Source organism: Zingiber officinale, chromosome 1B (assembly GCF_018446385.1).
Source record: "Zingiber officinale cultivar Zhangliang chromosome 1B, Zo_v1.1, whole genome shotgun sequence".
In the NCBI taxonomy this organism is placed as follows: domain Eukaryota; kingdom Viridiplantae; phylum Streptophyta; class Magnoliopsida; order Zingiberales; family Zingiberaceae; genus Zingiber; species Zingiber officinale.
Genome location: NC_055986.1, coordinates 6362954 through 6504843, shown reverse-complemented (window position 1 = coordinate 6504843; position 141890 = coordinate 6362954). Strand labels below are relative to the sequence as shown.

At 42.4% G+C, this 141890-nt stretch overlaps 10 protein-coding genes, 4 non-coding genes and 1 pseudogene across 20 annotated transcripts; 3 read left to right on the top strand and 12 right to left on the bottom strand.

Annotated features, from left to right (window-relative positions):
- Nucleotides 1-34278: 34278 nt before the first annotated feature.
- LOC122048302 (gibberellin 2-beta-dioxygenase 3-like) lies at nucleotides 34279-35808 on the top strand. Its single transcript, XM_042609892.1, has 3 exons — nucleotides 34279-34744; nucleotides 34834-35179; nucleotides 35264-35808. The coding sequence occupies exons 1-3, from the start codon at nucleotides 34299-34301 to the stop codon at nucleotides 35501-35503; spliced, it is 1032 nt and encodes a 343-aa protein (XP_042465826.1). The 5' UTR covers nucleotides 34279-34298; the 3' UTR covers nucleotides 35504-35808.
- An 895-nt stretch (nucleotides 35809-36703) lies between these two features.
- Nucleotides 36704-36841, top strand: LOC121995250 (annotated as a pseudogene).
- Nucleotides 36842-38717: 1876 nt separating this feature from the next.
- Nucleotides 38718-41309, bottom strand: LOC122048293 (calcyclin-binding protein-like). Its single transcript, XM_042609885.1, has 5 exons — nucleotides 41029-41309; nucleotides 40739-40882; nucleotides 39477-39716; nucleotides 39045-39104; nucleotides 38718-38960 (listed from the first exon to the last, which is right to left on the bottom strand). Exons 1-5 carry the CDS (start codon nucleotides 41146-41148, stop codon nucleotides 38856-38858), a joined length of 669 nt encoding a protein of 222 aa, XP_042465819.1. The 5' UTR covers nucleotides 41149-41309; the 3' UTR covers nucleotides 38718-38855.
- A 12164-nt stretch (nucleotides 41310-53473) lies between these two features.
- On the bottom strand, nucleotides 53474-58106 carry LOC122048279 (trihelix transcription factor ASIL2-like). Of its 2 annotated transcripts, none has more exons than XM_042609878.1 (2): nucleotides 56334-58106; nucleotides 53474-53774 (listed from the first exon to the last, which is right to left on the bottom strand). In XM_042609878.1, exon 1 carries the CDS (start codon nucleotides 57430-57432, stop codon nucleotides 56569-56571), a length of 864 nt encoding a protein of 287 aa, XP_042465812.1. In that variant the 5' UTR covers nucleotides 57433-58106; the 3' UTR covers nucleotides 53474-53774; nucleotides 56334-56568. The 2 variants fall into 2 exon arrangements, with proteins under 2 accessions (XP_042465812.1, XP_042465807.1); XM_042609873.1 differs by having other exon boundaries at nucleotides 56559-58105.
- Nucleotides 58107-58200: 94 nt separating this feature from the next.
- On the bottom strand, nucleotides 58201-60082 carry LOC122048272 (CBL-interacting protein kinase 19-like). The gene has a single exon (XM_042609864.1). The coding sequence runs from the start codon at nucleotides 59988-59990 to the stop codon at nucleotides 58560-58562; it is 1431 nt and encodes a 476-aa protein (XP_042465798.1). The 5' UTR covers nucleotides 59991-60082; the 3' UTR covers nucleotides 58201-58559.
- An 891-nt stretch (nucleotides 60083-60973) lies between these two features.
- TRNAV-AAC lies at nucleotides 60974-61047 on the bottom strand. Its single transcript has one exon. It is a non-coding gene; the product is annotated as a tRNA-Val (tRNA).
- A 250-nt stretch (nucleotides 61048-61297) lies between these two features.
- TRNAY-GUA lies at nucleotides 61298-61382 on the bottom strand. Its single transcript is given in 2 exon segments — nucleotides 61298-61333; nucleotides 61346-61382. It is a non-coding gene; the product is annotated as a tRNA-Tyr (tRNA).
- An 11268-nt stretch (nucleotides 61383-72650) lies between these two features.
- TRNAV-AAC lies at nucleotides 72651-72724 on the bottom strand. The gene has a single exon. It is a non-coding gene; the product is annotated as a tRNA-Val (tRNA).
- A 256-nt stretch (nucleotides 72725-72980) lies between these two features.
- TRNAY-GUA lies at nucleotides 72981-73065 on the bottom strand. The gene is given in 2 exon segments: nucleotides 72981-73016; nucleotides 73029-73065. It is a non-coding gene; the product is annotated as a tRNA-Tyr (tRNA).
- A 459-nt stretch (nucleotides 73066-73524) lies between these two features.
- Nucleotides 73525-75214, bottom strand: LOC122048239 (probable protein ABIL5). 2 transcript variants are annotated; one of them, XM_042609837.1, is made up of 6 exons: nucleotides 74771-75214; nucleotides 74619-74701; nucleotides 74372-74519; nucleotides 74144-74243; nucleotides 73902-73972; nucleotides 73525-73799 (listed from the first exon to the last, which is right to left on the bottom strand). In XM_042609837.1, the coding sequence occupies exons 1-6, from the start codon at nucleotides 74897-74899 to the stop codon at nucleotides 73704-73706; spliced, it is 627 nt and encodes a 208-aa protein (XP_042465771.1). In that variant the 5' UTR covers nucleotides 74900-75214; the 3' UTR covers nucleotides 73525-73703. The 2 variants fall into 2 exon arrangements, with proteins under 2 accessions (XP_042465771.1, XP_042465776.1); XM_042609842.1 differs by having other exon boundaries at nucleotides 73902-73966.
- A 115-nt stretch (nucleotides 75215-75329) lies between these two features.
- On the top strand, nucleotides 75330-77369 carry LOC122048252 (protein CURVATURE THYLAKOID 1C, chloroplastic-like). 3 transcript variants are annotated; one of them, XM_042609854.1, is made up of 6 exons: nucleotides 75330-75463; nucleotides 75528-75648; nucleotides 75793-75884; nucleotides 76541-76627; nucleotides 76755-76934; nucleotides 77177-77369. In XM_042609854.1, exons 2-5 carry the CDS (start codon nucleotides 75549-75551, stop codon nucleotides 76923-76925), a joined length of 450 nt encoding a protein of 149 aa, XP_042465788.1. In that variant the 5' UTR covers nucleotides 75330-75463; nucleotides 75528-75548; the 3' UTR covers nucleotides 76926-76934; nucleotides 77177-77369. The 3 variants fall into 3 exon arrangements, with proteins under 3 accessions (XP_042465788.1, XP_042465793.1, XP_042465783.1); XM_042609859.1 differs by having other exon boundaries at nucleotides 75410-75648; nucleotides 76755-76817; nucleotides 76897-76934; XM_042609849.1 differs by having other exon boundaries at nucleotides 75410-75648.
- LOC122048223 (protein tesmin/TSO1-like CXC 5) lies at nucleotides 77358-86380 on the bottom strand. Of its 3 annotated transcripts, none has more exons than XM_042609820.1 (9): nucleotides 85689-86380; nucleotides 84479-84604; nucleotides 82218-82395; nucleotides 80579-80935; nucleotides 80169-80260; nucleotides 79966-80060; nucleotides 78482-78943; nucleotides 78060-78301; nucleotides 77358-77700 (listed from the first exon to the last, which is right to left on the bottom strand). In XM_042609820.1, exons 1-8 carry the CDS (start codon nucleotides 85904-85906, stop codon nucleotides 78096-78098), a joined length of 1734 nt encoding a protein of 577 aa, XP_042465754.1. In that variant the 5' UTR covers nucleotides 85907-86380; the 3' UTR covers nucleotides 77358-77700; nucleotides 78060-78095. The 3 variants fall into 3 exon arrangements, with proteins under 3 accessions (XP_042465754.1, XP_042465759.1, XP_042465763.1); XM_042609825.1 differs by having other exon boundaries at nucleotides 78060-78295; nucleotides 85689-86378; XM_042609829.1 differs by having other exon boundaries at nucleotides 78482-78877; nucleotides 85689-86375.
- Nucleotides 86381-86647: 267 nt separating this feature from the next.
- Nucleotides 86648-89728, bottom strand: LOC122048215 (protein NRT1/ PTR FAMILY 1.2-like). The gene is made up of 3 exons (XM_042609810.1): nucleotides 89592-89728; nucleotides 89282-89499; nucleotides 86648-88213 (listed from the first exon to the last, which is right to left on the bottom strand). Exons 1-3 carry the CDS (start codon nucleotides 89689-89691, stop codon nucleotides 86747-86749), a joined length of 1785 nt encoding a protein of 594 aa, XP_042465744.1. The 5' UTR covers nucleotides 89692-89728; the 3' UTR covers nucleotides 86648-86746.
- A 6171-nt stretch (nucleotides 89729-95899) lies between these two features.
- LOC122023298 lies at nucleotides 95900-107104 on the bottom strand. Its single transcript, XM_042581382.1, has 3 exons — nucleotides 106378-107104; nucleotides 105157-105270; nucleotides 95900-96320 (listed from the first exon to the last, which is right to left on the bottom strand). Exons 1-3 carry the CDS (start codon nucleotides 106593-106595, stop codon nucleotides 95900-95902), a joined length of 753 nt encoding a protein of 250 aa, XP_042437316.1. The 5' UTR covers nucleotides 106596-107104.
- Nucleotides 107105-116052: 8948 nt separating this feature from the next.
- Nucleotides 116053-135618, bottom strand: LOC122023193 (protein NRT1/ PTR FAMILY 1.1-like). Its single transcript, XM_042581303.1, has 5 exons — nucleotides 135237-135618; nucleotides 134141-134227; nucleotides 130541-130557; nucleotides 128531-128731; nucleotides 116053-117516 (listed from the first exon to the last, which is right to left on the bottom strand). Exons 1-5 carry the CDS (start codon nucleotides 135616-135618, stop codon nucleotides 116053-116055), a joined length of 2151 nt encoding a protein of 716 aa, XP_042437237.1.
- Nucleotides 135619-141890: the final 6272 nt, after the last annotated feature.

The window sequence follows — 141890 nt, the reverse complement described above, 5'->3', positions numbered from 1 at the left end:
TGTGCCCCGGAATGTCGGACGACGGTCTCCCTCAGTCGACAGGCGACAGAGAACTCATGAAGCCGATCGGACATGAGCTGATAGGCCACGGCAACAGACTCCCGATCGGCATCGTTCTCCAAGGCAGGAGAATCGCCGAGCGTCCAGAGAACAGTCTCGACCGTCCGCTCGGGAAGAGGAAAATAGAAGCAATACTTCCCGAGGCGAGATCAACGTTATTGCTGGCGGGCCGACCGGAGGAGACTCCAACCGAGCTAGAAAGGCGAGCGTCTGGCAGCTCCAGATTCATGCGATCGGCTGTAGCCAAGAACGAGCGGCAGGGCCCGAAATTAGTTTTGGGCCCGGGGACTTGGAAGGAGTTGAAGTACCCCACGACGATGCTCTGCTCATCAAAGCGGTAATAGCCAATTACACTATTCACCGCGTATTTGTTGACACAGGGAGCTCAGTCAACATCATATTCAAGAAAGCGTTTGATCAGCTACAAATTGATCGAGCCAAGCTGCTACCCATGACAACTCCGCTCTACGGGTTTACGGGTAACGAAGTTCAGCCAGTCGGACAGATCCGGCTAGCTACCTCGCTGGGAGAAGAGCTGCTCAGGAGGACAAGGATAACAAACTTCGTAGTGGTCGACTCTCCCTCGTCCTACAACGTCATTTTGGGACGACCGGCTCTCAGCGAATTCCGAGCGGTCGTCTCAACCTTCCACCAGAAGATCAAGTTCCCCGTAGAGGACAAAGTGGGAGAAGTACGGGGAGATCAACTAGCAGCTCGGCGATGCTACATCGAGATGGTCCGAGCAGAAGCCAACTCCGCTCGGAAGGCGCCCCGGATCGAGGTAAATGCCATCACCGAAAAGCCACCCTCTTTAATCTATGAAGAAAAAGAGGAAGTGCAGTTACACCCAACCCGACCGGAAGCCACGACCTTCATCGCGTCCGATCTGGAGGCGAATCAGAAAAAGGAGGTGATCCAATGCCTCAGAAGAAACCATGATGTTTTCGTTTGGTCGACACACGAACTGCTTGGGATTTCACCAAGTATCGCGCAGCATGAGCTCCACGTCCGACCGGACGCACGGCCAGTAAAGCAAAGAAAAAGGGATTTCAGCGCTGAGCAGAATTCCATCATCCGATCGGAGGTGGAAAAACTTCTGGAGGCCGGCCATATACGCGAGGTGCAGTTCCCGAGCTGGTTGGCTAACGTAGTGTTAGTCTCCAAGCCGGGCAACAAGTGGAGAGTATGCATAGATTTTCGGGATCTCAATAAAGCTTGCCCGAAAGATTTTTATCCTCTGCCCCGACTAGATCAGCTAGTGGATTCTACGGCCGGCTGTGAATTAATTTGCATGCTCGACGCTTACCAGGGCTATCACCAAGTGTCGCTCGCCCGTGAAGATCAAGAAAAAGTCAGCTTCGTGACGGCCGACGACACCTATTGCTATAATGTGATGCCGTTCGGATTGAAGAATGCGGGGGCCACATATCAGCGCTTGATGAATAAAGTATTCAGAGAGCAGATCGGGCGGAATCTAGAAGTTTTTGTGGACGACATTCTCATTAAGTCTGTCCGAGCGGCGGATCTCTTCAAAGACATGGAGGAAACCTTCAGAACGCTGCGCAAATATGGAGTCAAGCTAAATCCCCAGAAGTGCCTGTTCGGAGCAAAAGGAGGGCGTTTTCTGGGATACATAGTGACCGAGCGGGGTATTGAAGCAAATCCTAGCAAGGTGAAAGCTCTGCAAGACATGCCGAGAAGCACGAGGGAAGTGCAGCGTTTGACCGGTCGGATAACGGCTCTCTCCAGGTTCATCTCCAAAACTGCCGACCGGAGCCTCCCTTTCTTCAAAATATTGCGCAAGGCCACTAAGTTTCACTGGGATGAAGAATGCGATCGGGCGTTCGAAGACTTGAAGGCCTATCTGAACTCTCTCCCAATATTGAGCCACTTTATATGTACTTATCTTCAACCGAGCATGCAATCGGCTCGGCTTTAGTGAGGACGAGCGGAGAGGAGCCGGTGTATTTCCTCAGTCATATTTTAAAAGATGCTGAATCTCGCTACACTGGGCTCGAAAAGTTGGCTTTTGCGCTGGTCCTCGCCGCTCGGCGCCTCCGCCCATACTTCCTAGCGCATACCATTATTGTCAAAACCAATAGCCCGCTCGAACGTGTGTTACTGAATCCAGAAGCATCCGGGCGGCTCATTAAATGGATGACGGAATTAAGTGAGTTCGATATCCAATATCAGCCCCGCTCGGCGATCAAAGCGCAATCCTTGGCCGATTTCTTGACGGAGGTGCAAAGGCCGGAGCCGGAAGCTATGTGGAGAATATATGTGGATGGGTCGTCCACTCGGCTCGGAAGCGGGATTGGAATATTGTTGCTCTCCCCTCAAGAAGAAAAGATGCACTTATCCGTCCGGCTGGATTATAAAGCTACCAACAATGAAGCAGAATATGAGGCCCTCATAGCTGGCTTGCAGGCTGCCCGGCATGTAGGAGCCGGTCGGGTAACGCTTCATTCGGATTCGTAGTTGGCCGCTCAGCAGCTCTCTGGTACCTGTGAAATTAATAATACTCGACTCAAGCTCTACGCTGAAGCCTTTGAGAAGTTATTGTTCAGAAGATACCCAGAGCAGAAAATCAAGCGGCCGATGAGTTAGCCAAGCTCGCGAGCTCAATAACGCCGATCGCCATTCAGCAGCCAATTGAAAAAGTATTGTTGGTGGCGCATGTCGACCGGATGGCAGGCCTCACGATTCCTAGCGACTGGAGAACACCCATCATAGAGTTCCTCCGCTCGGGCGCCACACCATCCAATGAGTATGAAGCTCAGCTGCTAAGGAGAAGAGCCGGTCGGTTCACACTCATCGACGATCAGCTTTACAAAAAGGCTTTCTCACGCCCGTTGTTGAAATGCGTGAGCTCGGAGGACTCGGCTTACATCCTCCAAGAAGTACATCAAGGATCGTGCGGAGGACATCCGGGCGGACGATCATTGGCCAAGAAGATCCTCCTGGCCGGGTAATTTTGGCCGACGCTACAAGCAGACGCCGCTCGGACCATGTCGACGTGCCTTTCATGCCAGAAGTACCATAACTTCTACCACCGACCGGCAGAGGAAATGAAGGCATCTACAGTCTCGTGTCCGTTCGACCAGTGGGGAATGGATATCGTCGGTCCATTTCCTATGGCGATCGGACAGCGGAAATTTCTACTAGTGGCGGTAGATTATTTTTCCAAGTGGGTGGAGGCCGAGCCGCTAGCCAGGATCACCGAACAAATGGTCAAAAAGTTCATATGGCAACACATCATTTGTCGGTTCGGCATCCCTCGCCGACTGATTTCCGACAACGGACGGCAATTCACAGGGAAGGTGCTGGAGGATTGGTGCAAGAGCTACGGCATCGAGCAACACTTCACGTCCGTGGCTTATCCCCAAAGCAACGGTCAAGCCGAAGTAGCCAATCGGGAAATTCTTCGCATTCTACGCGCTCGGCTCGATCACATGGGAGGAAGTTGGGTTGATGAAGTGCCGGGCGTCTTATGGGCCATCCGAACGACTCCTAAGGAAGGGACGGGCGTCACGCCTTTCCACTTGGTGTATGGCGGCGAAGCGGTCATCCCTGTTGAAGTCGGCGTCGAGTCCGCTCGGATCCAAAATTACGATGAGGACAACGCCGAGCGGAGGAACATGGAGCTAGATTTGGTCGAAGAAGAAAGAGCCAAGGCGTCCGTTCGGTTGATGGCTTACCGGCAGCGGATGAAGCAAAATTACAATCGCCGCGTAATCCCCAGATCATTCCAGGTCGGCGATCTTGTCTGGAAGAAAGTCAAGCCGGTCGACGACGTTGGCAAGCTAGAAGCACCGTGGGCGGGCCCCTTCAAGGTTATTGAAAAGCTTCGCTCGGGCGCTTACTATTTGGAGGATGAGGACGGGCGGTAGCTGGATCGACCGTGGAGTGCGAATCATCTCCAGCCTTATCGAGCCGGGTGAAAGGTGCACGAATGTAAATCATTTTTGTATATGTTAGTCGCCCGTGTCCCTGTAATGCAGGAAGCAAAATTAATTCAAAGGATTGCCAAGGGTTCTGCCGATCGGCAGTTTCGAAGTTAGCCTTACAAAGGCTGTCGAGCTCCAACATTAAATATCGAGAGACGAGCCGGCGTCTATAAACGTCCGAGCGGAAGACCGTCGAGCTCCGACGTTAAATATCGAGAGACGAGCCGGCGTCTATAAACGTCCGAGCGGAAGACCGTCGAGCTCCGACGTTAAATATCGAGAGACGAGCCGGCGTCTATAAATGTCCGAGCGGAAGATCGCCGAGCTCCGACGTTCAATGTCGAGACGAGCCGGCGTCTATAAACGTCCGAACGGAAGACCGCCGAGCCCGACGTTAAATATCGAGACGAGCCGGCGTCTATAAACGCCCGGCGGAAGACCGCCGAGCTCCGGCGTTAAATATCGAGAGACGAGCGGCGTCTATAAACGCCCGAGCGGAAGGCCGAGAGCGGTTAAATATCGAGACGAGCGGCGTCTATAAACGTCCGAGCGGAAGACCGTCGAGCTCCGGCGTTAAATATCGAGATGAGCCGGTGTCTATAAACGTCCGAGCGGAAGACCGCTTGAGCTCGGACGTTAAATATCGAGACGAGTGGCGTCTATAAGCCCGAGCGGAAGATCGCCGAGCTCGACGTTAAATATCGAGAGACGAGCGGCGTCTATAAACGTCCGAGCGGAAGACCGCCGAGCTCCGACGTTAAATATCGAGACGAGCCGACGCCTATAAACGCCCGAGCGGAAGACCGCCGAGCTCGACGTTAAATATCGAGACGAGCGGCGTTTATAAACGCTCCGAAGCGGAAGACCGCCGAGCCCGACGCGTTAAATATCGAGACGAGCGCGCCTATAAACATCCGGCGGAAGACCGCCGAGCTCGACGTTAAATATCGAGATGAGCCGGCGTTTATAAGCGTCCGAGCGGAAGGCCGCCGAGCTCCGGACGTTAAATATCGAGACGAGCCGTCTATAAACGCCGGCGAAGGCCGAGCTCGACGCTAAATATCGAGACGAGCCGCGTCTATAAACGTCCGAGCGGAAGACCGCCGACTCCGGCGTTAAATATCGAGACGAGCCGCTATAAAGCCCGGCGGAAGACCGTCGAGCCCGGCGTTAAATATCTAGAGACGAGCCGGCTATAAACGTCCGAGCGGAAGCCATTCACATGACACGATCAACGACAGCCTGGACGGCTGAGCGGCTCGCTTATCAAATGTGTACGGAAAACCTCTTTGGGGGTAAGGCATAGAGCAAAAGTTGGTCAGTAGAAGTTAAAAGATATCAGCGTGTAAACGCCGAGCGACTTCGTTAGAACGCCGAGCGGCTGCTCAGTCGCATGATAAAAGACATTAAAAACAATCGACTTGTCTGGTAGAGCGTGGTGCCAAGTGTGGTGCCGAGCGGGAGAGCTTTAAAGAACACTTAGTCGTGACGAGAGAAAAATTTCTTGCCAAACAGAAGTTGAAGGAACAGAAAAGATTATCTATTATACACTGAGTGAACCAGAAAAGATGGACCGATCGGCTGGAATACAAAAAAGTTCATACACAGAAAAAACGCTTATCACGCGTCAAAGTCAAAAAGAATGTCGGGGATGCCGCCCATCACGGTCGCGAGGTCCTCGGGGGGGGATGGCCAGCTTGGCGGGCAGGTGGCCCTTAGTCTTCAGGTAATCTACCGCCGCCTTGATCGCTTCTTCGAAAGTGAGGGATATTTTGTCAGTGAACTTCTCTCCGAAATCTTCCGAGCGGAGATACGCCTTTCTCACTTCGTCCAAACGGGCCGACTCCCCCTCTTGATATTCTTTGAGCGCGGCGTGGGCGGCGTCGCTGGCAACTTGGAGATCCTTCAACTCTCCATCAAACCTAAGGAGATCGGCCGAGCGGCTCTCTTTCTCGGTGGCCAGCAGAGCATCCAGATCCTTAATGCGTTGCTCCAGCCCTCTGATCTCCACCTTCATTCGGTCCATGTCTTCGATGACCTGGAGCTTCCGAGAGGTCGCCGTCTTGATATCTTTATCTCTTTGTTTGACCATCGCTTCGAGCCGAACTACCTTGCTTGCTAGATCAGTAGCTCGTTTCCGTTCGGCTTCCAGCGATTTTTTGGCCTTCTCCAGAGCGGCCGTCGACTGTCGGCTGTCTCCCGCGGCCTTGGCAATTTGCTCCACCCAGTTCTGCGAGCAACAGTAAACAGGTTCAAAAAACTTAACTCAAATACGCGAACAGAGAAAAAGAGCATACCCCCGTGGCCTGTTGAAGGTTACTGTCGCCGAGCTGTCCGGGAGTCATCGCTTTTATTCTGCGCCGAGCGTCCTCCCAAACTTGTGCAAGAGGACCTGTCAAGGTGATCTGCTGCTCGGGGACCACTGGCCGATCAACAGCGGCCATGTATTCCTCTGAGGGGAGGCGCAGGACAGTTTTAATTAAATTCTGGCCGCTCGGATCGCCCTGAGAAATATTGGCCTTACCGGACGGTCCACCGGTGGACGAGGAAGGAAGCTCGCCCAAGCGCCTGATACGGCGCAAAGTCCTGGAAGGGCTCGACGGCGGCACATCAGAGCTTGCCCTCGGAGAGCCATGTGGGTTCGGGGTACTCTCTAGGGAAACAGTCCCAGACAACACCGGAGCATCCGCGCCTAGCTCGGGCTGTGGCTCATCAAGTGGAGTTGAGACAGACGAGGATTCCGGTCGTCGGCGCTTCCAAGTGACTAGCGGAACATCATCGGCCGAACGGCCCTCCACCTCGGCTTGGGTAGAAGGTTCTGCGTCGCCCGCTGCCTCGTCATGAGAGGTGGTAGCGTCTAAGGCTTCGGGGACAGTTGGAGTCCCCTCACCTTCTTCGCCGGCCGGATCAGCTGGAGCAAGGCCCCGCTCGGCGACCTCTTTGTTCTTCACCGCCTCGATCTGAGCGGCTTTCAATTTGAGCTTTTCGGTTGCCTTGGCGCGCCACATGACTTTAGCTGCAGAAGAAAAAATTAAATCAGTTAGAACAAAACAAATGGGAGGATAAGGGAACTTACTCATGCTGCAGGGCAGATCGGCCGGGGTAGAAGACAAGCTAAATATGTACATTACTCCCGGGAGAAGTAGCTTGTCGATATGATATCGTTGGCCGACCAGCCGTTCGGCTGCATGAAGGTAGGCCGCGTCGCCTCTAAATTTGCCGAGCTCCGGCTGTGCTGGCATCGCCGTCTGTCACTTGGTACGAAAAGGTGGCCGCTCGGGAAAACGTATATAGAAAAAGTTCTCCTTCCAATGTTTGTTGGAGCTCGGCATGCCATCGAAGAGGACAAAACCTATCCTAGATTGAAAAACAAAAGTTCCCCACTCGGCCTGCTTGGGATAATAGAAGTAGTGAAAAATTTTTGGGTCTAAGGGGATGCCGTTCAGTTTAAACAAAACTATTGCTCCGCTCAGCAGCCTAATAGAGTTGGGAACTACCTGGCCGAGCGGAATGCGGAAGTAATTGCAGACTTGTAGGAAAAATTCATGGGGTGGGAAGCGTAGTCCGGCCAGAAATTGGTCTCGGAAAAAAAGAACTGTGTCGATCGGTGGTTCATGAGGCCGATCGGCTGGTGTGGCTAATACTATTTGGTGGTCGAAAGGAATGTCGTAAGTTTGAGCAAGACGCAACGCGTCCTCCTCGTCAAAACGACTTTCCATGTTCGAATACCAAAGACCCGGAGCACCGCCGGTTGACTGCGAAGTACTAGTCATGATCGAAAGACCGGAATGCGAAACAAAAGGGGAAGGTTCAAGCAAGAAATAGAGGAAAACCGACTGAAGGAAATGATTAACAGCAAGAAGAAAATGTTGGGAACGAGAAAGAGGGTCTTACGAGCAAGAAAGATGATCGACGGGGGCCTGGGGTTGCCGAAGAGTTGAGGGGCAAGGTCGCCGGAGAAAAAAAACGGGCAGAAGAGCGCCGGAGGAGGAGGAACCAACAATACGGCGGAAACGGAGTCGTGGACCTTATATCGCCGCCCGGGAGCAACCTCCACCGTCCGATCCAGGTCGTTGATAACGAGGTCATCATTCAGCCGTTCATTTCAAACGGCGGCTGTCCCATCCGAAGTGACGCCACCGCCATACGCTGACAAACGCACGATCGCCACGTGTCAGCGGGATATTGGTTGCATTTAATGAGCTCCCCTTACTGTGCACAGCGCACGTGATGAATAGTAGGGGAGAGCATCGGACATGGATTCCAAGACACAAGGCACGGACAAGATGCCGCCGAACGGACGAGCATCCTTATGCCTGGCCGAGCGGCCCAATGCAGCGATCATTGCTTAGTCAGATAGGCAGTCCAGTCAGTTGGATTTCGCCTCCTTCGACTAGACTTGAGGGGAAGGCAAGTGATCCGGTGGTAAGAGGCCGGGACCCCCTAACGAGGTGTCAACGCCACGTGGAGGTTAAATGCCCAAGTAGCCCGCCGGAGAAGGGTGAGCCGACCGGACTTGGAAGAAATGGATACGACCGATCTGCAGACCAAGGGACATTCGATCATAAAAGGCGCCCCGACCGGGTAGGGGTTCCGACGCTCTGTCGAAATAGTAGTTAAGAGCCGAGCGGAAGAACCAGGAGAAAATAACACTGCTAACAGTCTCTACATAGCGCCTACTGGAAATTTCCCCAGCACACCAATGTCAATGGCAGGCTGGACGTGAGGTGAGTGCCGTCCGGCCAGCGCGTAAAAGGAGGAGGGGCCGGCCGGACGGACTCCCTGTCCAGCCGGTCGGACGCCCCGGATTATGAGCAGTAAAGAAGGGGGAACATCTTCTGACAGCCGTCAAGTCATATGGCTAGGCCATACTCCTAGTCTGACCACGGGGTGTCCTGTTGTCCCATCGAAGGCGCAGTGGAACTGTTGCAGTATGGCATCAGGTAAGCTCTCTGACAGGTGCATACCGGGGTATGGGTTGCAGACACGTATGCACCTCGGTGGACGTGCATTAGTTCTTTCACCGCTCTATATAAATAACCTCTTACTTCGCCGGAGGTACGCACGCTACGAGTTTTGGAGCCCTTTTCTCTTTGTTGAGCTTTGCCTGACTTGAGCGTCGGAGGGTCGCCGCCGGGAACCCCTTCCCGGCCCGACTTCTGTGCAGGATCGCCAGAGCTTCGGAGGCCTGCGCCATCGACCAGGAAAGCGCCACGTGCCCAGTTTCCTTTGGTTCGGCGATTCGGACAGGATCAGTTATGAAGCGCCAAAGGAAACAAACGGAGAAGAAATTGAAAAACACCTTTGGACCAAAAAGTAGCGAGACGATTTCATGTCAAACTATAAGGATGAATATCATCTAATAAGTGTGCTACCAATGGAGGATCTCGACAGAATTAGCAACTATCAAAGTGCAAAAGAACTTTGGAAAAAGTTCTTGAAGCTTTATGAAGAACCAATTGAACCCGAATCCAACTCCTCGATTGACACCGTGTCATCATTAGAAGCTGAAAACGAGGAAATTGCCGGACAACCCTTATAGCCGAATTACTTCTTGGGGACACAGAAAGCTCATCCCAGATGAGCATCGATAAAGGAGGAGAATCTTCGGAAGAAAGTAGCTCTTCAGGGGGAGTATCATAAATCGACAAGGTAAGTCAGATACGGTCTCTATCTCCTGATCAATTGTTTAAATTTATAAAAATATTGTCGAAAGAGTCTTGCAAATTAGAAATAGAGAATAGAAAATTATTAAAATAAAATAAGAAATTAAAAAGTGCTCTAACAATAGTCTCTCAATTGGAAGATTTTGATAAAATCAAAATAGAAAATGACAAATTGAAATTAGAAAATGATCAATTGAAAATAGAAGTAGAAAATTTAAAAAATCATACATATTCAAAATTCTCTGCTTTGAATTTTAGAAATTATAAAGAACTACATTGGAAATTTAAATATCACAATGGGAAAATTAAAAAATTGTCAAGAAAAAATTTACCCGCAGAGGGAACAGCAGGCGTCGGGTCGACCTAGGATTTCCGGTTGGAAATCCAAAGTCAGACTCGGACAGTCCAGAGACTGTCAAACACCTTTCTTATCATATTTATGTGTGCTAACCTTGTCTTGCAGGGTATATGTGTATTTTGTGGACTAACACATTGTGCAAGGACAAAAGAGCACATTTCACCTCGGATGAACAATGTCCGAGGTGCCTCCATGGAGCTTAGAGGCGTCTAGGATGCAAGCCGAAGCTAGCTGTGCAGAGGAGCTGGAGGCGCCTTCATGGGGACTGAAGGCGCCTTGGACCACTGCTTGGAGGCGCCTTGGAGTGGCGTTGAAGGCGCCTTCAGGTGGATAACAAGCAGCCGTCAAAGCCTGATCGACAGCGGCTGAGTCAGGATAAAACCTTGGGTTGGAGGCGCCTTGGAGATCAATGGAGGCGCCTTGAACACCCTTTATAAGGATGTCTCGAGCAGTAGTCAAGAACAATTTAATTCTGAGCAACCCTTCTGTGACAAGCTACTAATGAGACGATCCCAAAGTGTTGCAACAACCTTCCGACAACCTAGAGCTTCGTTTATCATTTCTCTGTTGTCGGTATTAATTTAATTATTATTTTTCTCTGTACTTAGATTGTAATAATTCTTGCGATTATAGGTGTTGCCCAACGTAAACGCTCAACGAGCGTAGGCCTTGGAGTAGGAGTCGACATAGGCTCCGAACCAAGTAAACGACCTGTGTTCTTCTGTGTTTGCTTTTATTTTTTCCGCTACGTTTTTACTCAACACGTTTTAAATCGTAATGAAATAGCCACGAGTGTTATTCACCCCCCCCCCCCTCTAGCACTTCTCAATCCAACAATATTTTGGTGTTTGGGCAAAGGATTTAAGTTAGGTTTACCCTTGTATTTGATATGTGTATGTGTATGTGAGTGTGTAGGTTTATAGGATACACATATGACTCAGCTTGATGGCTTCGGATCCAGTGAAGGATAGAGCATCCAAGGGACCATAGACAAGGTAGCAAGGACAAAGGCCGAGGAAAGCAACTTCAAGGCATACGCGAAGGATGGCATTAGGGACAAACCACGGGCTTGAATGTATCCAAGGGACGAGAGTCAAAGGAAGTAAGCTTGAAGGCAAGAGGTCAAGGCTGCAACGAAGAAGAGTCAAGTGAGTCGTAAGGGTGAGGGTCCGAGTGTTGAGAGATTGTACTCAGGGTACTAGTCGACTGATGGAAATGTCAGTCGACTGGTATAGTCGATTAGAAGTGAACATAATGCTTCTGTTCACTCGGCCAGTGTGGAGCAGTCGACTGGTACTTTCACCAGTCGACTGTATCGAGCCGTTGGTTTGTAATGGTCGATTTTTCATAGAGGGCAGTCGACTGATGAAAATGGCAGTCGATTGGTTGGTGGAGGTTTCCAACCCATGGCCTATATAACTAAGGCTTGGAATCTTGGTTAAGGTTGATGAAATTAGTGGTGATTAACTCTAATTAATAGTCAACTAGTGCTCTAGCAATCTGAGTGCTCTTGGTCGAGTTGTGGCGAGGTTTCTCCACCGACAAGGAGGATTGTGCTAGCTGAAGTTTCCGGGGATTAATCCACTGACGGATTGAAGGATTGTCCACTTTACGGACAACCGTAGAGTAGGAGTAAGTTATCTCCGAACCACGTAAATGAGCATGTTAGCAGTTTGCATTTCTTTCTTAGTCTTGAGCTTGTTTGTTTTGTATTATTCTGCTACGCAAACTAACCTTCTTGTAGAGAAGCGATTGATTTGGGGGCATCGCCTATTCAACCCCTCTTCTAGACGGCCACAAGATCTCCAACAAGTGGTATCAGAGCGAGGGCGCTCTCCATTGGACTAACCGCCAAGGAATCAAAAGATGGCCAACTTGATAGCACCTCCAAAGTTTAAATGAGAAAGCCTAGGGGACATCACATTTTGGATGATGAAGATGGAGGTCTTCTTCGACACGGATTGGGACACCATGATGGTGATCAAGGAGCCATTCAAAATCCCAAAAGACAAGAAAAGAAAGAGACTCCGACCATGACATTGGACGGAAGAGAAAATCTCACGATCAGAGGTAAACTCAAAGGTAATATCAATCTTAATAGATATATTGTCGTCTAATGTGATATGTGGTGTACGTGAATATGAGAATGCCCATGATTTGTGGATCAAAGTGAAGAAAGTTCTAGGAGAAGAACTTTTACCTACACATAAAGAGGTAGAGCCCAAGGAGATGGGTTCAATTGCTTAAGAAGAGGATGAGCAACCGGAAGTTGAGTTATGCTCAACATCCGAGGCAAAGGAGGATGAAGAAATGTCATATACAAGTGTAGATGAGGAGGCATCCTCAAGGGTAGAAGAAGAGGTCTTGGAGGTCAACCTAATGAGCATCTCCATCGAAGTAAAGTCAAAGGACCACATTATGTGCTTCGATTGTAATGAAAAGGGACACTACAAGAGTATATGTCCATTGGGTAAGAAAAAGGTATCTCCTAAACTCAATTCAATTTCTTTAGAATCTAATTTGAGTTGTAGGAAGAAGAAAGATAAGAAGCACATTAGATGCTTTACCTGTGGAGAAATGGGGCACTACCACACCAAATGCCCTAAGAAGAGGGAAATCAAGAAGCTTGCACATCTAAAGAAATGGGAGAAGAAGAGAAGAAAAAGTCAAGGGGGAGCTTCAAGGGTAAGGGAGGTATATCCTAACTTAAAGGATAATTTAAATTTAAACTCCTCTATACATGCTAGAAATACTTTTCATTATTTACCCATGCAAAATTTTGGATTTAAATATCATGTTAGAAATAGGGTAAATGTAGATTATAACCATGGAGACCTATGCATGATAAATCAAGAAATGGTAGACCTAAGGAGAACCTAGTCAAAAAATCCCAAGAAGGAGAGACATATTCCTAGAAAAATTGGTAGGTTTAGGAATGCCCATGGTGGACATGTTGACTCTAGGTTTAGGAACTTAGAAATAGAAAATCAAGCTTTGAAGGAAAAGTTTGATAAGTTAGAAAATTTTCTTAAGAGATTCAATGTTGGATCTAAGGAATTAGGTATGGTGTCAGGTAGCTAAAGATCCAACAATGATAGATCGGGTTTGGGATACCGATCTAGTTCCTCCAAAGCCAAGGAGAGTTCATATGCTAGGGTGGCAAATGATCATGGCAAGAGAGAGTCATCCAATTCCAATAAGAAGAAATATGTTAGGGTTGCATATGATTATGGTAAGGATGAGGTGTCCAAGGTGCACCATTGTGGTTTAGCCACAATAGATGAGCCACCTAGGGAGATGGCTAAGGTTAAGAGTTCTAGGGAAGCTCAAAGAGTCAAGTTAGGACCCATGGCAAATGGATCTTAAGTGGATTTTACTTGGGAGTCTAGATTAGGTCATGGAGTGTGCCAAAAGGTTTGGAGATGGACTTGAGTCTCAAAACTATGGAATTGGCACAATTAGATTAGTTTTATGCATGGAAATATGACATTTGGGGTCATATAGCATGATAATTGATTTTGGATGTATGGATGCCATGTAAACCAATGCTAGGAATGCATTGTAGTTTAGTATAAGCAAATACATCAAGAGGACGCCAAAATTAGGACTTTAGGCCAAGGTTTAATTGAATCATTTAGCTAGTTTTGGATTTTGTGTCAATCTTGGGATTAGTGATAGATACATTTTGAATATATTTTTTCCAAGTAGACATGGATAAAACAGATCTCTTCATAAAATTTGAGGATTTTTGAATGTCTGTGGAATTATTGGTGCATTTATGAAGTTGGGTTCAGAATGCTGTTTGGGCTAAAAATAGTGTGTTAGTCGACTGGTGCAGTTACCAATCGACTAGTAACAGTGTATATCGAACACAGAGAGGCTTTGTATGTTGAATTCGATAGGAGCAATCGACTGATGCTTGTGGCAGTCGACTGATACTAGTTTAAAATTATTTTCAGCACTAGATTTTGACCAGGTCAGCTCGTATAGTTGTATGAGATCCTAGGGGGATAAATACACGAGTTTAGGGTCAGTTTGGATGATAAGTTCCAACAATTAGATATTGTTGGAGCCTTTTGATATTAGGCAAAGGGGGAGAAGTAAGGTTTTGTTGGGAAAACATGAAAATACCTTTGTGGTGGTGAAAATCCTAGCTCGGGAGCTTAGGTGTAGGGGGGCCTTGTGATAGGTTCTTAAATAGCCCTGTGGTAAAATTTCTAGCTCAATGGGGAGCTTAAGTGTAGGGAGAGCCTTGTGATAGGTTCTTAAATAGCCCTGTGGTAAAATTCCTAGCTCAATAGGGAGCATAGGTGCAGGGGAGCCTTATGATAGGTTCTAATGCATGTTGCATTATTTTTGTTTCGGCGGTGTAAGTCCAAGTGTGTAGCCTTGGCAACATAAGTTCATTCGGTGGTTTAAGTCCAAGTGTGTAGCCTTGGCAACGTAAGTCCATTTATTTTAGCATGTGTATTTGCTATTTGTTTTCCCTAACTTAAATGTATTGTCAAACATCAAAAAGGGGAAGATTGTTGGAGCAATCCCAATGGTCCGTGCGACCATGTTTTGGTGTTTGGGCAAAGGGTTTATGTTAGGTTCACCCTTGTATTTGATATGTGTATGTGAGTGTGCAGGTTTGTAGGATACACATATGACTCAGCTTGATGGCTTCGGGCCCGGTGAAGGATGGAGCATCCGAGAGACCGTGGACAAGGCAGCAAGGACAAGGGCCGAGGGAAGCAACTTCAAGGCATACGTGAAGGATGACATTGGGGACGAACCACGGGCTTGAATGCATCCGAGGGACAAGAGCCAAAGGAAGTAGGCTTGAAGGTAAGAGATCAACGCTGCAATGAAGAAGAGTCAAGTGAGTCGTAAAGGTGAGGGCCCGAGTGTTAAGAGACTGTACTCGAGGTACTAGTCGATTGATGGAAATGCCAATCGACTGGTATAGTCAACTGGGTAGTCGATTGGGAGCAAATAGAATACTTCTGTTCCCTCGGCCAGTGTGGAGCAGTCGACTGGTACTTTCACCAATCAACTGGTATTGAGCCGTTGGGTTGTAACGGTAGATTTTCCATAGAGGGTAGTGTTGGTGCTACTCGAAATTTCGTTCTATTTCCCCTGTACAAAAATTTATACAAGTACAGAACTTTTCCTAGCAACCCATGTGCTTTTCAGAAGTTAAACTTGGATTGCAAATGAAACTTAACATTATTAATTCAAGTTCAACCCATGTGTTCATTAGAAGTTAAACTATATTACAGAAGTTGATTAAATATCTATTTCAAGGATTGACTTCCAGGTCATTGGTGAGACACTCGGCCTTCTTGGGTATGAGATCATCCACCACTTCCTAGTCAAAGCCTTTCAAAGAAATTGAATATTTAAACTCCTTACAGTAAACCCTAGGTTAAACTACAGAGACCTTAATCAAAGCACAAGATCACTAGCCTCTTGTGTTGGTACTTTAGGATCTATAAAAAGGAAAAATAAACTAGTATACAGCAGAAACAAGTAACTAGTTATACCTTTCTTTGTAGCTTAAAGACCTCTTGATCTTCTGCTGTATTCCTCTCCTCCTCTTGGATGTTGTGTGGGCGACGATCTACCAAGACGCAAAAACTACCCAAGTCCTTCTTTCTTCCAAGACTTTCGGCCACCAAGGGATCAAAGCTAGGAACACCACTTCTTATTCTTCTTTCTTCCGTGCAACCCGCCAGCCACAAGATGGTTGAAGCCTCTTAATGTCGCCGGCCTTAGGTGAGAAAGCAAGGGGAGAATAAGAATAAAAGGGGGTCGGCCACAAGGAGAATAGAAGAGGAATAGAAATTATGTAGATAATTATTTCCTCTAAGGCACCATCTATCCTCTTTTATAATCCTTGGTAATGACTAAAAAGGAAAGATTTTAACAACAATTAAAATCTCTCTTTTAAATTTCCTATTGTGGATGGCTACAAAAGGAAAATTTTAAAATTAAAAATCCCTCTTTTAAACATTGTAGATGGCTACAGAAAGGAAAGATTTTTAAAATTAAAACCTCTCTTTTAAATCATGGTTACAAAAAATGAAAGTTTTAATAAAAAAATAAAATCTCTCTTTTAAACCATTGTAGATGGCTAAAAAAGAAAGATTTTTTAAATTTAAAATTCTCTTTTAAAACTATGTGGATGGCTTCAAAAAAAGAAAACTTTTTAAAATTTAAAATCTCTCTTTTAAAACATTGTAGATGGCTACAAAAGAAAGATTTGAAAAATTAAAACCCCACTTTTAAACTCATCTTGATCGGCCCCTTGCTTGGCCACCAAGCAAGGATGTGGTCGGCCATAAGGATGACTTGGGTGGATGCGAGACTTTATACATAAAGGCTACAACAGGGACCTAGAGGAGGAATTGGTTTTGGCATCCTGATGAGCTTAAGCTTCCTGTATTCGACCCGAACACCCAACTCAAGTTCATTAATAATAACTCATAACACTAAAGAGTTATTATTGAACTACCGCACCAATACCATATTACATTATGGGCTCCTTCTTATCATGAGTGCGTTAATCTCCCTATGTTTAAGATATCGAATGTTCATTAATTAAATGAGTGACTGAGAACTAACTTAATTAACATCTAGCTCCAAGAGTAGTACCACTTAACTTCATTGTCATGTCGGAACTAAGTCCACCTGCAGGGTTTACATGATAATTCTTATGAGCTCCTTAATGGGACATCATCATCCTAATAAATAGGACATAGCTTCCTTCTATAATCAACAACATGTCATATAAATAATATTATTTCCCAACTTATCAGGCCTATTAATTTAACGAATAAATCTCACCCTTTGATAAATTAAAGAAATAAATACTAAGTACATGTGCTTGTTATTATATCGGGATTCAGAGTATGTACATCCATAATAACAGAGGTTCTATTTTTTTATGTAGTCAGTATAAAAGGAACAACCTCAAATGGTCCCTCTCTATACACACATAGTGTACTAGTGTAATTTTATAGTCAAGATAAATTAGTACCAAATTACATTACAACCATTCCAATGGTTTGCCCCAATCCATCTTGGTTGTAACACCACACACCATGTTATCTACAATATAAATTAAATGGACAACTACATTTTGTTGGTGCAATTTCCAGTAGGTCAAGGTTGACTTAGTTGACCAAGCGTAAACCTTGGTCATGGTTTCGATGTTTGACAATACAGAAAGATATGCAGACATGGACAATGCAGGTGCAGTTGTCCATGCGGAGAGATACTGATCAGGGTCTGATCAGGTTGGATGAAGAAGAGTCAAGTAGGTCAAGGTTGACCGGATACTTGACTAGGAAGTCCTAACTGGGATGTTAGGCAGTTCGGAAAGTCCTGGTGAGTGAAGCCAGGCAGTCGGGAAGTCCTGGTGAGTGAAGCCAGACAGTTGGAGAAAGTCCTGGTGAGTGAAGCCAGGCAGGGGAAAGACCTAGTGAGTGAAGCTAGGCAGTTCGGAAGTCCTGGTGAGTGAAGCCAGGCAAGGGGAATCCAGATGGGTCAAGGTTGACCAGACATCTGGTGAAAAGTCCAAGTATGGAGACTTGGCACGGGTAAAGTCCGTATGGAGACTTGGCACGGAAAAGTCCAAGCAGGGAGCTTGGCATGGGAAAGTCCAAGCAGGGAGCTTGGCATGGGAAAAGTCCAAGTATGGAAGCTTGGCATGCGAAGTCGGAGAGGGCTCGGTAGCTCGTTCTCCGGACTAGGTCAGAGAGGGCTCGGTAGCTCGTTCTCTGGACCGGATGGAGTCGGAGAGGGCTCGGTAGCTCGTTCTCCCGACTAGGTCAGAGAGGGCTCGGTAGCTCGTTCTCTGGACCGGACGAAGTCGGAGAGGGCTCGGTAGCTCGTTCTCAGGACCAAGTAGGGTTTAGGGTTGGGAGCTCTAAACCTGGATCGGTCTGGTGACCGATCCAGTGATACGCTGGGTTATATGATCGGTCTGGTGACCGATCAGTAACCAAACAGAAGCATTCTGTTGCTTGTCTAAACGGTCAGCAGACCGATCAGTGATTGATCAGAAGGAGATCACCTTCGGGAGGGAAAGGTCCTGATCGGTCATGGGACCGATCAGGGAAGGACCTGATCGGTCCTCATGACCGATCAGGGAAGGGCCTGATCGGTCTTGTGACCGATCAGGACCCTTGTGGACCGATCAGGATGAAGCCTGATCGGTCCACGTCCTAGCCTTTGCGTAGCAACGGCTAGTCTCTTCTGTGTCTTCTTCGCAGGTTATAAAAGGGGTTGAGGAGCTACTGTTCCAGAGTGTTACTTCTTCCTTCTTGCCCCTGCTTTCTTGCTGCACTTGAGCTTTGTTGAGCTCTCTGATTCGTAAAGCTTCGTGTGAGCTTCCCCGGCTGGTCAGCTGCTGCTGTTCTTCCGTGAAGTTGCTGCTTCGACAACAGAAACCAGTCGAAGGCAAGCAAGGTGTTTTACATTCATATTGTTTGTAGTTCTTGTTGTATTTCTATCTTGTTGTTGCAAGTTATTGTGGCGAGGTTTCTCCACCCAGAAGGAGTTGTTATTAGCCGGTTTTCCGGGGTCTCATCCACCGACGGATTGATAGGATTCGTCCACCTTACGGACACGCCGAGGAGTAGGAGTATCATCTCCGAACCTCGTTACATCATCGTGTTTGAGGTTTGATTTCTCCATTTATGTTTCTGTTATTATTTTTTCGCTGCGCTAACCTTGATTTGTAGAAAGAAACGAACGATTTGGGGCGGCTATTCACACCCCCCTCTCTAGCCGCGACCATCGATCCTAACAAGTGGTATCAGAGCGAGATTGCTCTTCGCCGGATTAACACCCGAGGGAGCACAAGCTAGAGATGGATCAACTCGGAGAAGACATCACCATTCCACCTTTCTATGACCGCGACGACTTCGCGTATTGGAAGGTAAGAATGAGGTATTTTCTTATGACTAACCTTGAAAATTGGAGTTGTGTTCAATTAGGTTTCAAGCCTCCAATGGATAAGAAAGGAGAAACCCTAGAGAACAAGAAGTGGACGAAAGAACAAATCCACCAATCAACCATCAATGATGAGGTAACGAAAATCATTGAATTTTCTTTACCTAATGATGTTTTGTGTAGGATAGGTGGATATAACGATGCCAAGGAGTTGTGGAACAACTTGGCAAAGTTCCATGAGGGGAACTCCACTTCAAGCCATGAAGAGGAGTCAAGTGAGCCAAGTAGCTCACATCATGGAGGAGAGGAATTAGAAGTTGAGGGCTACTCAACATCTAAGGAAGAAGAGGAGGAGAGTTCTTCTTCAAGAATGGAGCAAGAGGAAGAAGCTTCTACATCCGGAAGGGATAAAGAAGAAAGTCTTCATCCATCCTCAACCCTAGGTAACTCAAGCATTTCAATTTCAAATAAATTACACATAATGTGCTTTGAGTGTAGGGAGTATGGATATTACAAGAGTAAGTGTCCAAAGAGGATTAGAAAGTCTCCACCGGTGCCAAAGGTCAAGAAAGCCGGAGTCCCGATATGCAAAGGCAAAGAGCACGTGGTGTGTTTTCAATACAAGCGAAGGGGACATTATCGGAGCCAATGTCTGAGGGGGAGGCAACCTCACAAGGACAAGAAGACGAGCACATCGATAGGGGGAGCTAAGGCAAACCCTAAGGTAATCTCTAAGGCTCATTTTTGCAATTCAAATAGAACACATGCTAGTAGCCTTATTGCTATTGTTAATAATGGTAAGCATGATAACATTAGAAATCAATACACATGCTTAGGTGCCAAACATGTGAGCCTAGATAAGGATAACACTAGGAAAGCCAACCCTAGGACTAACTCATCTAAGGCTAAGGAGAACCTAGGTAGAAATCCCAAATCAACTAGACACATGCCTAGGAATACCTCAAAGAAAAATGAAAAATTAAAAATTGAGGTATTAGAGAAGGAGAATCAAGTCTTGAGGTCAAGACTTGATACTTTGGAAAAGGCTCTTAAGAACTTGGAGAAGTCATCTCTAGGGTTTAAGGGTCAAAAACCAATGTCCAAGGACAAGAAAGGTTTGGGTCACAAACCTAAGTCCCAAGTGGTCAAGCCCACTTATCATAATGTTCCATTCGATTATGGAACAAAATCTAGGGCTAGAAAGACCATCACCAAGGTCACAAGGGGAGTCACCCCTAGAGTTGATCTTGATGAGTCCCAAATGACCAAGGCTTTAAAGCCTAGGAGGGTCATTAGAAGAGTTGCTAGGGAAGTCATCCCTAGTGAATATTTAGTGAACCCAATGAGCTCCAATAGGTATTGGGTTCCTAAGAGCGTGATTTCATCACGCTAGATGAGTTAGGGTGTGCCAATCTTACTTGAATAGGTAGTTAACCTAATCATGGAAAAAGGTGACACTTTAGGAATTTTCAAGGTGCAATCAAGCCTTGAAAATGAAATTGAAAATTATTCCTAAGGTGATTAGGATGTGCCAATCACATTTGAGGAGTTCTCTTAAGTCAATTTAATTGGCACATAGTGATCTAAACATCCTTGGTATGTGATTTTAGGTCTATTACACTTAGGAATATAGAATTTATGGCAAAATGATCAAAATTATCAAAAATGGCAACTAAGGCTAGAATTAGGTATTTTCTATACCTTGACATGTTATTTGCCATATATTGCTTGTCATATGCCATGTCATGACATCATATTTAATTCATGATCATTTAAAATGTCATGATAATGCTTAGGTTAGTTAAATGTCATGCTTTATTTAAGTTTCATACTTTATGCCATGACATCATGACATTGGCACATGTTTCCATTTATGATACAATTATATGTCATGTCATCATCTTGTGCATTAATGATCAATTAACTTGATTTAAGGATAAGAAACACAATTTGATATGGAGTTCAAATTGTTGTTTAGAAAAATGCATGAGAACTTAGACTAAGCTAACCTAAACCCATATCTCACATCAAAATTGACTTGAATGTGTTTGATACACCTTAGATGAGTGTGAGATATTAGGATTATGAGTTAGGATCAAGGTGCATAGTTCTTGTACCTAGATGAGCCTAATTCGAAATTGGGGATCATAGGGAAAGCTTATGTACAAGTCATGTACATTTAGCCCTAAGATTGTGGTCCTAAATTAAATGGTTTAAAATCATTTCAAAATTGATTTGAAAAACCTTGATGAAGCTTTTCTAGTAATAGCCTTCATCATTGAACAAGTTGATACAAAGATGACTTAACTTTGAGCTATCTCAAAGACTCATGAACTTTGTATCAAGATTGAAAAATGGAAGCTATTTTCATAGAAAACTATTTTTCCTTGATAATATATGTTATGAGGAATGTATCCTCAAAGTTTTACAATTTTTGGAATTTTCTGAAATTTTCTAGGAGTTTCTGAATTTCGGGAGGAAAATCAGAAATTCTGATATCAGACTTGTGGACCGATCAGAGAGGATTCTGATCGGTCCAGGTCTGTGTGGATCGGTCACTGGACCGAACCAGAGGAAGCCTGATCGGTCCGGTGACCGATCAGGGCGTGCCAACTTGCTGAAATTCGACTAGTTGTCTGAAATTTCAGCTCGGGAAGTGGTGTTTTAGGTTTCTAAAGGTTTGGAACTCTCCAAGATATTGTTGGTGCAATGGTCAAGGGGGAGTTGATCTTTAGGGGGAGTTTTACCTATTGGTCAAGGGGAGTTGACCTTTAGGGGGAGTTGTCATAAGTGATATGGGATTATCACTAAATTGACTATTTACATTAGTATCAAGGGGGAAATTAAGGGTTTCAATGAAAGGTATGGGACTTTCATTAGGAAGAAACTCTTGACCTTGATATTCACTCTTTTTGATGTGTGTCAAAAAGGGGAAGAATGTCTAGAGAATGTTCAAGGAAGAACATTGGAGTTAGTGGGAGAGTTTATTGATCACGACGAGTGAAGTTGTGAACAACGATAACTTACTCTTCAAGGGGAGAGTTTGTTGATGTGTGCCAATAGGGGGAGAATGAAGGGTTTAAGTTAGGCCTTCTTTGTCTAAGAAGGAGGTTGCCTTCTTAGAAGGAGAATGTGAGGTTGTAACTTATGTTTCATTACCTAGTGGCATGAGGAAAGTTGAGGCTATTGGATTAGCCTAACTTAAAGGTATTGTCAAACATCAAAAAGGGGGAGATTGTTGGTGCAATTTCCAGTAGGTCAAGGTTGACCTAGTTGACCAAGCGTAAACCTTGGTCATGGTTTCGATGTTTGACAATACAGAAAGATATGCAGACATGGACAATGCAGGTGCAGTTGTCCATGCGGAGAGATACTGATCAGGGTCTGATCAGGTTGGATGAAGAAGAGTCAAGTAGGTCAAGGTTGACCGGATACTTGACTGGAAAGTCCTAACTGGGATGTTAGGCAGTTCGGAAAGTCCTGGTGAGTGAAGCCAGACAGTCGGGAAGTCCTGGTGAGTGAAGCCAGACAGTTGGAAAAAGTCCTGGTGAGTGAAGCCAGGCAGGGGAAAGACCTAGTGAGTGAAGCTAGGCAGTTCGGAAGTCCTGGTGAGTGAAGCCAGGCAAGGGGAATCCAGATGGGTCAAGGTTGACCAGACATCTGGTGAAAAGTCCAAGTATGGAGACTTGGCACGGGTAAAGTCCGTATGGAGACTTGGCACGGAAAAGTCCAAGCAGGGAGCTTGGCACGGGAAAAGTCCAAGCAGGGAGCTTGGCACGGGAAAAGTCCAAGTATGGAAGCTTGGCATGCGAAGTCGGAGAGGGCTCGGTAGCTCGTTCTCCGGACTAGGTCAGAGAGGGCTCGGTAGCTCGTTCTCTGGACCGGATGGAGTCGGAGAGGGCTCGGTAGCTTGTTCTCCGGACTAGGTCAGAGAGGGCTCGGTAGCTCATTCTCTGGACCGGACGAAGTCGGAGAGGGCTCGGTAGCTCGTTCTCAGGACCAAGTAGGGTTTAGGGCTGGGAGCTCTAAACCTGGATCGGTTTGGTGACCGATCCAGTGATACGCTGGGTTATCTGATCGGTCTGGTGACCGATCAGTAACCAAACAGAAGTATTCTATTGCTTGTCTAAACGGTCAGCAGACCGATCAGTGATTGATCAGAAGGAGATCACCTTCGGGAGGGAAAGGTCCTGATCGGTCATGGGACCGATCAGGGAAGGGCCTGATCGGTCATGGGACCGATCAGGGAAGGGCCTGATCGGTCTTGTGACCGATCAGGATCCTTGTGGACCGATCAGGATGAAGCCTGATCGGTCCACGTCCTAGTCGTTGCGTAGCAACGGCTAGTCTCTTCTGTGTCTTCTTCGCAGGTTATAAAAGGGGTTGAGGAGCTACTGTTCCAGAGTGTTACTTCTTCCTTCTTGCCCCTGCTTTCTTGCTGCACTTGAGCTTTGCTGAGCTCTCTGATTCGTGAAGCTTCGTGTGAGCTTCCCCGGCTGGTCAGCTGCTGCTGTTCTTCCGTGAAGTTGCTGCTTCGACAACGGAAACCAGTCGAAGGCAAGCAAGGTGTTTTACATTCATATTGTTTGTAGTTCTTGCTGTATTTCTATCTTGTTGTTGCAAGTTATTGTGGCGAGGTTTCTCCACCCAGAAGGAGTTGTTATTAGCCGGTTTTCCGGGGTCTCATCCACCGACGGATTGATAGGATTCGTCCACCTTACGGACACGCCGAGGAGTAGGAGTATCAACGCCGAGGAGTAGGAGTATCATCTCCGAACCTCGTTACATCATCGTGTTTGAGGTTTGATTTCTCCATTTACGTTTCTGTTATTATTTTTCCGCTGCGCTAACCTTGATTTGTAGAAAGAAACGAACGATTTGGGGCGGCTATTCACACCCCCCTCTCTAGCCACGACCATCGATCCTAACACATTTAACTAAATGCAGACATTTGACCAATGTGATTCTCATTTCAAAATAAATATTTATACAAAATCTAAGCTTTTAGTATATATTCTAACAGGCAGTCGACTGATGAAAATAGCAGTCGACTGGTAGGCTGGTTTTTCAACCCGTGGCCTATATAACCAAGGCTTGGAAGCTTGGTTAAGGTGGACAAAATTAGTGGTGGTTAACCCTAATTAGTAGTCAACTAGTGCCCTAACAATCTGAGTGCTCTTGGTCAAGTTGTGCCGAGGTTTCTCCACTGACAAGGAGGATTATGCTAGCCAGAGTTTCTGGGAATTAATCCACTGACAGATTAAGGGATCATCCACCTTACGGACCGTCATGGAGTAGGAGCAAGTTATCTCTGAACCACATAAACGAGTATGTTAGCGGTTTACATTTCTTTCTTAGTCATGAGCTTATTTTTTGTATTATTCTACTGCGTAAACTAACCTTCTTGTAGAGAAGCGATCGATTTAGGGGCACTGCCTATTCAACTCCCCTTCTAGACGGCCACAAGATCTCCAACATGAACTTCAGTTTGTATTGCCTTAAAGTCTGGTAGGTTTCTTCCATATCAGTGCATAAGTCGGCCGCCCTGAGGGATTTTATAAGGATGTCGTCTGCATAAACATTTATATTTTGTCCAATCTATTTTCAGAAAACTTTGTTAATAAGTTATTGGTAGGTAGCACCTGTATTCTTTAGTCTGAAGGGCATAATATTATAGCAGTAAATAATTTCAGTGCTTATAAAGCTAACCTTCTCTTGGTCATCCTTGGTGAGCGATACTTGATGGTACCCTTGATAGGCGTCTAGTATGCAAATTAACTCGCAGTCAGAAGTTGAATCAATTACCTAATCAATTCTCAGCAAGGTGTAGTAGTCCTTAGGGCATTCTTTGTTGGGGTCCCGGAAGTCAATGCAGATCCTCCATTTATTTCCCAGCTTGGAAACTAGGACCACGTTGGCTAACCAACTTGGGAACTACACCTCTCAGATGTAGCAGTCTTCCAATAGCTTGTCTACTTCTGCACGGATGATCTTATTCTGATCTGCCGCAAAGTCTCTCTTTCTTTATTTGACCGGCGAGGCTTCAAGGAAGACATGGAGTACGTGCTCCATGACCGTGGGAGAGATGCTTGTGATCTCCTTAGGCTCCCAAGCAAAAACATCATTGTTACATGTTAAACACGGAACAAGTTCTTCTTTAAGTTCCGGAGGTACATCGGCATCTACTTTGATAGTGGCTTCTGACCGGCCTGGTCAAATTTGAACCTCCTCCTTCTCTTCATAGACTAAGGTAGGTGGTGCTTCTTGGATGGTGTTGACTTCCATTCGTTAGATCTTCCGGGTGGAGTTGACTTCTGTTTTAATTATATTAACATAGCACTTGCGTGCTACTAGTTGATCTCCTTTGACTTCCCCTACTTGATCATCCACGAGGAACTTTATTTTTTTGGCAGAAGGTTGAGATAACTACCCTGAATTTATTGAGGGACAATCGACACAAAATGACGTTGTAGGTCGAGGGTGCATCCGTGACTATAAAAGTCGATCAGCACATCCTCATTAGGGGCTCCTCCCATAAGGATATGACCAACTTTATTTGGTCGAGTAGCTGGACCTCATTGCCAGCAAACCTATACAAAGGAGTCACCATGGGTTAAGACTTGCTCGAGTCTATTTGCAGCTGCTCAAATGCTTATTTGAAGATGATGTTGACTGAGCTACCTGTATCAATAAAAGTACGATAAATATTATAATTGGCTATAATAATCTTAATTATTAAAGTGTCATCATGGGGTATTTTCACCCCTCCAAATCTTTAGGCCGAAAGATTATTTCAGGCCCGATCGCTTGTTCGGTACCACAACCGACCGCATGGATTTCAATCGACGAGCATGTGATTTCTTGCTCGGTTGGAGTCTCCAACAATTGGGCCCTCGTCTATCATGCTGATATTGCCTTGGGCGGTATTATTACGATTATCCTCTTGCTATATTGGGAGCTCTTGGTGAACCTAGGTGGGAGCCTGGGCTCGATCTGTTGGCAATGGGGGTGTTCTTTGGCGTCGCTCAACATCTCGCTGGTCTCTTCTAGATGAGTCATTTGGCCATTGATAGGGGTGACAATTGGGCAATGGGGTACGTTGGTAGAATCTTTGATTATTGTTCTAGTGATTTTCCAGATTATAACACTCTCGAGTGTCATGAGTGGCTGACCGGTGGTATGTGCACCACTATCTCGAGACACCCCAAGGGGGCTCGGGGTATCTCTCTCTCTCTCTCGGCCTCCATATGTTGCACGACCTGGTGCTGTGGTTCTTAATGATGAGGCTGAGGACCCGTCTGAGGTCCTCTATGTGGCGAAGCGAGTAATGCTTGGCGCTCTGGTGCTGAAACCACGGCCAATGTAGTGACTTCCTTCTTTCTGGCGGCCTGCACCTCCTCAACATTAATAAACTCGGTCACTAGGTCAAGTAGATGGTCAATGTTCCTTGGAAGTCTTCTAATTAAGGAGCAAAAGAAATCATTATCAGTGAGGCCTTGGGAGAAGGCGCTCACCAAAATTTCGGTGGTGGTTATGGGGACATCCATGGTCACTTGATTAAATTTTTTTATGTAGACCCTAAGTGTCTCCTTAGGGCCCTGTTTGAGCGAAAAATGGCTAGGAGGGTCTCCTAGTAACGTTGATTGATTGTGGAATGATGAAGGAAAATCTTACAGAAATCCTTGAAACAGTGAATGGAGTCGCTTGAACCATCTTTGTGTCGAGCCGACGAGTATGGTAAGAAACACTCAGCACTTTACACCGTCTATATATTGATACAGAAAGGCAACATTCTCAAATTTGAAAAGGTGATCCTCAGGGTCAGTTGAACCTGAGTATTCTCCTATCGTCAGTGGTTGATAATGTTTCAGCAACTTATCTTCTAGCACCCCCTAAGAGAACAGGGTACTAATATGCTTAGGAGAGCTGTAAGTTGCAAGGGCTTTTCCCTTGTGCATGTCTCAGACAAGTGCTTCTCCAAAAGATTCTTGGTGTGACACTTCTTGGCCCATATAATTAGGCGGCGTACGGAAGAGTGCTCGATGACACGGGATTGGAGAATGAGGCGGTAGATGGGCGGGGCCTTCCTCTCGAGCTCCTCTTTTCCTCTGATGGGCTATTGATGTGCATAGATTATATATGTTATTTCGCACTATTTTACGCACATCTACGTATATTGCATGTCTATGATCTATATGTTTTGGACCCTTTTCTATTATATTTTAGCATAATTACTATCTTGCATCCAGAGATTTTCTCGATACTTGTTTTAACTTTCAGGAGTAGTTTTGAGTAGAAAATGGCGTTTAAGACGCAAATGAAGATCAAATAAAGCAAGGATTGGAGTACCCAAGTCATTTCAGAACCCTGGTCATGCTGTAAGCCATGGCCAAGAGAAGCTCAAGGAAGGGGTCGTGACATTTGGCACAACCAAGGAATAAGGAAAAGACACGGGCCATGCCAAATGGCAAGACCAAGAAGTGAACTCAGTGCAAAGGAGGACTAGGTCGTGCTTTAGAGCACTGCTAGATGTTGTCCATGCCATTTTCCAGAGTCAAATTGGGCTTGGCCATGCCTTAAAGCATGACCATACACTTGAAGGCACAGTTTTGAAGAGCTGGTCGTGCCAATTTACATGGTCCAGAAGAAGCAAAGCAGAGTTGTTCTGCTTTGGCTATGCCAAACAGCACAGTATGGTCATGTGGACAGAGTCAAACTAGCTCTGGTAGTGCCTTATGGCACTATCAGGAAGCCAACAGTAGAAAGGGGGTCGTGCCATTTGGCATTGCCAAACAATTGTGGCCGAGTTTGATTGGCTCTGGTCGTGCCAAAAGGCACAGCCAGATGTCTGAGCCAAGTTTAAGTCGTGCCTAGAGGCACGGCCACCCCGTGCTTCACCTTTATTTAAGGGGCACTTCATCCCCTTGCTGTGAAAAAAGATCCAAGGGGGGAAGAAGACCATGTAGGTCGAATTCTCATATTTGGGGACATCATCTGGACGATCCAAGGCTATTCCACTACTCCATCCTCGTCGACATTCCAAGATCTACATCCAAACCCTTCACTCAATATCAAAGGATAAGTTTCTACTCCCTTTCCTTAGGATTTTAGAAATTTCTATGTTTTTGAGTGCTTGGGTTGTATTTCTTCCTATTATAGAGTAGATTCTTATTGTTCTACGATGTAGGAAGCAATTGTAATGTGTGGATGATGTAAACTCTATGGAATTGTCATTTTCCTAGTTTGATGAAACTTGTATGCACTTGTTCTGTTTGATGAAATGCTTACATAAAGGCTTAGCTTTCCCTTAGAAACATGAATTTATCTATCTTGATTGTATTTCTGTATGTGTAGATCTCATTTCTAAGTAAATACATTGTTGTGTGTCTAAATTGGGACTATGCGTGAACCTGAATTTTCGTTGATCAGATGCATAAATTGTCGTCTCTTTTGAGCAAGCAACAACCATTAAGGAACCAAATTTTACCTGGCCATACCTTGAAGCACGGCCCAGGGGAGATGGTCGTGCCATTAGGCACGACTAAGGAACAATAAAGGAAGGTTGTCGTGTCAAATGGCACGGGCAAGGAAAAGATCCAGAGCAGAAATGGCTCTGGTCGTGCCAAAAGGCATAGCCAGAGGGCTTGCCCGTGTCACAATCCAGAACCATATTGGGTTTAGCCGTGACTTGAGGCATAGCCATGCCTTCAAATTCCTAGTTTTGAATAACTGGTCGTGCCAATTGACACAGGCAAAGAAGACAAAGCAGAGCAAGCTCTGCTTGGGTCGTGCCAAATGGCACGGCCGTGTGCTTGAAGCCAGAGCCGATTTGCCTCTAGTTGTGCCAAAATGCACGTCCAAGAGCCCAAGGCACGGATTGGCCATGCCTAGAGGCGTGGTTTGGCTGTGCCTAGAGGCATGGCCAACCCGTGCCTCACATCTATAAAAGGGGAACTTCATCCCCTTTTAAAGGAGGAATTTTTGTGGATGGGAAGAGACCCTTGAGGTCAAATCCTTGCATCTGGAGTCGTTGTCTGGACAATTTAAGGCCGCATAGCTACTCCATTCTCATCGGCACATCAAGATCTGCATCAAAAGGGCTTCACTTGACTTCAAAGGGGAGTTTCTACCCTTCTTCTTCTAGGTTTTGGAAACTTCTATGTATTTGAGTCTTTTGATTGTAGTTCTTTCTATTATGGAGTATATTTCTATTGCTCTAGGACGTGGGGAGTAATTGTGATGTGTGGATGATGTAAACCCTATTGAATTACCAATGCCTTAGTTTGATGAAGCTTATATGCATTTGTTCTGTTTAATAAAATGCTTGCATAGAGGCTTTCCCTTATGATCACGACTTTTGTCTATCTAGATTGCATATCTTGTGCATAGATTGTATTCCTGAGTTAGATACATTGCTGTGTGTTTATAATTGGGACTATACGTGAACATGAATTTTCGTTGACAAGATGCATGAATCGTTGTCTCATTTGAGTGTACGTTCTGATATAGCTCGACATGGCCTTAAAATACTTGTTTAGAGTTGAGTATCTAAGGTAACTATCCTTCTATATGGAATGCAACCTCCTAAGGGAGAATGATTCTATGTATGGACGAGTCTATCACTCGACCTAATGAGCTTTTCCTAATCATACGTTATGCAAGTGACCTACGTAATCTAGAGACGTACACACGGAGGAGACCTTGTGACAAGAGGTACTCTACTGAAAATCCAGACTCTTTAAATTACTTCTTCACTTGATGGCGTACTTGGTTACTGGCAGGGAAAGCACTCCGATACACCGTCGCGGGATAATGTTCGGTAGTAACTTAGACTGCCCTATAAATGTATGAGTAGAGAACTAGGAATAGTCTAATTCGTAGCACGACATCCACCATTACAATGAAACCAACGGCCTAGAACACTTTCGAAATTAAGGACTTCCTCAAATTTACTTTTTGTTTAATCTTACTTTGCAGAAAAATACAAATCAAACCTTTATCGATTTTGTCTAGTCTAATTCGAAATGTAAAATAAACTAGAATTTAATTTTCAGTCCTCGTGGAATCAACTTATAAATTTTATTACTTGACGACGTCCGTACGTTTACGGGTACAATACATCAGTGAGAGAAGTTTGTTGGACATCATCTTATAAAAGTGATCAACCGAGAGAATAAAAAACTTGTGGGACAAAATAGTGAGATTGTCAGAGAGGTTACGAACTATGAAGGAACTATGATGTGAAAAACTTCTCAACTAATGTTGTATATTAAAATTGATAGTTCGTGGACTATATTAACTGAGTCATTCAAAACTATCAGAGCAATTATATTATTCTTAAATTTAATAGCTATATGAGCCTCATGCAATCAATAAATGATGTAACTTTTCACTAAAGTGTGAAGTAAAGTGAATATAGAAATGGATAATTGTGTGTTGATAAGCAAAAAACCCTATCTATAATATAACAAGGTCAGTGTATCAATATATTAGTGGGATAATAGAACAAACAACTTTCATGTGTATATTATGTTTCATTTGATACTTGTTGGTCCCTTTTCTCCCCATCTATACATTTTGTGTTGTATTCCTATGCTATTCAATTAGTGAACACAATTGTTCTTCTCTATTCTAACTTATTCATTTGAGATACTTAAATATACACGAACTAAGAAATTATAACGCTCCCAAGTCATAAAAAAGAGTCGTCAAACCAAACTGCATAAAGGTTATAAACGAGCACCAGTCATCACTCATTGCCTTATTATTTTATTGAAACTTGTTTCATTTCATGAAGCTTTGTGAGCAATTGCCTGGCTTGATCGGGCATATGGAGAGCCATCGTAGCTGACACCCTCCCTCGAAGACCCGCCACCCAATTGCGAATTCTGAAAAAGCTTCTTTTTTTTTTTCTATTTTCAAAACGGTTAGTTCAACTGTCCGTTTGCTCGTTCCCTTCTTCCACCATACACTCCTCGCCACGCGTCCTTTTTTTTCGGGTATCGGCTACTCTACTCAAACGGACAACCACGTGCTTCCCCCGGCGTTTCGAAACTTTTCGAACCTTTCCCAACGGCTAATTCTCTTCCCCCTCAACCTTTCTCTTTAAATACGCCTACTTCTCTCAATCACAACAGCCAATTCCTTGTTTCTCTCTCGATTTCTCCTTCTCTGTTTTCCGCCATGGCGGCATTGGCTAAGATGGGCTTGAAGCTGCTGCCTCTGCTGCTGCTTCTGCTCGCGTCGGTGGCCATCGTCGGCGCCCAAGAAGCTCCGGCTCCTGCGCCTGTCCCGGAGAGCGGCTCCTCAGAGGCGGCGCCAGATCTCTACATCTTGGTGCTCGCCGCCATGGCCTCTCTGCTCGCTGCCTTTTCTCACTGAGTTCATGCTCCGGGCCATCTACTCATGGCCCGTGGATCGATTTGGTATGTACCATAATAAATCTCTCGATTATCTTGGAGATCGTGTGAGATTGCGGCGACTTTGTTGCTGATTTGTGTTAATTGATTGTTGCTCTTAGGGATTAATCGATTCGTACTTGTGCCAGCCATTTGTTTTGATATAGACGAAGTTATTGAATAAATAAAAGCATTGACACAGTTGGTGAATCTGTTTGTGTTTATGGATTTCCTTTTGCCGATCAACATAGATAGATTTCTTTGAAAAAAAATTTACTGCGTGAAGGATTAAATCAACGTGGATAGGCTTATACTTGATTAATACAAACTCCAATTAAATGATCTAGTACTTGTAGCATGATTGGATTTTAAGATATTGGATGTGAATTTGATATGTAGATCTGTTAATCCGGTTCATTAACAGTAATGGACTTTGTTTGGGCATCTTAGCTCTTAAATCTTGAATCAAAAGATTTTTGGAGAGCTTTTTCTTCTTTGGACTCTTCCCCATTGAGACCAAGATCCAGTTGCCACCATTCCTATAGAAGACCATTTTGTGCTTGCCGGCGATAATTAATGTTCAATGACTATTGTGATGGATTCATATTAGCCCACTCATATGTCATTGCATTTAATTCCAATTTTAGTCTTGTAGTGATGATAACTAGATCCTTAGATGCATCATATAATTTTGGTTTATCTGTAATGTTTTCACTGCATTCCAAATGATATGATAATACATGAAACACCATTTCTATGAAATGATGCTTCCATGACAATAATAAGATATGCTAATCTTTCCATTACAGTAATAAGATAGTCCCAACACCCTTCTCAATCTCAAAGACGGAATCATGTATCAGAACCACTCTGTTCTTAATCTTCAACGGTTATCATTGCTGATTGTTGGCATGTTCTTACAATGAAATTAAAAATCTAAAAAAAAATCCTGTTCAAATCTATAGCTACTTCAGAAATTCTGTGTGGAAACCTATTCTGCATAACAGAAGTGGATTTGCTATCACACCAATAGTGTTAACCTACTCTACATAAATTGTTATCCTTTTCAATCGCCTAACCCTACTCTACATCAATAATGGCTTTGCTATCACATAAAAAGGATTCATTATTGCTAACCTTTTCAATCGTCTAAAAAACTTTGTCTGCATACATTCTGATTGGAAGCTCTCTAAACTAAACTAGTAGGGATGGAAGTCTAGCTGATCAGCTACAGTATACTGTATACATACTGTAAAGATGTGGTAATTTATATATATTCTTTGTCTAGATCTACAATGTTGTCAAGATCTCTTCCCCCCTCTCTTCTTTCCCTCCCCGATACAGGTAACTAGATTCGGGACACGTGAGTGCAGCTGCAAACGCGTAGTCGACGAAAGCCCGTGCAAGCGGCCGTGGGATTCGGTCAACAGAGCCCCAACGGCTGTCAAACGCGGACCACGTGGCATTTGTCTCTCCTGGAGATTCCTGGTCAAACATATATAGCCGTCGTCTTCCCTTCTTTTTTCTCAATCGCATCTGGTTCCCACTGTTGACTTTTGTGCACCATAAAGTCACGCACAAACTGCCCGGCAACGCGAGGAATAGAAGGAAAGGAAAGGAAAGGAAAGCAAAGCAAAGCAGTGACATTTGTATACTAATTAATAAACAAAAAAACATCGTCTCAAATCAATAAATAGATAAACAGGATCAAGACATGAACCATTCAAAACTGTGGGCCGTTGCTTTTGACTTTGCTATATCACCCTCGATGGCTAGTCTTATGAGACCTAAGAATTCTACTACAGTGCTTTAATCATTGATCCTTCCCCAGATTACGTGACCAGGGCCTACCCAGCAAAAGAACGGCTCCATGCACTTTATATATATATATGCCTGATCATGTTCTTGCATCGTGCATGTCAACATCCAGTTCTAATTTCTACACATCAAATACTATTTTTTTTTCTTTCTGCAGTTCAAATTGTATATATATATATATATATATATATATATATTTGATACCTATAACTTCATTTGACTAATTACTCATTGCGTGCATTAATTTGCGATTAGGAGTATGATTGTTGACATTTTGTGCATGACCAACGTCAGACATGGCAATTCTATAGTTTGTATGATTCATCCACACGTGAATAGTTGGTGAGTTTGGGCTTTGCCTAAGTGAACTAAATTATCATTAAGTAGACACTTAGTTCTCACCTATGGTCTTTCTTAATTATTGATTGACTTTGGAGCTGCCTTAACTACACCATTAAATCACACGTTTTACAAATTCTTTTAATTTCATTCTCTCTCTTTTTTTTCCTTTTGGTCAAAATAGAAAAAAATAAAAAGAGATTATTTCGACATCTACATGTTCTTTTGTCTATGGGGCCAATCCAGTGAATCCGGTCACACGTTGGATTTCCTTTCAAGCATTAAATTGCGGCCAAGCAACTAGCACTTCACTAATCGAATTAAGCCCATGCAAGATCGTTGTCAAAACATCTCTCCTCTCTTTTTGAAATGCAAATCACACTCATAAAGTTGTTGTTTTTTACTTTCTAAATGTTAAAATCGTTGTCATTAATTATTTGACACTACAGTTTTTAACGATAAATAAATAAGTAAAGATTGGTCTTTGATAGCTAAGTTCATTCCTAAATTAGTTTGAGGTTTAAAAAGTAAATAATTTAGGTAGTTTGAGTTTATAGGCAACCTTAGGAAAATATATCAGGATTTATTTTTATAATAAAAAAATCAACTGCACGTTTTATTACAAATTTTAAAGTTTGACTGTTTGAGGGATAAAATGGTAATTCTAAAAGTATAAAGTGTATTTCTAAATAAGTAAATAAAGCTTAGGGGCAAAGGTAAACTGTCTCTATAAATAAAACCCTCGCGGCTCTGCTTTCTTCTCCATCTCATGCACACACCTTTTCTCCTCTGTTCCACCTCGAACGCTTGGAGCACTGCTTCAGTCTCAGCCATGGTGGTCTTGGCCAACCCTGCGCTCGATGCCATCCCCATCCTCAGCTCTCCCAAGCCGTGCGCTTGCTTCTCCACCGTCCCCGTCGTGGACCTCTCTATGCCCGGCGCCGCGGAGGCCCTCGTGAGGGCCTGCGACGACTTCGGCTTCTTCAAGATCGCCGGCCACGGCATTCCCATGGAGCTCATGCAGAAGTTGGAGGCGGAGGCGCTCCGGTTCTTCCACTTTCCGCAGGCCGACAAGGAGAAGACCCGCCCGGCCGACCCTTTCGGCTACGGCAACAAGCAGATTGGACCCAATGGGGACATCGGCTGGGTGGAGTACCTTCTCTTTGCCGTCACGGCGGATCCCTCGGCTTACACTTATATGGACTGCTCTTTCCGGTGAGCTTCAGCACCTACTTGTACTCAAAATAGTTTAATCGTCATCGTGATTGGCATATTTATACCAACAATCTCATGCTCTGTTTCAGCTCTGCTTTGCTGGATTTCATGCTTTCTGTGAGGAAGCTGGCTCGTGAGGTTCTGGAATTAATGGCGGAGGGATTAAAGCTCGAGAAAAGAGAGTTTTTCAGTAATCTAGTGCTGGGAGACGGGAGTGATGGAATCTTCAGGCTGAACCACTACCCCAAGTTTCCTCTTCTGGAGAAGTTCAACTGCAGCTTGACGGGGTTCGGCGAGCACACGGATCCACAACTGATATCGATCTTGAGGTCGAACAACAGCGCCGGGCTACAGATTTCACTCAGGGACGGAAGCTGGGTCTCAGTGCCGCCGGACAGCGAGTCCTTCTTCATCAACGTCGGCGATACTCTTCAAGTAATCAATCAAAGTTAATGAGAAAATTAAAGCATGCAAGAGCGTTTACAAGTTTTCACGATTAATTAATGGATAATCCTGCAGGTGTTGACGAATGGGAGGTTCAAGAGCGTGAGACACAGAGTGTTGGCCAACGGGTCGAAGCCGAGGATATCGATGATCTACTTCTTTGGGGCTGCGCCTACTGAAAAGATTGCGCCATTGGAAGAGTTGATGGGGGAGGGAGAACGGAGCAAGTACAGGGAGTTCACGTGGAGCGAGTACAAGAAGGGTGCCTACAAGACAAGGCTAGGAGACTACAGGTTGGGCCAGTTCGAGAAGTAGGGAGGGGAAGGAGAAGGAGAGGAGGATTCTTTCATTGATGGGTGATTCCACAGATGAAGGGTCAACACTGCTCGACTTTTGGGGTGGTCAAAGACAACAATCTCTCTCTCTCTCTCTCTCTCTCTCTCGTAGTCTAGCTAGCTAGTCAGCTAAGTTGGAGAAGAATTGTTATTTGTAAGCAGTGTGTTTAATTAACAGGATCATTGTAGATATATAAATAGTTGCAACACCTCATAAATTAATCCGGGTGTTTAGTGTGATAGTAAATTTCCCTTTAACATGCATGTGATCAGAGCTGTTTAATCTGTTCTGTCCTCGATCGTGTATATGTTTTGTGATGTTTATTTATTTTGCCTATTTACTCTCCTCTGTTATCTTTGCACCCTGCTCTCGCCGACATCTCTTACTAGATACACCATCAAGCTCGATCTCTCCCACTAATCTAGTTACCTTGTCTAGGAAGCCTAAGGTATCTATCTCCCTTCTATTTGATTCAATGCACCCTCCTCCCCCTTTTCTCTCTCTCTCTCTCTCTCTCTCTCTCTCTCTCTCTACTTTGTTATGTCTTCTCATCTCTAATAGTCTAATGTTCTTGTCTCACCTTTAATTCTCCCTTTTTGCCTTTACTTGGTTGTCCCCTCTTTTTCGATTTTGTCATTTTTTTTCTCCTTTTGCCTTGACCTCATCTCAATAATTATTAGTGAGTCATCAATTTTCATGTGTTGTTGGTCGACTTAGAGACATTAATGTCCATTGCTACCTCTTTATATATATATATATATATATATATATATATATATATATATATATATATATATATATATATATATATATATATATATATAAAGAATTAGGTAACTAATTTTGATGAAATTTAAAATTAAATTAAGTTAATATATTTTTTTCTTTCCACTGAAAATAATTTTAAAGTTTATTAATAATTTTCAACACATCAATTAAGGATTTAGAGTTCAAAATTCAATTGCACTGTATTATTATGATTTTTTTTATTAATTAATCAATGATCGATTTAGAGTTTGAGATTCAACAGTGATGTATTATTAGAAATTTTTCTCATTAATCAATCGAGGATCTTAACTCAACTGCGATGTATTATTGAGAATTTTTCTCATTAATCAATTAAAAATTTAACTCTGTAAGAGCTTCTATAAATATCTTGGATCGTTGATGTTAAAAGACATATTTTCTCAGCTTTTTGACTAAGATCAAATATGATATTAAATTAATTTTTTATAAGGGAGAGTTTGTTACAATAACTTGCTACTGAGATTTTCAAACGTCACCCTAGCATTATTACATAGATCTAGCGTAGCTTTTAAAGTATAATATTTGTTCTTACAGTATAACTTAATTTTTTTTTGTAAATACCTCTAGAGATATATAAAATTAAAGTAATGATACACAGAGGGAAAAAATATGAGAAAAAAATTTAAGGATAGAGTCTATCATTTTTATTTTGATGGGTCTCATCATTTTACGTGTCTATTCCTGTTTTTTTTTAAAAAAAATTTCTCTGTATATTATTTTTCATAAAATTATAAAGCATAGAGTGGTCACGTTCCACACACACGTATAAATATATATAACATAAAGTTATCTTGGGCAACTTTTGTATGTTATAGGGTACATAAGTTGGATTATAATATTAAGTAAAAATAAATTTAAAACGAATTTTTTTTTCCAGATGCTTACCGAGTGTACGGTATAAGATGTGCGGATAAATATAAAGGTTGATATCTTATTAATACATAGATATCCACCATTTGGAAGTAAAGGTAAATACCGAGAAAACTTCGATTGTTCTTCGCCCTTATCATCTATGGAACTTCTATTTAGAAAGGGACATGTCACATCAATGGAATTATGAATTCTATGGGAGAAACCCCTGTGGTTTCTAATATAGGCTCCTTTATTATTGCCCACCTAATCTAACTTGAAATTAATGTCGACAATTAATAGACGATTATTATTTTTTTTCTATTTATAATTAATCTAAGAACTGATAGAGATGACTCGGGGAATACGACTACTAACGTTATCTTATCCTCGCGAGGAGGATCAGTTCAACATCTAATTTTCCTTACCGAATTAGGATATTTACTAGATTACGTGACGGCCTTGATATATATAGATCCCGAGTTGACTTGCCTCGCAACGTTGCGGCTCTAAAGATTAACCATTGTTATATGATCATTTTGTTTTACTAGATTGTCTGATATTTCAATCATCATGCGAAGATTAATAGAATTAGAATATTAGTGTTGATGTCTAAATATATTTATCTTCTTCGTTGCGCTATTTGTAGTCTCGTTTAAGGGTTGTGGATTGTGGGCACAAGACTAGAGAGGCAATCAATATTATCGAAGGTAATAGGTAGAAACATCTCACATCCAAACAGTACCGATTCTTGGCCATCCACATCGCAATAATTAGTGGTGGTCACGGTGGGCTTCACGCCATGCCGTGCACCGCCCTTTCACGCCGTCGTCGTCAGTACTGTTGTCGCTGCCCGTCGACGAATCCAAAGAGAGAAAGCAGGCATAACATTCAAAGTGCATACGTAGAAAACTTCAATCCCCAGCGGACTCACCGCGCCCGCACTCCACCCGTTCGACGAATTGACACAGCGGCCCCACCTTTTTTCCTTTCGACCGCCGCTGCTCGTGAACTAGCCAACAGCGACGGCTTCTTCGCTCTTCGACTGCACGTTCCTGTCGCTTTTGCTTGCTGCTTTTGATTTCTCACTTGTTGGTTGAAGAAACCACGAGGCCGGCGACGCCGCACAGAGGAATATGCACACCGAGATAGGGGTTATGGGACCCTCCTTGTGTGTCAAACATTCCTTCTTAATGATAATTACAAGCTTTTGGAAATGGAAAGGAACCGAGTGACACTGAAGTAAATGACTGCAACATCACAAGATTCGTGTGATGCTTCTTCTACTATCTTCTATTCTGACATCTACAAAATGTCTTTTTACTAGAAGGGCCAAGGTGGCTCCCGCGCCACTTTTTTTTTAATAGGCTAGATAAATTTGATCCAAATCATTAGCAATATCCCCATCGATCTAAGCAGAGGAGGAGATAACTCAAGTATTTGAATGAGATTATAAGGAGAGAATAGTGTTCAATTAGATTGGTTGCTTAAGCTGACAGAAATTCTTAACCTTGGAAAACAAATTAAGAATGCGAAATTAGAAAAGGTTAACTGGCGATTTATAGCACAATGAAAAAGCTAAAACGAGTTCAACAGTCAAAGTTCATGTTGTCAGCTGAATAAACAAAGATGTGCTGGAATGGTTAAAGATCAAACCACCCTCGTGCTCCTATTTTCATGGGTAATTTTTTAGTGGATCAGCCGTTTTTCCAGATCTTGCATCAGACCAGGCTTTGGCAATCGTCCGCTTCATCTCATCATCGCCTTCTTCATACATGTTCTGAAAATATATTAAAATCACTATCCGAGTTTGAATACAACAACTCAGAGGGCAATAGAGAAGCATAGAGGATAGATAGATCACCTTCATCAAATCCATAATTCCTGCCATCGGATCTTTCTCTTGGCCAAGATTTGGCTTAAGCTGCAAATAGTTCTTGATGTTCTAAGAGAACTATTGGCGAGATGAACAATGCAAACAAGAAAGAGCAAGTATGTAAAAGCCTACAGGTGGAGGGCGACACACTTAAATTTGCAAGATATAACAGAATTAGAATGCAGTATCATTCCATTTATTATCTGTTTGCTCAAGGCCAAATTCTACTACTCTTTTCCAAACATATTTATTTATGCCAACTTCAATATTATGTTCTTCATATAAGGTTTATTTGGCAAGACTACAAATGATACTAGAATGTAGAAACTAAGTTTAGGAAGAATGTAAGAAGCAGTGTACAATATTAATACGCATGAAATTTAACAAAGCAGAATCTATAATTTATGACACTATAAGTACCTTGTCTTCCTTAAAGTGCAGGTCCAGCCAGTTTCCCTTGGAAACTTTGACGAGGGTAACAATAACCTTGGTGGGTTTGACGACCAACTTACACTTGTCAGGCAATATCTCTTTGTTCAATTTTGGAATATAAAATCGATAGTTTTTCTCATGAATATCATGCAATTTGATGTCAACAGACATTGGCTTAAAAATAGCATCCACTTTCTCTTGGTCTGCACCTTCAATAGATATATAAATCTGATGCAAAGCAATTAAGAGAGCAAACTTAAGATTACTATAACCAAGATTTATCTTGAAACAAAAAATCAGTTTAAAGAAAACAAAAGAAAGGTAAAGGAGAAAATAAATAATATTAAACATATACTTCAGCTAGAAAATGTGTTGGGTTATTTATGTGAGAGCTAGTCTGGTGTTACCTTAATCCTGAGTTTCAATCCACGAACAACTTAAAAAATTAAGAATGTAGTCTGAAATAAATATATATAGCCAAATAAGAAATGACAAGAAATGTGAAAAGTTTCCTTCAAAGCTTGCTTACCTTCAGGTTAAGAAATTTGTTTATTTTTGCACATGTACTGCTCTCACAGCACTTTCACTATAAAGCATTGAAAATTTTTGTTCTATGGCGAAACTCAGATCGTTGCTAGAAATATTCAATTTCTCATCCACTAAATGTCTACCCTATAAATCTAGATATGCATACAAGTGGAAGGGGAAAATGTTTATTACTTTACTCCCCCATATCCCTCACTGTAAGAGTTCTTGATGTCTAATGAACAATTTTTCAGTCTATACAAACAGTATAATACACGTGATCAACATTCATGGTAGTTGCAAACTATCAATCAAACAATTGAAAACAAAATCTGAAGTATGTTTGATTTTGGTTTCTTTGTTCGAAGATGAAAATCCAGGTATCGAATCTACTGCCCATATTGAGTATGCTATCCTTTTCACTCCTTCGCTAATCTCAGAATTCAACATGTTATTAGGTTCATAAGTTGTGCCTGATAGTAATATACAAAGGTAGAGTTGCATTAGAAGGTTGTGGCCAGGTTCACACGATTCTGGGTAGAAAGTAGTCAATAGAATACCTACCATAATTCTTAGCAATGATATCGTCTCTGTGATCTAAAATGTTTTCTCTGACGCAATAATGGGATGCTAGTTCCCAACAATAATCTATTGTTTCAATTGAATAAACTTAATGCTAGTTCCTAACAACAATATAGGACTAAATTTCAAGGCTAAAAAGTTACCTTTATCTTGTCATTGTCTTGATCCCAGCTGAACGTTCCAAGAGTGGCATAGCTTCTGTTGACAGCACCAGAATCAAAAGGCGCCTTTTCCACAGAGACTGCAGCCCTCTGTGTTGCCGCAGCTGCAGCAGTCACCGTCGCAAACTACAAAGATAACCCATCGAATAAATGCAACTCAGCACGAAGAGAAAAACAAAAACAAGATGCCATGTCGATCGAACTATCTTGTCTACCTAACAGTAAATGAATACAGAAGTTTCATTTCTCTGTTCAAGAAAAGAAGAATGTACCTTGGCGTCTAGGTCGCGGATCTCGGAGGCGAGGAAGGAGATGACTCGAGGCCTCTTGGCGATGCTCTGGAGATGCCGCAATTCCTCCAAATCCAGCTTCAATTGCTGCTCCTCAGCCATCGTGCACACCTATACTACAGGTTAGACGTCGATCACCGGAGCTCCTATGGATTCTCGAATGCACAGAAGCAGAAAATGAAGGAAAAAGAGCTTGGTATATAGAAGCCGTGGAGGAGAAGGTATCTTCCAGATTTGAGAGTTGTCTTCCATTACTGGAGGAGGGAAGGTTCTCGAACAGGGGTGAAATGTAAGAAAATTTAATACCCATTAATAAATTACAATAGTTATCCATTAATTTTTTTTTTAAAAAAAAATTATCTTTGTGAATTTTGCAATAGATCTATTAAATTTTGTTAATATCACTTCCATATTTTTTTATATATTATTATTATTATTATTTGATAATTTAAATATTTAATTTTTGATTAATTTTAAAAGTAATTGATTCGGTTCCACATAAATTTTTAATTGATCATCAAGATAAATCAAAAAACACTTACAAAAATATATTCAAGCAGTCAAATTTCTTAGGTTTGTCGTCCTACTAGAAGAAAATTACTACCCAGCTCCGCTAGCTCGATCCACTTGGCTCCTCCAACTCAGTCGACCTAGCTCCTCTAGCCCGATCGCACTCAAACCTTTTGGCTTAGCTCCTCTAAACTCCCTCGGCTCGGCTCGGGCCATACACCTCAAAATGTGAGTGGGAAATGTGGAGGCCAAGATAAGTGGAAACTATGGGTCGACTGAGGGTATGGACAAGAAGTGAGGGTCTATGTGACGTGGCAGCCCCACAACTCGAACGTGGATTTTGTGCCTCCTCCTTAGAAAACGTATAAAAGGAGATCTGCTGTGGCGGGCATAGGTATGCACGCATATATTTATCTGAACTCTTCTTCAGCCTTTCATTTCATCTAGCTCTTGTGTTTTGAGTGTTAGAGTGGTCACGTCGAGTTTAACATCAGCGCTCATTTTAACCTCTTGGTAAGTGATGTAGAGACCTCATAGGTTTTCTTCATCACTGGATCGTCAAGAATTCTCACCACTATAGTTGCTCTACATTGACTCATCTGACGGTGATCTTAGACAGGAATAAATTGACATCGTTTGTAGGAAATGTCTGAGCTGGTTCACGAGCTTTTCGAGCGAGTTCAAATAATATTTGATTTGTATTCGATATTATCAAATTCAAGTCGAATTTGAACATGTTCGATAAGGCTTTGAGTGTAATTCCAATTTACAACATTTTGTTCGATTGTTCGTGAACCGTTCGCGAGCTTTTGTTTAATTTTATTATATATTTATTATTTTCTATTATATTATTCAATACATTTATTGTAATGGATTTGAAACTTTGAATCTGATGAGTAACGAGTGGTAATGCTTAATGGGTTAATGATTTATGGATTGGTTAATGGATAATATTTTATATTTATATTATAATTCAATCCTTTTACTAACCTAATCGTTCCACAAAACAAGTGTGAAGGAATTTGGATGACATGGGAAGGTAGCTAGGGGGGTTCTTGGTAGGACATGTGATTGTGCTTCAAGTGTGATTGCGAAGAGTGTTAATGTCACGTCCCGAGGGTATACTTGTTCGTCAAACTAGATAGTACCTCCTAGTGATAATATGAGAAATAACAAATATCAAACCAATAAAAGTCAACACAAACATCCATGTAATATAAAATCACAACTCATAACAAGTGATATGTATATGTATGTCTATACATGCGAACATAAAATTCGACTAAGAAGTACAATCATAAACAAAGGTAGCGGAAAATAAATCAAATGATTCAAAAAGAAATTTGAACTCGAGTAGGACTAGCAGCCAGGACTTCTAAGCGACACGACACATCTTCTATTCGCTAACCTCGAAGTAGAGGAAAAGCAAGGGGTAGCAAGTCCAACAACTCAATGGGTATAAGAAAATAGTGTATTAATAAAATAATGTAAGGAACTCAAAGGATGCAGTCTCAAGTAATAAATACTTACTACAAAAGTAAGAGTACTAACATAAAATCATCTACTAAACAAACCATAACCAACACCTTAACCCTTCACTGACTTGCTCCACCAGGTATAGCCAATAAATCGGGAGTATATATAGTATATCCAAAAACCACCTGTATAAACTCAACATATAACAAGTATATAACAAATATTAACTGTAGGGGAAACGCTCTACCACGAATGGTCCCATGGATAATCAAGGTAAATAACTAATCACTATCCATGAGAGAACGCTCTACCACGAATGGTCTCCTAGGAGGACAGGATGAGGTAGCTATCTAGCTCCCCTATCACTGATTACGAGAGAACGCTCTATCAAGAATGGTCCCGTGGTCAGTTAGTGTATGTAATTAACTAGACACTATCTGTGGAAAAACCTCTCTGCCATGAATGGTCTCGTAGGCAGACAGGATATATGCATGAGCCTAAATAACAACAAGGGTCTAATAAGATACTTGATATCCTATACTACGATATGATCGTCCCAACAATAAATACAACTCAAATCATCTACTAGGGGTCTAGCAGGGTATCCAACATCCTACACTATGGTATGGTAATATTATACATATATAACAAAATCAAACGTGAAGAATAATGAGATTGCATAAATATAAAATGAATAATCTCTAAGGTCAAGCAACAAGCTCAAGAAATAATATGAATAAAGTCAAGGTAAGCAGTAACTATTGTCTAATTAATAAATGACAATAAATAATCATATACTAAGATCAAAGAAACTAAATAGGTCAAAGTAGGAACTATTCACCTCTAATATTGTAGAGTGTCCAAATCATCTTCAAGTTCAATGTCGGCCTCGAGCTCAAGTCGTACAAGTATATGACACGAAGCTGATCTAAGGATCTATAAATCATTTAATCAACGTATTGATTATATTAATCTATTACTACCCAACTCTTTATCATCTAATTAATTAATTTATACAAATTAAGTATGAATATCAAATCAATTAAATTTCATTAATTGATTCATCTTAATTATCTTAATTTGATTAATAACTTTTAGAGTTGTCAGACAGACCAACCCATGGCGGGGCGGGTCGGCCCGTGGCGAGCCAACCATTTGGCGGGGTGGGGCGGGCCAACCCGTCAACTTGGCGGGTTAGAAAATTTTCAACCCAACCCAATCCAAGACAGGTCGCGGGTTTGGCGAGCCAACCCGCGGGCCTATCAATTTTTTTTAAAAAAATAAAAAATGTAGTTCATATCTTCAATGTTTTACTTCAAAAATGTTTCATCAATCAAATATATTCGGAAACATATATTTTAAATATAAATGGACACAAACAAGTACTTATGTTGGATCAAAAGTACTATTTTTATTTTAAAATTATAACAAAGAAAGATAATAAATTAGCATATAAAATTATGCAATGAAGAGGAATAGTAATTAGGACTCCTGGTTGTGCGTTGAGCAGTTTAGATCAGTGGTACCCTGGCTGTGCGTGCGTAAACGAATCAAATAAGAAGGTCATATACTTTTAAGGTCATCTAGTTTGGGTACGTACACCAAACTCTTCATTGTGCATAATGTATGTTTCAGATTTATCCCATAAACGAATCACATAAGAAGGTCATCTACTTTTAAGATTAATCAACTTTAAAGTGTGCATATATATTTCTATAACTTTCGTCTATCACACTCAACTTCACAAGTATGAGTTTTTCCTAATTAGTATTCCTCTCTACGAAGAAGATAATGAAATGCTACAATTTAACCTGTGGTAATCTCGCAGTTGCAACATTGACTACTGATCTAAACTGCTTACATGTGTTTCTCAACTCGCGGGCCAACTCAAGTCCATCGCGGGCCGACTCGCGCGGGTCGCGGGCTTAGACGGGTCGGCCCGCGGCGGATTTGGGTTGATAAAATTTCAACCCAACCCTCTTAAATTGTTTGGCGGAGCGGGCCAACCCGATAGACCCAACCCAAATTAACGGCTCTAATAACTTTAATCATTTAAAATAATCACATAGTTGATTTACAGTTATCAATAAAATTAACAAAGCTATTAATCCAATAAACTCATTATGCCTTAAATGATATTTATCCATTTAATAATGAGTATAATAAATTATTATTCAATTAACTAATCCAATATTAATCAATTTCATCGACTCCTAATTATCATTAACCATGTGATAAATTTAACCCAACTATTAATTTAATTAATCAAAATTAACTAACTAATCAGAACTTTAATTGTCAATTAATCAACCTAATTAAACTATTAATCGAATCGTTACCAAATCTTCTTCTCCGATGACTCAGGGCGGTGGGGGATGATCGACGATCGGCAGCATCGATGGAAGGGTGGACCTTCTTCTTCTCCGGCAGCACGACGACTCAAGACTGCTGGTGGTGGCTGCAACGGTGATGGATAGTGATCCTGCCCGAAAGTCGAGGAGACAGATGCTGGGGATGTGGAGCTCCTACTAACCTACGATGGACTTCGCTCTCGCCTGCAACACAAGCAGCGTCAGTGCCAAGCCAGGGAAGGGATCCCCGACGATGACCCTCCGACGCTCAAGTCAGTCTCAGGCGAGGCAAGAAGCAAAGAACTGCAGCACAACAGTAGAAATCGCGAGAAAAGCATACTTCCGTCGATGCCTGGACCTCCCTTTATATAGGGCTCTTGTAGTGTGTGTGCACGTTTCTCAAAGTGGCCACGCTATCCCAAGCTTTTCTTGAATGGACATGTCAGTAAAGTGTCCCTGACACAGTACCTTAACGGGTCGAGTATATCTCTGAAGTGACAGTAGAAGCTTCCGCCGTACGATCCTCTGTCTGACGATGCCACCCGTCTACGGCACTAACTCCCAAAAGGATGTCGAAGGATATCCTGCTGTGTCTGTTGCTTGACCAAACGAAATGGTCGCTCGACTGAAAGTCCCATGTTCAAGTGTTGTCCGTTGTTGGGCCGAGCGGGATGGTCACTCGGCCGGAAAACGCCGAGCGGTAGAGTCGCTCGGCTAATCAGCCTTGATCCATGTCATCCGTCGTCGCACTAAGCGAAAGAGCCGCTCGGCTTGGCTTCTACACGTCCCTTGAGCCTCGATTTAATTACTTCATGTCGGAGATGGTGGGTCGGTGTTTAACCCCCAGTCGGGCTATGTCCCACCCGACCGGCCAAGACCTTTCGTCTGTCAACCATCTTGACTCTGACCTTTGTTGACCCTCCACCGTGGCAGTGGGGCGGGGCCCCTCCTTATCACCGCATCACAAGCATCTCCTTCAAGTCTAGTCGAAGGAGGTTATAGTCCAACTGACTGGACCATCATGTGCGTAGATTCCCTCCCGATCGACCTTCATCACTGTATAGACTCCGATCAGGATGAACCCGATCGTCGTCGATCGGCCTTCTGAAGTTTGTCGCTCGGTCATAAGCATGCTCTCTCGATCCGATCGGGCGGACAAAGGCTTGTACTTGTAGAACTTTTTCTTCGGGCTATCTCGGGCGAGTGTGGGCTAAGCTGATGTCACTACGATTTCTTGGGAAGCGTGCAAATCCCCTCTCATTAAGGCAGAATAGGTTCTCATGCCTGCCTTAATTGCCGACCCATAGTAGCACGCCACGTGTCACGCCCACAGCCGCCACACGCCTGACGTGACAGGCATTAATTGCGACGTTTGGCGGTATGAATTCAATGGCGAGATCTTGTCCTAGGTTTCCGTGACCTAGATCGGACGGCTCCGGTTGGCCGAGCCTGGGGTATATGAGCCCGCTGCGTCACCGCCTTCTCCACGTTTTCGACGACCTTTGTGTTCCTGTGCATTGTGCTCTCCGGCGATTCCGTACATTGTCCTCCGGCAATCCTTCGTCTCTCCTTTTCCCAGTAAGCTCTCTTTGAGTCACCTTTTCTTCCGGGCATTCTGCTTTTCGCTGTCCCGACGATCTTCCGGTGAACTTTTCATATCTTTTTCAATCGTCTTTCCTCCCTTTTGTGTCTATTTTAGTGATGGTCAGCTCCTCCCAACCGTTGGCCTCCGGACCCTGGTATATCATCATGAAGTCTAGGTTTGACGAGGGCGATGCGGAGGGTCTTAGAAATGCCTTCGAAATTTCGCCTAACCACGAGATTGTTCTACCTTCCACATCCGATCGGTCAAATACCCCGCCGACTGAATGCATCTATCTATTCAGGGGTCATTTCTCCGCCAGTTTGCAGTTCGCTATCTATCCTTTCATTATCACAGTCTGTAAATACTTCTACATCTCCCTCCTTTGAAAATGATCGATCGATGAAAATGTCTCTCCGGCAAAACAACTAGATGAGATGTCCACCCATCTCATTGCTATCCTTAAATGGCCGAGACTGTCATGGTAATGACATCTTAAGATGATATTGTTAGTCATTATAGTTTCACCGTCGTTGATGACACAATTAATTGTCGGAAAGCTCTGCTATGAGCATCAACTAACTACAATAATCATGATGAACTAGAGTTTAATGAATTTAGATTCTTTTTTGATTTTTGACCATAACATCCCATATTATGTTGGATATAAGATTAATCTCCAAAACTAATTTCCAAATTGGTTTCATTATCTCCTGTAGTATTAAAATACTTGATGGAGGAAGAAGAAAGAATGAGGTGTCGAATGTGGATGGAATGCGTGTATTAGATCATTTTGAAAAAATTAGGGCTCCTGAGTTGGACCAACGTACATCAATATTTATTTTAATAGATTTTAAAATTAAATTTTGAAGGGCGTAAAAAATATTTCGTTGTGGTCTGATATTTCTCACGTGAATCCCGTCTAAAGTTGAGACGACATAACCATCCAAATAATATAGTTGGAATATTGGTTGAGTCACGTGAATCCAAATAATATAGAGGATATACTGAATTATCTTCTATATTGATAAAATTATTAGAAGATCTTTAGTCAATACTTAATATTATTTGCAGATAGCGATCAAATTTCTTTGATCCTTGGCATCTCGATGTTCGAAACAGATCTCACGAATATATAAATAGTAAGCTAAATAGTAGAATAATGAAATGAATGAAGAGTGAATATGGTAACGTACCCTGGCCCAAGAGGCGCTCTCCTGGTAGACTGGTTAGTTCGTACTGATGCTGATCGAGTCATCGTGACCCAGAAGAGTAGATGAATATGAACCGGATAAGGAGCAGGATCTGACAGCATGGAGCCGGTTGCGGCAGGGAACCGGAATACGACAGTGGCATACAGGCCGGAACACAATAGCAGTGTGGAGGTCGGAACACCACATATCGGCTCACAGGTCGGGTAGTAACAGTGGCGCGAAGGCCGGAACTGTTGGATCATGACGTTTTGATAGAGGGGGGGGTGAATATCGATTACGAAAAATTCGTCGAAGAGAGTTAAACGCAGCGGATAAATTAAGCAATGTTAACACAGACCAATTTTACTTGGTTCGGAGCCTGTGTCGACTCCTACTCCAAGACCCGCACTCGTTGAGTGCTTTCGGTGGGCAATCATTAGTAATTAGAAATTTATTACAAACTAAGTATAGAAATTGCTAATGAAAATAAATGCAATACCGACAAAGGAATAAATCAGAAAGGAAAAGTGTGTTGTCGGAGCTTCGTTAGCGTCGCAGGAGCGCAGAGTAGCAGAGCAAGCAGTAGAAGATCTTCTTGTCAGTTGTTGTATTGAGCTCCACCCCTGACCCTCCTTTTATATGAGGCTCGGGGCGCCCCGGATCCCTACCAGGCGCCCTGGTGCGACGTGGCAGGTTCAACCAGCGAGCTCCACGTGGCGACGACGCTTTCAGGATAAAATTGCCTCCCGGACGTCCGGACCTCAGAGCGCCCGGATCCCCTCCGGGCACCAAGTTGGGATAGTCTCAACATGCCACCTCTATAACATAATATATTTTATTTTTTTATATTTTAATTATAAAAAAATAATGTATTTATATAACTGCACAAAATGAGTTTTATGGATAATGAGATGAATGATCTTTCATAATTTAATTTTGTCTCATCCCCTAAATTCTTGAGTATATAATATTATTAAAAATCATATTTATGGTGTAGTTGCTCGATGTTATAGAATAAGAATATTATTGGTAAAGAATATAACTATTACTTTTTAAAAATTAAATGAATAAAAAAGTATCTCTTAATTTAGTTCATAGAATAGAAAACAATTTTTATATTAAAAAATAATTTCGACATAAAAAATAATAAATAATTTTGTTTGTCATATTAAAAAATAATAATGTTATATAAATAATTTTGTTCCGTTCATCTTACTTTAACATGCGAACAGAATAAAAAATAGGTTTTTTTATACTCATATTATTGATTTTATTTTAAAATATATTTGACATAAAAAACTGATTACTTTTTCCAAGTGTCTAAGACTATTTTTCGAATTATGCATATCTCAATTTTGATTTAAAAATGCTAGTGATTCAACCTTCTCACTGTCCGAGATTTATTATTATTACTATTATTAAATTTTTTTATTTATTAGCTATTAAGGATATATTAATCTTTTTCTTAGTATTTTAGTCTAATTATATAAACATTGTAGGTAACTTTTCATTAAGTTTGATGATAATAAAAAAACAAATCCTAGTTTTTTTTTCTTTAGATTTATATATGATATTAAAGCCTTCATGTTTTAACAGTTTGATTGAAAAATTATTAATCATATCCACAGCTTTTATGGATAATTTGATAGAAAGAAATGGTGTTTTGTCATGCTGTATTGAGTTTGGTAGATTATATTATTATTATTATTAAGTTTTTCTATTTATTAACTATTAAGGATATATTAGTCTTTTCAAGATATGTAACCTAACTATATAAAAAATTTTGGGTCAAGGTATCTGTACAATTTAATTATTTTGAGTATTATTTATTCTATTACTATACCTAATCGTACATATGCTTTATAAAAACTTAATCCGTATATGTTTAAATAGTTTCAACAGTTCCTTACTTCACAACTCTTTACCATACTAACTTACTCTCAAATAGGTTTATCAACGTCTGATATTTCAAGTATACCTTATCCTTATGGGTTTTGGACTCTGGTGTCTTCCATCATATGTCATCTAATTTATTATCTTTTATTTTTTTTCTCTCAATTTATCTATATCTAGTGTGATTGTTAATGGTACTCTTATACCATTAGTAGGTATTAGTTCAATTATTATGTCTTGTTTATCTTTAGCTGATGCCTATTACATTCAGAGTTTTACTTTAAATCTTGTTTCTATTAGTTAATTATGTGAATATGGATATCTAGTATCTTTTTCTTCATCCAATTCTTATGTTCATAACCCACGATCTCATAAGTTGATTGGGACAAGACGTAAGCAAAGAAGACTCTATGTTTTGGATCAACTCAAAATATCAGATGTTGTAGTTTCGAGTGTGAATTTATCATCTTTTCATTTGAGTCGTGATACTCTCATTTAGGTCATGTTTTAGCATCTTATTTACAGTTTTTATCTTTTACAGGAGTATTAGGACCTTTAAAAAGTTCTGATATTTCTGATTGTGGTGGTTGTAAATTGACCAAATTTTCTACCTTATCATTTTCTAAAAGTCTTTCTTTTTTTCTTTTGCTCCATTTGATCTTATTCATTCTAATGTGTGAGAACCCTCTCCTATTCCTACAAAAGGGAAGTCAAGGTATTATGTTTTATTTATTAATGATTGCACTTGTTACTCTTGGGTTTATTTTATGAAACACAGATCTGATTATCTTACCATTTTCAATAACTTTAGAGCTCTTGTGAAAACTCAGCATTCTAGTATCATAAAGTGATTTCTTTATGATTTGGAAGGTGAATACACTTCAAATCATTTTTCACGTTTACTTGCTTATGATGGTACTATTCATCAAACCTCGTATACAGATACTCCTGAACATAATGAGTGTGGCTGAACAGAAATATAGACATCTTGTTAAAATAACTCATTCATTTTTTATTATCTGTTAGTGTTCCTAGTGTCTTTTAGGAGGAAGCAATCCTTACCGCTACTCACGTAATTAATAAAATTCCAACCTCATACAATTCAAGTTTGTCACCTTTTGAAAAATTGTATAGACATGCTCCTGCCTATTCCTCTTTGCGTGTTTTTTTGTTGTACTTGCTTTGTCCTTCGTCCACATGTCGAGCATAATAAGTTAGTCCCTTGGTCTGCTCTGTGTGACTTTTTAGATTATGATGTTGGTCAAAAAGGATATCTTTGCTTTGATCCCATTAGTTAAAAATTGTATGTCTCTTATCATGATGTGTTTCTTGAGCATATCTCATTCTTTTCTATTCCAGCTAGTTCGCATGATATGAAGTTAGATCTATTTTATATTGATCCTTTTAATACTGACACTGAGAAAGCTTCACCCACGACCCCTACTGATAGCTCAACTGAATCTGGTACTTTGATTCCTGAGATACCCGCTTCACATGCTCCTCCTTCTGCCACTACCCAATCATCTCCTGAGATTGCAGAGAATCCTTCTCTCCACCTTCATCAGTCCACTCATGTTCGTAATCTACTAAACTACTAGATTTTGCTTACTCTTGTTATTCTCGTTCTTTTACTTTATTTGTTGCATCTGTTCATTGTCTTTATGAGTCTGTATCCTATAGAGAAGTTATTCGTAATACATTGGCAGGATGCTATGACTGAGGAACTAACCGCTCTGCATCATACTCATACATCGGATTTGGTATCGTTGCCATCCGAAAAATATATTATTGGTTCTAGTTGGGTATATAAGATCAAAATTAAATCTGATTGATCTATTGAACAATACAAAGCTCGTCTTGTTATTAAAGGTTATTCTTAAGAGTAAGACATGGATTATAAGAAAATATTTGCTCATCTTATAAAAATGACGACTATTAGTACTCTGATTGTTGGTGCTTCTGTTTGTCGATAGAGAATATTTCAGATGGAATATTTTTAAATGGTAATCTTCATGAAAAAGTTTATATGACACCTCTTCTTAGTGATTCACACCAACCTAGTGAAGTTTACAAACTTCATAAAGTGCTTTATGGTCTCAAACAAGCACCTCGCGCTTGGTTTAAGAAGTTCTCTACCATGATTATTTCGTTTGGTTTTCATCCTAGTAATCATGATTCGACATTGTTTGTCAGATGTACAAATACAGATTATATTCTTTTATCGTTATATGTTAATGACATGATTATTACTGATGATGATTTTAATGGAATTGCTTCTTTGAAGTTTGAGTTGACTCGTTGTTTTGCTATGAAAGACTTAGGTATACTATGCTACTTTCTGGGCATTGAGGTTGCATATTCCCTAAAAGATTACCTTTTATCTCAGTCAAAATATATATCTGATTTATTTGAGCGTGCACTTCTTACTGATAATAGAGTTGTTGATACTCCTATTGAGACTAATATTCAGTATTCTCCATCTGATAGTTCATCTTTGTCGGATCCTAGTCTGTACCAAATTATTGTTGAGAGCTTGGTTTATCTCACCATATCTCTTTCAAATATTGTGTATACTATTGATGTGATTAGTAAATTTGTCACTGTACCAACTACAGTTCATTGAGTTGTTGTTTTTCGTATGCTTAAGTATCATTGGCACTCAATTTCAAAACTTTTATTTCCTTCTACTTCATTTCTAGAGTTCCGTGCATACTCTGATACTGATTAGGTTGTTGATACCACGGATTGCAAGTCTACTACTGGCTTCTGTGTTTTTCTCGGTGATTCTCTCATTTCTTGAAAAAGTAAAAAATAAAATATTATTTCTAGATCTTCTACAAAAGTCGAGTATCGTATCATGGCCTCAACTATTTGTGAGACAATTTAGTTGCGTTGGCTGCTTGCGGATATTGATATCTCTTTTCAAACTTACTCTATTATATTACGATAATCAGAATACCATTCAAATTACGCGTAATTCAATTATTCATGAGCGAATAAAACATATTAAAATTAATTATCACATTACTCGTCATTATCTTTAAATTAACACCATCACATTCTTTCTAGTCTACAAATTACTAATATATTTACCAAGATATATTTCCTTTCATACTTTCATTTTTTGTCTGATAAATTTTCAATATTTTTAACTATAACATCATGAATTTGAAGGGCAATGTTAAATTATATTATTATTATCAAACTTTTCTATTTATTAACTATTAACGATAGATTAATCTTTTTCTTAATATTTTAACCTAACTATATAAACATTTTGTGTAACTTTTCATTAAGTTGGATAATAATAATAATAATAATAATAAAGCAGGCTCTAATTTTCTCTTTTTAGATTTATACATTTACATCCTAATTGTCATCTGTTTCCCCCTAATTGATGTTAGTATGATAGTGGACAAAAGTTAGGCAACAAAAAAGATACTATTGAAATCACGAAAAACTTTCACGAGACAGAATCTAGTTCAGCAAATTATGTTTAACAAAAGGAAAAGTCACTTCTACTGGGTGGTGCAGACAAACATCTGTCTCAAGTTAAATTACCAAACCAACTACAGCTATCTTATAATTCGATGGTTCTGATGATGATGCCGAACAATAAATAAATAAAAACAGAAACACCTCCACTCGGACGAGGGTAGGATAGATTGAACATGCATCCAAGTAGTGACGTAATTAATTGAGTTATTTCTACATGTAAACCACCTGCAGCAGAGCAGAATAAGCAAATATCAGAACAGTAGTTCAATACAAACAGAATCATATTAGTCACATACAAAAGAAAAGAAATGATCTGAATCACATGTAAAATATTTAATCATTTGCTATTCATTTATCAAGTTTCTTGTATTTTCTTCTTTTGAGATAACAATGTTTGCTACGATAGTTTTTTTTCTTTTCTTCACAAGTAAAGATAAGATATCCATGGTGTGCAGATAAATCCTGGATACGAATGAGAACGAATTATGAGATAACAGTCCAAGAGAATTCATACATAACTGCAATGGTCATGATATGGGCGATGCACATACACACACAGAGGATAACATGCTACACAGACTTAAAAGATTATCAAACTACCATAGTCCAGCAATAGGTAATCTCCATGTTCTTTTGCCGTCTTATCCAGAAATCTAGGGAATACATAGTGGACCATGCAGTTGATATTGGCAATCTAGAAAGGCTCCTTCTTACAAGTTATTTTCAACTGAGAATTTGGCACACGGGCAGGGCGTGATAAAATAACACACTGGGGAAAAAAAGCAAGGTTAAGGCTAATCCCCTCTGAGAAGACAGAAGATGCTTAGAGTGATCCAATTAAGTTAATCAATGATAATCATACGAGACTTGAATCTTTGTCAAATTTTGTTAACCAACATCATTATTCATAAAGATAAGGTTCTCTCATATGTTCTTTCTTAAGTCTAACCAACAACTACAAGCCATGAGTCCTAACTACTTGGATCACGGGCATGGATCTTATTCCAGCCATCAAGTGATGGTAACTAATCATGTTGCCATGCTGTCATTGTACCAAGTATTTAGTTTTAAAGGTAAATAAGAAACACTTTCTTAACCTACCATGGTAATAGTTAATGCGCCTTTATGCGACAAGTGAAGACCTAGAGACCTCATTCTCAATATCCTTAAACAATCTCAATAACAATGGCTAGATATCCCTCACTCATTCTAGGTGACCCGTAAATATATGACAAGAATAACATTAACATAGCAATCATGTTGTCACCAAACATGTAGACTTTAGATGCCTTCTATGACACTTCCAAGTCCTCAATTCGAGAAGGCCAAGCAAGTCGCTCAACTGCCTTGCTTGGGTCCAGCAGTGGTGGATATGAGTTTCCTGTACACTAGAGGAAATCAAACAAAGTCTGGTGGGCACAGCAAGGCTACAGCACAGAAATGAGTTGTGGCTTGTGGCAAGTAGCAATGGGAGTGGTGGATAGACCATGGACACCATATTGTACATAGGCAGGCTGCAGTGCAATGAAGATTGTGTGCGGAGAATAGAGGGCAGACAGGAGCGCACACACAAGACAAACTGCATGGGCAATCCATGCACTGAAATAGACATAAAACTTTGACACATGCTACCATGTCACACCACCCACAGCTAGGTCACTGTGCATGCAATGTGTGGGCAGATGTTTCAACCAAGTGAACAAGTAGACTTCAGGTGGTAATGATTGTCCTGGTGAATAGTTTCGCCAACTTGATAATAATTTTTAGTTTTTGGTCTTTGCCCTGGGATGTCATGGGTTGCCAACGGGTTGTTACCTTCAATTATGTCCTAAAGAGGGTTTTGTTCATTAGATAGAATTGTGCAGAAAGTGTGCCATGCAAACCCTATCAAGTACTATATTTGAAGTTACCTTAATAGAAGTGTGTTGTAATCGTGCAAATCATCCGCTTTCAGTGTTCATTTGATTCCATTTAATCATCTCATTGATTGTCTACGTTGTCTGTTGGGAGTTATCATCAGCTGCTCACTGCTAATAAATTGTGTTCATTTTGGTTGTTTTTGGTCATGCCCAAGGCACAACAAACATCAATTTAGGTCCCTGGAAAGATAACTAAGGACATAATGCCATCACAACTGAAACTCAAATAAGGATTTAGCCATGCGGCTGCCACATTTGCAATTAAAAATCTCATTAACCTATCATTCACATGGTCACACCAGTCTCCAATGTCTTAGAGAGCACTAACTATGATAGTGTCTTTGTTTGACCAGGGTTTCATGATTTCTCCAAAACCCATACGTTTTAGTGTTTTCTTCTTGTCCTGAAGTTGTAGCCCACTAAACAACACCAATAAAGAAAAACTGATAATGCATATTATTACTACAAAACAAATTGAACTTGCTTACTAGATGATACTCGATAATCAAGAGACTTAAAAGTGTGATTATCACAATCGGCTTATAGGAACCAAGGTAAAAGCTAGCCATCATGTGCTAATCCGATACAGTTAGCCTTCATTTTGTATGATAGTTTTGATTCCAGATCATTTGGTGGAAAATAAACAAAACTCGTGTTATGTGATTTTGTAGGTTTCTAAACTCTACAAGAGTGGGATTAAAACCCCATGTAACAGATGAGAACATAATTTTTCCATGATCCATTAGTTAAATACAACTAAATAAGATATCAAATTAAAATATTGATAATTGATTTAAGCTCGTGCCCTCTAAATTATCAAACACTTAAAAAAAGTAAATTTGTAGGTTCAGTTCTCAAAGGATACCTTTCCTAAAAGCATATTTGGCAGCATGAACACCTTGGTATGCATCAAATTGTCTCATTTCCATAACATATCAACATCAATCTTATCCGCAGCTCAACATATTTAAATGTAAAAAAATAAAAGGGAAATAACTTAATTGGAATGGAGGTAATATGTTCTTCATTGGTACTATCAATAATAACGGCATTTCAAAGCCACATAAAGAAAAGTGCGATTTTGGCTTACCAGTATCAGATCACTTGGTGCGCTTAATCTTGGCCAGCTGAACTTGTAAATCCACAAACATCTGCATCCTCTGGAACTCTAGCTCCTTGTCGAACTCCATTCTCTGCTTCTCCATTTCCATCATCTGCTGCTGCTTCGCCACCTCAACATTCTCGTATATATCAGAAAATCTCTCTATCGCCCTAGCAAGCTCACGGATCTCGTTTCCCTCCCTCTCCAAAGCCCTCTTGCATCTTCTTTCTGAAGACCCGGATGGCGACCCAACATCCTCCTCCGCTTCCTCTTCCTCCTCATCATCATCCTCCTCTGCCGCTGCCGCCGCCGCCGCCGCCCGCCAGAAGATTGAGTCATCGACAGCAAGGGCGGCGGCTGTTGGGCGTTTTTCCTTCCAATCAAACGGCAGTAAGGATGTCGCGACAGGCAAAGGCGCGCCCTTTCGGTGGTATGGGAGCGCCAAAGCAAGAGGGGGCGACAAAGCGCGCTTCTTCACCGAGTGTGCAGTGGGGACGGCGGCGACGGACGATCCGATGAGGGTATCAAGACGTGAGAAGAAAGGCCACTGGCTGACGGCCGCAACCGAGCCGGATGCGATCCTTCCCTTCTCGATCTTGTACTTTTTCTTGAGGGTATCGATGCGGTTCTTGCACTGGACGTCGGTGCGAGGCGGGCGGCGTCCGGCGGCTCCGCGGCGGGAGTTGACAGCATCGGCGACCTCCTGCCAGTGCTTCTGGCGGAGGTTGCCGCGGTTGAGGTCGAGGTAGCGGTCGCCCCAGGCGTCCACCAACGCCGACGTCTCCCCCTCGCTCCAGCAATCCTCCCGGTAGGGCAAGGCCGGGTTCGGCGGCCGATACGGCCCCCCTTCCTTCCTCTCCATCAGATCGATCTACCGCAAACTCCCAGAGATCCGTCTCCGATTCAATCGCCTCTCTCTCTCTCTCTCTCCTTGATGTTCGCCCTTCTTATTCGGTTGCCGTGTTGTTGACGGAAAGAGACAGAGAGAGAAAGAGGAATAAAAGAAGGTGGGGGAGCGGCGAGGAAGGGAGGGTCGCCGGCTGGCGAGGGAAGGGAGGCACGTGAAGAGCACGAGAGCGGAAGTCGCCGGTAGACGCGTGCGCCGACGTTCTCGCGCTGATTGGGGTGCGAAAAGGCGGGGTCCATGGGGGCGACGACGCATCACCGCCGTTGGTTCAGTGGGCGCGTTGTGGGTTGACGGGGAAGGCGGGACGGAGGGACGGGAGTGAATTTATTGGTGGTTAGGTCGAGGAGAGGATGGCGCGGGGCACCGGGAACAGCCGGTGACGGATGAGAATTTTACGGGAAGATAGGGAAGCGGGAAGGACGAAGGAGGAATCGATGAGGTGGGTAAGTTTGTCGGGTAGGAACGGGTCGCCGTCGGCTTGTTTTGGGGGACACGGAGAGGAAGGAAGGAAGGACGGACGGAAGGTAAAGGCGTCAGAGCAGAAGCGAGAGACAAGCAATGAGAGAGGGAGACGGCCGCGAGAGAAAGGTGAGGACCACCACCAGGCGCTGTCCCTATTTCCTATTCGAATTGGATTGACTTTTATAATTTCATTTTTTTTCTTAATTATATTTCTTTTTAATTTTGTATTATTTATGTCTCGGTTGATAAATATTGAAGGACGGTGAAGATGGTCTACACTCTGGTCATCAATGATGGGCTCATATCATGGATGTGGGCTTCGACGGTCCAGGAGAAGCCACGGCCATAGTGGTCAAAGTTGGGGATTGCTCCGAGGTGAAGTTTTCAGATTCAATGCCGGGTTGATTTTTTAAATTAAAAATAGATATAAAAAACATACTAATTTATCTGCAAACATACGTTTATGAAAAACTTAGTCGTTCTGTTCAATTTCAATGATATGTATAAGTAAAAAATTCAAATCGAACCTCAAGGCCAGAACTAAGATCATCGAGTTGTATATACAAAAAGTCCAGACGTTCCCTTTCCGAGTGATTACTAGTGCTGTTGAATTGCGCTCGCTAAGACAGAGTTTTGGCATTGTAATCTGGCTCCAAAACGAGGTGCCGCAGGCCGGGTTTGAGCTCCTTGTTGCAGAAGTCCTCGTAAGCTCCCCTGTCCCCTGATTTCTTCTTCACTTCGACCACTACGATCGATGGTGTGAGCTCAAATATCTCCGCTGCAATCGTCAATGGCCCCATTTCACCTCCTCCTCTCGTGCCTTCCAAGCTCACTCGACAATCCTTTCTCCTCGCCGTGAAGCTTACCGCCTTGGAGATCTCCTCTAGCTTCGTTATGATCGTGGAAACTGGCTCCTGGGAGAGAAACCTGGTCTCGTCTCCCGTCTCCTCGAACAACCCCGAGAGGTCGAACCCCCTCGAGAAGGAAATGATATCGAACGCATTGAGAGTCGACGGCCTCGACATCCGGGGCCTCTTCCTCTTCTCCTCCAACAGTATTGATGAGGCGCAAGAGATGATGGAACAATCGGATTCGGTTTCCCAGAGGGATGCCGCATCGCCTTGGGACATTTGGGAAGCGTCTTCTAGAGTATGCAACTGGTCGTCCTCCGTGTAGAATTGGACATGGCGGAAACCCTTCTTGAACCAATTGTCCTCCATGATCTCCGGAATGGTGATCCGGGTTCGGGGATTGGTGTCCAGGAGGCGGTGGAGGAGCCGTTTGAGATCCGGCGAGAACCACCGCGGGCACCGGAAATCCCCTTTGTAGATCTTTCGGTACATGGACACAATGTTGCAATCGCGGAACGGGAGGCAGCCGGCGGTCAAGACGAAGAGGATGACGCCGCAGGACCAAATGTCGACCTTGGCGCCGTCGTAGCCCCTTCTCGAAAGCACTTCCGGAGCCACGTACGCAGGCGTGCCGCAGAAGGTGTGGAGCAGGCCGTCCCCGCCGCGGCTCTGCTCCGCGACCGCGGAGAGCCCGAAGTCGGAGACCTTGAGGTCGCCATTCTCGTCGACGAGAAGGTTCTCTGGCTTCAAGTCCCGGTGGAAGACGCCGCGAGCGTGGCAAAAGGCGACGGCGGAGACGAGCTGCTGGAAGTATCGGCGGGCGGCGTCCTCGCGGAGCCGGCCCTTGGAGACGCGGGAGAAAAGCTCCCCGCCACGGACGTACTCCATGACGAAGTAGATCTTGGTCTTGGTGGCCATGACCTCGAAGAGCTGAACGATGTAGGGATGTCGGACGCGCCGGAGGATGGCGATCTCCCGCTTGATTTGGGAAACGAGCCCCCACTTGACGATCTTCTCCTTGTCCAGCGCCTTGATGGCCACGAGCTCGTCAGTGCGGACGTTGCGGGCGACGTAGACCTTGGCGAAGGTCCCGGCACCGAGAAGCTTCCCCACCTCGAAGCGGCCTAGAAGCAACTTCGGCTCCTTCTTCGCTCGCTTCTCCGCCCCGTTCCCTGACTTCACCGGCGCCGACGCTGCCATGGGAGATGCAACACTTAACGTAACCCTAAAATGCCACCTCCAAGCGATCGAAGCCACGGAGAAGGGAAGTGGCGTAATAGAAGAGAAACGGTGAGGGGATGTGCTGCTGTTTACCAGCCCCAAGGAAGTCAGTTATAGAAGAGGCAAAAGGGTATGCCACTTTTATTTATTTTCTTTTTTTAAAAAAAAAATGAAAGTCGTCGTTGTGTGGATATCACATATTTGCAATATTATATTTTAATATTAAATTTTATTTCTTTGAGTTTTATTTTATCCGTGTATGGATAAAAATATGGTTAATTTAATATTTCTTGGATTAGGAAGACAATATGTCTGTTGGCTCTGATTTGTTTGACCTTAAATTATATTCCAAGCTAGTTCAGACGTGCATATCCATTTGTACCAACAATGTAGAGGATGTGAAATACATTAATTTATGGAGTAGAATAATAATAAAGAAGCACTTATTTGTAAAAAAACAATTCTCTTGACATTTGGTGCTGACTTGGCATTATTTTTTGGATAAGATTTTAGAAATTTAATTGTAGAGTACGTGGAAGGGCACCGGAAGATTATTATTTAACTGTAGTTGGGATTTCTTTTAGACTTTTGTGGCAGTCCCCATCAATATATGTGAATTTAAACACTTAAATTATCAAAAACAAATAAAATAAAAATTATTAATTGGAAATAAACATTTTTGTGGATGGAATATATATTTGACTGAATGATCACGAATAAAATAACAGTATTAAAGTTCGTGTAATATATATTCACTAGTGGCTTTGAGATTCGCGCTGGTACAGATAAACGGCAAGGATTTATGCAATTCCATCGTGAAAGGTAGAACGGAATGGATCGATCTAATTCATACGCTTCTCGGAGCAATGTATTCCCAAATTCAACCGGCCCAAAAACAAAAAGAACAGTCCGGAATTGGCCCATGTAGGTTGATAAATAATAAATAAAATGGATAAAAGTAATGGCGTCGCCCGGACTCGAACCGGAGACCTTCAGTGTGTTAGACTGACGTGATAACCAACTACACCACGACACCGTGTTGTTTGTAGTTACCATAGAATTATTCTTATTCTTAGAATTATAAAGTTACTTTAAAAACAAATATCGAGATTTATTTTATAATATTATTAATATACGTTGTAATCACTTTCATTTTAAAAAAAAAAACAAATCGACAACTTCAGAATAATGAAATTATTGTTAGAAAATTTCGCCAATTTTAAGTTTTATTATTCGTCCAAAATTATTTAAACAAATCATTTTTCATTGACAAAAATTAAAACTCATCCGACCTGCCGGATTCGAACCAGCGACCTAAGGATCATCTGCAACAACTACAGTCCTCCGCTCTACCAACTGAGCTAAGGTCGGTACGCTTACATTTCATTCATTAGTCCTAAATATATAATTGTTAAATATATTTTTTTATAAAGCTAAATTGTATCCTAGTACTCACGTGACCCGTTTGACATGCCCACCCTTCAAATAACATTACATAATATTATATTTATATAATTTTCAATCTCTTTTCAAGTTATAAATTCGCAAATAGAATTTCGAGAGCTCTATTTCTTCTTCTGTCCTCGCCATTTTTACCAAACCTTTCCAATTTTCATTCCTCTTACTTTAAAAGTTTTGGAAAACATAATAAACACTATCTTGAAATGATAGTCCTCAATATGAGATTGTCAAGCTCTGTATGTGTAAAATATCAAAAAAGGATAATAACTATAAAAGAATTTTTCAGAATTTTTTAAAAAAAAATCGAGAAGCTTTCAGAGCTCGTATTACGAGTTTAAAGGGATCAAATATTGAGTCCTGGGAAAATCTGTTTAAGTTATCCCAATTTAACCCAGGAAAAGTTGAATTTTCCTTTTCCTTTTCTTTTCTTTTCTTTTTTCTTTTATTTTTCTCCCCTTTCCCCGCGTGCCCGAGCCATCCCCGACGTTGTTCGTTCCCTTTCGTAACCTGCGCCGCACGCGACAGTTTCCTCACCCTCGCGGATAAAAATCGGTGGTCATGGGAAGCCTCACCTCTGCCGATTTCCCTCCTCTGTCCATCGCCCCTTGCCCCTTGCCGTGGAGATCGCCTGAAACTGAGCCTCTCCCTCGTGTTCATAACTACCAGCCAAAGACAAGCCCTGAAACCCTATCTTTCTGCCCGAGCCTACTCTTCCTTGCTCCGACGCCAACACCTCCCGTTTCCCCTTCTTCATCGTGTCGCTGCCACCTACTCCCGAGCCTTCACCCCCTCACGATCTCTCCCTTGCCCTAATTTTTCTTCCCCGATCTTCTATCACATATTTGCAATATTATATTTTAATATTAAATTTTATTTCATTGAGTTTTATTTTATCCGTGTATGGATAAAAATATGGTTAATTTAATATTTCTGGATTAGGAAGACAATATGTCTGTTGGCTCTGATTTGTTTGACCTAAAATTATATTCGAAGCTAGTTCAGATGTACATATCCATTTGTACCAACAATGTAGAAGATGTGAAATACATTAATTTATGGAGTGGAATAAATATAAAGAAACACTTATTTGTAAAAAAAAAATAATTCTCTTGACCCTTGGTGCTGACTTGGCATTATTTTTTGGATAAGATTTTGAAAATTTAATTGTAGAGTACGTGGAAGGGCACAGGAAGATTATTATTTAATTGTAGTTGGGATTTCTTTTAGACTTTTGTGGCAGTCCCGAGGACGGTAAATAAGTCTAGTCGAATTTTGAGATGTTTAAATATTTGATGAGATAATCAAATCAAGTTGAGTCGAGCTTAAAATGAATTAAACTTTTGAAATAAGTATTCAAAGTTGGTTTGATTTATTTTTCATGAGCTAGAATTTGTTTGAAATTTGGCTTGAGCTTGATTCGTTTAGATGTTATCAAGCTCTCAATTCAAACTTGACTTGTGCTTAGTTCGAGCTTGATTCATTTAGATGTTATCAAGTTCTCAATTCAAACTTATTTAATTGTTTGAAACTTTTAATTTTTTGATTGGTTATTGAGTTTGATAATTTAAATTTATTTATTTTATTTTATTTTATTTAACATATTTGATCCGGTGGTAAGGACGGGGGACCCTCGTTGGCGGGAGGTCAACAACACGTGGAGGTCAATGGTCAAGAGGGTCAGCTCCAAAGTCGTGCCGAGCGGACAGAGGTCATGCCGAACGGACTGGCAGGCCGACCAAGCATCCGGCCAGGGGTCTCCCAGGCCGAACGAAAGACAGCCCGACCAGGGGTCGGGTTTCCGATGCTCAAGGTAAAAGAGTCTCTGGGCCGAGCGGACAGGCTGCTCGGCCGAGACACAGGACAATAAGGCGCAATCCCATCCGAGCACATGAGCAGGGCTTCCTCGCCCGGTCCGTGGTATGCGCATTCCCGGAGGCCATGAGCGTCGAGCGACCAGTCCGCTCGACCCGGGAACAGGCAAGAGTCGCAAAGGGACAGAAGGGACCGCTGGTAACATCCTCCTCGAGACACCTGCCGCCGACAAATAGCATGGTCGGCGGCAGGAGCGGACAGAGTATCGTACGGTGGAAGTTTCCTCCGTAACGTCAGGGATATGCTCGGACGATTGCGGAATGACGTCAGGCATGCTTTTCTGACACAACCCTACTGAGGTATGTTTGGGGAAGCGTGCACGCATCGAGAAGCGTGCCCGTGCCTCCCCGGGGTCCTATATAAGGACCCCAGACTTCGACGGAGTTATGCGATTCTCATCACTGTAGCCACAGTAGCGTTACTTTGCTCCTCTTCTTCTACATTGCCTGACTTGAGCGTTGGAGGGTCGTCGCCGGGAAACCCCTCCCGACTCGGCTTCTTTGCAGGTTCGCCTGAGGTCTACACCATCATCAGAGGATAACGGAGAGCGCCACGTCCCCAGCGTCCATCGACTCAGTGCTCGAACAGGATCAAATTGGCGCCGTCTGTGGGAAGACACCTGAATCCGAGCAGAGAAGATGGAAGAAGCTGGACGCCAACTCATGGTGACACTCTCCCTCGAAGAGCTCGACACACTCATCCAAGCGCGAGTTGCGAAGATTGTGGAGCAACAGCAGAAAGCTCAAATCGAGCGAATGACACAGCAGGCGACTTCCGCGTCGGGCGGCAAGGCATCCCCAGAGGACCGACCGGAACAACTCTCGATATGGGGGCAAAACAAAGGTCCGACTGACACTCAGGTGGAAGCACCGCCCCGCCCCTATACCTTTCCATAGGGCTCTGTTCCAAACGCCCTCGGAAGTCGCGCAAGCCAACCTCGACCGGGGCTCTTCGTCCGATGAGGCGCCTCTATGCGACGCAAGGAAGGGCAAGGCGCCACGGACAGACTCATCCCCCGAGCGGATCAATAGGTAACTCTCCGAGGTCATCCTGCGCGACCCACTACCAATGCATTACGCGCCCTCGCCGATCGGGGAATACAACGGGACCACCGACCCGGACTACCATCTGGGTAAGTTCGACAACACAGCCACTTTGCATCGATATACAGATGGTGTGAAGTGTCGGGTGTTCCTCACTACCCTTTCTGGATCGGCACAACGATGGTTCCGAAGGCTACCGAACGGATCCATCACGAACTTCAAAGAGTTCCGCACGACCTTCCTCCATCACTTCACGAACAACAGGCGCTACCAAAAGACCAGCGTTAGTCTGTTCGTCATCAAACAAGGCTCAAAGGAGTCGCTCCGAGTCTACATCCAGCGTTTCAACCAGGTGGCCATGGATATCCCAATGGTCACTTCAGAAACTATGATGAACGCGTTCACACAGGGGCTTGTGGACGGTGATTTCTTTCGTTCGCTCATCAGAAAGCCGCCTCACAGCTACGACCACATGTTGAACAAGGCCAACAAGTACATCAAAGTGGAGGAAGCTCAGATGGCGAGGAAAAAGGAAGCACCATCCGAGCCACCAGCTCATGCCGAGCGGAAGCCGCTTTCCAATTATCAACCACCGAGAGGACCCCGCGCAAAGGTAGCTCGTCCTCATCAGAGGTCGAACGCCGTCCAACAAGTAGCGGTCGATCGGCCTAAACCGAAAGGGAAGATATGGACTCCCATGTTTTGTTCGCTCCATTAGTCAGCAACTCACAACACCCGTGACTGTTCGAGCCCCCCCCCCCCCCCCCCCAATCGCTCATCCTACGCCAAGGAGCTATCGTCGTAGATCACCTTTGCCGAATTGACGACATCAACACCAAAGTCTTGGCCGACGTACAGAAAGGAGATCTCCCGAGCGGAAACATAAACGCATGAACGACCCCGACCATCCGCTCGGGAGGAGGAGAATATAGGCAATGCGTCGAGGGGTGAAATCAACATCATCGCCGGAGGGCCGACCGGAGGCGACTCCAACAGGGCAAGGAAGGCGCATGCAAGGCAGCTCGGGATCCACGCGGCCGGTTGCTGTCAGGAGCGGGCGAGCGGACCCGAGATCAGTTTTGGGCCTAGGGACCTCGAGGGAGTCGAAGTCCCGCATGATGACACCCTCATCATCCGAGCGGTAATAGCTAACTACACTATTCACCGCATCTTTATTGATACAGGCAACTCGGTCAACATAATCTTCCAGAAGGCCTTTGACCAATTGCAAATCGACCGAGCCGAGTTGCTGTCGATGACAATCCCCCTCTACGGGTTCACCGGTAATGAAGTTTTGCCGGTCGGACAGGTCCGGCTGGCTATCTCGCTGGGAGAGGAACCGCTCAGAAGAACGCGGGCTGCTAACTTCATTATAGTCGACGCTCCCTCCACGTACAATGTGATCTTGGGGCGACCGACTCTCAACGAGTTCCGAGCGGTCGTCTCCACATTTTGCCAAAAGGTCAAATTCCCCGTGGAAGATCAGGTGGGAGAAGTCCGAGGTGATCAGCTAGTCGCCCCGCGCTGTTATGTAGAGATGGTCCGATTCGAGGCCAAGGCCGCCCGGAAGGCACCACGCGTCGAGGTAAATGCTATAACCGAAAAGCCACCTTCTTTAGTTTACGAAGAAAAGGAGGAGGTAAAGATCCACCCTGTCCGACCGGATGCCACTACGTTCGTCGCATCCGACCTGGAGCCGAGCCAGAAGGAGAAGCTGATCAGATGTCTCCAGCAAAACTGCGACGTCTTCGCCTGGTCGACCCACGAGATGTCAGGGGTCTCACCGAGCGTAGCGCAGCATGAACTCCACATCCGACCGGACGCTCGACTGGTGAAGCAGAGGAAGAGGGACTTCAGCGCCGAACAGAATGTTATCATCCGAGCTGAAGTTGAGAAACTTCTGGAGGCCGACCACATACGGGAGGTGTAATTCCCGAGCTGGCTCGCCAATGTGGTGGTGGTCTCCAAGTCAGGCAGCAAATGAAGAGTCTGCATCGATTTCCGAGATTTAAATAAGGCATGCCCGAAGGATTTTTATCCACTACCCCGAATCGACCAACTGGTAGACTCTACTGCTGGATGGGAGCTGATATGCATGTTGGATGCATATCAGGGCTACCACCAAGTGCCACTCGCCCGGAAATATCAAGACAAAGTGAGCTTCGTTACTGCGGACGACACTTACTGTTACAACGTGATGTCGTTCGGACAAAAAAACACTGGATCCACATACCAGCGGCTAATGAACAAAGTGTTCCGGGAGCAGATTGGGCGCAACCTGGAAGTCTACGTAGATGATATACTAATCAAGTCACTTCGAGCGACGACGTTAAACTCTAGAGTCGAACCGGCGACTATAAAACCCCCCGATTGGAAGACCGTCGAGCGGCGACGTTAAACTCTAGGGTCAAAGCGGCGACCATAAATAGCCCGCTCAAAGACCGTCGAGTGGCGACGTTAAACTCTAGAGTCGAACCGGCGACTATAAACTCCCCGGTCGGAAGACTGTCGAGCGGCGATGTTAAACTCTAGAGTCGAACCGGTGACTATAAAACCCCCGGTCGGAAGACCGTCGAGCGGCGACGTTAAACTCTCGGGTCGAAGCGGCGACCATAAATAGCCCGCTCAAAGACAGTCGAGCGGCGACGTTAAACTCTAGAGTCGAACCGGCGACTATAAACCCCCCAGTCGGAAGACCGTCGAGCGGCGATGTTAAACCCTAGAGTCGAACCGGCGACTATAAATCCCCCGATTGGAAGACCGTCGAATGACGACGTTAAAATCTAGAGTCGAACCGGCGACTATAAACCCCCCGGTCGAAAGACCGTCGAGCGGCGACGTTAAACTCTAGGGTCAAAGCGGCGATCATAAATAACCCGCTCAAAGACCGTCGAGCGGCGACGTTAAACTCTAGAGTCAAACGGGCGACTATAAACCCCCCGGTCGGAAGACCGTCGAGCGGCGACGTTAAACTCTTGAGTCGAACTGGCGACTATAAACCCCCCGGTCGGAAGACCGTCGAGCGACGACGTTAAATTCTAGGGTTGAAGCGACGACCATAAATAGTACGCTCAAAGACCGTCGAGCGGCGACGTTAAACTCTAGAGTAGAACCGGCAACTATAAACCCCCGGATGGGACTGCGTCGCGCAAATATACTGAGGCCCAACGTCTAGGGTCGATGATCAGCAAGCCTTGATCCTAAGGACAAGGAGAAAACAATGGCGTGCGCCTACCAGCGCCGACCAGCGAAAAGCTAACGGAATGGAAGGTCGTTCGACCGAGCGGCGCAGTTAGGAAAAACACTTCAACGAAAAACTAACAGAAGTTCCATGCGGAATGAAGGTCGTTCGACCGAGTGGTGCAGTTACAAGAAACACTTCGCGGAAGGCTAACAGAGCAAAAATTGACATTCCAAAGTTACATTTATAAGTTCGCCGATCGGGAGAATTACAGAAAACACTTCATTCAAGATAATCGAAAACATGCTTCGGAATGGTGGTGAGAAGCGTCGCATGCATCGTAGCAGGGATGACCACGGATTCGGGAAGCTGACCCTTGGACTTCAGATAGTCCCCCGTGGCGGTGATGGCCAACTCGAAGGCAATGACCATCCGGTCGCAGACCTTCTCAGCAAATTCCGCCGAGCGGATGTACTTTTGCCTCAAGGTGGCGACATGGCCTGGCTCCGCCTCCTGGTACTCCTCGAAGGCGGCGCGGGAAGCGTCGAGAGCCTCTTGCATGGCCTTCAAATCGTCCTTGAGAGCCGTCGCCTCGACCGAACGACCCTTCTTCTCGCGGTCCAGAAGATCTGCCAACTCCTTTATCCGCTGTTCCAGGGCACGGGCCTCCACATTCTTCGCTTTCAGATCGGCGATAGCGATATTTTTCCGAGTGGTTGCGAGTTCTATCTTGCGGTCATAAGTTTTGACCTGCTGTTCGAGCTGGGCCAGCATGTATGCCTGGTCGGTCGTCTTCTTCCGCTCGGTCTCCAGCAGGTCCTTGGTCTTCGTAAGCTCCTTCTGCAGCTTGGCATATGACGGGCTTTGAGAAGAAGACGGGCCGCTCGGACTCTTCAGTCTCTTAAGCTCCTCCTCCACCATGGCCAAGCGGTTGGAGATAGCGATGTCTTCCACCCATCTCTGATGTACGCAGGAGTGTTAAAATGTCGACCGGGAAGACTACATAAAAGAGCAGAAATGAGGCTTACCCCTGTGGATTGCTGCATGTGGCTGTCAGCCAGTTTGTCGAGCGGTATCATGGCAACACGGGCCCGGGTGTCCGCCCACATCATAGCAAGGGGCCCCTTGATAGTGATCATGTGTTCAGGAGTCGTCGGCTGATCTGACTCGGCCATAAATGCCTCAGTGGGGAGGTGTAGGGTGGCCTTAATAGTGCGGCGTCGACCCGGAGTCGTGTGAGCGGACGCCGAGGGATCGGAGGCCGGGCTGGACATCGAGGACAGAATGCCCGAGCGGCGGACTCGGCGGGGTACAGGAGGAAGAGAGCTGACCGACACCGCTTCGATGGGGTCCGCAGGCGGATCCAGTTGGGAGGGGGTCCGGTCGGAGGAGAGCGCCTAGACCGATGGCTCTTTGCTGCGAGGAGATGCGGTGCCCGTCCGCTCGGACGCTTGCACTACGGAGGTGGCCGAACGGAGGGGCATCTCAACACGCCGTCGCTTCTGGTTGAGTGGGAGCTCGTCCTCCGGATCGGAGCCCACCTCCCGAACGGTCGGCTCCCGACTAGAAGTTGCACCACCCGTCGCTTCCGCAGGCGAAGCCTGAGTGGCCAACTCCCCTGCATTTGCCTTGCTCTCACCCTCGTGAGAGTCGACCGAGGCGAGGCCCAACTGCTCCATTTCCTTGGCAGCGACCGCCTCGAGCACCGCCGCTTTTCTCTTCAAGATCCCGAACATCACAGACTCCATTACGATGTTCGCTGCGAGGAAAGGGGAAGAAAATCAGTTAGAATTCAAGGCAAATGCACAAGTAAATTTCTTACCAAAGCTGCTCGGGAGGGGGGTCCGGCTCGGACTCAAGCCAAACATATACATCACGCCTTCAGGAAGAAACTTGTTGATGTCGAGCTTCAGACCGGCGAGCATATTGGCTGCCTGAATATAATCCGGTCGGGTTTTATACCTCTTCAGTTCGGGGGAGGTGGGCGGTTCGACCTGCCATTTGGTCCGGAAAAAGAAGCCGGCCGGGGATACGAAGAAAAAAGTAGTACTCTTTCCAATGTTTGTTGGAAGATGGCAGTTTATCAAAAAAGACTAAACTGGGCCGAGCCTGAAACAGATAAGTGTCCGGCTCGGACTGCTTGGGATAGTTGAAATAATAGAAGACCTCCGGCGCGGAGGGGAATTTTGTGTATCTTAAATAAGACCACAACTCCGCATAGAAGGCGAAAAGTGTTGGGAACCAACTGGGCGAGCGGAATGCCAAAGAAGTTGCAAACTTCAACGATGAAGGGGTGGAGAGGAAACCGCAGATCGGCTGTGAATTGGTCGCGGAAAAGACAAAAAGCGCCGCGCGGAGGTTTGTGCGGCCGAGCGGAAGGCGAGGGTAAAATCAGTTTGAAATCAGAAGGGATGTCAAAAGCGTTTATCAGGCTCTCAGCTTCATGTCGAACCGAAGCAGAGATCGGAAGAAAACGCAAAGGCTCAGGGAAGACGAACGGAACAGTGACCGAAAGGCAAGAACGCGGCAAGGAACGCAAAGAAAACACGAGAACCGAAGGGAGAAAGGCAGAGAACCTTACAGAAAAGATGAGGATCGAAAGAAGAGGGCAAGGGGTCGCCGGAGTGTTGAGGAACGAGGTCACCGGAGCAAGGAGCGCAGGAAAAGGCTTCTGAGCACGCGACGGCGAAAGTGCGGCGGAAGAAGGCGACAAGAGCTTTATAAGGATGGGCTCGATCCGCCCGAGCCATCGGATGCAGGTCACATAACCCGAGGCCCGCATCCAACCGTCCATTTCAAACCGATAAACGTCGCATCGGGCATAAGGCAGCGGTCGTACGATGACGTCAACAGTGCCACTTGGCACTCGGTCAGAGGCATTTAATGAGCCCCATCACGAGGCAGAACCCGCGTGCTCAACCATAATGGCGGAGATTTGCACGCATTCCGGAAAGATCCCGCGAACATCATCACAGGCCATTGACAGGCCAGTTGGGCAGCCCTCGGCAATTAGCCGACCAGCGCTATTCGACCCCATAGTGGTCGAGCGGAGGTACACTTTCAGGAGTAGCAGGATGACTATCGCTTGGCCAAACTCATAGTCCAGTTAGTCAGACTTAGCGCCTCCTTCGACTAGATTTGAGGGGGAGGCATGTGATCCGGTGGTAAGGACAGGGGACCCTCGTTGGCGGGAGGTCAACGACACTTGGAGGTCAATAGTCAAGAGGGTCAACCCCAAGGTCGTGCCGAGCAGACAGAGGTCATGCCGAGCGGACTGGCAGGCCGACCAAGCATCCGGCCGACCGAACATTCGGCCAGGGGTCTCCCAGGCCGGACGAAAGATAACCCGACCAGGGGTCGAGTTTCCGATGCTCAAGGTAAAAGAGTCTCTGGGCCGAGCGGACAAGCCGCTCGGCCGAGACACAGGACAATAAGGCGCAATCCCATCCGAGCACATGAGCAGGGCTTCCCCGCCCGGTCCGATGTATGCGCATTCCCGGAGGCCATGAGCGCCGAGCGACCGGTCCGCTCGGCCCGGGAACAGGCAAGAGTAGAGCCGTCAATTTGGGTTGGGCCCGCCCCGCTAAATAATTTAAGCGGGTTGGGTTGGAATTTTATCAACCCAAGTCCGCCGTGGGCCGACCCGCCTAGGCCCGCGACTCGCGCGGGTTGGCCCGCTCGGGCTTGGGTTAGCCCGTGGGTTGAAAAACACATGTAAGCTAAGTTTTAGGTCAATTTATTATCTTTCTTTGTTATAATTTTGAAATAAAAATAGTACTTTTCATCCAACATAAGTACTCGTTTGTATTCATTTATATTTAAAATACATGTTAATGTATATATTTAATTGTAGAAAACTTTTTCGAAGTAAAATGTTGAGGATATGAAATATTTTTTAATTTTTTTAAAAATTTTTGATAGGCCCGCGGGTTGGCCCGCCAAACCCGCAACCCGTCTTAGAATGGGTTGGGTTGGAAATTTCCCAACCCGCTAAGTTGGCAGGTTGGTCCGCCCCGCCCCGCCAAATGGTTAGCCCGCCACGGGCCGACCCGCCCCTCCACGGGTTGGCCCGTCTGACAGCTCTAGGCAAGAGGCACAAAGGGACAGAAGGGACCGCTGGTAACATCCTCCTTGAGAAACCTGCCGTCGACAAACAGCATGGTCAGCGGCCGGAGCGGACAGAGTATCGTACGGTGGAAGTTTCCACCGTCACGTCAGGGATATGCTCGGACGATTGCGGAATGACGTCAGGCATGCTTTTCTGACACAACCCTACTGAGGTATATTTGGGGAAGCGTGCCCGCGCCTCCCCGGGGTTCTATAAAGGACTCCCAGACTTCGACGGAGGTATGCGATTCTCATCACTGTAGCCACAGTAGCGTTACTTTGCTCCTCTTCTTCTTTATTTCCTGACTTGAGCGTCGGAGGGTCGTCGCCGGGAAACCCCTCCCGGCTCGGCTTCTTTGCAGGTTCACCGGAGGTCTACACCATCATCAGAGGATAGCGGAGAGCGCCACGCCCCCAGCGTCCATCGACTCAGCGCTCAGATAGGATCAATATTGAAAAATTTTTATTAATAAATATTATTCGTGAACATTGTTCATGAACGTTGTTCACAAACATTGTTCATGAACATTAACGAACTGAACACATATATGTTCAAACTTGTTTGTTTAGCTTAACGTTCTGTTCAAATTTATTTATTTAATTAATGTTATGTATATTGAACAAATATAAATAAGTTTTTACCAAACCGAATATTAAACTTATTCACAAACGCTTAATTCATTTACCGCCTTAGCAGTCCCATCAATATATGTGAATTTAAACACTTAAATTATCAAAGACAAATAAAATAAAAATTCTTAATGGGAAATAAACATTTTTGTGGATGGAATGTTGGACATAAATGAATTTGACTGAATGATCAGATAAACGAATAAAATGACAGTATTTAAAGTTCGTGTAATGATCACGAATACGTTTGATCATCAGCTTTGAGAGTCGCGCTGGTACAGATAAACGGCAAGGATTTATGCACTTCCATCGTTACAGGTAGAAATGTAGAATGGATAAAAATGTTGGCTTCGCCCGGACTCGAACCGGAGACCTTCAGTGTGTTAGACTGACGTGATAACCAACTACACCACGACACCATACTGTCTCTATATACCATCGTAAATTTCTTGTTCTTATAATCAGAAAGTTATTTTATGGACAAATATAGAGAGATTTATTTTATAATATTATTAATACACGTTGAAATCACTTTCATTTTTTTTTTAAAAAAATAAACAAATCGACAACTTCAGAATAATACAATTCTTGTTAGAAAATTTTGCCAATTTTAAGTTTTATTTGTCCAAAATTATTTAAACAAATCATTTTTTATTGACAAAAAATTAAAATTCGTCCGACCTGCCGGATTCGAACCAGCGACCTAAGGATCATCTGCAACCTCTACAGTCCTCCGCTCTACCAACTGAGCTAAGGTCGGTACATTTCTTTTTCGTTCAATTCTCTAAATATATAATTATAAAATATTTTTTTTTATAAACCTAGTATTCCCGTGACCCGTTTGATATGCCCACCCTTCAAATAACATTACATAATATTATATTTATATAATTTTCAATCTCTTTTCAAGTTATAAATTCGCAAATAGAATTTCAAGAGCTCTATTTCTTCTTCTTTCCTCCATTTTTACCAAACCTTTCCAATTTTCTTTCCTCTTCTTTAAAATTTTTGGAAAACTTAAAACAGTAGTATCTTGAAATGATAGCCCTCGGTATGAGATTTTCAAGCTCAAGATTAACGAAACATCACCAACCCTAGCAAACATAGGGCTCCTCTGCACTCCCATAGGACTGACTGATTATTCAATTTACCTAGCCAAGAACTATTGCTTCAGTATAACCTTACTGTAAGAATTAAGATTGATATGAATTAGGTCATATAAGAAAAGTGAACATGCTTTTCTATAAATGAAGACTTGATTTCTCTTTGCATGCTAATGAATTCACCAACCATCACTCAGAAAATACATTCAGCAGATGTTCTCCAAGTAGCTACAATACATTATACACAACTAGGCAGTGAAGCGAAGGCAACCCCAACAACATATGTAATTAATTCCTATATCTTTCTTTTACTCACTCCTATAAATGACAAGAAGTTGTTCACTTGCTTTGGCTTCTTCTTTTGATAGACACCGGCCAGCACATGCAGATCCTGCAGGTATTCAAAATTTGAAAACATATAAAACCTTTCAAAAGAAATGGAGAATGTCTTTATCGTCTTAAAGAAGAATTTGGCAGTCGGTTAGGTTCTTACCTCAGTCTTGCATCTGCATGCTGGTTTGCTAGGTTTTGCAAGAACTGGAATTGCCTTAGCAAAATCTGCTCCTGCATGTCATTAAGATTAGATCAAGTAATCTGTAAATTAACGAAGTAGGTCCTCATTTTGTGTCTGCAAGCTTCACCTAAATTATGATACTGAAAGGGCATCCTTTTCATTGTGCATATATATTTTAAGCGTTGCATGAAGAATCTAGTACTGGAAGAACAAACATGTACCTGGTGAGACATAATGCTGATGGTGTTGAGGGAATTTGATGTCCAGTTGCATGCTACACAGCTCAAGACACATGGCATATTGTTGGCAAGCAAGGATTCTCTGCGTATAAGTTTGAAATTCCAGTTTCTAATAAGCTATGAGAATATTATATCATTTGCGTTAATGGCAGGCACCATCATTGTTTACTGTGTTAAAATTAATGTCTGCCATTGAAGAAACTTCTTCACCTGCTTCAAGCAACCAATTCTTTGTTCAGTCTGCTTAACCACAGCATTTGCAAGGAGACTCTGCTCGAGTTTGGATGAGACAGTTCCTAAATGGTCGACTATTGCCACAACTGCTTCACATATGTAGCTCTTTGTCCCCTCCAAAATCCTAATTTTACACTAATGCACATCAACCTCCCGAAATTGTTTGTTGATACAGGGAAAAGAAAAGAAAAGAAAAGAAAGGAAGAAGAAATTAACAGCTCACATCTTCTTCTGCTGGGCTGTGGAAAATGCACGCTCACAATGTTCTGCCGCATGGTGAAGCTGAGACCGCAGGTCTTTCAGCTCCTGCAACGAGAAATTAGTAGCAGAAACAATTAATTTAGCAGGAAAAAAAAAATAGAGATGTTGTAAGACCAGCAAAGCGTTGTGGAAGCCCTCCTCCTCTCTCCCATTCTCTTCATACTGTGTGGATGGAGATTTAGGCAATGGCATTACGGAGCTGGCTGTTGCTCTGGAGTGCTCCACGTCTTTGCCTTCCTCCATAGATGTGCACAGAGGTGGAAGAAGAGTGGCTGCGTGGGGAACTGAGGATTTAGTGCTTTGAGAGTCGAGGGAGGCACGAGATGGAGGACGAGAAGAAGACAAAAATTGTAGAATCCCGTGAGGCCTATAACCTTAAATGAAGCCGGAGACAAGGAGCACTTTGTTAAAAAGCTCACAGTAATCCAGCAATGGCGAATCATTATGCAGTAATTAGACATGACGACCGAATTTTTAGGTCAATCAGTTGCACAACTAAAGTCGAAGTTAGGTCCACTGGCGCAGGTGTGACCATTAGCCGACTGATCGTTCTCTTGTGTCACTCATGGCTGTCAGTTGCTTCATATATAGCAGCTCTATCCTGTGAACTGTCTGCGACTGTCTGTGTCGAGAAGGAACAATTTCATCCGACACCATAACACGCGTGGCTCACGTGAACTAGATTCTCCAAAAACTTAGGGAGCAATCTGCAATATTTCGGATAAAAGAGCTAGTTTTCGCCACTAAAAAGGACAGGCACAAAAGCAGCGAGTTTTTCTGCTCGAGCTGCTAAAATTCAAAGACGAGGTACCAATTCAAGCCATCTTTTCCACCAATCTCTCATAGTCATAGATCCTTTTCATATCTCTAGATTCTCGCTTGTGGAGAAGTAATGGCTTTTGCTACTGCCGTGACGCCGCCATCTCTATTTCCGGTTCCAACTCGTCCCCTTTCCGCAATTTCTCGAAGGTTTCCATCCCCTACGTTCACTGGTACTCGAATCCTTGCTTCTTCTCCGAGTGCGCACGGCTTGAAATTGATTATTTCTGCTCAATTTTTGAAGTAGCTTACAAGCAGCAATCTGGGTTTTCTGCTCAATTTTTTGCATCTCTAGTGTTTGATTTAATTCCTATTAGGTGGAGGGAGGTGCACGTCTATTGTTGCCAAGGCTGTGGGAGATAACTCTGACACTTCTGACGGCAGCATTGTGAAATCTGTCCAAGATGCTGTGAGTCACAGTTTCAATTTGTATATTCATCTGAGCTAATTATGATTCCTTTGTCTAGAACATCCTAACCAGGATTGCAAAGTCACTGCATGATGGTAACTAAAATGAACATGATCCATGCCTATATTGACTCTGCAGATATTCTCTCTATATATCTATAGTTCAGAAACTAGTTTTCAAGGAAAGGAAATATAGATGTACTGGTTATCACTGAATTTTCTGGAAATCAACCAATTATGCTATAGTGTTCAGTATATCTATATTCTCTTACCTTGACAATGCTGAAACATATATAAGCCCTTTCTTATAAGCAATTGGAAGGGAAAATTCACCTTCACTCTGTGTCACACATGAAGGTTAGCTCCTCAGAACTGCCAAAAAGAATGAAGATATGAGAAATTATACACTAACAATGCAAAAGGGCAAACATCTATAGTTTAGTTCCTCATTGTCCAAATGGCTTTGAATGGTGGAAGTTGTTGCCAAGGTCCTACTTTTGCTTCATTGGGGCTTGCTTCCCCGTACAATATCAAAGAATAAGAGGCTTTGGAAATTAGTCTATTACAAGAATGAATTAGATTCATATGGTGATTCATGTATCTATGGCTCTGATGTTGTTGCTTTCTGAACTAAAACTTGCTGATTCCTTGACTCAGTGGAGCAGCTCGGAAAATCTAATTGGCGTTGCTGGTCTTGGGTTTGCAGCAATTGTTGCAGTTTGGGCCTCTAGTAATCTTGTTGGGGTAACTGCACCTAAATCATGTTGTAGTTAGAACAATATTCTAAGAGGTTTTCCACACCTTCTGCAGTAGTTAGTGTGCCCCTCTTGGATGATGTTTCTTTCTTTAATCTGGACTAGTAATCATGCAGGCTATCGACAAGCTTCCTGTGGTACCAATCGTCTTCGAAGTCATCGGCCTACTATTCACCTGGGTGAGTCTGCAAAGTCTGGGGCTAAAACTTTGGCTTCTTGAAACTTGTCTAACCATTTCGATTCTTCCAATGTTTACAGTGGTTCATCTATCGCTACCTTTTGTTTAGACCGGACAGGTGAGAAGGTTTCCAACCATGATTTTAACTCCTTGGTTAAAGAATCCCCAAGAGAAAATCCTTGGTAATAATGATAAACAACTGAAGCAATTCTAAGGCCACTCGAAGATAACTTTGCAAACTAGCCAGATTGACCAAGAGATATAATCTCTTGTATTTCTATCGCTTCTTGCTGGCACATCTTTTGAGTTACTGTGATTCATCTTCTTACATTGCTCATTTGTTGCATTGATCTTGTTCAGGGAAGAATTTTCAAAAATTGTTAAGGATGCAATTTCAAGTGTTCTTGGCAAGTGAGAGGCTGCAAAAGACATCTGCTGCAATTTAAAGTGGATTTGAGAATGTATATATAGCCCAGTCTGTAATATAAGTGAGATATCGTGTACTGAAAAACCAGAATAAGCACTTAATATTGATGTGAATTTTAAAAATGCATGACACAGAATCCATCAACAAGTACACTTGATGCTAACTAAAAAAAACTCTGTAAAAGTTCAACTTCATAAACCCAACTTGTTTTCTTATTCGTTATGAATAAATACCGGATTGTTTTTTTGAATTTAACTACATCTCATTGAATCTGTAATTCGTGATAAAAAAAAAATAACAATTCTAAAGATGCCAGTAAATGCATCACTGTCCTGATGCACTCCTTCAATACTCAGTGTGCCTCTTTTATCTTCAATATCAACTTTCATTTTCACGGCAAGTGCATCTGTTTTTCATGATCCACACCTAAGTTTTGTTCCAGGAGGCATGCGTTTATCTGCTATTAGAATTATCACATATTAATATACGACAACAAAAAAACCAATAAAATCTTATATCAACCAAAACAATGGGTTTGGTACACTGCTAGAATCAAACTATCCAGTTGCATGGCTCGATTACTAAATAGAGGAAGACTTATCAATATTCAACAAATAAGAGCAATCTGTAAGTGTTTAAGAAAAGAGTCTGTAATCTTTCTATGGAGAAGATGCAATTGGGCAGGTATGCCACAGCTGATGCTAAAATTGGATAAATATACTATGTAGAATAAGCATTGAATCTACCTAATCAACCAAATATAAGCTTCTAATAGCATGAATCTGCTGCATTAAAATTACAGGATTCAGTTATGACCTCTGAGAAATGCATTGTTTAGCTTTGCCCAATTGATTACATCTCAGCTTTTATGTCTCCATTTCCTATGATTTGCGATCCAACTGGTGGTGGATATTTAGAATAAGGAAGACCTACTTTTCTTGTCTGAGCTATCTCCACAGTTAGTGGAACTGAAGCTGTAGCAATGCCATTGAGAGCCGATTCCATATGGCAAGGCTTTTCATACTGAGAAGGCAAAGATGTGTATTTCTCTTCTGCAACTAGTCAAATGAAAGTATTAGTTACAAAGTTGGAATAGGCAAAATAAATTATGCTAACCATTCATTAGACATGACAAACTTCCAAATTATAATTAGTAAACAGTCTGATTGACCAATTGGAAGTATTTCTCAGATCACATTTTTCTGGTGATAATAGATCACTTTTTTCTAGATGTTTACCTTTCCTTCGTCCATAGGTGACTAACTTAAGGAGATATTCTCTGAACTCAATCAGTACAGCCCGCTCTTGCTCAGCATAAACCTCTGATGTACTCTGGTTGCTGGAGGATCTTGGATCTTTGGCAGTAGCTTGAGACGTTGCAAAAATCATGTCTTGCTCATCACACAATAGCGCTAATGTTCCAGGAGACATAACCCTTCCTCCCTTTTCTGCTTCCCCACATTCAGACCCAGTTTCTTCGGTGATAGGTTGGTTAATAGGAATTCCATTTGAACACTCGTCTGCCAAAGTGCTCTGCGTAGCTGAATCTTTCTGTCTTGTATCGCTGTCATTATCTGAGTGCTGGAAACTTTCAACATGACCTTCCTGCTCGGCCGACTCTTGAACTCGTCTCTCTGAAGAAGTTGATGGAGAGTGTATAAATAAAACAACCCTCTCAGAGGCTAATGATTTGCACATTTCTCAACACACGAAACAAAAATATTTAGAGAACAGAATCACCATCAATGGTTAGCAAAAATTATTTCTGACCAAATAGGAATTAATCAACTACCTAAACAGCCAAAGGAAAATTTTATAATAGAAGTAGCTTAATTTCTAATATTCATGGAATTCAGAATAATTAACCACATATATCTCAAGATAATTTTAAAAAAATCTAATTTTTATAGAGTTCAATTTTTTCACAAGAGGTAATTAACTTTACGTCCTATGTATTGTATATAATTATGAACCAACACTCCCTTTTGCAACTAGCAAGAGAAGTTAATTGAGAGCGAAGGAGAACAAACACAAGGTAGATCTGATGCCATGATTGAGGTTGGGCTATGGTACCATTTTACATGATGCAAGATAGATTCATGTGTCCCAATCAGAAAAGAGAATATACTAGGAAAAAGGTCTATTATTGCTTTAAGCCTCTAACGAATAGAACCATAGGGAGTTCATTTCTAAACGCTGTAGTTTACAATAACCTTGCCCCATAAATTGAGCAAAGTAAACAAGGTGCATTGAGAATTGTCGAAATAAGAATAAATAAGATTTTGTTCTAGACTGAGTAGAAACAAATACAATTGTAATTTTAGATCTGAACTGATTTACTTTATTGCACCAGTTTATTTCAAATATAGCCTGCTTTACTTTCATTATGTAAGGATTTTCATAGCGCAAATTTATGACAGGAGAACATTTAGAGAATACATGGTACGGAATGCTTTTCATAAATCTGTAAAAGAAATAAAGAAAGTTGCAAGTTGGGACCAATAGAGAATTATGCTGATCTAATGCCCCTGTAAATAGAAGCATTAAGCACATGAATGACCAGATTATTAGGAGTTAGGATTGTGAAGAACAAAAAGAATGAATCCTTATGTTGATTGCCTACTTAATTCATTTTAACAGATTAGTTAACACATCCTATGAAATTTATATGGCAGCACTAGATTACTTATCTAAGATTTTATCTGTATAGCATCAATCTTACCAGCAATCTTTTTGGCAACCTCTTCAGACATCACCACCAAAACCTTACACAGATCCCTAGCATGCTCTGGTTGGATTACATCTGCCAGAAGAGACCTGGGATGGCAAATCAAAACTAGATCTTAAAAGTTATTATACAACAATCACATATGTATATTGACAACATTAAAGAAAACTTTATACTATTGGAAAATAGTTCCATACCTATATGTAACCTTATTAGATGCCACTGGAGCAGCAACAGAACTAGCTACAGGAATGGAAGTAGAAGACTGAAGCTGTGCAGACCTCTTAGCCTGATAAGTAGAAAATAGATTCAGTGATATCAACATCAAGCATACAAATTCTCTTCTCCAGCACTCATTTGTCAAGTAGGCTATAGGCAAATATAAGTGTGATAATAATGATTTCATTTCTTTTTCAGTGCTTAAAAGAGGAAATTCAAAGTTCACAGATCCCTTGCAACAAAGAAACTGATATTGACCCTTCTACAGGCAACAACATACAGATACATGCAAAATGAGAATATTAAAACTTTGTCCCATTATTTAATCCAGATTTGATTTTACCCATGTAAAAGAACAATATGGACGTCTACAAAATCAGAAAATTACCTGTACCACGGGTGCAAGACTTTTAGCGGGCTGATCCTTTGATGATGTAGAAAATAATCGGTCCTGATTTTTCCTTTTCTTAGATGCTGAAGGAGAAAGTAATAAGGGAGCACCAATATCCTCATTTTGTCTATCATTGGTTGTCTGTTGCATGTAAAGTGCACTTCCATGATCACCACGAAATAGAGCTTTCCTCTCTCCACTTCCCTCAAAGTTCTTACAATCCATACATTTGCAATTATCAGAGCAGAGAATATTGGCTTGAAAACACTCACAATATCTCTTGAGGCACCCAGATTTCTTACAGTGACATCCTTTATTGTGCCGTCCTACCAAAGGAGGTTCTACTGATTCATCCTATCATATATCATGATATTAATGATGTTAGTATTTAACAAACAAGTGATAAAGAAAATCTTTGCTCAGAATGACAATTGTAGCTTCTCATTCCAAGTGTAGCTAATATGAATCTTATAATAAAATGTGATCATTACACAGGATAGCCAAGCACTAGTGTCATTATTTGATTGGCTCGGTCTCTTGTTCATTGAAACCGTGTCAGCCTGTCAGGAATGTAAAAGTTCAAAAGACAATGATTATGTGCATGCTATCATTGTCAAGCAGGTTAGTCCCAGCTATTTAGGGGTGATTACATGGATACTATCCCTCCATTGAACTTTATGGCCACATTACTAGTAACAAATCCATTAAATTTCTCTTTATGTAATCAACTAGAAACTGCTTTAGTCACTTTAATCCCTTATACCGTCAACCCTAATTGATTAGCTTCTGAAAGAGGAATATTTGTACAATAAATGGTCTCCTTTTGCCATTCAATTTGAATGGAAAAGGAAAATCCCATGAATCGGACAAATACACAAACTAGTAACAAATCTCAGTGGAAAACCTACATGAGAGGATTCATTTATTTGCCTGATGCAGTATAACCAAGTATCGTAGAAGCCTTATTCAAAAATTGGATGATCACTGGGAAAAAAATTACTCTCTATCCTCTCTCTCAATTAAGCTCATTATTGGATGGATTTAACTTTCACTAGTACAGTGCTTTGGCTAAATGGTACATATTTCTACTCCTACAAGTATGGAGTTTTATTTTAACAAATAATTGGGAGAGATGGCTATGAGCAATGTCATTGTGGCCTGATTTAAGTTTAGTATCTAACACAAACATGGACCATTATATTCTTCTCTACTTCAATGAAGTGAAGCATATGAGTCCAAACTGAGACCAACAAAGAGAAGGCGGTCCGTAGACCACACCTTCCTTTTTCACCTTGATTTTCTCCTGTTTTTTGTTTGTATATTATGACTCACTTCTTTGACCTCTTTTCTTGTCTTCATTTCATCTCATCCTGTGATTGATTTAGCATTGCAAATAAATTCATGCTGGGCCTTTGACTTACTATTTCATAATGCTGAGAAACGCACAACAATTGAATAAATAAAACATTTGACAATTGAATCAAAAGGAACTAATAACATTATAGACTGAATGTAGAACGATTTCCACGGTCATTACCAGAACTCTAGAAGGTCAATCACATATGAAGATCCCAAACCTCAAAACATCTCAGTTGAAGTATCTAAACTGAAATAATCGACATATCAAAGTACTTACCCTATTATCTCGAAGTGCATATGGGCTACTACCAATCTTAGGCCTAAAGGCATTAGGATTGCGCTCTAGAATAGCTTCAACAGCCTCATGCCTAACAGTTTCATTCTCAACATTATTACAGCAGTTTGTACAGTTGCAGCCATCACAATAAACTCCAGATGCAAAACACTCACAATACCTACACGAAATAGTGAACAATAAGAACAATGACAAATTTGGAAAAGAGATATTAGACCACAATTATATGATCAAGCAATTAATTACAAAATTAAGTTGAACTCTAAGAAAGACAACCTAGATTCTTCGAAGTAACTACTAATTTTTGCATATTCCTGCAACTGTCACTCCAACTGTTTAAGTGACTTAAAAAAGTTCCAGAAGACTTCTTAACACAGAAGACAAGTCAAAAAAAGTGGGAAAAAAACAAAGCTAAAATACCTATGACCTTTAAAATCTTCACACTAATACATGACTAGTGAGGCAACTCCAGCTAAGATGATGGTTTAGCTACTTTAGCTAATCCTCGTGAGGACAATGGCAAGAGGTTAAAAAAAAAAAAAACTGGCTCCAGTTAATGCCTATAATTGATCCAAAAAATTCATAGCTGTTGGTGCGGTTAGCACTAACGATTTAACCCAGGTTTTGATGAATGACAAATAGGTTAAGTTAGTTTTGTTGTTGTCTGACACTTTGATCGAGTGTGCAGGAGAAGTCCAGACAGGTCGACGGGCTGACCGGATGTCTGGCACGAAGTCCAGCTAGGTCGACGGGCTGACCGGATAGCTGGCGAGAAGTCCAAGCGGGTCGACGGGCTGACCGGACGCTTGGCGAGAAGTCCAGCTAGGTCGACGGGCTGACCGGATAGCTGACGAGAAGTCCAGACGGGTCGAAGGACTGACCGGACGTCTGGCAGGTAAGTAAGGTAAGTCACTGGAGGGGAGTGACTACGAGGACGCGTTCCCGGGAAGGGAACATTAGGCGTCGATCCGGCTTAGATCCATTTCGGATATCTAAGTCGAGATCGTGACTAGATTCCGGTCTCGGAAAGACGGAATCTAAGTCATACTATTTTTGCTAATTCATACTCACTTTGCTTTTGCTAACAATCTGTGTTGCAGGGTAAATTTGCCTCCGGACTAACGTTTGTCTTGCAGGACGGATTCTGCGGGAAAACAGGGTCCGGGCGCCCGGGAGGGAAATTTCATCCTGATCGCGCGTCGCCACGTGGAGCTCGCTGGTTGGACTTGCCACGTCTCACCAGGGCGCCCGGAAGGCATCCAGGGCGCCCCGAGCCTCATATAAAAGAAGGGTCAGAGGAGAGCTTCAGAACAACAACGAAAAGAAAAGTCTTCCACTGCTCTGCACTTCTGCGACGCTAACAAAGCTCCGACACTACGCTCCTTTCTTGTCTTTATTGTCGGTATTTGCTTTTCATTTTCATTAGCATTCATTGTACTGGTTTTTGTAATCATTATTTCGAACTGCTAGTGAATTGCCCAACGAAAGTACTCACGGAGTACGGGCCTTCGAGTAGGAGTCGTCACAGGCTCCGAACGAAGTAAAACCATTGTGTCTATTTTACTTTTCCGCTGCGTTTATACTCTTGTTTTTCGAATCGATATTCACCCCCCCTCTATCGAATCTAACGGTCCTACAATAGCCCCTTGCTGTCCTTCCAAAACACAATCTTATGCCATTTGACACCTGTTGTCTACAAATGCATAGCAATATGGAGTATGGACTACTAGAAGGAAATAATTATAATTATGCTAACCAAGAATTAGCATACAACAAATAGCAGATTTTCAATGTGAAGAAATCATGTAATATTAACAGCATAGGCTTCACGATACCAAGGCAAACCCATGGAAATACCCCTTTATCAACAAAAACAAAAAAACTAGACACTATGTCACTTTATTTTATCGTATTGGAATTGGAAAAGACTATACTATGTACCTAACTTCTCAGTAGATTTTGTATGAGAAAAGGTTAATATTTATTCCGTTTCATTGAAAATAAGGTAAAAATTCTGTTCGTAAGAACAAAGAGAAGCGGATCTATTCTATACCCGATAAGTACCAATACGCAATGGGAGGATTACTCCTACTTTCGGGAAACACCTTCCATATTGCCGCATGATAAGATCCATGTAACTGACCACAAATAGTTAGCATACATTTACTTATTGTTTTATAGGTCCCAAACATGACTAAGAAATAATTTGACAGGACTTGCATATCGATGAGAATTCAACTTACAGTTTCAAGCATTTTGAATGTTTGCAGTTGCAATTCCTCTTTCTAGTTGGTGTACCATCTTTAGTATTGTAGACTGGTTGCGTGTCTTGTCTTGACTTGGGTGATTGTGGCTTTCTGCAGAGATCCCTGATAAGATGATAAGAAAGGGTCTTTAAAATTTAAAAATATAAGAGAGGTCATGTATAGATAAAGCTTCAACACTGATAACCTTAAGGGAATGGTGATTGGTAAGTATCAAGAGTTGATATAATTTTAAAATTACATAGCAAACAGATCATTGGATGTTCAATTGATATATTTTGGTTTAGGAATTTACTCTTATAATCTTACTAAATGAGTCATTTTTCAATGATACAGTATAGGCTGTTAAAATTAGAACTGCTTGCCTAGACTCACTCTTAGTACCAATCCATAACCCTAGTATAAGAAATATCTATGTAACCACGATACCAGAATTTCTCAGAACTAAATTGTGACGCTTAAGAGAACTTTGCCAATGAGAAGAAATAGGTAGAGAAGAAATCACTGCACAAAATAAGTGCCAGAAATTATGACTTTCACAAGAACATAAAGGTTGAAACATAAAGACTAAAAAAAATTTATTTCAATCAATCACTTTAGAGTTTTGATCCCTAGTATTGAGCTTTCAGAGGTCATTGTGAGAGTCAACAATCATTTTAATCAAGCGCTTTAGAATTTAGAATCCTACTGAGCTTTCAAAGGTCACTGTGAGAGAATGCTCATGGATCTAGCCATCTTGGTTGTCATACAGAAATTAACCCAGTCCACTATTACTCAAAAATAGTCTATTATAGGTAATTCAATCAATAACTATAGGAAGAGTTTCTTATAAAAGATTCCCATATCTTTTACTTAAAATTCGTCCTTTTGATGTGATATTTCATGAACTTCTTTACTTCCAAGTGAAATAAAGCAACTATTCATTTTAAACATCTATTAACAAAAGTTGCTTTCTCCAAAATTTACATTAAAATAAAGGAGCCTGAGAGATTTTATTTTTCATTACGATGCAAAATCAAAGCAAAAGGCATAAGTCTTCTGTCCTGTGAAGTATGAAGCTAGAAAAAAACCTAGAAACTACGAAACGCTTAAAAAGTTAACGCAATGGAAAATAGCCTAAAATTTGAAGAAGCTATCAAATCCAGAAAATGATTCAAATATCAATACAATTAAGAAAAGAAAAACTCACGTGGATACAGAAATCGAAGAAATTGACGAAAGCGACATGGGCAGAGAAGCCGGCGGGTGCAGAGGTAGCCAGTGTGACTGCGACGGATCAAAGGCCACAGGTACTGTCGCCGAAGTGGAACCTCCACCATAGACCGAGGCCGTGAAATCCAGCTGGCGGACGAGTTTTCTAGGAGGGGCATCGGGCGACGTTGACGTAGGTTGATCAATTTGCTCCATTGGCGTTCGTAACGCCGATCTGAGGATCAATTCGTCAAGCCCTCCGAATAATTCCTTCCCAATTGTACTCCTTAGCGAAGTATCTAAAACCCTCCCCAAGTCGGGAAGAGCAAACACATCTTAGACCAAGAAGCCAAAGCTGGAAAGGGGGCAAAGAGGGGAGTTAGTCTCCGGGAATCTCCAGAGTCCGAGAGACAGTCGAGAGGAGGAGATCCGCCGCAAGAAGCGGCGGCGGGCCGGGGAGGCTAAATCGCAGGGAGATAAAGATGGGATTTTTATTGTTCGGATGCTGGAAATCTATAGAGCACGAGAGCGACGACGAAGACGCGAATGCCTTTCTCCTTCTTTCTCTCTCTCCCTCTCTACTTTTGAAATCAAATTCCAATATTGGACGGTCAGATCTCGAAGTAGGGACAGATCGTACGGTCAAAGATAGCGGTAGAGATCGAGCGGTCTAAATTCATAGGATTCGAGGTGTGGAGCTCGCTGCTGTCGGATCCGAATCATGATGACCTTAGCTATAAAAAAAGGCGATCAACTGCCACGTCATTTTATCCTGCAAGTTAAATTTCGTCGACATCATTTGTATAAATTCAAGCCCAGAATTCGACCAAAGCGGGACCGCCTGCGCTGGCAAATGGCAAGGAGTGCGGGTTAGCACGCCGGTTTATGCACATTTGCGACAGGAGTGCAAAGATCTGTGGGCGATTGTTTATGCTTGATATTGAAAGTTCTGAAACCTTTGGAAACAAGTTCTTTCTCCAGCTAATATTATCTGAAACCTTATAGTATAAGGGTAAGTACAAGTAATAGGATATATATAGAGATATAAATATATGATTAAGGCATCATCGACAACTCTTTGCTCGCTTGCTGATCTTCTTCCATCTCCTCCTTCTCCTCCTCCTCCTCCTCCTCCCAAATCTTACTCTTCCCTTCCTCCCCATAGATCTGACTACAGAGCACGAAGTAGAACACATTGGCCACCGACATCGCTGCCAGCATCCAGTAGTAGTAATCGTATCGCCCCTTGTTCAAGTTCCTGTCCAGCCAACTCACGCCCCCATTCGCCTCCGTCACCCTGTCCACCACCGCCACGATCACCGCCCCCACCAAGCTCCCCGTCCCAAACGTCAGCGACAGGAGCGACAACCCCACGCTGGTCATGCTGCGAGGGAACTCAGAGTAGTAGAACTCGATCTGTCCGATGATGTTGAACGCCTCCGCCAATCCCGTCAGGCAGTACTGCGGTATCAGCCACATGGCCGACATGTGCACTATTCCTTTGTCCATCAGTCCCTGATCGATCGCCCTTCGCCGACGGATGTGCTCTGTGATGGCCATGACGACGGTGGCGATGCTCGAGAGCACCAGCCCGAAGCCCATCCTCTGTTTCAGCCCCAGGCCGCGCGGGCGCCCGGTGAGCCGCGCGAGAGGAGCCACGAGGAGGCGGTCGTAAACGGCGACCCACAGCGAGAGGGCGACGATGGAGAAGACGACCACGGAGGCGGCTGGGATCTGGAAGTGGGGGCCTAGGTGGCGGTCCATGGACGATGCCTGCAGCACCGGGAAGCTCTGGGTGATGGTGATAGCCGCCATGATGCCGGTGGAGCAGATGGGAAGCACCCGGACCACAGCCTTTAGCACCTCCACCTGCTCCACCGTGCACAGCCGCCACGGGTCGACCGCAGTGCCGTCGGGGTTGAGGTCCTTCTCGGGATTCCGGATGACGCAAGCTTTGTTCAGGAATCTCAAGCTCTTGGAAGGCACCGTGAGCTTGGAGCCCTTCTTCTTGTGGTACCACGAGTCGGAGGAGTTGGGGGGGAGGATGATGTTGCGGTTCTTGATCGCTACCACGGCGACCTGAGCGAAGCCGGAGAGGACGCTCTTGTTGGGCTTCACCTTGATGTACATGTCGGAGCCGAGGAGGAAGAAAAGGGTGGAGACGGCCATGAGCGTGACGGGGACGCCTAAGCCGATGCGCCAGCCCGCATGGTCTTGGATGTAGATGATGACGGTGAGCGCGAGGACGAGGGAGACACCGACGGAGACGTAGTACCAGTTGAAGAAAGTCTGGAGGACGCGGACGTCGTCGCCGTCGGGTTGGGATTTGCGGCGGTCGAACTGGTCGGCGCCGAAGGCGAGGGAACAGGGGCGGACGCCGCCGGTGCCTATGGCCATGAATGCGAACGCGCCGAGGAGGAGGGCGAGCTGCGAGGAGGTGGCGCCGAGACAATGGCTGTTGGCACTGCAGGCGGGTGGCTGAGCTCCGGGAATCATGGCGGTTAGCCAAAGTAGCACCATCCCCTTAATCGAGAACACAAACGCAAATTTAATCACGATCAAATTCATAATTACAAATGATTTTGCATGACGATCGAAAGGAGATCGAAAACAATAATAAAAAAGTAAATAAATCTTGGATGAAAACATTTGCCATCACTTATTAAAATTGCTCTTTCACTCATTTGTGGTCTTACCAAATGATGTGATATACATGACACTAAGTTGACTTGATCAAAGCTTCACCATCTATCTTAAAGGACCCAACGACAAAAGTGGGCATGCTTCCTAATTGTGCTCACTAAATATCTAGTCAAGGACGACATGCCAACTAATTATTGCTTTTCTTCTCTTTGAACGAGTCTTCATAATAACTCAAACTTTTAACGCAACAAAAACGAGCCCTTATTAAGTTATTCGGTTCATGACTTGGTTTTCAATTTTTTTTTTCAGGGAAAAAAACTTCAAATTCTCAAAGAAAACCGAATAAACATTTTCATTGATTTTTTTTTTATAAATTTTGTTGTTTAGTTTTTTTTTTTCCTGGTAGACTGATTGGACAATTAAAAGAATCCGCGTTGATATATATTAATAGGCGGGTGTTCAAATGGTGTTATAATCAATATCAATGCATATTGTTATGACAATGACACATTAATTAACATCGTGCTAATGGATAGTTTTTATTAAAAAAAAAATTTAGTAGAACCCATAAATAATGAAAATTAATGTCAAAATGAATGTTGTGTATTGTATAAAAAAAAAATGTTAATATAATGAGTATATCTGATATGTGAATGGTATATTTTTAATAGGCACCAAAAAAAAAAACATTTAAAAATCAATTTCAAAATCCATGAAAAATTAAGAACCACACTTAAAATATGTGATAAAGCTTGATTTGATACAGTGGAGAGAGAGAGAGCTAGAGAAATTAAAGAAACAGATTTAATTACTAGAATTTGTTGAGAATTCATGTTGGTTATAAATGATCATTAATTTCCCGTAATGATTTCTTTTCCACACTGAAAGATTAATTAGTATTCTGCAGAAATTGAGGGTATATGCAGAGAGTGATGGAAGTCTACTCACAGTCAGGCTAAAGAAGGAGCCGGCTGCGATGACTCGGAACTTGCCGAGCCAGGAATCAGCCAGGAAGGCTCCGAAAATGGGGAGAAAATTGGAGGTGGCTCCCCAAAGGAGCAGCACCGCCGCCGCAGCCGCAGGCTTCATGTGGTACGTCGCCGTCAGGTAGATGATCATATTTGCAACCAGTCCAAAGCTCGCCACCTTCTCCAGGACTTCATTCGCTGTATGAACCGTCCACCCACTTCAACTGCTCATGATCCCATAAATATACAAGTGGAAATAATTAATTAAGAATTCGCCGCCGACGAGTTACCGATGATGCAGGGGATGGTCTTGAGGCCGCCCTTCTTCTGCTGCGGCCGCCAGCCGGCCATCTCCTGATGCAGCGCTGCCACCGGAGCTTCCATGCCCATATGATACAAAATAGTGAGCACCGACGGTGTTTTATAGGGAGAAGTGGGGATATATCCCCTAACTTTGTTATTTTATTATTAAATCGCCTCCAATATTTAATTGTATTATATCTCCTAACTTTGTTATTTTATTATTAAAATTGTATTATATCTTCTTAAATTTGTTATCTTATTATTTACTTGGATTGGGTAAGGCACATGCAGTAGAACAAATTTAATATATCATAGCCAATATATATATACCGAGTAAAGATATTTGTATAAATTTCTCCATTAGGATATTATCGATTTTAAAATATAGGATAAAGCAAATCATAACATTATTTATTTTTTATATAAAATAATTAGAGAAAATTATTAATAAAATTTAAAATAATTTTTAATATAAAAAGAACAAAATATTAATATAATTTAATTTTAGACTTCACTAAAATTAATTATTAAAGGTCATATTCATAATAAAATACTAAAATAGTGAGTGTTTTAGGATGACTAACTATTTAATCTTAGCTAATTAATTAATAAATAATTATAATTCTGAAATGTTTATTTTTATTGAATTTTAAAAATGACTATATGTACACATGTTGTTATGTGCATATATGTTATTATTATTATTTTATTTTAGCCTTTATATATTATGAACAAATAAAAGATATTAGACGGGGCTCATTGGGTTAAAATGATCAATTTAATTACCATCCTTACTTATTTATAAGTAGGGATAAATAAAATTTGATTAAATCAAGTTAAATAATTAAACAAATTGAATTTAAAACTTCCGTTCAATTATTTTAAAAATGTATTTATTGTACTAATAATTTAGCTAAATCGAATAAACTTATTTATTTTATTCCCCTTACAACTATCACAATTATTAGATATTTGAATGAGAGATAATATACAACCTGTGATTTTGCATGATCTCTAATGATACATTATTTTTAAAATTGTCGTTAGCAATAATAAACAAGCACAAATTCTCAAATTTGTCAACTCATGAGTTAAAATAAGATAGAAATTATTGTTAAAAAATTCAATTAATTCGGTAAAAATTAAATTAATTGATATTTTATTGATTCAATTTATTTAACTTTTAAAAAAATTTAATCGATTCAGTTATTTTAGAAAAAAAAAATATTTTTCTAATTTCAATTAAACTAGATTCGGTTAGTTTCATTTTGGTTAGTTTCATTTTGGACCAATTACTCTGCCTTATTTAGAGGGTGTTTGGCTAAACTTATTAAAAACAGCTTATAAGCTCGTACAATTTATAAGTTGTTTTAGGAGTTTATAAGTTGTTAGGTCTTATTTTAAAAATAAGTTGTTAAAGTGTTTGGGTGAACTTATTATAATCAACTTAAAAATATTGATGTGTTTGGTATTATAAGATCTTTTTATTAATAAAATTATAAAAAAGGGTATAAAACTATTAATAGAGGGTTTTGAGATTTTTATTAATAGAGGGTTTTAGGCGAATTCCTGCACCGGGGGAGAGAAAATTAGAAAGAGGTGTTGGCGGAGAAGATGACACAACGTTGAAAGAAAAGTCGGCTGAGATAAAAAGATATTAGGCTTATAAAAATTTATGGAGGATAAGATGGAGATTTATGAAATTATATAAGGTTGTTTTAGAGAAACAAATTATTAAAATAAGATCTTTTTAAAAAAGTATGGTCTTCCATACTTTTTTAAAAACAACTTATAAGCTCCAAAACAGCTTATTTTGACAGCTTATAAGCTGTTTGAAAAAAAATTTACCAAACAAATTTGAAGAGCTTATAAGCTCCAAAATAGCTTATAGTTGTTTTAGAGAGCTTATAAACTCAGTCAAACACCCTCTTAGATGAGTTAAACGTGTTGACCATAGGCCAAATCAATCAAACTAGTAATAATAGGTAAAAATTGGAATCCGTCATTTTAGTGATCCTACATGATCAATCCCACGACTATTAGTAAGAAGATAAATTGAGAATTTATAGTTGACTACCATAGAGAAAGTTATTCGTTCGACTTTATCAAAGATTAATTCTAGGGGTGTCAAAAATGAACCTGACCCGACGACCCAACCCGAGTCGATCTGAAAAAAATCGGGTTCGGGTTGGACATTTTCGGGTTCGGGTCGGGTTCGGGTTGGAGGGTTGGAGAGTAAATGAGTCTCGGGTTGGGTCGGGTTGGGTTCGGGTTGACCCGAGTTGACCCGGGTTGACTTAAATATAGGGTTTTGTGGGTTTTTTTGGGGTTAAATCAAATTTTATTTTAAAATTTTAGATGTTTTTATGTATATTAATATCATGTTTGTATGATAATGATGGAATATTGAGATAAAAGTGAAAAATTATAGGGAAAATAGCCCAAAAAAGTCATTTTGAATAGGATTTTCGGGTTATATGGGTCGGGTTCGGGTTGATCGGGTTGGTCGGGTTCGGGTTCGGGTTGAAGTGTTTTGGGTTGAACTCGGGTTCGGGTCGGGTTCAGGTTGGGTTAAAAAAAAAAAAAAAACTCAACCCGACCCAACCCGACCCGACCCATCCGAATTGATACCCCTAATTAATTCCCACCTATTATAACAAGTTTTGCCCCATATTAATTAACTAAAATTTAAGATATCAAGAATGCATCTTGAGTAGAAGTCAATGAATTAAATGTGTGAACCACATGCATTTTAATTTAATTTTGTTGATTATTTTTCATAAAAGTGACCGTCTAATTCATGTAGTGGTCAAGTATGATTCTATTATTTTTAGATCCAAATAATCGTTAGAAGATTATTAGTGTAATCTTTCTTGATAAACATTGACCTGTTTAATTAAGCTTAAATAAATTTAAACATGAGTTTTGATATTTGAATAATATGTAAGAAGAAATCAAGTATGTCAAGATTATACTTAACAATATGTGAGAGGAAAGTTTAACTGGATCAAGGAGGACTGTACATTGACAGAGAAAAGTTCTAACTGAGATTAAGTAAGGTGAAAGTCTACCAAGTGACTAGTTATAACTACAGTTAGATTAAGAAAAGTCCAAGTGGATCAAGAAGGATCATACGTTGACAAAGAAAAGTTCTAACTGCGGTTAGGTAAAGGAAAGCCATGAAAGTCTTCCGAGTGACTAGTTCTAACTTATGGGTTAGGCAAAAGAAAGTCCAAGTGAGTCAAGGAGGATTGCACATTGGTAAAGGAAAGTTCTAACTAATGTTAGACAAGAGAAAAATCCAAGTGGACCAAGGAAAATCACACTTGGTAATCGAAAGTCCAACGGAAAGTTGGCAAAAAGAAAGTCTGAGTAGGTCAAGGAGGATTGGACACTTGGTGAAGAAGTCTTAACAGGTCAACGTTAATCGGATGCTAGGCAACGGGAAGTTCTAACAAGTCACGATTAGCCAGATGTTGGGCGAGAGAACTTAAAAATTGGATCGAGTAAGTTAGGATTAGACAATCGATTAGGACAATCAATTGACTCTAAGCTAATAGATTAGGGTTGGCTCGAATCGATTAGGATGGATTCCTAATTAATTGGGAGTTTTGCAAAGGAAAATCACGAGAACAGTGCTAAATCGATTGACTCAATTGATTCATCCAATAATAATCGATTGGGTCAATTGGTTAGAAGTAGTTTGTCGTGAAGAGCCATAATCGATTAGGTTAATGGATTCTAACATTCCTAATTGATTGAGACAATCAATCAAGGGCTAGTTCATGAAACACTGAAGGTTGAGAATCGATTGAGGCAATCGATTCAGTATTTCTTAATCGACTGACCTAATCAATTAAGACATTTCATGAGAGAATAAAAATGTTAGGAATCAATTAGGTAATCGATTAAGGCCTTGTCTAATCGATTGGTAGGGCTCGTCAATCAATTAAGGTTTCGAAAAAGAACCATTCTACAAGTGAATGGTCCAATGATGACGTAGCAATCAACTAGAAGTAGGCTTAATCGGTTGGGAGGCATTGAAAAATCCTAGAAAAGAGTGTTTTGGACATTTTGAAGCATCTATCTCGCAATGTTTTTGGCCGATGATTCTTGGACAATTCAGAATAAAGTGCTGCCGAATCAACAAGAGACAATCTATAGCAATAAGAGATCTAGAGCAAGGACGTTCTTCATTATTGCATTTATTTTTTTGTTTTTATTATATTCTTGTTATATTTTCTCATGTTTTTTTGTATCTGAGTTTTAACGAGACTTCTCCGTCTTTGAGAATGAGATATTCATGATGGAACTGTGAGTGTGAGGAGCGGGCATTAGATTAATCAGCTCAAAAAAGTAAATATATTTATTAATCAGCTCAAAAAAGTAAATATCAAGTAAAATATAATGAGTTAGTATTACTTTGAGTTTCCACTATAATAAATGATGAAATGATTGAAGTTAATTATCCTCTTTAACTTTCAAAGTGTCCGAACAATAACGATAGCAAAGTTCCATAGGTACTTGTGATTCCGACTAATTTAGATGCACACGCTTGTTTACTAGTTAATTGTTTTCCCCCGTTTGAATTAACGCGTGCCTATGATTAGCAATCTTAGATTTCATTCTTTCTATTATTGATTATTTTTGCAATCATTTCAATCGATGGACATATGATTAAGAGAATTTGACTCATTGCGACTTTATTGTTTATTAAAATTTATTATCATGTTAAGATTCACCACATCTAGACCACTTGATTGAGGTCACAAATGAGACAAAAAGTAAAATTAGAAAAATAATAAAATATTTTTTTTTATCTATTGTTTTATCTCACATATAAAAAAAGTAGGGTAAAGTTGAAGATTTTTTAAAAAAAATTACACCCGCTAACCTACCCCACCATAATTGGTAGCAACAATGATTGGACTTTGTTGCTAGATGTGTCCAAAGGCTTCTATGTTGTCGGCCTCAATCCTTGAAATAATTAAATTATTAGAGGAGGAAAAAAAACCAAGATGGGCAATTTTTTTTTTTGGGAATTCGGATTTTTCATTCTAGTAAATAATTAATCTGGAATTTAATCTGGAATTAAAGAAAATATGTGCTCATTTGCTACGAGATTTGATTGATTAATTAATTAAAAAAATGGCTGTCCCATCTCGCAATTAATTGAAGTCATCATCAATTGGCAAGGACGAGATGACGTTTTAAAGCTTCGTTCCATTATTGAGTTGAGCTGGTGAGATTAAAGGATTCCCAAAACTCACAAATTCTCAACAATTACTTGAAGTTTAGGATTTCGAGAGAGCAATGTGACAAATAGATTGTTGAAAAATAGAGAGGAAAAAAACATAAATCATCAATGTCGTGATGGGAAGAATATTCTATTGGGACATGGTTAATCTACCGATGAAGACTTGGATTGCGACGCGAAAAGGAGTCAATTGTGGCTCAGTAAAGAATGATTAGTGCGGACTTAAGATGATATGCTTTCTAGATGGGATTATTTTCATGATATTTTTAATTTTTTCTATTCTCCTTTTATATTTTCACTAATTCATGATTTGCTCTGATTCTATTGACCTTAGCGAGTGCTATATATGGATCGATCATGTGGAACGAGGTTTTCGTTGGATGGATGGAAAAGTGAAAACAACTCCTCCATGTCCAACCCCAACTTGGTGGTCCAAATATCATTTTACTCAAAAGTCTTCTTGGATATCAAAATGCTCAGATCTACGCAATGAGTCAACTCGAAGGTACAGGCGTGGGTTGTCTCAGAGTCAGAACTCGTCGTCATCTTTGGCCCTCCAATCCACATTAGTTTCTGTTCCTCTTCTTTTTCTTCTTCTTCTTCTTCTTTACCTCGTGATTTGCTTAATGATAGTGGGCTTACTACTTGTGGACGACCAGTGTTGGTGGATGCTGCAGTTGGGTCATTATCTTATCACGTCATCAGCAATTGTCATAGATCATATTCAATTATCCACGTGGATAAGCGGAAAAAATACAAATACTAAGCGAGTTTTCCCATTTGTGTCGTGTAGGATTCTTAGAAATTAAATTATTATTAAAATTAAATTAATTGATTTTTACTAGGAAATGGCTGGGTGTGTACGCGCGCTGCTCGCATACATGATTCATGGCTGTGCGTCGCTCTGTCCTGGGTCGTGTGTACGCGCGCTCGCATACATGGTCGTGTGTCGCTGTCCTGGGTGTGTACGCGTGGGCTAGTGCATCTGTTTGTCGATTACTTTATGGTTAGAAAAACAAGTTAGATTTTTGTGTGATCTTAAGAGGTCGGAGGAGATACTTGAAGATATACCATTTGTGTATATCCATTGAAAACTGAAGTTTCAAATTTTGTTAGACCAAGCCTTTGGAACAAGCCGAACCTTCCATCTTCAATAATTGGATCTGAGGCACGGGCGGGGTCGTACCTTGTTTGATGAGTAAGTGAAGGACCAGCGACTGGTGGGAGTTCCCAGTAAACATCCAATACAGACTCCACGAACCTGCTGCTTTGAAAATGTTTTTCATAGGAGATTGCCTTGTTGCTATGGTTTAAATTGTCTCGCATATAACGCTGGACACCCCACCAATTTTCACCACTTCCACAAAGTTCATATCGGTCCACAGCTTTCTCCCAGAACTTTTTCCTTTTCATCCTAATCATCGCTTCATCGCTCTCTATAAAGCACTGTGTCCACCTCCTACATTAAACAAAGTGGATTGTAAAGGGTCAAGACTCTCGAAGCTATACTAGTTCAACATTAAGGCGATCAATGAAGAATAGATATCAATTTATTCAAAATTTGATGCAAATAAACAAAGTGCAGCGCCAATGCGCCATGCTCATATTGACTTTTAATATACCATCATAGATGACAGTGCCATAAGAGTCGTAGTATATTCACAATGAACTATTAGATTGCATCAAACTACCACTCAAGACAATAAAATTGATAGCATATGCAATTCAAGCAAGATCCGACATTAGTTTTAGGGTGTAAATTTGTCATTAGCATCAAGCATAAATAAGAAACTTAAATTAACTAATTCCATTCTCATTTTCATTATCCTTCTATAGGTAAAAATACAGAAGATGTGAGTTGCAGAGATGAGGATATTAATATTAGAGAGAAAGGCGAGCTTATCCTTATTGAGGAAAAATTCTAGAAGGTACATTTAAGATAATACAGACATATACTTAGATGATCACTAGATACTCTAGTTAGGGGTTGTAAAATTATGATAAATGTACACATTAAACGAGGAAGATAAAAAAAAACTTAGTTAGTAATAATAAAATAAGATAAAATTTATTTAAATATAAATATAATAGATGATAGCGCCCAATGATAAAAGAATCTATATAACTAACCCCACCTAGTGGATTAAGACTTGATTGCCATTATTGTTGTATAATATAATTATTAAAATGAATCTATTTAAATTGAACGCTTCATTCAATTCAACTAAACTCTCTCCTCTTCTTTTTTATGGAAGACTAATTTAATGAATTCATATAGCTCATGTAAAAATAGAATTGACCATCTAAAAATTTTATCCTATTGATTTAAATTGCAACAAAAAACAAAAGGGTTTATTTTTATTATTTTTTTTTTGTCACTGTCACTTTATATGTTACCTTTATATGTTACGCTAGTTGGAAGGAGACAAACTACATGCCAACATCAAAATGCATAAAAATCAAAGAACAAGCTTGCATTTTCTAAAGAAGAGAAACTAAAGAAATAAGATACCGCAAAAGAATTAAGAAACCAACGAAAATTGTAATTCAATAAGATCTCTACGAAGAGAATACTCATCCATGCTACTGGTGTATAGGAGAGATACTAAGGATGCAGAAGTAGCACTGACCTTTATAGAATGAAGGTTCTTGATATGGTGATAAAAGTGAACCCCTCAAAAGTGGGTTAAAGTAAAGAAGACCGACTAGCATGACAATCAAAGTCAAGAAGCCGTCAAAGTCACCAACAAGAGCATGTGCGTGCTTAGACCGACCACATGGCTGATCATGCCTTGGGATGGCCGATTGTGCGCGAGTGGCTGATCGGGCTTCCCGCTCAGCTGGATTTCATGACCCAACCTGAGACAAGCGGTCAAACCTCATTGCCAAGTGTTAAGTAACTCAATCGACTGCTTCAGCCGATCGACGATCGGCTATGGGCTGATCAGACATGCTACTCCTTTACGATAAATGGAGAAATCGAGTGAAGACCGAGTCGTTGACGACATTCCGTTAGGCCAAGCTGGTTGCCCCTCTGAATGACGGCTGGTTGGCCTAATGCGGGATCCATGGACCTGCGACTTCGTACTCTTTTTTGGAAGTTTGTAACATAAAGGACAGAGAATACCTCGCAAATAAATTGCACGTTCGAAACTTCCAACCTGTCAAATTACAAAGATTTGTGGGCTCATTTTTGGAAATGTGTCAGAGGCACTTTATGGCTTGCCCTTTCTTAGGAGTACTTTAGCATGCGTACATAGACATAACGATAATATTATAAAAAGGGGTCTCCATCTATAGGTGAAGATATGCGATACTCTATAATTTTTAGGGGTTTCAATAGCGGCGAATAGCATGCTACATAACACGTTATCGCGTGCTACGATCAACGAACACTCTAGTGATTGTCTCGAATAACCCACACTATTCGGGACAAAAGCGTCGATAACGCACATAGCGTGTGCTATCGTGACCTAGCGACACATAGCGGACGCTATAATTGTTTACAAAATAGCTAGGGCAAAGGCGAGGAGGCAAAGGCAGTGGAATCGTGACTGTCGAGAAGGTAGGGCAGAGGCGACTAGCGACGGGCGATCGACGACTTGTCAGCGGTAACCTGTGAGCGGCGGCGAGGGACAGCGATTGGAGGTCAGCTTTTCCTTCCTTTCGTTTTCTTCGTTTAGTTTTTCCTTTTCATTTTTTGTTTCTCGAAGCAGCAAAAGCAATTTCGCAATTTCCAGAAGTCGGACATCTGGATCGATTGAGTGATCGATTAAGATCCTTTTTGTTCGAACAGAAAGGATCTGGATCGATCACTGGATCAATCCAGGGCATCTGGATCGATCACTGGATCGATTCAGGCATTTGGATTGATCACTAGATTGCACTGAATCATGTTGACTCGTGTGCGGGTACGACTTGTGCGCGCCGAATGCCGGACCGGTCGGGGTAAAATTTGCCCAAGTGGAACAATCAACATTTTACCACATAAATCTTTTGCTGCTATGTAATGGATGCATTGGCGAGTAATGGTCATTAATCGAGGGACCAGAAATGGACAACCTCTGCATAGTGGTCTCAGAACTGAACCTGGTCGGTTCAAACCCACGATAATGGTGGATCGATACTGGAGCCACCAGACATGTGTGCTGCAACAAGGAGCTACTCCACAACTTCGAAGAAGTCACTAGGGACAAATTGTTCATGGGGAACTTAGCAACCTCGTACATCATGGGACAAGGAAAAGTGGTGCTGAAGATGACCTCGGGCAAGGACCTTGCTATGAACAATGTGTTGTATGTTTTGGAGATTCAGAAGAATCTAGTGTCCGGATCACTGTTAAGCAAGCATGACTTTCGCATTGTTTTTGAGTCGGACAGAGTTGTATTGTCCCATAATGGAATGTTTGTAGGAAGGGGCTATGTATGTGATGGACTATTCAAGTTCAATGTAATGGTCATTAGACCTAAGATAAATAAAAATGAAAGCTCTTCCACTTATATGCTTGAACCTTCATGTTTGTGGCATGGTAGACTAGGACATATTAACTACGATATGTTACGTAGATTAATAAATATGCAAAACATACTTACATTCCACCTTGACCCAAAACACAAGTGTGAGATTTGTGTTGAAGCGAAAATCACAAGGTCATTCTTTCAATATATTGAAAGAAGTAACGAATCACTTGACCTAATTAACACTGATGTGTGCGACCTAAAAGGTACGCCAACATGTGATGACAATAAATACTTCATCACTTTTGTAAATGATAACACAAAATACTGTTATGTGTATTTTCTCAAAAGTAAGGATGAAGGTATAGAGAAATTTGCTCTCTATAAAAATGAGATTGAAAACCAACTTAATAGAAAGATTAAGGTGGTTCGAAATGATCGAGCGGTGAATGTGTATCACCATTTATTGAGTTGTGTGTTGAACATGAGATCAGACACGAAATAATAACTCCTTATACTCCTCAGCAAAATGAAGTTGCTGAGCGAAAGAATCAAACTCTAAAGGAGATGATGAATGTTCTTTTATTGAGCTCTGGATTGTCAGAGTTTATGTGAGGGAAGCTGTGTTAACAACTAATTACCTTTTAAATAAGGTGTCCCGGAAGAAATAGATAAGAGTCCTTATAAGTTGTGGAATAGAAGACAGTCATCCTACAAATATTTACGAATGTGGGGGTACTAGCCAAAGTGTTGGTGTCTGATATGAAAAGGATTAAGATAGGACCAAAGACTGTTGATTGCATATTTATTGATTATGTACAGAACAACAGTGCGTATCGATTTGTTGTGTATGAATCACAAATACCGGAAATACACAAAAACTCGATAATAGAATCGAGAAATGCTTCGTTCTTCGAGCATGTGTTTCCATATAAGACCCGAGAGGATGCTAGCTCCTCAAAGCGGGCATATGAAACACAAGGTGAAGATGATGATGAGGAACCAGTAGAGGTTGAGCTTAGACGGAGCAAAAGAGCTCGGATAGAAAAACCCTATGGATCAGATTTTATCACTTTCATGTTGGAAAGTGAGCCCCGAAGTTACTTAGAATCTGTACGCTCTTCTGATGGACCTCACTAGCGAGAGACAATTGCATCTGAGATAGACTCTATCTTGCAAAATCACACTTGGGAACTTGTGGATTTTTCTCCTTAAAGTAAACCACTAGGTTGCAAGTGGATCTTCAAGAAGAAAATGAAGTACACAATTGATAAGTATAAGGCCAGATTGGTAATCAAAGGATACTGACAATGAGAAAGTCTCGATTACTTTGATACACATTCTCCGGTGTGAGAATAACTTTCATTAGAGTATTATTGGCTATTGCTGCTCTATGGAACCTCGAAATATATCAGATGTATGTAAAGACTGTCTTTCTAAACGGAGATTTAGAAGAGGAAATCTACATGGAGCAACCTGTAGGGTTTTCTATGTCAAGACAGAAAAACAAGGTATGTAGATTGGTGAAGTCATTATATGGCTTGAAACAAGCACCAAAGCAGTGATATGAAAATTTTGATAATGCCATGAAGGAATGTGGATTCAAGATTAATGAATGTGATAAATGTGTCTACATGAAAACCACAGAGAATGACTATGTCATCTTGTGCTTAGATAATATACTTATCATTGGGAGTAATGATAAGATAATCAAATCCACTAAAGATATGTTGAACTCAAGATTTGACATGAAAGACATGGACCTAGCTGATGTGATTCTAGGAATCAAAATTCTTAGAACAATAGAATGACTTGTTCTTAGTCAGTCTCATTACGTGGACAAGATTCTTGAGAAATTCATCAAGGGTGATACTGCGCTGGCACGAGCGCCGATAGATATGAGGCAACATCTATCGAAAAATCAAGGCAAAAATATCTCTCAGATAGAGTACTTTCGAGTGATTGGAAGTCTGATGTATCTGATGAGTTATACACGACCAAACTTGGCCTACGTAGTAAGTAAATTGAGTAGATACACGAGTAATCCCAGTGTTGAGCACTAGAAAGGGATAACAAGAGTACTAAGGTACTTAAGGTATACTCGTGAATATGGACTGCACTATACGAGATATACCGCTGTGATCGAAGGATACAACAATGCGAGTTGGATATCTACTATAACAGACTCTAAGTCTACGAGTGGATATGTATTAACTCTAGGAGGTGTAGTTATTTCCTGAGAATCTTCTAAGCAAACCGTAATAACCAGATCCACGATGAAGTCTGAGTTTGTAGCTCTTGACAAATGTGGTGAAGAGGCTGAATGACTACGATAATTCTTAGAAGATATTCCGAGATGGCCAAAATCGATGCCAGCAATTTGCATACATTATGATAATCTATCGGCAATCAGTCGGATACAGAGCCATCTATATAATGGTAAGTCTAAGCATATACGTTGTAGACATAATACTATTAGACAACTACTCTCAATGGGAGTTATCACGGTTGACTATGTGAAGTCAAAGGATAACCTAGCGGATCCGCTAACCAAAGGGTTAAATCGAGAGTTAGTTGCTAGCTCATCATGAGGAATGAGTTTGATGTCGTTGTCAACGATCAATGTAAAGGACACCCAACCTATGTTGACTAGAGATCCGAAGAACTAAGTTCAAAGAAACAACTAATATGTACTGACTAGACACACTGTGAGGGATAACCCAATGAAACAGTGACTAGACTAGGGTAAGTCGATGGACTTTTAATGACTAAAAAGAGTAGATGACAACTCTTGAGGGATCACCTATATGAGAAAGAAGTGGGACCGCTTCGAAGAGAATTGGAGGCACAATTCTTAGAGCTTCTCACAGAACTAGGCATTTTCATGGCCAAGAACGAACATACTCATGATAACTGAGTTGTATCAGGGAGAGTCTTGGATGAGATTTGTCACTGCTTACACAGACGGCAATATAATTCAAGGACATCGTGTCTACTATCAGCCAGTAAGCAACCAAATCTTCACAAAGGAAGGTTCAAAGGGTAAACCTACCTATCCTATACTTGACCCAACTGCTGAATGTTATCACATACCCTATCTACATTCATGTGGGAGATTGTTGAATATGCGTGAATGGAGAAGAGGTGGAAGAGAATAGAAGCTCCATTGTGAATGGAATTTTAGTCCCACATTGGGAGTTTCTTGGCATATTAGTTGGTTTATATTGATTCACATGCATTGAGAATGTGAACAAATGCATGGGGAGAGGCTCTCTCTCACGCATGGGTGCGCAGGGGGTGCGAATTCAGGGCCCGTATTGCACTGAACCATGTTGACTCGTATGCGGGTACTACCTGTGCGCATCGAATGCCGTACCGGTCAGGACAAAATTTACCCAAGTGGAACAACTAACATTTTGCCACGTAAACCTTTTGCTACTGTGTAACGGATGCATTAAATTTGAGATTAATGCAGAGTCAAAACGGTCGATTGATAACGAGTGAAACAGTGGGCGTTTCACTGCTCGGCGAGTAATGGTCATTAATTGACCATTAACGCTGTCGTTGATCTTAGCTCCTATATAAGGAGGCTGCGATCATAGGTTTACACACACTGAAAAAATAAGCAGAAACTCTTCGCCTTCATTCCCCTCTTCCTCTGTCGTGCAACTCCTGCTTGGCAGAGTACCCGTGATAGTAATCGGGTGCCACTCATTTTGCCGTGACCACCAGTGCTTGGTGGGAATCACGGTCAACCGTTGTATCCTGAGAAACAAACAACCCTAGTAAGCCTCGAAGCACAGCTGAAGGTGGGGCAAATCTGTTTCAAGGAAACTGCGACTCTCGCAAGCCTCGGTCAGTCTGCCCTTTTGGCAATACAGACCTGCTGCTCTGCCGCTCTACAACACAAACCTATAACTCAGTCGATCTGTTTGCATGGCAACACATACCTACTGTTCAGCCAATCTATCTCTCTGTAACACAGACCTGTAGCTTAGCTGATCTGCCGCTTGGCAATACAGACTTGCAGCTCAACCGGTCTGCTCGCTCGGCAATACAGATCTACTGCTTAGTCTGTCCAATCAGCAACACAGACCTGTTGCTCGGCTGATCTGCCCGCTCGGCGACTCAATCCGCTCTTCGGCACTTAGTAGAAACCAGCCTCTGCTGGCAGCCTGAGATTATCCGCTCAGGTCATTTCGACTGTAAGTTGAATTTAATTCAGTGTGATTTAGATTTAACTAATACCCCGTAAATCTCCGGCAACAGATTATTTTTTCCAACATGACTTTGTTAGCTAAAGCAAAAACAAAATTGAACGCTAGAATGAAATACAACACAAACTCTAACTCGAGGATGTAACATCGTTCAGAGATGAGAACTCCTACTCCATGACGTGTCCTTGAGGTGGACGATCTCACCATCCGTCAGTGGATCAATCTCTAGCACTCCGACTATCACATCTTTTTTGGTGGAGAAACCTTCACAACAAGAAGTTCCCTCTTCGTCATACAAGATGAAATTTTAGCTTAGGAAGAAGAGAGAATGAGAATTTGAGCTTTAGAATCAGTTTGAGAGCTTATCAGATGTATCAAATGAAAGTGTATGCTCTTCTCCAAGTTCTAAAGCTTTTATATTGAGATACACTAAATCTCGATCACCAATCGATTGATAAACATGTAGGTAATGGTTACTACTGTATTCAGGATTTGTGGATTCTATACGTCATCAACCCAGTGAGTCGACTGACCTTCATGGGCTAAGCGAACAGAACCTTCTATTCGCTCCCCAGTCGACTGGGCAATCGACAGATATACCAGTCGACTAATAACTGCACCAGTCAACTGGTAGAACCCAAACTTGCCTTTACAACTTTGACCTTGCCTTCTAGTCTCCTCTATTAGTCTTGTGTCCCTCGATGCTTTCCCATCCTTCACGCCTTGCCTTCAACAACTTTCTTTGGCCTTGTCCTTGTTGTCGGGTCTTTCTTTGCCAAGAGCCTCCTCACCTCCGGGACTTCACTTTTGCCAAGTCACACTTGGACTTTATTTTGCACCTGTCACCTACACACTCAATAACACATATCAAATACAAATACAAACCCTAATTTAAACTTTTTGTCTAAACATCAAAATCTAGAATATAACGATTGCTCCAACATTAATTACAAAAATAAGTTGAACTCTAAGAAAGACAACCTGGGTTCTTCGAAGTAACTACTAATTTTTGCATATTCCTGTAACTGTCACTTTCAAGTGTTTAAGTGACTTATAAAAGTTCCAGAAGACTTCTTAACATAGAAGACAAGTCAAAAAAAAGTGGGGAAAAACAACAAAGATAAAGTACATATGACCTTTAAAATCTTCACACGATTATATGACTAGTGAGAACTCCAGCTAAGATGATGCTTTAACTACTTTGGCTAATCCTTGTGAGGACGATGGCACGAGGTTAAAAAAAAACTGGGTCCAGTTAATGCTTATAATTGATCCAAAAAATTCATAGCCCCTTGCTGTCCTTCCAAAACACAATCTTATGGCATTTGACATTTGTTGTCTACAAATGCATAGCAATATGGAGTATGGACTACTAGAAGGAAATAATTATAATTATGCTAACCAAGAATTAGCATACAACAAATAGCAGATTTTCAATGTGAAGAAATCATGTAATATTAACGGCATTGGCTTCATGTATAACTATAAAATTACCAAGTGGTGTGACCTTCCATATTGCCAAATGCATGATAAGATCCATGTAACTGACCACAAGTAGTTCAGACACATTTACTAAGAAATGCTTTGACAGGACTTGCATATCAATGAGAATTCAACTTACAGCTTCAAGCATTTTGAATGTTTGCAGTTGCAATTCCTCTTTCTTGTTGGTGTATCATCTTTAGTATTGTAGACTGGTTGCGTGTCTTGTCTTGACTTGGGTGATTGTGGCTTTCTACAGAGATCCATGATAAGATGATAATTAAGAAGGGTCTTTAAAATTTAAAAATATAAGAGAGGCAGACATCATGTATGGATAAAGCTTCAACACTGATAACTTTAAGGGAATGGTGATTGGTAAGTATCAAGAGTTGATGTAATTTTAAAATTACATAGCAAACAGATCATTGGATGTTCAATTGATATATTTTGGTTTAGGAATTTACTCTTATAATCTTACTAAATGAGTCATTTTTCAATGATACAGTATAGGCTGTTAAAATTAGAACTGCTTGCCTAGACTCACTCTTAGAACCGATCCATAACCCTAGTATAAGAAATATCTATGTTACCACGATACCAGAATTTCTCAGAACTAAATTCTGACGCTTAAGAGAACTTTGCCAATGAGAAGAAATAGGTAGAGAAGAAATCACTGCACAAAATAAGTGCCAGAAATTATGACTTTCACAAGAACATAAAGGTTGAAACAAAAAGACTAAAAAAAAATTATTTCAATCAACCACTTTAGTTTTGATCCCTAGTATTGAGCTTTCAGAGGTCATTGTGAGAGTCAACAATCATTTTAATCAAGCGCTTTAGAATTTAGAATCCTACTGAGCTTTCAAAGGTCACTGTGAGAGAATGCTCATGGATCTAACCATCTTGGTTGTCATACAGAAATTAACCCAGTCCACTATTACTCAAAAATAGTCTATTATAGGTAATTCAATCAATAACTATAGGAAGAGTTTCTTATAAAAGATTCCCATATCTTTTATATAAAATTCGTCCTTTTGATGTGATATTTCATGAACTTCTTTACTTCCAATTGAAATAAAGCAACTATTCATTTTAAACATCTATTAACAAAAGTTGCTTTCTCCAAAATTTAAAATAAAATAAAGAAGGAGCCAGAGAGATTTTATTTTTCATTACGATGCAAAATTCAAAGCAAAAGGAATAAGTCTTCTGTCCTGTGAAGTATGAAACTAGAAAAAAACCTAGAAACTACGAAACGCTTGAAAAGTTAACGCAATGGAAAATAGCCTAAAATTTGAAGAAGTTATCAAATCCAGAAAATGATTTAAATATCAATACAATTAAGTAAAGTAAAACTCACGTGGCCACAGAAATCGAAGAAATTGACGAAAGCGACATGGGCAGAGAAGCCGGCGGGCGCAGAGGTAGCCACTGTGACTGCGACGGATCAAGGGCCACAGGTAGTGTCGCCGTAGTGGAACCTCCACCATAGACCGAGGCCGTGAAATCCAGCTGGCGAACGAGTTTTCTAGGAGGGACATCGGGCGACGTTGACGTAGGTTGAGCTATTTGCTCCATTGGCGTTCGCAACGCCGATCTGAGGATCAATTCGTCAAGCCCTCCGAATAATTCCTTCCCAATTGTACTCCTTAGTGAAGTATCTAAAACCCTCCCCAAGTTGGGACGAGCAAACACATCTTAGACCAAGAATCCAACTCTGGAAAGGGGGCAAAGAGGGGAGTTAGTCTCCGGGGATCTCCAGAGTCTGAGAAACAGTCAAGAGGAGGAGATCCGCCGCAAGAAGAGGCGGCGGGCCGGGGAGGCTAAATCGCATGGAGATAAAGATGGGATTTTTATTGTTCGGATGTTGGAAATCCTTGGAGCACGAGAGACGATGAAGACGCGATTGCCTCTCTCTCTCTACTTTTGAAATCAAATTCTAATAACGGACGGTCGGATCTCGAAGTAAGGACGGATCGTACGGGAACAGATAGCCGTAGAGATCGAGCGGTCTAAATTCATAGCATTCGAGAGTTGCTCATCGTCTCCCATCGATAGTCGCTCGTGCGTTGCCCATCCATCGGGCGTGTGTGTATATATATATAATATATATTAGGCGATGTCTTACATGTGACCCTGAGCGACGTGCATACATAATGTTATCAGTTTGATATTATTATAATAAAATATTGATCCTATCCGAGATTCGAGGTAATGAATATTAGGGAGTGTGTCGCTCCTGTTAATCGTTGGTGGACTCTGAGCTGGAGGATCCTGTAATTACAGCAACGTCAGTGCTGAGTCAGGAAAGGGTTTCCTGGCGATGATCCTCTGACGCTCAAGTCAGTTTCCGACGATGTACAAGCAAAGAAGCGGAGAAGTAAAGTAACAGTGTAGTTACAGTAGAAACAGTGATACGGTGATAAGGGCACACCCTGAGAGGGTCATTGCCACGGTGGAGGTCAGAGGTCAAAGCTAGGGCGGTCAATGCCCCGGTATCATCGGTCGATCGGACGGCTCACTCGCCCGACCAGGATAGAGAAGGTCCAACCCAACATCATCACAGCTCGGCCACATACTGAGCTTCTGATGCTCATAGGAGTACCAGAGAAGCACACGCCGAGCAGCCAACCCTGCTCGGACTTACATCGAACCTCAAAACTGGCGAAACGAGAGCGCAGCCGAGCAGTCACTCAGATATAGCTCGGCACAACAACAAAGCTCAGACGATGGAATGTTGGTCGAGCGGCCACTTCACTCGGCTCAAGGTCCAAACCATCCAGACGGCTGAGGTCTGGCCGAGCGGTCATCCCGCTCGGCCCACTAACAGACAAAAGGAGGATCAACCAATATCCTTGTGGGAACTCGTGCTACCGACAAACGGCATGGTTGGTGGCATGGTCAGGCAGAGGATCGTACGACGGAGGTTTCTACTATCATATCAAAGATATGCTCGGGTCATTAAGGTATGATGTCAGAGACGCTTTCCTGACATGTCTTTTCAAGAAATACTTTGAGAAGCATGCACACCTTGAGAAGTGTGCACACGCACCCCGGGAGCTCTATATAAAGGGCCCCAAGCTTCAATGGAAGTATGCACAATTTCTACTGTACCTACACTGTTACTCTGCTTCTCTGCTTCCTTGTTTACACATCGCCGGAGACTGACTTGAGCGTCGGAGGATCATCGCCGGGGAACCCCTCCCTAGCTCGGCACTGACGCTACTGTGATTGCAAGATCCTCCAACTCGGAGTCCACCAACGATCAACAGGAGTGACACGTCCCCCATCATCCATTGCCTCAAATCTCTGACAGGATCAAATATTTTTTTTATTCTCTCACCCTTTCCACCTTCTATTCAAAGCAGCGGCGAAGGAATTTGGCTAAATCTAAATTTCCCTCGCTCTCCCTCTCTCACACTCTCGCTCCTTCCTTTTCCGCCTTCGTCCGTTGGACCTTGCGCTCCTGTCGAGAAAGCAAAGAAAGGCGCTGCAAGCTAAACCCATGTTATAGTCACTTGCTTGTTCATTAGTTGGCTGACAGCTCCCCAAACTGCCACCGAATACATAGTCGATGTCGGTTTGCTTAACACCCCTCTCCATTATCTATCGTAAGCATTTCCACTCCAGTGTCTGTTGTTCAACTCTATACAATAATTTTTAGCCCTGATAGATCCTATAATGCATAAGCCCTATCTGTTTTCTTACTAGTTTTTGCTTATATAATTTGCAGAGAACTTGTCAAATATCAATTCCTATATTTCATAGCCATTGGTAATTCATTTAATTTTAAGTTGTAATTCCCGACCGTGTTCCTAATATATATTAGAAGGAAGGAAGGATTTATGCTACAACGTGCAAAGCCGACGCCTGCTACACACGGTGCAGCCACTTGAACAGTTAGTTGTTACACGTTGTAACAGCTACTTCGACAGTTAACTACTACACTTTGTAGAAGTCAACTGTCCAAATAGTTATTACACCTTATAGAAGCTAACTATCCAAGTAGTTGTTACAATGTATAACAACTATTTGGTAAGTCGTTTTATTTTAAGTTGTAATTCCCTCTTCTTTATTCCTATTCTATACCATTTATACGTGATTATCTTTATTAGACGTCTCAGGTGTTAAACTGTTAATTAATTCCACAGCTAGCTGCTACAACATTGTAGCAGTTACTTGAAATGCTAGCTGCTATAGTGTTGTAGCAGTTAACTGTCTACAGCTAGCTGTTACTTGGTAAGTCGTTTTATTTTAAGTTGTAATTCCCTATCCTCTATTCCTATTATATACCATTTATACATAATCATCTTTATTGGATGTCTCGGGTGTTAAATTGTTAATTAATTCCATAACTAGCTGCTACAACGTTGTAACAGCTACTTGGAATATTAAATGCTACAATGCTGTAGTTGCTACTTGGACAGTTAACTGCTACAAGGTGTAGCAGTTAACTGTCCAAGTAGTTGTTAGACCTTGTAGCAACTAATTATCCAAGTAGCTATTACAATGTGTAGTAGCTACTTGGTAAGTTATTTCATTTTAAATTGTAATTCCTCTCCTCTATTCCTATTATATACCATTTATATATGATTATCTTTATTGGAAGTCTCAGGTGTTAAATTGTTAATTAATTCCATAACTAGCTGCTGCAATGTTGTAGCAGTTACTTGGAATATTAGCTGCTACAACATTGTAGTAACTAATTCGACGGTTAGCTGCTACAATATTGTAGCAGCTACTTGGAATAATAGCTACTACAACGTTGTAGTAGCTAATTCAACGGTTAGCTGCTACAACGTTGTAGCAACAACCTCCACAGTGTGGGTGCCACAACATTGTATCAACTATCTCTACACTCTAAACAACCTTTTCTTACAATTTTTTTGTTATAAAATTTGCAGAAAACTTGCCAAACATCATTTTCCACAAACCATTTGATGGTAATTTCAAAGTAGCTACTTAGATGATACTATACTAAGTAGGTAGTAGACATTTATATTTAAGGTTTAGGGTTTTAATTTTTTATGATTTAAGTTGTAACTGCTACAACATATATCAGCTTTCAATCGGGTAGCTGCAACACCTTGTACCAGCTATCTGACAGTAGTTGTTACACAATGTAGCAACTACTCTTCAATAGCTGCTCCACGTTATAGCAGCTACCCTACAATAGTTGCTACATGTTATAGCAACTACTTTGACACTCCAAACAAATATTTCTTACCAATTTTTTGTTATATAGGTTGTAGGAAACTTGGCAAACATTATTTCCCACAAACCTTTCAATGATAAGTTTTTTCAATATAAGTTGTAAATACTTCTAATCTTAATATCTATTATCATGCACGGGCAGAGAAAGTGAAAATATATTGTGCAATTAATTTTTGCCCTCATCGGTCAAAGTTTTAACCCCTAAACTCGTCGTGTGACAAATATTCCAAAATATTCCGAAAGAATTTCATTGATAGTAGATTGGTACTCCACGGTGTCTTCGTCAATCAATCTCACCACGACGACTTGTTTCTCATCTAAACCTTCGCCTCCATCATAAGTATTGTGTTAGGTTTTAATGTTTTGATTCTTCTCGTTTTATTTAGGGGTTTGAATTTTTAGGATTTTGATTCATCTCCTAGCTGCGACAATGGTATTTAATGATTATAGGTCTTTGGATTAAAGATTTACTTTGAGGGAATAGAGGGTTTAAAAAAAATTATCTTTGTTGTAGCAGCTACGCAACAGCAGGTGCTACAATATAGTTAAACCCTAATGATTGATACAATGTGGTTAAACCCTACAGTCCATATTGATTTTCTCATTATTATAGCAGATACTTGACCCTAACTATTACAACGTGATAAGTAGCCAGGTTGTAGCAGCTACTAATCATATTGTAGTAGCTAGGAAAAATTATAGACATTGTAATGTATCATATTATGGTTAAAAAATAACAGTGTAATGTATCATATTATGGTTGAAAACTAACAATATTGTAATGAAGCCAAATGAGTATCACTAAGATATGATGTATTTATTTGACAAAATTAAATGGCAAGCCAGAGAACCTCTGCTTCCTGTGCATATCGTAAGAAAGTGCATTGGAAAAGTAATTACCCTCACTTCAAGGCATTTTTATCATCACTACATATAAACGACCGGCATATGGAGTTGATAAATGGAAGCTCATTTACTTGGGTCGTAGATCGTTGAAGTAGCTGTTACAACATTATAGCAACTAGCTATCGACGAAGCTGCTACACTATTATAGCAGTTACCTATCGAAGTAGCTGCTATAATGTTGTAGCAGCTAGCTGTCAAAGTAACTGTTATACCGTTGTAGCAGTTAACATTCGAAGTAGTTGCTACACTGTTGCTGTAACACCCCGCCCCTCCTGCTAAGGGGACGGGGGTTACTTAGACATACATACCTACTTACTACAGTTGAAGTCTTACTTAGAGAATTTAAAAACTTTTCCTTACTTTAAAATCACCATGGACATAAAAAAAAACCACATAGCATACTTAATATGATTTTTGAGTCATAATACCCAAACACATACTTAATGTCATGGAGTCATAAAGTAATAACATAAACATGACATATTTCTTATTAAACAAAAGCAGGTCTTTCCCTTTAGCCAAGCCACTACCACACACATCCTTCTAGCCCATCCTGCTGCTCCCCTAGTTCATCCATTCCTTGCCTTTATCTGTGGTACAAGAAAGTAAGCTGTGAGCACTCATGGCTCAGTAAGTTCCTTTCCTACTCACAAAAACCGTATAGCATATCAAAATCACAAGTCAAAATGCATGGAGACAAATTTATCATATCAAGCAGCATATCATGGCATATCATAACATAATCATCATAAAGTATCATAGCATATTCTAACATGAACATCAAATGTATCCTGACATAGCATAACATCATCATAAATGTCATGGCATAATCATCAAGTATAGGCAAGGTGAATTCCTAAACATGTATCATGAAACATATGCAACATGTCTTTTGAAAACTTATAATATACATACTTAAATATAATCTCAACATGATTAGGGCCCCGGCTTGTACCACATACATAAATGCGCGCGTCCTATGTAGGTCCAAGGTAGCAAGTCTTGAACCCTACAAGGCATACATACTAGGCCCGTTTCTTAGTCCATCGACCTAGGGGCACTTAGGAGCTCATCCCTAACGAGGCCCGTTTCTTAGTCCATCGACCCCGGGGCGCTTATGGAGCCCACCCTTGGTACAAGCCATACATAAAGTAAAGTAGCATGTCATACATATCATAGTTCTTATCATTTCATGCATATCATATTTCTTAACATATCATAAAATATGCATATTTGGGCACACAACACATGCATGGATCATAAGCATACATAATGAACATGTCATTTATCATATCATAAAGCATGCATAATTGGGCACATAGCACATGCATGGATCATAAGCATACATAATGAACATGTCATTTATCATATCATAAAGCATGCATAATTGGACACATAGCACATGCATGGATCATAAGCATACATAATGAACATATCACCTATCATAGAAAGTCATAATCATACATGAAATCATTAAATAACATCTCTTAATTCATAACATAGCATGTGAGGCACATCTAGGTCACTAAACCTATTATGACCGAAAGTTCAAGAGTAGGGACATGAACCCTAGACAACATACAAACATAATAATCTCATGATAACTTCGCATCCTATCATAAGAAAGATCATAAGCATGTTAACCTAAATTTTTAAGTCCTCCTAGGTTTCTAATTCTTTCATGGCCGAAACCTTCATGAAGAGCAAACAAGTTCTAAGCAACATGCAAACATGTAAACCCTAAACTCATATCATATCATATTTCATAAGGAACAACTTGAGCATGTTTAGTTTGGGTTCTAAGTTCCCTAAGCTTCTAACCTTATCATGGCCGAACCCTAGCAAGCCTCATTCTAGGTTACAAGTAGCATGAAAGTGTTGAACCTTAAGCCAATATCCTACACATTTCTTGAGGAACATCATAAGCACATTTGGTTCAAGTTCCAAACTTCCTAAGCCCATTAATTTAAGGTGGCCGAGACATGTTAAGCATGGAAACTAGGTTTCTAGTGGCATAAGAGCATGGAAACTATAAACACATTTCATAGCATTTATTACAAGAAACATCATGAGCATATCTAATTTGGGTTCTAAGTTTCCCTAAGCCTTTAGACCAATAGTGGCCTAAACATGTGAGGCATAGATTTGTTTTTCATGTGGTCTCAAAGCATGGAAACCCTACACAATTTTCATGGCATCATTACAAGAAACAACATGAGTAAACTTAGTTTAAAATCTAAGCATCCTAGCCTTAAAACTTTGTGTGGCCGAAAGTCATATGTAACCAAATTTCTATGTAACAAGCAAACATAAGAAAATCAAACTAGTTTCATATCATTTCATCAAGAAGGTCATGAGCATCTTAGACTTGTTTTAAACTTTCCTAGGCCTCAAATCTCAACATGGCCGAATCTTCATAAGCATGGAATAGAGTTCAAACCAACATACAATCATGGGCATAACATTTTAGCTTTATATCTTGTCTTAGAAAAAAAAATCATAGCATGCTTAGTTTTAGGTTTAAAGCTCTCCTAGGCCTTTAGTTCTTTCATGGCCGAATATTCATGAGCATGAAAATGGAGTTTCAATCAACATACAAGTAAGAGAAAAAGTTAACAACACCATTATCATTGGGTACATAACACAAGAACAAGGGAGCATGTTTAGTTTGAGTCTTAAGCTTACCTAGTCCTCTTGTTCATGCTTGGCCGAGAGTCTAAGGTTCATGGATCTAAGTTCTCATTAATCATTCTAGCATGGAAACATTAGATTAACCTCCTACATAAGATACATGTCACAAGAAATATAATAAGCATATCTAGTTTAAAATTTCTTAGACTCTTCCTTTTGTCTTGGCCGAAATTTCCATGAAGCAACCCTAGGTTTTTTAAGCAATCTATCTTCATGAAAACCATATGAGCTATTATACCACAGGTGAGGGGAAGCTTACCTAGTGTTCACTCGTTGATCCTTAAGGAAATGGTACCCTTGGTGAAGAGGAAGAAGAGAGCTTCTTCTTCTAGCACTCCTTTTGATTTCTCTTGCTTGGAAGGGTACACCTTGAAGGCTCCTTCTTGAAATTTAATTTTCTCTTAGAGAGAAAACCTAAACTTGGCTTTTGGAGATGAGGGAGGAGAGCTCTAGTTTCGGCAATGGTGAGGAAGAAGGAAGAAAATGAAATCCTTTCCTCTCTTTCCTTTTTATGCTAAGTAGGTGGAAGAAACAAAGATGAACTTTGCTTCCCTTTCTCTTTAATTCATTTATATCCTTTCCTAATGAGAATATGTCCCCATTCATCTCCCTTAATTCTTCTCATCCTCACTCTCTTAATTCCCACGAAAAATAGAGAGAAAAGAGAAAAAAAGAAAAGACAACTTGTCTTTTGCTTATTCCTTTTCTTAACCAAGAGGTAAACAAGAGGAAGAAAGCTACTTGATTTTCTTTTGTTCCCTTACTTAATTATATCCTCACTTTTAACTACAATTCCCATCATTTTTCATTCATATGTTATTCATTATCCTGGTGGTTATCATACAATTTTATTTCTATCCTTTGTGAGAGGTCCAAGGTTCAAACCTTCACCTCTCTTTTTATTTCTCTTATTTCTTTTTCTTTTGATTCTTCTTACTTTTATGCTCTAAAGCAAATAACACTCATATATTTATCTTATAATTTCGTGGGTGTTACAGTTGCAGCAGTTAACATTCTAAGTAACTGCTACAACATTGTAGCAGCTATCCGTCAAAGTAGCTGCTGCAACGTTGTAGCAGCTACCCGTCGAAGTAGCTGTTACAACGCTGTAGCAGCTAGCTATTGAAGTTACTGCTACACCATTCTAGCAGTTAACATTCTAATTAGCTATTACAACATTATAGCAGCAAGCCTTCAAAATAGTTGCTACACCATTGTAGTAGTTACCTGTCAAAATAGCTGCAACAACATTGTAGCAGCTAGTCATCGAAATAGCTACTACACTACTGTAGCAATTAACATTCGAAGTATCTGTTACAACGTCGTAGCAGCTAGCCGTCGAAGTAACTGCTACACCGTTGTAGCAGTTATCTATCGAAGTAGCTGCTACAATATTATAGCAGCTAGCTTTCGAAGTAGCTGCTACACCGTTGTAAAAGTTAACATTCCAAGTAGCTGCTACAACGTTGTAGCATCTAGTCGTCAAAGTAGCTGCTACACCATTGTAGCAGTTAACATTCCAAGTAGCTGCTACAACGTTGTAGCAACTATACATCCAATAAAGAGAACATATGTGAGAAGTGGCTGCAGGCGTTGTAGCAGGTGTCAGCCTTGTACATTGTAGCATAAATATATATTAGGATCACGGTCGAGAATTACAAATTAAAACGAAACGAATTACCATTGGTTATGAAATGTGGGAATTGATGATTGGGCAATTCCTTGCAAATCATATAGGCAAAAGCCGGTAAGAAATCATTTAGGGCTTGTACATTGTTGGATATATTATTGAACAAGCTGAAAACCAGACAGTGGAATAGAGAAAAACTTACGATCGAGAATGGAGAGGGGTGGTAAGAAAATCAGCGTAAGGTATGTGTTCGGTGGCAGTTTCTCGAGCTTCCAGCCAGCCTGAGAACAAGCATGCAACTGTAAGTTGTCCAAGTAACTTGCATCGTCTTTACTTTTGCTTACCTAGCAGGTGCAAAGGAAGATGACGACGAAGGAAGAGGCGAGAGTAAGAGTGAGAGCGAGGGAATGCGGCAAGGGAAATTTCTCTCATCGTCGATTTCAATAGGTAGCAGAAGAGAAGAGAAAAATAAAAGAATTATTTTTTTATAAAAAAAATCAAACTGGTAATCACATATCTGCACGTCCCTATGGTCGTGCAGTAAGCGCCTAGCATATCGTCTCTATATATATTATTATTTTATTTTTTTGTTGATCAAGGCATCATCGACAACTCTGTGCTCGCTTGCTGCTCTTCTTCCATGTCCTTCTTCTCCTCTTCTTCTTCCTCCCAAACCTTACTCTTCCCTTCCTCCCCATAGATCTGACTACAGAGCACGAAGTAGAACACATTGGCCATCGACATCGCCGCCAACATCCAGTAGTAGTAATCGTATCGCCCCTTGTTCAAGTTCCTGTCCAGCCAACTCACGCCCCCGTTCGTCTCCGTCACCCTGTCCACCACCGCCACGATCACTGCCCCCACCAAGCTCCCCATCCCACTCGTCAGCGACAGCAACGACAACCCTACGCTTGTCATGCTGCGAGGGAACTCCGAATAGTAGAACTCGATCTGTCCGATGGCGTTGAACGCCTCCGCCAATCCCATCAGGCAGTACTGCGGTATCAGCCACATCGCGGACATGTGCACTATTCCTTTGTCCATCAGTCCCTGATCGATCGCCCTTCGCCGACGGATGTGCTCTGTGATGGCCATGACGACGGTGGCGATGCTCAAGAGCACCAGCCCGAAGCCCATCCTCTGTTTCAGCCCCAAGCCGCGCGGGCGCCCGGTGAGCCGCGCGAGAGGAGCCACGAGGAGGCGGTCGTAAATGGCGACCCACAGCGAGAGGGTGACGATGGAGAAGACGACCACGGAGCCGGGTGGGATCTGGAAGTGGGGGCCTAGGTGGCGGTCCATGGTCGATGCCTGCAACACCGGGAAGCTCTGGCTGATGATGATAGCCACCATAATGCCGGTGGACCAGATGGGAAGCACCCGGACCACCGCCTTTAGCACCTCCACCTGCTCCACCGTGCACAGCCGCCACGGGTCGGCCGCAGTGCCGTCGGGGTTGAGGTCCTTCTCGGGGATTCGGATGACGCAAGCTTTGTTCAGGAATCTCAAGCTCTTGGAAGGCACCGTGAGCTTGGAGCCCTTCTTCTTGTGGTACCACGAGTCGGAGGAGTTGGGGGGGAGGATGATGTTGCGGTTCTTGATCGCTACCACGGCGACCTGAGCGAGGCCGGAGAGGACGCTCTTGTTGGGCTTCACCTTGATGTACATGGCGGAGCCGAGGAGGAAGAAAAGGGTGGAGACGGCCATGAGCGCGGCGGGGACGCCTAAGCCGATGGGCCAGCCCGCATGGTCTTGGATGTAGATGATGACGGTGGCCGCGAGGACGAGGGAGACACCGACGGAGACGTAGTACCAGCTGAAGAAAGTCTGGAGGACACGGACGTTGTTGGCGTGGGGTTGGGATTTGCGGCGGTCGAACTGGTCGGCGCCGAAGGCGAGGGAACAGGGACGGACGCCGCCGGTGCCTATGGCCATGAATGCGAACGCGCCGAGGAGGAGGGCGAGCTGCGAGGAGGTGGCGCCGAGGCAATGGCTGCCGGCACTGCAAGCTGGTGGCTGAGCTCCGGGAATCATGGCGGTTAGCCAAAGTAGCACCATCCCCTTTATCAAGAACACAAACGCAAATTTAATCACGATCAAATTCATAATTACAATTTACAAATGATTTTTCAAAATTTCTAGACAATGTATTTTGTGGCTGAATCAAAAAAAAGTAGAAAACAATAATAAAAAAAGTAACAGTTTGTTGCTCATTCATGTAATTTTTTTATATAATCTAGTTATTCAATTAACCAGTCAGGTAACCACCCCTAGAAAATTCCACCTCTTAGGAAATCTGGATCCACGTGGAATTTCAAAATCCCTAATCTATGAAAAAGCTTAACCATGACATTACATCCGGGGGCAACTTAAACATTTCTGTTGTAGCCTTAAATGAAAACAATTGTCATCAATTATTAAAATTGCTCTTTCACTTGGCCTTCGAGACTTCATTTGTGATCTTACAAAATGATGAGATATACATAGTAATTATGGATCAAGAGATGATCATTGTATACAATGAGGATCCTTGATTTGAATGAACTCGATCTATAAATAGGTAGGGTCCATCCAAATCAAGGATTTAAAAAAAATTAATCATTTTTTGATCCACAATTTATGAATCATAAGATACATTTTCAAGATATACATGACACTAAGTTGACTTGATCCAAGCTTCACAATCTATCTTAAAGGATCCAACGATAAAAGGGAGCACTATATAGCCAGATTTTAAACATTGGTCAAAGACCACACACCAACTAATTATTTCTTTTCTTCCCTTTGAACGAGTCCTCATAATAGCTCAAAACGTTTAACGCAACAAACATGAGCCACCTACGTCTTATTTGGTTCATGACTTGTTTTTCAAATTTGTTCAAATTAAAAAAAACATGTAAAAATCAGTTTCAAAATCCATTAAAAATTAAGAACCACACTTAAAATATGTGATCAAGCTGATAGTACAGAGAGTTAATTAGTAGAATTTGTTGGAGAATGTTGGTTATAAATGATCATAAATTTCCCGTGATGATTTCGCGTGTTGGTTATTAATTATAGTAATAGAAATAATTTTTAGTTGATTTTAATTAATTAAGATTTATTATATTTAGCATATGATACGATGTATGATGGAGGAGTCCGATAATAGATGGGACAGTCAGAAGTCAAGAAGACGTGACAGTCAGAAGTCAAGGGGATGTGACAGTCAGAAGTCAAGGGAACGTGACAGTCAACATGTATGGAAAGAGGAAACAAGACCGGGGAACGACGTCAACCACCTGATTCCCGGCCGGGTTCCCATAGACCGAGACTCCAGATCTGAGACATCTGGGAAGGCAGTCGAAGGACACCTGACCAGGATTTGATGGGTTAGATTTTCACGGTCTGGCGGTACTTAGGCTCGGTGCTCTCAGTAAGCCAAAACCCCCGGTCAGTTAACTCACGGTCAACTAACTCTCGGTCGGCTAACTCCCGATCAATGCTGGGACTATCTTTCCACGGCCCCGACCCCCAAGGTCTAGGCCAGACGTTATACCCGACTGATCATCTAGAGCTATCCTATTCCTTCCCGGTCAGGACAGAAAGCGTTACATAACAACAAGGTCAGAGAATCGTAACCGCTTATCAGAGAATAACTGCTAAGTGTCAAGGAGTATTCCCACGGTTTATAGTTACCTGCAAGTGGAACCTTCCTTCAAGCTATAAGAGGATGCCACGTGCCCTTCACTGTCCAACAAGTCCTGATACCCGACATTCTCTGACATCGGTCAGGCTCCAGAAAGTACGCACTGTCGTATAAAAAGGGAGGACCTGTCCCTCACACAGGTACGCTCTCTCGCACATTCGCACTTATCTTCTACTTTTTTTCTTCTTCGTACGTTGTTCTTCTGGGGAAAAAGTACCTGATTTGAGCGTCGGAGGACCTGCTCCGGGGACTATTTCCCTGGTTTCTGGCCTTTAACGTCCGTGTGCTTGTATGAGTGTGCGCAGAACTCAAGTACCACCGGCTCAGTCATCGTCTTCGGTCAACGCCACGTGGGAGTCCATTTTTGGAAGCGTATACGAGAAAGACATCTTAGTCGCCCCTCTGTCAACGTCCGCAACAGCTCACCCGTCCTTCATATGACTCAGATTCCGGACAGGATCAATTTGGCGCTGTCTGTGGGAACTTTCTTCACTTGTTTTGGAGCATGAAGATAGAGGAGACTGGACGAATCAACGTGACCATAACGGCAGGGGAGTACGAGTTGTTCAAGGAAGCTAAGAGATAAACGGCTTCCGAAAAATAGACCACTGCCTTGAGACCATACAAGATGTCGACAGTTTCTAAAGACCTAACTCACGTCTTAGATAGGGGCTCAAAGAGGAAGCAACTCGAGGGATTCCCCCCGACCTTCTACCGGGAACCAGTCCCGGACTACTACCATAAGGGCCCGGATTGTCATAACAAGGAAGAGCAACCACATGCCTCAATGGCGGAAAGCTTCCCGCCCAGGGACTCATAGAAGGGAAAGGCTATAGTCCTCCGGGAGGAGCCTCGGGGGAACCTGATGAACAGATGCCCTTCTCTTTAAGGGTACTAGAGGAGAAACTATTGAAGGGGTACAAGCCCCCGGCCATTGGAGAGTACGATGACAGTAAGGATCCGGAAGACCATCTCCGCAAGTTTCAGAATGCAGCGTTGTTACATCAATACAACGACGCTATTAAGTGCCAAGTATTTCTGAATACTCTATCTGGCTAGGCACGGAAATGGTTTGATGGATTGTTGAATGGGTCCATCACATGTTTTCATGATTTCAAAATTGTCTTCTTGCGTCACTTTGCCAACAGCAGGAAATACCAGAAGACAGACCACTGTCTTTTCGCTCTTAAGCAGGGGCCGACTGAGCCCTTGCGAAGTTATATCAAGCGCTTCAACCAGGTGGCTCAGGACGTCACATCTGCCACCTATGAAATACTGATAAGCACATTCTCTCATGGACTAGTAGAGGGGGAGTTCTTCTGAGATCTCATTCGAGACCCCTTGAAGAACTTCGATGAGATGTTCAGGAAGGCAGCCAGCTATATCAACGTGGAGGAGGCTCAGACTGCTCGACGCAAAGCGGACAAGGCACTTACTCCCACCAACAAGCCAGAGAAGAGGCCACCCCAACCACCAGTTCGGCCTCTTCCGCAAGCCTTAGATGCCCGACCGCCCTTCGCTCCCGGTCAGGATCCCAAGCCAGCATAACGTTAGGCAGCGGTTCAAGCCCCAAGACCTGGACCATGAGGGTCGAGCTATTGCACTTACTATCGGTCCCACACCCATGCCACAAGTGATTGCTTCCAGTTCGCTAAAGACTCTCAGCGCGTAGCTGTGTTGGGCCTACCTCCACCTGAGATTGCGCCCAGAACTTAGCAGAGGATGCTGGCCAACTAACAGGCCGGAGCAGGTCAGCCTGGTAGACCCCAGCCTAACAATGCGGGGCAAGGAAATCAGCAACCCGATCTCAACCAGGAGCCCGAGGAGACTCGGGAAGAGGAGAGTAGGGGAAACACGGCCATTCGCGAGATCGGTATGATCTTAGGAGGGCCCACCAATGGAGACTTCGCTAGAGCTCAGAAGTCTCATAAGCGGCGCCTGGAAATACACACGGTAGGGTGCAGCAAGGAGCAAGTTGCAGGGCCTGTCATCAGTTTTGGGCCCCAAGACCTGGAGGGGCTAGAGCTCCCACACGACGATGCCCTAATAATCAAGGCTGTTATGACCAACAATTGCGTGGCCAAAGTTTTTGTGGATACTGGAAGCTCTGTTAACGTGCTGTTCAAGAGCGCGTTTGAAAGCATGCAAATCGACGCCAACGAACTCTAGCCCGTGGCTACTTCATTGTATGACTTCACCGACAATGAAGTACGACCCATGGGCCAGATCAAGCTAGCCATATCTTTGGGTAGTGAGCCCTTGGTGAGGACGAGGAGGAGCACCTTCATGGCGGTGGATTCGCTGTCCTCATATAACGTTATCTTAGGAAGACTGGCACTGCACGAGTTTCGGGCGACGGTATCTACTTTTCATTAGAAGATTAAATTCCTTATGGGAGACCAGGTCGGAGAAGTTAGGGGTGAGCAACTGGTCTCTCGCGTGTGTTACATTGGCATGGTGAAGGTGGAGGCTCGCAAGGCTCAGTAAACCCAGGATGGCGAGATCCACGTCATTCAAGAGAAGTCTTTGCCTGTAACAGAGGAGCTCATCCCTTGGGAGGAGATACAACTCTATCCTGATCGCTCGAAAAGCCTCACCCACATATCAAGTGACTTGCCTATTGAGGTCAAGATGGACCTGGTCCAATGTCTTCGCTTGGTCCCCTGAGGAGCTACCTGGGGTCAAGCCTGAGGTGGCCAATTGTTGGCGTAAAGATGACACCTCATCAGAGTTAAGGGTGGATTCCATGGTCAGAAGAAGTCAGTCAGAAAAGTACAATGATGCGGGGCCTCAACCCTTTTAAAAAGGAAGGTGGGAAGATATGGCCTCAAGGCGTTTATGAGGCTCTTCTCCTAAGGTTGATTGGGTAATTAATCAGGTTGCATAGTCGAGGAGCTGGGAAAAGATGCAGCATTTAAGAACATCATGGTGGAACGAGTAAACTAGAGCCTAAGTCTAGTCAGTCGGACTTGAGCCTCCCTCAACTAGATTTGGGGGGAGGCTTGTAATACGACACATGATTGGGGTTTGATAAGTGACGGGGCAGTCAGAAGTCAAGGGGATGTGGTAGTCAGAAGTCAAGGGGGCGTGACAATCAATAGGTATGGAAAGAGGAAGCAAGACCGGGGAACGACGTCAGCCACCTGATTCCCAGCCGGGTTCCCACAGACCGGGACTCCAGATATAAGACACCTGGGAAGACAATTGAAGGACACCTGACCAGGATTTGATGGGTTAGGCTTTCACGGCCTGGCGGTACTTAGGCCCGGTGCTCTCAGTAAGCTAAAACTCTCGGTTAGCTAATTCCCGGTCAGCTAACTCTCGGTCAGCGCTGGGACTATCTTTCCACGGCCCCGACCCCCCAAGGTCTAGGCCAGGCATTATACCCGATTGATCATCCAGGGCTGTCCTATTCCTTCCCGGTCGGGAGAAAAAGCGCTACAGGACAACAAGGTCAGGGAATCGTAATCGTCTGTCAAAGAATAACTGCTAAGTGTCAAGGAATATTCCCACGGTCTGCAATCACCTGCGAGTGGAACCTTCCTTTTGGCTATAAGAGGATGTCATGTGTCCTTCACCGCCCAACAAGTCCTGACATCCAATATTCTCTGGCATCAGTCAGGCTCCAGAAGGTACGCACTGTCGTATAAAAAGGGAGGACCTCTCCCTCACGCAGGTACGCTCTCTCACACATTCACACTTATCTTCTACTTTCTTTCTTCTTCGTACACTGTTCTGGGGAAAAAGTACCTGACTTGAGCGTCGAAGGGTCTGCTCCAGGGACTTTTTCCCTGGTTTCTAGCCTCTGACGTCTGTGTGCCTGTCTGAGTGTGCGCAAAGCTCAAGTACCATCGATTCAGTCATCGTCTTCCGTCAGCACCACGTGGGAGTCCATTTTTGGAAGCGTATACGAGAAAGGTGTCTCAGTCGTCCCTCCATCAACGTCCGCAACAACTCACCTGTCCTTCATCTGACTCAGATTCCGGACAGGATCAACACACAATCAAGATCGACATGAATCAAATAGTAAAAATAATATTTCCAAGTCTATTATATTACTATGTTTATAATTATTATAATTGTATGCATTATTTAATCTTTCCATTATTATTTTGAACAATTTGTATAAATAAGTCTATTGGCTTTAGTAATAAGATTATCAAAAAACTTTATATTATTTCTTTCCTCTACCTATTGATTTCTACATGGTATCAGCGCCATGATCCTTCCTTTTTCTTATCTTCCCTCAAAATTTAGCTTCTTCCTTCTTTAATTCCTCTTCCAACACCTTAATTCTAGCACCAGATTTGTACAATATTAGTCAACAACAACGTGAACATCTTGGAGCATAACAGTAACTTGGAGCAACCCAAAGATCAGCGTACTCCGTCAACATTTTGCAGTCTCATCGCCAACGTCTTTTCTTGCCAGTATTGTGCAGCAACCTCGGGAATTTCAACAACTACAGTAACAATTTTTTTCTTCTACTAGTTTGGTTTTAGATTCTCTGCATTGAAAGAAAAAAAATTGGATTTTGGTTGGCATATCTGTTCGCTTTCATGTTTTGCTCTTAAGATTTCTATTCGATTGGATTAAAAAAATCCGAGAAAAAAAAATTGAGAAAAAAAACAATGTGAAAAAAAATCGAGAACAAAAAGTGTGGAAAAAAAAAAACTAAGAAAAAAAATGTCTTCTCTCGAGTCTATTGAAATCTCTTCACCATCACAAAATACCTCTTTTTCAATTCCTATGGTTCCTTCTTTCTCCGTTAAACATGACCATGATAATTATTTATTATGGAAATTGCAATTTCTTCCTTTACTTTGTGTTCATGATTTACTTGGTCATGTTGATGGTAATTTATCCTCACCTCAAAAAGATGATTCATCTTATACTATTTGGTTTAAGAAGGATCAATTAGTCTTGACTTGATTAATTTCATCAATTACTGAGTCTATACTTCCTATGCTCGTTGGGCTCAACACTTTGTGCCAAGTTTGGGAAGCTCTTGATCATTCTTTTGCATCTCACTCTCAAGCACGAGTTCTCCAATTTCGTCTACAATTACAATATGTACAACGAGGAAATGCCTCCATCAATGACTATATGCAATCAGTCAAGACCATTGTCAATAACCTAGCTGCAATTAGACATCCAGTCTTTGATCCAGAACTATTAATGCATGCTCTTGTAGGTTTAAGTCCTCAATATGATAGCTTTGTTCCTAGAGTGACGACTCGCATGGATCAAGCGTCACTTGAAACACTTCATGGTATGTTATCCTCTCATGAAAGGCTTCTATAAATACAATCTCAAAGGATATCAGATTCTTTCTCTTTATCGACACACATGATTAGCAAGACTCTACAACTTGATCAACATAATCAACATCCTCCCTAATATGGTCACCAAAATTAGTTTGGAGGTTTCAGAGGTCGGGGTCGAGGTCGAGGTCGAGGTAGAGGTTGAGGTCGAGGTCGAGGATGATGTCAGATTTGCTTCAATTATGGTCATAATGCTCAAAATTATTATAAAAGATATGATTCAAATTTTCGAGGAGGACCTGTATCATCAAGTCGACCCTCTCCCTCATCTTGGCAATCTAGTACTCAATCATCCAATTCTAGAGCATTTTCACTCTCTATCTCTCCTAATGCAACATCATTAGTTCCTGAAATCCCAGGATGAGATCCAGATTCTGGAGCAACTCATCATGTTACACCGGAGTATAATATTCTCACAGAAGCTTCACCTTATCATCAACCCGACATGATACAAATAGGCAATGACTCAGGTTTGCAAATTGCTCACATTTGAAACACATCCTTTCATTCATATGGTCGTCATTTTTGCATGTGTAACACTCTTCATGTTCCTTCTATTACTAAAAATTTGCTTTCCGTCCGTCAGTTTGCTCTTGATAATAATGTATTCTTTGAATTTCATTCTCATCATTGTCTTGTGAAGGATCCCACAACAAGAAATATTCTACTCCGAGGAAATATTAAATACAATTTTTATCATCTTCAGCCCACCTATACTAATGCGTTTGTTGGAGAACGCACTGATAAATTCTCTTAGCACGCACATCTTGGTCATCCGTCTCTACGTGTTGTTCAGAATATCATTAACCAGTATGGTTTACCAATTTCTTTAGCCTCTTTTTCTCATTTATGTGAAGCTTGCATGAAAGCAAAATCTCATAAATTAATTTTGTGTCTTCTTCTCGCACTTCTAGTTTTCCTTTAGAAATTATTCACTCTGATGTGTGGGGTCCTGCTCCTATTCTATCTAATCAAAGTTTTCTTTATTATGTTATTTTTATTGACAATTTCAGCAAGTTAATTGGATTTTTCCTATGAAAATAAAGTCTGATCTCTTTGATATTTTTTGTCGCTTTCAAAAACAAGTCGAGCGCTATTTTGATATTAAAATCCTCTCCCTTCATTCTGATTGGGGTGGAGAGTATCAAGCACTTCATCGCCATCTTACTTCCTCTGGCATCATCCATCGAGTCTCTTGTCCCCACACTCCTGAACAAAATGAATCCGCCGAGAGAAAACATCGTCATGTGGTTGAAACTGCCTTAGCTCTTCTTAATTATGCCTCGGTTCCACTTAAATTTTGAGATGATGTCGTCCAAACTGCAGTCTACCTTATCAATCGTTACCCATTCCACTACTTTGAAATAAGTGTCCCTTGGAAAGACTTTATAATTATCTTCCAGATTACTCCTTCTTTCGTATCTTTGGTTGCACATGTTATCCTTGGCTACGACCTTACTCTAAGCACAAGTTAACCATCGCTCTTTACAATGTGTTTTCTTTAGTTATAGTAATTTGCATCATGGGTACCATTGCCTCCATATTTCGACCAGTCGGATATATATTTCTCGACATGTTACTTTTGATGAATCTCTATTTCTGTTTACAGTTGCTACCTCAGATCCTCCATCAGATAATCAAGACAACTATCTAATATCACCAAGCAATATACTAGAAGCCCCACATATTGATTCATCAGGACATATTGAAAGTACAAGGGGGATGGTATCTTGGATCCTGCTCCATTTCCACAAGTTCTTGTAGACTCGGCGTCTAGTGGTGATCCACTCTCTAGTTCTGATTCTCATCCGTCTGACCACTCATCTCCGAGTAGCTCTGATGATGATATTCCTCGGCGGATGCTTCCTCTAAGAGATATTTATGCATGATGTCAACCAGTTTCTACTCATTATCCTCTTCCACGTGCTCTTATTGCTTCTTCAAATTTTGTTGAACCTTCTAGTTTTACACAGACAGTCAAAGATCTAAATTGACGTGCTGCGATGGCTACGGAATTTGATGCTCTTCTTCGTAATGCAACCTGGAGCTTAGTCCCTCGTACCCCATCTATGAATATTATGGACTCTAAATGGGTCTACCGAATTAAGTATCATGTAGATGGTTCTATTGAACGTTACAAAGCTTGCCTTGTTGTTAAAGGCTTTAATCAACAGCCAAGTATTGACTTCAATGATACTTTTACTCCAATCGTCAAAATTACAATTATCAGATTGCTACTATTTATAACTGTAAGCTCCAATTGGCCAATACGTCAATTAGATGTTTCCAATGTAGGATCGAAAAGAATTTAGATATCTCCACAATGACATGATATTGTCCACTTTGGGCCTAAGCCCTCATGGTTTTGCTCTTGGGCTCTACCCAAAAGGCCTCATGCCAATAGAGATATCTTTTTCTTATAAACCCATGATCTTTTCCATGTGTTTTCAATATGGGACTATGTTTGCAACCTTGCAACCCCAACAAATACTTTCCTTCATGGACACCTTGAAGAAACTGTTTATATGGAGCAACCTCCTGGATTCATCCACTCGCAACTTTCAACACATGTGTGTCAACTTCAGAAATCTATATATGGTCTTCGACAAGCACCTCGTGCATGGTTTCATTGTCTATCTACCTGGCTTCATATTCAGGGATTTTCTAGCTCAAAAACAGACTCTTTCATATTCTACAAATGTAATGAGGAATTTTCAATATTTGTTCTGATTTATGTGGATGATATATTAATAACTGGTAGTGATCAAAATGACATTCCTACTTTCCTACATCTTCTCCGTCAAGAGTTTCCTATTCGGGATCTTGACAATGCTCATTTTTTTCTTAGCATAGAGTTTCTCTCACATTCTGAAGGTTGCCTTTTCTCTCAGAGTAAATACATTACTAGGCTCCTACAATGAGCTGGATGGTGTACGACCTATCTCCACACCAATCATTGAGGGTGGTTTCACTGCACCTTTATCCTCCTCTTCGATGTTTGACCCCTAGATCTACCGTACTATTGTTGGTGTCCTACAATATGTCACAATTACACGACCCGATATTGCTTTCGCTGTGAATCGTGCTTATCAATTTATGCATGTTCCTATACTGAACATCATTGGGAAGGTGTTAAGAGAATTCTTCGATATCTCAAAGACACTATTCTACATGGTCTTCTTTTATATCGTCAGTCTTCACGAGAGTTGATTGCCTATAGTGATGTAGATTGGGCTAGATCTCTCGAAGATATACGCTCTACTAGTAGATATGCTATATTTATTGGGTGAAATCTTGTTTCTTGGCTTTCAAAGAAGCAACCTACAGTCTCTCACTCAAGTATTGAAGTTGAATATAAAGCTATCACTAATGCAATATCAGAAATTATTTGGCTACAATCTCTTCTGTCATAATTACACTTTTTCCCAACTGCTATGCCTAAAATATAGTGTGATAATATTGGAGCAACTTATTTTGAGGCAAATCCTATTTTTCATGCTCGTACCAAGCATGTAGAGATTGATTTTCATTTTATTCACGAGCGTGTGGCGACTCGACAACTTTCAGTTTCTTATATCTCTACGGAAGATCAAATTGCTGATATATTTACCAAGCCATTATTTAGACAACGTTTCACCAAGTTAGTACTCAAACTCAACGTTCAGGTACTCTCGTTGAATTTGTCGAGGGTAATGACAATAATGAAAATAATCTCTAATTGATTTCAATCAATTGAGATTTATTATATTTGGACACAATCAAGATCGGCATGAATCAAATAATAAAAATAATATTTCCAAGTCTATTATATTACTATGTTTATAATTATTATGATTGTATGTTTCATTTAATCTTTCCCTTATTATTTTGGATAATTGGTTTAAATAAACCTATTAGTTTTAGTAATAAAATTATAAAAAAAATTGATATTATTTCTTTATCCTATCTATTGATTTCTACGATAAATGATAATTTCTTTTCCACAGTGAAAGATTAATTAGTATTATGCATGAATTGAGGGTATATGTGGAGATCCAGTAGAGAGAGATTGGAGTCTACTCACAGTCAGGCTGAAGAAGGAGCCGGCTGCGATGACTCGGAACTTGCCGAGCCAGGAATCAGCTAGGAAGGCTCCGAAAATGGGGAGAAAATTGGAGGTGGCTCCCCAAAGGAGCAGCAGCGCCGCCGCCGCCGCAGGCTTCATGTGGTACGTCGCTGTCAGGTAGATGATCATATTTGCAAGCAGTCCAAAGCTCGCCACCTTCTCCAGGACTTCATTCGCCGTATGCATCGTCCACCCACTTCTGTTGGCACAGAATCGACAGATAGCACAGGTTGCAAAAGAAAAATAACACAAGGAGAGAAGATGGGCTGAGAAACGATTAAAAACACCGTGTACAATAGTTATAGAAAACTAAATGCACAGTATCCAGAAACGAACGCACAGTACCAAGGAAAAGAAATTGTGCGCAGAGATAATAAAGATGCACTGTAGCATTCCAAACAAAGAAACTGCATAGGGAAAAATTAGACACCGACGCACAGTTGCAAGGGAAAAAACGGGAACTGAGGGAAGAAAATAAAAACTGGAGAAGAATATTATTACTGTGATCCCCCTTATAACCGAGAGACTCGACCCCTTTAAATACACCTCAAATGATAAAATTTGAAGCTAAAAATAGGGATGACTCATACCCTAAAAATAGGAAACGATAAAACCGATTAATGAAGAAAAACCATTGTGCGAGAGACGGAAGGAGAAAAATATGGTGAGTGCTCCAGGTGCAGCAGAACGTGGCGATTCTATCCGTCCATGTCTGAATTATTTGCTTCATTACTCCCCCTAATTCTGACATGGCTCTAAGTCACGTATGCCGAGTAATTGTCGCATGACAGCTAACTTCACTCCTGACAAAGCTTTAGTTAATGCATCGGCTCGCTGTTCTCCAGTATTAATGAATTCAACCATAATCTGTCCCTTCTCAACACATTCTCTGATAAAATGAAACTTTGTATCTATATGCTTGCTTCGACCATGGAAGACAGGATTCTTCATGAGAGCTATAGCAGATCTGTTGTCAACAAACAAAGTCACCGGTTTTGGCTCTTCACCGGTTAATTCACTGACAAGGCTTCTTAACCACAAAGCTTGACAGGCTGCAGTTGTGGCTGCCATGAATTCTGCCTCACAAGATGAAAGCGCCACTGTCTTCTGCTTCTGTGAGTTCCAGGACACCAGACTTTCATTAAAATAGAAAGCCATTCCACTTGTGCTTTTCCTCCCGTCGAGATCGCCGGCTAAATCGCTGTCCGAGTAGCCGAATATACTAATTTCCTGGGGTCCCTTTGTGTAAGCAAGTCCAAAATAGATTGTACCTTTCAAATACCTGAGGATCTGTTTGACCACCTTATGATGCATGCTTGTAGGCTTTTCAATGTATCTGCTTGCCATGCCGACAGAATATGATAGGTCTGGCCGTGTGTGTAACAGATATCTTAGACAGCCAATGACGCGCCTGTACTCCGTGGCATCAATTGGAGTCCCTTCCAGGTCTTTATACAGTTGTGTCTTGGGTTCCATCGGCTGCTTTGTGGCATTACAGTCTGCCATCTGGAATTGAGATAGAATTTTCTTAGCATAAGCTGATTGTCTAAGTAAAATTCGGCTCTTCTGTTGTTCCACTTCAATTCCTAAGTAGTAGGAGAGAAGACCCAAATCACTCATCTCAAATTCTGTCATCATTTGTTGTTTGAACTTGTTTATTCCTTCTGTGCTCCTTCCTGTCACGATGAGATCGTCAACATACACTCCAACAAGTATACTAGCTTCTCTTTTACCTCTTGTATATACTGCATGTTCTTGATTGCATTTTTTGAAGCCGAGCTCTTTCAGACTCCTGTTCAGCCGCATGTTCCAAGCTCGTGGAGCCTGCCGCAGTCCATAGAGGGCCTTGGATAACCTGTACACCTTGTGTTTCTGATTTTGTATTTCAAACCCTTCTGGTTGAGTGACATATATTTCTTCTTCCAGCTCTCCGTTCAGAAATGCCGACTTCACGTCTAGATGGTGTACCTCCCAGCCTTGATTTGCTGCAAGTGCAAGAATGACTCGAATAGTATCAAGTCTAGCGACAGGTGCGAATACCTCTTCAAAGTCGATGCCTTGTTTTTACACATAGCCTTTAGCAACTAATCTTGCTTTATGCTTGACCACTTTTCAGCTGAATCTTTCTTCAGTTTGAACACCCATTTTAGGCCGATAGGTTTGTGGCCTAATGGGAGCTCAGTTAGGGTCCAGGTCTTGTTCATCTCAATAGTCTTCAGTTCTTCCTCCATTGCTTCGTACCAGCAAGCCTCGGTTGCAGCTTCTTGGTAACACGTCGGCTCTTCTGACATCATCAGCATTACCTCATTCTCCTCTTCATCAATACCAATTATTTCCTCAGTGTTGGCATAGATATCGGCAATGGACCTATAACGGACTGGCCCTTCATGAGACTCGGGTGAGGTAGTTGCTTGGGTGCTCGATGATGGTGTAGACGGACTTGATGCTCTTGTCGAAGATGGGGTAGCTAGACTTGATGATGGTGTGACATCTTCCGCCGCTGCCTCAATGTCTGCAGTAACAATCACCTCATCGGTGTTGAATGCATTCACCACCACAAACTCAGGTAAGTCTTCTTTATCAGCACCTGCGTTCCATGTCCATTCACTATTTTCTTGAAATATTACATCTCTACTTACTTGTAGCTTGTTATGCCTTGGATCAAATAGACGATGAGCTTTGCAGCCTTCTTCGACTCCTAAGTATACCATAGGTGAGCTTCTGTCGTCAAGTTTCTTAAGGTGAAGGGTTGTATTTTTTGCATAGGCAATACAACCAAACACCTTCAAGTGGGCAAGATGTGGCTTTCTCCCCATCCAAGCTTCAAATGGAGTACGTTCTCCTAGCGCTTTAGTTGGGAGACGGTTTAACAGATAGACAGCATGCCTAACCGCCTCTCCCCAGAACCTTGCCGGCATATGTGTACCCTTGAGGAGAGATCTTGCCATAGCCATCACTGTGAGGTTATGACGCTCCACAACGCCATTCTGTTGGGTGTGTAGGGAGCCGAAAGGTGCCTCTCAATTCCTTCATTTTCACAGAATCGAGTGAACTCCGTGGATAGAAACTCACCGCCACGGTCTGTCCGAAGTGTCTTGATCTTGTACTCAGTTGTGTTCTCCGTCACGGACTTGAACTTCTTGAATGCTTGGAATGCATCTTTCTTTGCTGTCAAGACAAATACCCACATCCACCTTGTGTAATCATCAACAATCAAAAATAAATACTTGTTACCGGCAAGTGTACTTGGTGAAATTGGCCCGCAGATATCAGCATGGAGAAGTTCCAACGGCTTCGTCGCTCTAAAGTTTGCTTGGTGCGGGAATGACGATCTTGCATGTTTGGAGATCACACACACCTCGCAAAGCTTGTTCGTCTGGGGCAATAGTGGCACACCAACCGCCAATTTCTTCTCCCCCAACAGCTTCAAGTCATGAAAGTTTACATGTCCGAGCCTTGCATGCCATAACCAGGTGGGGTCTTCTAGACTTGCTTGGAGGCAGACTTGCTTGAATGTCTTCAAGGTTATCTTGTACAAGCGATTTTGCGTTCGCTTTACCAGCATTAAGAGCTTCCCGCTCCTATCAATCACCTTCATGGTATCTCCTTCCATGTGCACCTCGTTCCCAGCTTCTGTCAACTGACCAAGGCTTATGATATTACTACAAAGTTTCGGAATGTAGTATACCTCGTGGAGGGTCTTCTGATCGCCGTTCTTGCATTCGAACACAGCCGTCCCCTTGCCCATGATCTCAATGGTTGATCCATCGCCAAACCTCACCCTCCCGGTGATAGTTTCATCTAGTTCTTGAAACTTCTCGCGATGTCCAGTCATGTGATTGCTGGCACCATTGTCAAGGTACCAAACGTCTTTGTCTTCACCTTTCTTGACGCCCCGGTACACCTCCGGTAGCAACCTCTCTTCACTGAGCAGAATGGTATCCTGCCGCTGAGATTCTTCGTGGAACATGGTCATCATTAGTGCTGGCTCTTCATCGGTGGCGCAAGTGAGGTGAGCCTCATCTCCACGACGCTTGCTGTAGCATTCAGACGCATAATGCCCCATTTTCTCACAATTGAAGCATTTTATGTGTCTCTTGTCACGAGTGCCACTGTTGTTGCCGCTAGTGCCTCCTGCACTATCTTGGCGCTGTGTACCACGACCGCGCCCTCGCCCACGCCCACGCCCATGCCCTTTGCCACGATTAGAGCTGTTGGACCCACGTTCCTTGCCTCCTGACGAAGTGTCCACGCTACTCCCCTTTTGTCGCATTTGCCATTCGGCATGAGTAAGTAGGAGCTCTCCTTCAGTGCCGTTGGTGTTGCTGCGTAATCGAAGCGTTCGTTCCTCGTACGCCTTCAGTCGCCCTATAGCCTCCTCAAATGGTATAGACTCAAGGTCGTAGAACTGCTCAATGCCGGCAACAATAGGGAAGAATTTATCAGGGACAGAATCGAGCAATTTTTTTACCAACGAGGAATCTTCAAGTGTGGCTCCAAGGGTGGAGAATTTGCTGCTTAGGGCGCTGAGTTTGCCAGCAAACTCATCAATCGTCTCGGTCTCTTTCATCCGGAGGGCGTCAAACTCGCTCTTCAACGTTTGTACACGTGCCTTCTTCACCCGATCACTACCAAGATATCTCGTCTTCAGGCTGTCCTAGACATCTTTCGCCGTCTTCTTTGTTGCAATTTGGAGAAGGATGTCTTCGGGGACACACTGCAAGATGTATGCGCGTGCCTTTTTGTCCTTCTTTGCATCCACCTGGGCTCCTTCCACTGGCTCCACCGTCTCCCAGACTCCCTGGGCATCAAGGATCGCCTCTGTCTTTATCGCCCACACAGTGTAATTGTGAGGACTTAGCATCAGATAGGGAAATGGTACTCCGCCGTTCTCCTTTACTGGGATGCTCGACATTTTATAGAATCGTAGATTCTTGGATGTCTTATACTACCAACGCTCTGATACCAAATGTTGGCACAGAATCGACAGATAGCACAGGTTGCAAAAGAAAAATAACACAAGGAGAGAAGATGGGCTGAGAAACGATTAAAAACACCGTGCACAATAGTTATAGAAAACTAAATGCACAGTATCCAGAAACGAACGCACAGTACCAAGGAAAAGAAATTGTGCGCAGAGATAATAAAGATGCACTGTAGCATTCCAAACAAAGAAACTGCACAGGGAAAAATTAGACACCGACGCACAGTTGCAAGGGAAAAAACGGGAACTGAGGGAAGAAAATAAAAACTGGAGAAGAATATTATTACTGTGATCCCCCTTACAACCGAGAGACTCGACCCCTTTAAATACACCTCAAATGATAAAATTTGAAGCTAAAAATAGGGATGACTCATACCCTAAAAATAGGAAACGATAAAACCGATTAATGAAGAAAAACCATTGTGCGAGAGACGGAAGGAGAAAAATATGGTGAGTGCTCCAGGTGCAGCAGAACGTGGCGATTCTATCCGTCCATGTCTGAATTATTTGCTTCAACTTCAACTGCTCATGATCCCATAAATATACAAGTGGAAATAATTAAGAGTTCGCCGACGAGGAGTTACCGATGATGAAGGGGATGGTCTTGAGGCCGCCCTTCTTCCACTGCGGCCGCCTGCCGGCCATCTCCTGATGCAGCGCTAACGCCGGAGCTTCCATGCTCATATGATACAAAATAGTGAACAGTGACGATGTTTTATAGGGAGAAGGGGAATCGAGTCAAACATTACAATAATGTTTATGTAAAATGTCACTCCAGACGTATCTGGTCGCGTGATCGTAAAGAAGTAATTAGGAAACCAAACAAATATACCATTATATGGGAAGATATTTATTTCCCACTTCATTTATATAAATATATTTTATGATGCTCAAATTTTATAAATAAATAAATAAATAAATCTGTTATGTTCCTGCCCCATGGATATGTCCTACAGCTCAAACTTTATAAGGTTAAGATAAATATTTATTCCAAATGGCCCTCTGATATTTAATTGAATTATATCTCCTAAATTTGTTATTTTATTATTAAATTTGTATTATCCAAGATTTAAATATTTACTCTAGTTTTTTAAATGTATAAATATCTAAATCATTCGCTCGCTCATTTATAAAGCAGGGAGTATTTTAGACTAGCTATTTAATCTTAGCTAATTACATAGAAATCTTGGCGCAATGATAAATTTATAAAAATAAGATAAAGTTGTATATAATAAATTTTTCCTCGGGACTCGCATGACGAAAATTTCATATACTGAGCTATACTTTTTTATGTAATCTTAGCTAATTGATACAGAGATATCCTAAGGGCAAAGTAGTAATTAGGAGGTGGAGGAAGGACAGTTTGATCATTTGAGAGGAGTCCCCTTTTTAGGGTACTGTAGACCACGAACAGAAAGGAGGAGGCGGGGTTTTTTCTCCACCGCTAAAAGGAATGGGAGGGGGGCAGCTTCCTCTCTGGCCGCCATCCTCGAGTGACGGCTGTCGGCAACGACCATCTCCTTCCTCTTCTTTATCCTCCTCGTGACGTCGGCCACAACCTTCCTCTTCCTTCTCCTCCTCGCGGCGCCGACCACAACCTTCCTCTTCCTCTTTCTCCTTGTGACGCCGGCCACAACCTTCCTCTTCCTCTTTCGCCTTGGGACGCCAGCCACAACCTACCTCTCCCTTCCACGCTCCTCTCCTTGTCGATGATGACCGCTCCTGTCCTCTGTTTTCCCTCTCCTCCAGCCGATAAACACTCCGGTCGCCACCTCCTCCCTTCTTCACTCTGACCGCCAACGCCACCAGGGAGTCGCTTCCCCTCGTGTCGCTTCTCGCTGCCATCTCTTCCTCCCCCCTTCACTGGCAGTCTCCATGCATAGCAGCCCCTTCGCCGGCCGTCTCCATTTGCCGCAGCCTTCCTGGCCGGCAGCCACCACACGCCGGTAGTCCACGTGCCAACATGTGTCGACTCCGCCTCAGTTCCAATTCTGTGTTGTTGTTGTTGTATGTCGACTCCCGTTCCGATCCAATTGTGTGTCGTATCCTGAGCTTCAACCATAGTGCACATCACTACTATGTTTTGGCCTTCGAGCTGTGGTTGAATCTCGATTTATGTGTCATTGTCATTGTGTCCCGGCCTACGAGCCGCGGTTGTATTTCGGATTGTGTGCTTTGTGTCTAGCCTTCGGGTTGTTGTTATAGTTCGGTCAGCATGTCGAGATCCTATTCCTTCTCGCGTGCCGATGTCACATCCCGACCTGTGTGTCGATATCCTATTCTGATCTGTGTGCTAATGTCCTATATCGGCCTACGTGTCGATGTCATATCCCGGTCTGCGTGCCGATGTCATAACCCGATATGCGTGTCGTCTTCCAACCGGATCCAGGTCGTGCTCGATTAGACGCCGTCAGATCCAGCTCTTCATTTGACTCGAAGTCATCTCCTCTTTCGGGTCACGACTACTCGAGCAGTGTCCCATCTGAGGGCGCCCCCCTGGGCTAGGGTGCGTTCTTGTACTCACTTCCCATTCATTTTATTATTCTAGTATTAATATGTTACTTATATATCATTGGATCTTCCTCGAAGCTCGGGGTACCAGAGACCGGGGCAATCCGGTCATTGGCTGCAGGTAGCGTTGACTATGTTAGGACCGAAAAGTAGCTAGAGGGGGGGGGTGAATAGCTTCGCGTGTGCTCGTCGTGCTTCGTTGCTTGTTTCTTCAAAGTGATGCGCAGCGGAATACAAAGAAACAAAACTACAACAATGCTAACAATAGGATTTTACTTGGTATCCACCTCACAAGAGGTGACTAGTCCAAGGATCCACGCACACACACACACCTCCACTAATAAACACTCCTTTTCGGTAACTACCGAAGGCGGAGAAGCCCTACAAGACTCTCAATACAAGTAGAAGAAAGGGTAGTAAAGAATAAGCAAAAGCTTACAAGAGATGTAGTAAAAACCCTAGCTTCTTCTTCTTCTCGTTGCAACTCGCCTCTTGACTTGGATGAACCTCCAAGAACCTTCAAGAACTGGCGGTAAGGAGCTTAGAGAGTGCTGGGGAGGAGCTGTGATGAATCTGGAATGAATCGGTGAAGTTCTGCTAAAGGAATCGCACGCCAACAGCTATAAACGACGCCAACGGTCGAATCCCAATCGATTGGATTGCTCCCAATCGATTGGGGAGGCTTTGGATCGATCCACGGATCGATCTAGAGCGCCTCTATGCTCTGAAAAAATGTCTGGATCGATTCACGGATTGATCCAGCGCTTATCGTGCGAAGCAGCAGCGTCCCAATCGATCCACTGATCGATTGAGACCTCTGGATCGATCCACTGATCCATCCGGAGGCTTTCTGTTCGCTGGGAAAAGCCTGGATCGATCCACTGATCGATCCGGAGGCCTGGATCGATCCACTGATCGATCCGGAGGCCTGGATCGATCCACTGATCGATCCAGAGGCTTTCTGTTCGCTGGGAAAAGCCTGGATCGATCCACTGATCGATCCACTGATCAATCCACTGATCAATCCACTGATTGATTCAGCTCTTGGTTTTTACCCAAAACCAAGTCCCAAGCCTCCCAAACCAACATCCGGTCAACCATGACTTGTTGGTACATAAAACCTAGCATCCGGTCACCCTTGACCATCTAGGACTCTCTCACCAAGTGTCCGGTCAATCCCTTTGACCCACTTGGACTTTTCTCCTCTTGCCAAGCATCCGGTCAATCCCTTTGACCCACTTGGACTTTTCTTCCTCGTGACAAGTATCCGGTCAATCCCTTTGACCTACTTGGAGTTTCACCAGATGTCTGGTCAACCTTGACCCATCTGGATTTCTCCGTGCCTGGCTTCACTCACCAGGACTTCCCTTCTGCCTAGCTTCACTCACTAGGACTTCTCTTCTGCCTGGCTTCACTCACCAGGTCTTTCACCTAGCTTCACTCACTAGGATTTCCTCACTGCCTAGCTTCACTCACTAGGTCTTTCACCTGGCTTCACTCACCAAGATTTTCCTTCTGCCTAACATCCTAGTTAGGATTTCTCAGTCAAGTATCCGGTCATCCTTGACCTACTTGACTCTTCTTCAAGCAACCTTGTATTGTCAAACATCGAAACTCAAACCAAGACTCAGGCTTGGTTAACCAGGTCAACCTTGACCTAGGGAATATTGCACCAACAATCTCCCCCTTTTTGATGTTTGACAATACCTCTTGTTAAGTTAGGAAATTAGGCTACTCTCATAGCCTCAACTCCCTTCATGTCAATATATGAATCCATAAGTTAAGCCCTTCATTCTCCCCCTAAGAGGGCAAACTCCCTCTAGGTAATGAAGTCCTAACTTACTTCCTTTTAGACTAGAGGACCTTTGACGACTAGGTCAACACAGAAGTCATCTCAGCATATACCCTCCCTTCCCGAGACGTCGCAATTCGGTCAACTTTCATCCACCTCACCCGACGGTCCATTTGACTCAGTTTCCGGACAAGATTAATTTGGCGTCGTCTGTGGGAACTTTCTCCACCTGTTCTGGAACGTGAAGATGGACAACGTCAGGAGGTTCTCTGCCATCATCACCGTCTCGGAGGATCCTGACGAACATATTATCTTCTACCCTCACTCCACGGGTATTCGGGAGTCGAGGGATTGAGTTGGAGCTTCAGCTGGCCGACAAGTTAGTTTTTCCATTATATTTTTTCCCTGACTCCACGAGTATTCGGGAGTCAAGGGACCGAGACAAATCCTCAACCGGTTGGCACGACTCCTTGGTCAGGTATGTTATGGGCTCTGTTCTCTTTCTACGGTTATAAGATCTGCTATAGCTCCCTGATAAGAGAGTAAGACCTTAGTTCCTTGATCAAAGACTAGGACCTTCGATCTTTAATCGGACACTAGGGGCCCAGCTCCCCGATCAGACATTAGGGGTACAGCTCCCCGATCAGACATTAGGGACACAGCTTCCCGATCAATGACTCGTTGTATAGCTTCCCGATCAGGATCTAGGGGTTTCGCTCTTTGGTTACAGACTAGGAGCCTTACTCTCCGATCAGGGACTAGGGGCCTAGTACCCCGGTCAAATGTGTTATAGGCTCTGCACCCTTCATCATGGGGCTCTGCATCTTTTTACTACTACAGGCTCTACACCCTTCACTATGGGGCTCTGCACCCTTCACCATGAGGCTCTGCATCCTCTTAGTGCTATGAGCTCTGCATCCTCTTACTGCTACAAGCCCTGCACCCTTCACCATGGGGCTCTGCATCCTCTTACTGCTATAGGCACTGCACTCTATTATTGCTATATGCTCTACATCCTCCACCTGTTTTGCATTCTATTACATCTACAGGCTCTGCTCCCTTCACCCACGGTGCTCTGCTTCCTTCTAATGCTACGGACTTTGCTCCCTTATATGGCTATATGCTTCACTTTCTTTGACGATCAGGGCTCAGATTATTCTCTCCCCGACTCCGCAGGCATTTAGGAGTCGCGGGATCGACACTAGTTCTCTCCCCGACTTCATGAGCATTTTGGAGTTGAGGGACCAAGATAGATCCTCAGTCGGTCGACATCATTCCGCGATCAGGTATGATAAAGGCTCTCCTCCCTCATATTGCTATGGGCTCCGCTTCTATGGACTTCAGGGTTTCACCTCCTCCATTCGGGGTCGAGCTATCGCCACTAGTCTCGGACCAGAGTATCACCACTAGTCTCGGATCGGAGTATCGCTAACGATCTCTCGGTCGGGCCTCCAGACCAATTCTCGGTCGGGCCTCAAGACTGATTCTCGGTTGGACTTCCAGACCAATTCCCGGTCGGGCTTTCAGATCAATTCCTGGTTAGGTGTCCAGATCAAGTCTTGGTCAGACCTCCAGATCAATTCCTGATCAGGTCTCCAGATCAAATCTTGGTCAGACCTCCAGATCAATTCCTGGTCAGGTCTCCAGATCAAGTACTGGTCAGACCTTTAGATTGCTTCCTAGTCAGACCTCCAGATCAATTCCTGGTCAGGTCTCCAGATCAAGTACTGGTCAGACCTCCAGAGTGCTTCCTAGTCAGGTCTCCAAAGTAAATCCTGGGCAGGCCTCTAGAGTACCTCTCGAGACTCTAGACTCTCGCCCTAGTGCGAGTTATAAGCGAGCATGCTCTCACGCCTCCAGACTCTCGCTCACGACCAACGACCTCCCGATCAGGCTCTCACGATCAACTACTAGTCGGTTATCACTCATCACACTCCACTCGCCACTCTGTCCAGCACTCATCGTTCGCGACTCACTTGCTGCTCTCTTAGTCGACTGATCAGTATCATTTGGCCATCTGCTCGGTTGTTCGCTTTGCATTGGTCGACATTCTTTCAGTCGCACCCTCGGAACCCCTCATTGGTCGTCATTCCACCAGCTCGGGTTTCTCCCTATTACCCAGCCGTCATTGTTCGATTGCCTGATTGCGATTTATTATAGTTTGGTTAGCACTTTTTCGGTCGCTCGTCCATCATTCTCTCTATTACTCAGGTGTGATTTACTGTCGCTCAGTTGGCATTTTTCTCGGTCACGCTCATGACTTTTCTCGACCATCATTCCCCCTATTGCCTGATCAGCATTTTTGCGTTGCTTGGTTGCATTCTCTGATCACTCGGTCAACATTTTCCAGTCGCCCGGTCGTGGTTTATCGTTGCTTGGTCGACATTTCCTCAGTCACGTGTTTGACATTGCTCACCTATCATCTTTCCACCCGCTCTGCATTTTCCCTATTGCCTGGTCGGTATTTTTCGATTTCTTGATCGCGTTTTACGATCACTCGGTCGACATTTTTTAGTTGCCCAACCACGATTTGTTATCACTCGGTCAACATTTCCTCGGTTACGCGCTCGACACTGCCCGCCTATCGTCTTTCCACTCGTTCGACACGCCCCTTATCGCCCGCTCAGTATTCGGTCTATCGCTCGGCTTAGCATCGCATGACCGTCTGCTCGATATCGCTCGATCTCCTGCTCGGCATCCGATCGATCGATTGCTCGACAAACGCTCGACACTATTTTTCGTTGCTCGCTCGGTATTATTTTAGTCACTTGCTCGGCATCGCTCCAGCTACTCGTTCGACGTTCCGACGTTATAAAACAAGCCCAGTGATATAAGTTTGTGTTCAGTAGTGATTCTATTTTACGATTGGGTTTGGTCTAGTTAGTCGGACTTGCGCCTCCTTCGACAAGACTTGGAGGGAAGACTTGTGATACAGAGATATCCTAAGGGCGGAGTAGTAATTAGGAGGTGGAGGAAGGGCAGTTTGGTCATTTGAGAGGAGCCCCTTTTTAGGGTAATGTAGACCACGAACAAAAAGGAGGAGGCGGGGTTTTCTCTTCGCCGCCAAGAGGAATGGGAGGGGGGCAGCTTCCTCTCTGGCCGCCACCCTCGAGTGATGGCTGTCAGCGACGACCATCTCCTTCCTCTTCCTTCTCCTCTTCGCGACGCCGGTCACAACCTTCCTCTTCTTCTTTCGCCTCGCGACGCCGGCCACAGCCTAGCCTCCCTCTCCCTTCCACGCTCCTCTCCTCGTCGATGCCGACCGCTCCCATCCTCTGCTCTCCCTCTCCTCCAGCCGACAAACACTTCGACCGCCACCTCCTCCCTTCTTCACTCTGACCGCCAATGTTGCCCGGGAGCCGCTTCCCCTTGTGTCGCTTCCCGCTGCCATCTTTTCCTCCCCCCTTCGTCGGCAGTCTCCACGCACAGCAGCCCCTTCACCGGCCATCCCCATTTGCCGCAGCCTTCCTGGCCGACAGCCACCACACGCCGGTAGTCCGCGTGTCAATAGTCCATGTGTCGACTCCGCCTCGGTTCTGATTCTGTGTTGTTGTTGTATGCCGACTCCCGTGTCGATCCAATTGTGTGTCGTATCCCGAGCTACAACCATAGTGCATATCACTACTATGTTTTGGCCTTCGAGCTATGGTTGAATCTTGATCTATGTGTCATCGTCATTGTGTCCCGGCCTGCGAGCCGCGGTTCTATTTCGGATTGTGTGCTTTGTGTCTAGCCTTCTGGTTGTTATTATAGTTCGGTCTAAGTGCCAAGATCCTATTCCTTCCCGCGTGCCGATGTCACATCTCGGCCTGTGTGCTGATATCCTATTCTGATTTGTGTGCTAGTGTTTTATCTCAGCCTGCGTGTCGATGTCATATCCCGGTCTGCGTGCCGATGTCATAGCCCGATCTGCGTGTCGTCTTCCAACCGGATCCAGGTCGTGTTTGGTTAGGCGCCGTCAGATCCAGCTCTTCATTTGACTCGGAGTCATCTGCTCTTTTGAGTCACGTGCTCTTCCGACTCAGATCCAG

Bases quoted from the DNA above. Each gene is read 5' to 3' on its own strand.
- LOC122023298 (XM_042581382.1), bottom strand. From the start codon at position 106,595: ATGGAGCAAATAGCTCAACCTACGTCAACGTCGCCCGATGTCCCTCCT. The intron at 105,271-106,377 runs GTGAGTTTTACT...GGATCTCTGTAG, and splicing joins TCTTCGATTTCTGTGGCCAC to AAAGCCACAATCACCCAAGT. The intron at 96,321-105,156 runs GTAAGTTGAATT...TGTTTAATGTAG, and splicing joins CATTCAAAATGCTTGAAGCT to GAGGTGGACACAGTGCTTTA.
- LOC122048215 (XM_042609810.1), bottom strand. From the start codon at position 89,691: ATGGGCATGGAAGCTCCGGTGGCAGCGCTGCATCAGGAGATGGCCGGC. The intron at 89,500-89,591 runs GTAACTCGTCGG...CGGTTCATACAG, and splicing joins GACCATCCCCTGCATCATCG to CGAATGAAGTCCTGGAGAAG. The intron at 88,214-89,281 runs GTGAGTAGACTT...TTCTCGATTAAG, and splicing joins GCTCCTTCTTTAGCCTGACT to GGGATGGTGCTACTTTGGCT.
- LOC122048302 (XM_042609892.1), top strand. From the start codon at position 34,299: ATGCACACACCTTTTCTCCTCTGTTCCACCTCGAACGCTTGGAGCACT. The intron at 34,745-34,833 runs GTGAGCTTCAGC...GCTCTGTTTCAG, and splicing joins TATATGGACTGCTCTTTCCG to CTCTGCTTTGCTGGATTTCA. The intron at 35,180-35,263 runs GTAATCAATCAA...ATAATCCTGCAG, and splicing joins ACGTCGGCGATACTCTTCAA to GTGTTGACGAATGGGAGGTT.
- LOC122023193 (XM_042581303.1), bottom strand. From the start codon at position 135,618: ATGGTTGAAGCTCAGGATACGACACACAATTGGATCGGAACGGGAGTC. The intron at 134,228-135,236 runs GTAGGTTGTGGC...TGAGCATGGAAG, and splicing joins GAGGAGCGTGGAAGGGAGAG to CTCCGGCGTTAGCGCTGCAT. The intron at 117,517-128,530 runs GTGAGTAGACTC...TTCTTGATAAAG, and splicing joins GCTCCTTCTTCAGCCTGACT to GGGATGGTGCTACTTTGGCT.
- LOC122048279 (XM_042609878.1), bottom strand. From the start codon at position 57,432: ATGGAGAGGAAGGAAGGGGGGCCGTATCGGCCGCCGAACCCGGCCTTG.
- LOC122048239 (XM_042609837.1), bottom strand. From the start codon at position 74,899: ATGGAGGAAGGCAAAGACGTGGAGCACTCCAGAGCAACAGCCAGCTCC. The intron at 74,702-74,770 runs GTCTTACAACAT...TTCTCGTTGCAG, and splicing joins GCTTCCACAACGCTTTGCTG to GAGCTGAAAGACCTGCGGTC. The intron at 74,520-74,618 runs GTGAGCTGTTAA...GTGTAAAATTAG, and splicing joins ACAGCCCAGCAGAAGAAGAT to GATTTTGGAGGGGACAAAGA.
- LOC122048293 (XM_042609885.1), bottom strand. From the start codon at position 41,148: ATGGCTGAGGAGCAGCAATTGAAGCTGGATTTGGAGGAATTGCGGCAT. The intron at 40,883-41,028 runs GTACATTCTTCT...TTATCTTTGTAG, and splicing joins TCCGCGACCTAGACGCCAAG to TTTGCGACGGTGACTGCTGC. The intron at 38,961-39,044 runs GTGATCTATCTA...ATATATTTTCAG, and splicing joins GAATTATGGATTTGATGAAG to AACATGTATGAAGAAGGCGA.
- LOC122048223 (XM_042609820.1), bottom strand. From the start codon at position 85,906: ATGGAGCAAATTGATCAACCTACGTCAACGTCGCCCGATGCCCCTCCT. The intron at 82,396-84,478 runs GTAAGTTGAATT...TATTTCGTGTAG, and splicing joins CATTCAAAATGCTTGAAACT to GTATTGTGAGTGTTTTGCAT. The intron at 80,936-82,217 runs GTAAGTACTTTG...GATATATGATAG, and splicing joins ATGCACTTCGAGATAATAGG to GATGAATCAGTAGAACCTCC.
- LOC122048252 (XM_042609854.1), top strand. From the start codon at position 75,549: ATGGCTTTTGCTACTGCCGTGACGCCGCCATCTCTATTTCCGGTTCCA. The intron at 75,649-75,792 runs GTACTCGAATCC...AATTCCTATTAG, and splicing joins TCCATCCCCTACGTTCACTG to GTGGAGGGAGGTGCACGTCT. The intron at 76,628-76,754 runs GTAACTGCACCT...GTAATCATGCAG, and splicing joins CCTCTAGTAATCTTGTTGGG to GCTATCGACAAGCTTCCTGT.
- LOC122048272 (XM_042609864.1), bottom strand. From the start codon at position 59,990: ATGGCAGCGTCGGCGCCGGTGAAGTCAGGGAACGGGGCGGAGAAGCGA.